This window comes from Cynocephalus volans, chromosome 10 (genome assembly GCF_027409185.1).
Source record: "Cynocephalus volans isolate mCynVol1 chromosome 10, mCynVol1.pri, whole genome shotgun sequence".
NCBI classification, from domain to species: Eukaryota; Metazoa; Chordata; class Mammalia; order Dermoptera; family Cynocephalidae; genus Cynocephalus; species Cynocephalus volans.
Window position 1 is genome coordinate 73,890,747 of NC_084469.1, and position 119,591 is coordinate 74,010,337.

A 119,591-nucleotide genomic window follows, 5' to 3' on the forward strand; every position below is an offset into this window, starting at 1 on the left:
CCTCTTACGGATGAACATTTAGGTAGTTTCCAGTAACCATTCTCCCCTTGATGGATATTTGGGTGTTTTTCTTCTTTTGCTGTAACACCGTTGCAACCAACCTCTTTATACACATATGTTTATGGCTTCAAGTAATTCTATAATGTAAATACCTGGAGATATAATTGCAGAAATATTTTTAAAGATGATGAGAGGAAAAGAGACTGTGCAACTCACAAAAACAGCTCATAAGAAGTGGGAGCAATTGTGTGCACTCTGGGGAAGTCAAAGGACTTTGTCCCTTACAGGTGTCAGGATGCTGAGCTGGGTCCAGAAGGTGCTGCCTCAGCCTCCGGGGACTCCTCAGAAGACCAAGATAGAGGAGGAGGAGGAGGCAGAACCAGAACCAGAGCTGGAGCTGGAGCCAAAGCCGGAGCCAGAGCCGGACCTGGAGCCGGAGCCAGAGCCAGAGCTTGAGACAGAGGCAGAACCAGAACTGGAGCCTGAAACAGCCCCCGAGGAGGCTGAGCTGGAGGACCAGCGTGAAACAGCCCCCGAGGAGGCTGAGCTGGAGGACCAGCGTGAAACAGCCCCCGAGGAGGCTGAGCTGGAGGACCAGCGTGAAACAGCCCCCGAGGAGGCTGAGCTGGAGGACCAGCCTGAAACAGTCCCCGAGGAGGCTGAGCTGGAGGACCAGCCTGAAACAGCCCCCGAGGAGGCTGAGCTGGAGGACCAGCCTGAAACAGCCCCCGAGGAGGCTGAGCTGGAAGACCAGCCTGAAACAGCCCCCAAGGAGGCTGAGCTGGAGGACCAGCCTGAAACAGCCCCCGAGGAGGCTGACCTAGAGGACCAGCCTGAAACAGCCCCCAAGGAGGCCGAGCTGCAGGACGAGCCTGAAACAGCACCTGAGGAGGCTAAACTACAGGCCATGGTGAGAAGCGGGAGGGTGAGAGGGGCGGGCTGGCCTTGCTGCTTGAGGACTTGCCAGCTTGGGCCAGCTGCTCCCCATGGGCCTTTTGCAACAGAGAAATTTGGAGCCAGAAGGAAAGGAGGTGGTCACCTGGTCTGCCACATGTACAAATGAGGAAACTCAGGCTCAGAGCATGGATAGGGCTTTCCTGAGGCAAATTTTTCTGTAAAAGACTAGATAGTAAATAGTTTAGGTTTTGTGGGTCATGCCATCTGTGTTAATTACTCAACTCTGCCATTATAGTGTGAAAATAGCTATACATAATGCATAAACAAATGAGTATGGCTGTGTTCCAACAAAATTTAATTTATAAAAATAAGCAACAGGTTGGATTTGGCTCCCAGGCCATATTTTGCCAACCACGGGAGTCTAGAACAGAATTACTTAAAGTAGCCAGTTAATGAACTGTTATCAGTCCATGATGAGATTAGGAGCTTGGACCCGAAGGTAAATCTACCATGTAACTAAGAACACTGCTTAATTTAGTCAGTATTTGTTTTGTAGTAAGACTTTCTTGATGAGGAAAGCAGTACGTTGATATACATTTTGGTGCAAACTGCTTAATCATCACAGACCAGTAGTGGTTTGCAGACTGGCACTAGTCCATAGACCATACTCTGTTTATGTGACTGAGCATATATGTGTGCATGTATGTATGCACATATTTCTGTGTCTGTACATATATGCAAATATGTCTTTGTACCTATGCGCATGTTTGTGTGTTGGTACACTGACACGTACATGCATATGTATGTCTGCATGCATGCATGATGTATATGTGAGTGTGTATGTGTGTTGGAGCATGTCTACATATGTATGTGCAAATGTATATGAATATCCATTTGTGTCTATACATGTGTGCATATGTATGTGTTCACCTGCAGTTATTTTTGTGTCTTTGCATGTTTGTGCACACTCTTGTTTGTGTGCGCCACTATAAGTACGCATATGTATATGTGTATATGCTCATATTTGTGTCTACGCATGTATGTAAATGTATGTGAGAGTGAGTGAGCACATGTTTGTGTGTCTGAGCATATATGCCTGTGCATGTTTGTCTGTAAATGCACATATGTATGTGCAGTAGCAGTAGGTGTGGCTGCAGAGGCAGGTGAGAGGCAGATGTCAGAGGCTGAATTCCACTGGCTGTTAGAGAGGAGCGGAAAGTTTGGGCCAGAAGGAGAGGAAGAGCCCTGGTGGGGGTTGTGGGGATGGGCTCCTCTTGCCTCCCTCTTCCCTTCAGCTTGCCACGAGTCTTCATAACCGTCTCTAACTGTTCCTCCCTCTTCTCAGGCCACTGAAGTGGGGCGGCTTCCTGGGGGGTGTGATAGACCTGGGGGACTGGAAGGCCACCTTGGGAGGCATATAGGCCCCAGCCCTGGAAGAAGGGCCCCCAGGGCTGGGAGGAAGGGAATATCCCAGGTGGAAGGTAAGGCCACCAGGATTTACAGAGACTACAGTGATAATAGAGTTGTTCAGTCCTTTGGGGGATAGAGGTCCCTTGTGGGTGAATCAGGGGCTGCCCCTGTCCAAACAAGGTTGGTCTCACGTAGGGCTTACATGGTCCTGTTTGAACTCTCCAGCCACCTGAAGAGCCATTGGAGGAGGAGGAAATGGCTGCGGCTGCCCTGAGCCCTCAGGGTGAGTGCTGGAACCTAGGCTGGCAGGGCAAGGGGGCTGCAGGCTCCCCTCAGAGCCTTGCAGCAGAGCAAGAGGCTGGCAGACCCATTTCACAGATGAGAAAACTGAGGTTTGAAGAAGCTGAGTGTGAGCTCTTGGAGACTTTTCAGCTGAGCTGAGCTGGAACCCCGGCCTTCTGACCCCTTGGGGTTCTCCCCTCTCCCCTGCTTCTGATTTGACCTCCCCAGCATGGACCTCTCTGAAGACTCAGATCTAAAGTATAAGGGACTCTTTTCCAGAGACCCAGGAGGCTGCCTCTACTCTGCCCACATCCCTCCAGGCTCAGGTCACTGTGGCTCCTGAAGTGAACAGGTACCACGCCACCCGTCCCTCCCCTCAGGGGAGCTCCCCTCTCTGCCTGCTAGGGAGCCCCTGCGGGTGTGGGAAGGGAGCAGGTGCTGTCTTTCTGGCCCTGGGAACATCCTGGTAATTGTCTGAAAGGAGCTTCAGGCAGAGGGTGGGGGGTGTCCTGGCCAGATGGGAATTGGGACCAAGGAAAGGAAGGGTGGGAGTGCAGTAGTGAGTGGCCCCTCTGTGGGGCCAGAAGTTTCTCAGTCCTTGGGTGAATGCGGGTCCGATGTGACCAGTGCTTCTGGTTTTCCCAGCAAAGCCAGAAATCCAGACTTTTGCATGGAATCTCCCAGTTGATTCAGACATTTCAGACCATGGTGCTTGTCCAGCTGGGCATGTCTGGGGCTGGGGCTGGCCTCAGGCAGTGAGCCTGTGACCCTCTCACTTAGGCTGATCAGCCTCAGCCACAAGGGATATACCTCACAGGGAACCTTGGCCCAGCTGGCGTGTGAAGTGTGCCAGTTGCAGGGCTGGGGGGCTTGGAGCCAGGCTGATGGGGGGCAGGATGAGAGAGACTCAGCTGCTCAGTACCAGGCATCCGATGGGGTGGGTTCCAAATGGCAGTGGGCATGCCTGACCTCATGAAGGATCAGTGTCTCCCATTTCCAGAGAGACACGAAACTCAGGGGTGTCTGAAGTCTCATGATGGGGAGACAGTGGTTTGGGATTCAAACCAAGTTCTTTAGGATGCTGTGGACCATCACTTGGACCAGGGAGGATCTAGGGGAAGGGAAGGGCAGGCTGGTATCTCTGTCCATCAGCAGTCCCAGCAGCTGGGCACTGACCTGGCTCATGAAGGGTGTGGAGAAGGTCGTCCCACAGCCCGTCCACAGCGGCAGGGCAGCCCAGAACACCACTGCTGGCATGGAGGACCCAGATCAGGTACTGCTGGGGCTGGGGGCTGAGGAGGGGCCAGGGGCTGGAGATGGGGAGGAGCTGGTGGGAAGCTGGCCTGGGTTCCCCGCCAATGTCTGTCTGTCTGTACCCGGCAGGCTGGAGCACAGGTCCTTGGGCACTGCAGCACTGGAGGTGCAGGTAAGACCAAGAAGCAGGATGACTTTCCAGAGGCAGTAGCTAAGGGGCTGCTGGGATGAGCCTTGCCCCTGGGGAGAGTCCCCATGGGTTGGAGCTTCTTATCTGCCTGGACCTGGATTTGAGTTGGGCTCTCGGTGCCTGCTCCAGGCTGACCAGGGATTCTGGGCAGGTCTGTTGCTTCTGACTGCCCTTCTTTATCTTCTCACCCAGCAGCATCTGCAGATGGACCCAGTGAGGGCCCCAGGGCCCAGGACACCAGGTGAGTCCCTGTTATTGAGTGTCACTGTTGTCTATAGTGTGTGTGGTAGGGGGAGCGGTGTGCTCAGAGCCGAGGGTATTGGGTTCAGGAGCAGGGTCTATTATCACCTCAGTGTGGGACCTAGAACGTGACTCTCATCTCTTCTGGACCTCATTTTGCTCATCCATAGAATAGGGACAATGTACCATGTGCTGCCCATGGTTTGTTGTGCTGATTATGGGGAAGTCCCTGGGTGCGGCCACTTTCTGAGAATGGAGAGCTCCTCACAGAGGGGTTTCATGTAGGTGGGCTCTGCATGGAGCCTGGAAGCAGGGTGTAGACCACCATGGGGGACATAGGGGTGCCCAGGTTGGCCTCATAGTTGGCAACAGTGTCTGACTTCTCAGAGCTGACTGATGAGGGTGGCTGCCACACCAACGAGAATGGCAGCCTTGGTGTGGCAAATGGGAGCTCATATCCTGCTCCAGGGAGGGACCCTGCTCAGTTCTAATGGCCTCCGCCTTGCAGGAGTGCAGGCCCTGTGTGGCCAGGTCCTCTGGTTTTTTAAGAGAAGCTAGAAATCAAGGTTTTAATGTAAACGCCTTAATTTTTAAATGTTGCCAGCTAAATCAAGTTTTCACGACACAGTGGGCTCCCAAAGTCAGCCTGAAGCTTCCAGTTTGCAATTTCTGCAGAAATCCAGTCATGCGTTTATCTCCATTCACCACATCCCTTCCTTCCTTCCTTCACTCACTCATTCACTAGGCTGTTGGATCCAGGGGCAGGGGCTTTTGTCCTGGTCACTGTTGAACTCCTGGTGTCCAGCACAGGGCCTGCTGTAGAGTGGGACTCAGCACACATTGGACAAATGAGTAGATGAATGAATGGATATATACATTTACACACTCCATTCATTCATTCATGGGTCCAGCTTTCTCTGTTTCTTTTGGCCCTTCCTTTCTGAGGGCTGCCCAGCTGACCCCTGCTCAGCTGACTATTAAAGTGATTTAGGATGAGGGCACCCAGAGGACTTGCCAGCTTTCTTTTGGGCATATCTGGGAAATGGGTTGCCTTGGTAACATGGAGCTTTCCTGAAGAAGATGAGACTTTCTGGAGGCCAGATAGATGTGGGACTTACCGGTTACCCCTAGCACCAGCTATGTGATTTGTGGGGCTCAGGCAAATGAAAATGCAGGGACCCCTAAAAATGTTTTAAAGAATTTTCAGTCTGTGACAGCAGCATTAAACCAAAAACAGGTCCCTCTAAGTATGGGGTCTGTGTTATTGAGCAGGTCACACATCCAGAAAGCCCGCCCTATCTGTCCCAGTTATAGGGAGACCCCTGCTGCATTCAGGTCCCCAAGAAGCTCCCACCCCTCACCCGCTGCCCCAGGAGGCCAAGGTTAAGTCTGTTGTTCCAGAGGGCAGTCCAGCCCTGTGTCAGAATTTGAGGCTGGCAGAAGTTTGCCCACCACCCTGGGGCCCTTTAAGAGTATACAGAACAAGACCCCCACTTACAGGAGGTAAGGGCATGGAAGGGCTGGTTGAGGCCTGGATGCCCAGTAGGAAGTCAGGACAGTGTGGCTAGCTCATTCCTTCCGGCCGCTCAGCTGACCACTGGCTCCTCCACAGGCCATGGCTGCTCAGATGGTTCGAAAAGAATCTGGAGAAAGCGCTGCCTCAGCCCCCCAAATACTCTAAGGTGAGTTGAGGAGAAGAAGGGCAGGCAGCTGACCCAGGCGATCCCTTCCTTGGAGAGTCCTCAATGGGGAGGGGTGACCACAGCGGGGGTGGGGGGATTCAGAGGAAGACTAGAGTCCCCCTGCCACCAGACTAGGGCCAGGACATAGCTGTCTGGGGGAGTTCATGGGCTTGCTTTGATCCCTGAGCTCTCTCCTGTTTGTTGGCCAGGGCTGGAGAGATGAGCCTGCAGCTGCTGCCTCGAGCCCAGGTACAGGGAAGGGCTCTGGGTGGGGGCTGCCTGGGATGGTTACAGGCTGGGCTGGGGGAAAACTGGGCTTGGGGGATCCCAGGTGAGGCTCTTAGCCCTCACCCAGGCTGGGGAGGGGTAAAGAACTTGCCAGGAGCAGGCTGTTGTTGGGGGCACAGGAACCCCCTCCCAAGTCCAGAGGCCTGGGACAGACTTGTGAGGTCTTGGACAGTCGCTTCACCTCCCTGGGTCTCAGTTTCCACATCTGTCTGTTCCATTTGATGATAGGGTTGGTTGGAGTGGTCCCAAGGGGCTCCCTGCTCAGTCATGTTAAAGCCTGGAATTTGGCCCTCTGTGACCTTGAAGGGTTGCATGAAGTCCTGCCACGGCATCTTTAGCTCCTGTTCTCCCTTTTGCTTAGAGCCTGCAGCCCCGCCCCTGGAGACAGAGCCCGAGCCTGAGCCACCACAGGTCCCGGAGAGCCTCTCCCTCCCCACGGCCGTTCCCCTGGAGCCTGAGGAGGAGCTGGCTGCAGAGCCCCTGCCTGGCTTCCAGGCCTCCTCCCTGCTGCCACCCAAGGACCCTGCCAGGTGAGCCTCCCTAGGTACCACGCCCTAGCCCAGCACCCATCCTTCTCAAAACTGGTTTTTTAAATTATAAAAGTAACACATGCACCCAGAAGCAAATTCTACTAGATTCCAGACCCCTTCCCAGGGCACTCACATCAGCAGCTTCTTGTCCCTGCCCACATTTTCTATGCACGTGCAGGTGTGTGAGTACATTTGTCCTTTAAACACACACCCCATAAGAGCCAACTGTACACACTCTTCTGAACTTTGCTTTTTTTTAACTTACAAATGTATCTTAGAGGTGGTTTGATACAAACAGGTCTAGTTCATTCAGCAGCTGCGTAGTACCCCATTAAGTGGATGCACCAGCTTTTATTTAACCACTCAGTGACCATTTAGGTTTGTTTCCACTCTTGCTGCAATCAGTAGCCTTGGACATGCATTTGGCTTATGCACAAGTAAATCTGTAGTATAAATCAGCGGAAATGGAGTTGCTGGGCCAAATGATATATGCCTTTTTTTTTTTTTTTTTTTTGGTGGCTGGCTGGTACGGGGATCCAAACCCTTGATCTTAGTGTTATAACACTGAGCTCTAATCAACTGAGCAACCAGTCAGCCCTTTGCATTTAAAATCCGGATAGATGCTGCCAAATGCCCCCACCCTGGCAGTATGTGTGAGGCCCAAAATGCACTTCTGGGGTTAGGGGGTGGGTGAGCCTGAGCTACCTGCTGGGGCTAGAGCAGCAGCTGGGGGCTGGCCTAGGGAAGATGGGAGGGGAGAAAATGGTCTTCAGGGCTGGAGACTGGGGTTCTGGCTTCTAGCAGTCTTGTTATCTGCCTTGGGAGGGAGCTGGCTCTGGCCTCAGTTTCCTCACCTGGACACAGCCCACTCTTTCCAACCCATAGGTTGGTAGCATGGCTTCTGCACAGACTGGAGATGGCCCTGCCACAGCCAGTGCTCCATGGGAAAGCTGGGGAGCAGGTCAGTGCTGGGCTTGGGGAGTGGAGGCCCTGGGTGGTGGTGGGAGGGGTCTTGGAATTTAGGTAAGTGTGGGATGTTTGGCCTGTGTCCCTGCGGGGTGGGGCACCACAGGAAGAAGGGACCCTGCAGCAGAGCCCAGCTACCCAGGTTGCCTGTCTGTATGGCACACGTTCATTCCACACTCTCTCTGAGGCTCATGGCCACAGGGCTGAGAAGTGCTGGCCTGGTCCCATCTTCCAGGAGCTCACGGTCAGCGGGGAAGGTGCTCCCATGGGGGGCATAAAAAGGATATGGGGTGCAGAGGTGGAGCCTCCCAGGAGCATTAAAGAAAGGCTTCTCAATGGAGGTGGCTTCCACGCATGTGCAAAGGCCCAGAGACAAGGGAGACCTGGGATGTTCTGGGAAGAAGTAAGGCTCACTGGGAGTCAGTGGGCCCTATGTGCATTCCTGACAACTTAGGGCTCTAACATGGGTGAGTTGGGGGGAGCAGGGCCTCTGTCACCCCTTCCCCTTCTCCCCAAGAACCTGGGACCTGGCCCTTCTTTTTGTGGACAAGTGAATATCTTCACAGAAGCACCTGGAACTGGGAGACGGGAAGCCTAATCTCAGTCCTGACTGCGTGACCTAAGCTCTGGCCCCGGCCCTCTAAGAACCTCAGTTATCCCACCTGAATAATGGGCTAACAATCCCCTGTCACCACCTGAGGCTGTGAGAATGCAGGAAAAGAGTACTGTAAATGAAGATCTCCAGTCCCAGGAGGGAGGAAGGCCTGGCCAGGTCCTGGGCCTCTGGGCCACTCCAGGACCCAGACTGGCTCCTCTGAAGAGGTGGCCCTGCTCTGCTGTCTGGGGGCACTCCCACCTTGCCTCACTTGAGCCAAGACTTGGGCTCTCAAAGACCCCTCCCCCCAATTCCCTCATTGGCTCTGGGCACACCCTCTTCTCCATTTACAGGACAACTGAGGCCCAGAGAGGTGGGTCAAGGGATCACTGCTGGAGTCAGAACCCAGGTGTCTGGGCTCTCCCAGGGTCACCCATCTGTCCCTCCTCCAGGGCCGGCTCCTGTGCTAAGGGAGCTGGTAGTGGGGAGTGGGCAGGAAGACTCAGGACCCCCTCCTTGTAGGCTGAACCCTCAGGCTCCATGTTTGTGTGGCCCTGCGGGTGGCTGAGGAAGCACAGCTTCAGTTTTCTGAGAGGAGGAAGGGAGGGACCAATCAGTTGATGAGGACAACCTCACTGAGAAGGGGGCCCTGAGGATGGGGTGGAGGTGGGGGGTAGTGTCTTGCCAGTGGGGAAAGGCCTTCGTGGAGCTGGGAGCTTTGAGACAACCCTCCGAGGAAGGATGGGAGGAGGTTTTCCACACAGAGAGAGCAGGAGAGAGGGCATTCCAGGCAGGGGGCCCCTCCTGAGCCAAGGCGCTGAGGTGGGATGGAACAGTGATCCTGGTGGGAGAGGGGCTGGAGCAGAGAGGCGGCGCAGGGAAGAGTCGAGCCTGAGGCACCGGGGTCTTTTGCAGGTGTCCTAGTAGGGGATGAGGAAAGGCACTCTTGCCCCTGGTGTGCTAGGAGTAGAAGCAGGGAGGCCAGTGAGGAGGCCACAGCAGTTTTTTTCCCTTTTCTCTCCATACAGGAGGCTGACTCCCCTGAGACAAGTGACGTGCAGACCAGTAAGTGACACATTAGTGGGTCCTTATGTGCGTCTCTGGGAGGGTTGCTTGGTGTTCTTGGGTCTGAGGACACATGGGCAGTGGGGCTGTCCCTGGCCAGGACTGGACTCACATGGTGGGGCACAATTGGGTCCCCAACCTGGAGCGGAGATAGCCTCATGCTCTGCAGGCCCCACCTCTGCTCAGCCTGTCCAGGTAGCCAGAGCCTGGCCCAAAGCCAGGCAGTGGCCGGAGGCTCCTCCAGCCCTGGCTTCTGACTTCTATCTGGAGAAAGCAGTTCCAAGGCCAAGGTGGATGGGCCACCCTTCCTTCTGGCAACACCCAGAGAGAGCTCCTCCCTGCCCCTGGCAGCTGGGCAAGTGGATTTGCTTTAGCAGAGTCCTAGTGGTGGGGAGAGGGTTGAGGCAGGGTCTCCCCAGGGGAACCAGACCCCATAGACTCCAGCTCCCTTGAGCTGGGAGAGTGTTCCCCCCACTTGCTGAGGAGAGCCTGCCAGCCTCAGAGCAGGGCACACTTAATCTCATGGAGCTCCTGGTCTTCGTGGAGTGTGCAGAGCAGGGACCCCTATGGCTGTTGTGGCAGGCAGGAGAGCAGAGCTCAGAAAACTGAAGGCACCTGCCGAAGGTCACAGGGCAAATCTTGTGGAGCAGCGACTAGTGTCTACCTGGCCTGGCAGCTGTTGCTCAGGCAGGCAAAGGTTAAAGGAACCAAAAATATTTCCTGGAGCAGAGACCCTCCAGAGGCTGCTGATTGCTCTGAAGATGGAGGGCACAAGGCCCTTCTAATCTTCCTCTGTGCTCCTCTGGTAGGAGGTGGGATTCTCAGCTAGCTGAAGTCAGGGCTCCTGGAGCGTGGGGTCACCGGTAGGCACGTGTAGGTCACCTGTCCTCCCTGAGCCAGGAGCAGACTCAGAACAGGGGCCAGGAGCCTGGGTGGATTTGTCTCCTAGGGCTGCCATTAACAAATGACCACAAACTGATGGCTTAAAACAGCAGAAATTTATTCCCTCACAATTTAGGAGCCAGATGTCCAGAGTCAAAGCATTGGCAGGGTTAGTTCCTTCTGAGGCTCTGAGGGAGAAGCTGCCCAGTGCCTCTCTCTGGCTTCTGGTGACTGCTGGCAGTCCCTGGTGCTCCTTCATTTCTAGCTGCTCTGCAATCTCTGCTTCTCTTCACACAGCCTCTCCTCTGTGTGTCAAATCTCCCTCTCCTTCCTCAGTAAGGACGCCAGTCATTGGATTTGGGCCCACCCTAAATCCAGGATGATCTCAACTTGAGATCCTTAACTTAATCACATCTGCAAAGACCCTATTTCCATATAAGGTCACATTCACAGTTAATGGGGTTAGGACTTGGACACATCTTTCTGGGGGACACTATTCAACCAATTACATGGGGTGATGCTGAAGGCTGGGGTGGAGTGTCTGTCCCTCCCTTCTCCCTGCTCCATCCCCTGGCCTCCCCATCATTTCATCTATCCATTCCCTCCGCCTGTCCACACAGCCGCCCACCCTCTGCCCTCTCCTTTGTTTCAGGGGTGGTGGCAGCTGGAGGCCTCTGAAACAAGGGAGAAGGGAACCTGGGAGAGCACAGATGGACAAACGGATGGATGGATGGAAGGAAGGAAAGAAGGATGCCCTGAACAGAAGACCTTCGGGGTGTGGGAGGGAAGGAGGTGGCCGTCGACCCCCCAGCCTACTGGAACAATGAACCCCTGCCCCTCCCACACTCCCAGGGGAGCCACAGTCACCAGCACCAGTCCCAGAGCCTCCTCTCAGGGCTCCTGGCAAGGGGCAGGACTCAGACCAAAACATGGGGAAAGCCCACCTGTGAGATTTAGGCTAGACAGCAGGGGGACTTCCCACCGGAGGCTGTGGTAAAGCCCTGTGGAGGACTCGGTATTGAGCGTCTCTTTGAGAGGACACCTGCACAGCCCTCAGCATGGCGCCCGGCACAGTCAGCGCCCTATGGGATGTAACGTTTCCAGAGGAGGTTCTCCTTAGGCCTGGCCACATTCTCTCCTTCAAAAGGTCCAGGGACCACCAGTGGACAGCAACAGACATTTTGATTGACATTAAAAAAGCACAAATTAACACATCAAACCTGTGATTGCATGATATTATTGCTTAGCATAAGACTAAAATAAATGTCCAGGTTTTAAAAGTGGTAGACTACCTAGGCAATACCTGTGGTTCTGGGATTACAGGAAGGGTGGAACTAGCCTGCGGTCCTGAGCTGTGCCCTGGGTCCCAGCTGGCCCACAGATGTCTTTCTTTGGGCCAAGGAGTGATTTTAAAAATTTGAGTTAGTTGTCAACATTTTAAAATCAGGTAACTTTACATATAAAAAGTCTGGCTTCTCTTGAAAACCGGGAAGATCTGGCTGTAATTGGACCACACTGTGCTTGTGAGGACAGTCTCAGCAGCAGCTGCCATCTGAGGGCAAGTGGCACCTGCCCCTTCACTCATATATGCCATCTGCCTGGCTGGGTAGGCCTTTGAGTTTGAGACCCCTGAGGTCTCAAACGGGGAGCAAGGGGAGCACAGTCCTGGTAGAGGGAATAGACTGAGCAAACGCCTAGAGTAAGAGAGGGAGGGGCACGTGGGAGAGGGTGGGTACGTCAGCTAATCTGGAGCCCCAAGTCTGATGCAGAAGATAAAACTAGAAAAGTTGGGGCCTGCCTTTAGGGGACTAGGCTGTGGGCAATGGGGAGTCATTGAAGGTGGTTGAGCAGGGGAGTGACTCCATAAAGCTTACTCTGGGGCTGAGCAAGCATTGGAAGCAATCAAAGCAGGGCCACCTCTGAAGCACCTGGGGGTAACTATGAAGGTTGTCCCACCCCAGACCTTCTGATTAAAGAGTTTGGGGAGCCTAAGAATCTGCCTTCATGAGACAGGCTGGGATCATACTTTGAGAAATGCCAGTGTTTGGAGTTAGATGGGAGGAGATGTGGGCCTGGCCCAGGGCCAGGCAGAGAGAGGGGGTATCATGACCCAGGCCTGCCAGAGAGGACAGAGGGTTGGATTCAGGGCTCTAGCTTTGCCAGTGACCTGGGATCTGGTTTGTGTTGGGAGGGGGCCTGGCCTAGCATGCATGTACCCGGGCTCCCTGTCCACTTATCCTGGAATCAGGGGCTCCTTCTCCAGCTGAGGCTGCTGACCTTCCCTGACTGGGGTCCAGGCTCTTCAATAGCCCTGAGGACAGAGAGATCACTTACTCGGAGGTGGAGCCCGATGATGGATTCCAGGGGTGAAGTTTAAGTTCAAGGTGGAGCACCCATAGCACTTGGAACCCTGGGTGGTGCCCTAGAAAGGCCAGGAGAGCTAGGAATCAGACACCTGCAGAGAGGGGCGTGGAGCTCCTGGAGCAGGACAGAGGCTCCTCCTCCAGGCCCTGCTGTGGGGGCTGTGAGGCAGAGTACCCCACCCCCACCCGTCCTGGCTGGCGAAACCATCCTCTTCTTAGAGCTGTAGAATGTGGCCATAAAATAGGGACAGTATAGGGCATGCCTCCCAGGCCTGCTGCAGAGATGAGAAGACTATACAGAGAGGTAAAATGCTTGCTCAGTACACAGTACCTAAAAAGAAAAAGTTAATGAAAAGGAAAGCAAGCATGTAAGCAAGGTCAGAACCAACGCTTAAGGACAGCCAGCACCCACTATGAAGTGGCCACCAGTGCCAGTGAACACTCATGGGGCATGTTTATCTCACAAGATAGTGAGTCAGGGTCATTCTGCCTCCACCTTCCTGTGTGGTCTTGGACAGGTCATGCAGCCTCTCTGAGCCAGCTCTTTGACCTATAAAATGGGGAGACTACTGTTCTCACTCTTTGGGGTTGCTGTGAAAGCTAATGAGCTCTCAGACAAGGGGATGTTCTGTCCCTTGAATGTCTCCTGCTATGTCCAGGCAGGAACTTGCACCCCAAAGGGCTGCTCAGAGTGAAGATGCTTCACCATTGCTGGATGGTAACGTAAAACTACACATACAACATGTCCTGCTTCTGGGTTTGGGGCTGCACTTGTAGGATCCTCCCTGGTCAAGTCCCAGGGATATTCATAGGTCCAGAGGAGCAGGACTAACCATGCAAAAGGCTAGTTCAGGATGCATGTGGGGGCCTTCCCTGGAGGGCAGGCAGGCACCTCCTCTGTGAGACAGGTATAGTATCTGTACCTAATTGCTGGGAGCCCTGTGCCTGGCATATGGGAAGCATCCCATAAAAGGATGTGTTAATCTGTGTCTGTTTGGTCATCTGTAAAATGGGGAATAAAATATAAAAGAGGGGAAATAAAATGAGGATATCAATATTAATTACTCCTACCTCAAAATGTTGAAGTGTAAATCATTTAGCACAGGGCTTGGCACGTAGTAAGTGCTCAGCAAATAGTGTTACTATTATTATTAGGCTACACCATGAACAATAACTTCCAAAGTCACAGGATAAGTCTTGAGGCCAGCTTTCATTTAAAGTCACTGTTACTAATTTATGCTTGGCTCGAGGACCACCAAGATTCCTGGTGCTTTTAGGGAACACCTGGGATCCATGCAATCTCTCCCTTCCTCCCTGACACCTGCCTGGGGATAGGCTTAGGTTCCTGAAGAGACTCCTCTGCACCCATTTCTCCCAAGCTCACAGCCCTGCAGTGTTTTCATTGTCAGGGATGAGGGTATATGGCAAAATGTTGAAAATTACACACTCCTATCTGAAGGTAGGACCACTGCCATGAGAAAGTCGAATTCTCTTAGAGGGTGGAGACTTTAGGCCCACGAGGGAGGGAAGGACTCCCAGAAGCAAGTGCTGAGCCATGGGCATGCTGTCACCAGGGGGTGGCATCTTGAGAACAGTCAGTGGGCAGGCTCTCTCGACATCACTCAGAATAATCCAAGCCACCCTGCTCCTGAATGTGGCAAGGCAGACCCCAAGCCTTCATTTTTGGCCATACCTGCAATGCTATGATTAGAACATTGTTTCTGCTTCTGCACAAACCTCTAAGGAGGCCCCAGTGAGAAGCAATCTTGATCAACTGTAATCAAAGCTCTGTCTCGAGAGGAACAAGGGGGGAAAGAAGGGAAGGAGATGGGGTGAATGATTGTGGGCTTCAACCCATCACTTGAGCACTGATCGGGCTGTTAATTTTCCTGCTGACAAGGTACTATTTCCTCACTGGTTGGCTGAGAGCCGACACACTGCTGCTAATGGCCAAGGCTCCCAGTGGGGTCTCTGGCACTGAGGAGCCTAAGCACATTCTCCCTCACATCCCACAAATGGCTCCTCCTGTGTCCCCTGCAGTCAGCATCCTCCCTGGAGGGCAAGTGGAGCCCGACCTCATCCTAGAGGAGGTTGACCCTGACTGGGAGGACGCCCACCAGGATGGCAGCACCAGCCCACAGGGTACAGAGGTGGCTCCAGCTTATGAAGAAGAGAACGAATCTGTGGAGGAGATACTCAGGTGGGGAGCCAGAGAAGGCCCTGAAAAAATTAGTTATTGTTTGAGAAGGTAACAGGCACATAGTACAGAATCCCAAACGTATTAAAGGGCCCAGAGTAGGGACCAAGCCAGGCCTCCCTTTCCTTCCCGATACCCATCCCTCTCCCGATGGATGCAATGGCTGTTAGGCTTTTATGTGCCATTACAGAAACAGTCTGGGCATATAAGAACATGCATCCTTTTCCCTTTTTTTTTGCACAGTAGATAGCACATCACATGTCCCTATTGAAACTTGCTGTATTTGTTCAGCAGTATACCCTGAGTCTTTCCACATTCAGTGCATAGAGACCGTCTTCTTTCCTTTTACAGCTGCATAGCATTCCATTATATGGATGTATCATGATTTATTTAACCTGTCTGTTACTGATGAACATTTAGGTTGATTCCAAAATCTTGTTATTATGAACAATTCTGCAGCAAACACTTGTGTGCATGTCTTTGCACACATGTGAATACATCTTCAGGATAGATTTCCAGAGGGGGGATTGCTGGGTCATCAGGCACGGGAATGTTGTTGTGATTGCCAAATTATCCTCCATAGGGATGTCACAATCTTTGTTCCCACTAGTGATGCTTGGTGATAGCCACTCAAGCTGGCTATCACCAAGCAGTTCCTCAAGCTCATAACCTACATTGATGAGATAGGAAAACTGAGGCCCAGAGAGGATCAGGGGCTGACCTAGGGTCACCACGAGGACAGTGGAGGCCGGGAGATGCCCCTTATGCAATGAAGAGGTCTTGTGGCTAGAGAGAGCCTGGAGTTGCTCAGGTGGGTCTCCACAGGTTGGGCCTTGGTTGGGAAGTCCAGGTCTAGTATCAGGAGTCATGGGACATCATGCAGAAAATGGGGGCAAGAGGTAGACTTGGGGGCAGCTGCAGGTGGGCTCACCTACTGCCTCTGACCCCAATTCAGGAAGCTGCCCCAGATTCAAGAGGAGAAAGAAGATGAGGAGGAGGATGGAGAGGAGGAGGAAGAGGAGGAGGAGGAACAGGAGGCTGAGTAAGTCACTTTTCTACCTGGCTAAGGGCTGTCCCAGGGAGGCGGGTTTACAGTGAGGGACTGCAAAGCTCCTGGGCTGGGTCACTCTCTGCTGCTCATGGCAGCTCCTTTCCTTTGTTCTGTGCTGTGTGTTGCTGGGCACTGGCCAGAGAGGCTGAGAGAAGGTGGGAATCCCCACTGTGCTCATAAAGACCAGGGAATCATATTACCCACCACTCAACACCCCTCTCCCCCTAGAATGCAACCTCCACGAGGGCTGGGACTTGGTTGTTTTCACTGCGATGTCCCCAGAGCCTAGAACAGTGCCAGGTATACAGAAGGCACCAGATAAATGTTGGTTGAATGCATGGATAAATGAATGAATGGACATATGCAGTGGGTTCACAGTTCTCCCCTGCTATTAACAAAGCCAGGGCTGTCTCCCCCTCCACTGCCACCCTGCCAATGATCCCATGGCTACCTTTGATGCCTTCTAAAGCTATCCTGGATTCTCCCCTATTGCCTACTAATGGTTGATTCTCCACCCACATCCATAGAGATTTCAACATTAAAACACACTGAAGAGTTCAGTTAAAATAAAGATTAAAAAGTGGAGATCAGAAACCACTAATAGGGAGAAGGCTTTTAGCAATGTGGGATGAATGGAAGGATAGATGGACAGGTGGATACAGTAGGGACGAAGAGCAGACAGTTGGCCTCCTGAGTCTGGAGTTAGGAGCAGGAGTTTGTACTGGAGACATGAAGTTGGGAGTCTGGTCACGAGGTAGCATTGAAAGCTGGGGGCAGGAGGAGAGGCCCAGTGTATTAGTCAGTTTCTTTTGCTTATAACAAAAATACCTAGAACTGGGTAATTTGCAAAGAAAATGAAATTTATTGCTTACACTTTTGGAGTCTGGGAAATCCACTGTCCAGGGAAGACATCTGTGAGGTGAATCTACAGCAATGTGGGGTGTCACATGGCAAGAATAGGGGAGCAGAGAAAGAGAGAGCTCCTCACGTGCTCTCCTTTCAAAGCCCTCAGAACCATGCCCACAACCACCACTAAATCACCAACTTATTAATCCATTTATGTGGGCATTGTCCTCACAATCTAATCACCTCTTCAAGGCCCCACCTTTCAATTACCGTAATAGGATTTCCCAACCTCTTAACACTGTTACAGTGAGGGCAAAGTTTCTAATACCTGGAAGTATGGGGGACACAATTTAAGCTTCAGTGAGTTTTGGGAGACATTCAGTCCACAGCACCCAGTGAGTGAGTGTAGATAGAGGAGAGGTCAGGGAGATGAGGGGGAACCAGAAGACTGAGGAGGAAGAGCCAGTGAGGGGGGAGGGAGATGAGAAAAGCCTGGGGCCCAGAGGCCAAGGCAGAAAGTGGTCCAAGGCGGAGGGGCTGCCTCAAAAGCAGGTTGTAAAGGCCTTGAACTTGATTCTCCAAGAGAAATAGGGAGACATTGAAGGTTTGTGAGCAGGAGAGTGACATAATCTGGCAGCTGTGTTGGGGGGGGATTGAGGCATGAAGAGCAGTGAGGAGGCTGTTATGATGGATCAAGTGAGGGTAAGTTCTAATTATGCCCTCTGGGCCTCCCTCCAACCGCAGCAAGGTGCAGATCTGATTTGCCTGGCTTCAGTGGTGCAGCTTTGTCTGCCCTCTGCTTTCTGCTCACCTCTTTGTGGAATACATCACTCTGAGTCACTCCTCCCGTACACCTGTGTACCTAACACATAGGAAAACCCTTTATTTGCCAATGCTCTTCAGGTGAAACAGCCCTCGAAGGCCAGTGCTCAACTGTGCTCACAAATAGCACATGCGATGACTGTATATATGTTCTCAGAACACAGCATGCACAGGTACACACACACATATCTGCACTATACATATATACACCAGCACACACATACACAGGGTTATGCAGACACTTAAACCCATACACATCCTGCATATATGCACAAGCACATGCAGCACACTCACGCACTTGTTCACACAAATGTGTTCACACAGGTCCGCTTATACACACTTGCACATATCCATACTATCCTTGCATAAATGCTCATGCACACAAGCAAATGTGTCCAGAGTTACCCACAGATGCTGCAGGCACACATTCACACAAATGTTCACCCAGAGTTTTAAACTCAGGGAACATTTGGGCCCCAGGCTCAAGGAGGGATGAGGACACTGTGGTTACAGAGTGAATGATCCTAGGGCCAGGGCCAGAGAGTATGAGGCCTGGGAGAAGTACAGCTGGGCTGTCACTGGCTGGGGAAGGATGCTCTTGGCCAGCTCTGCAGAGACACAGGTTATTGATGACGTGAGGGCCCTGGTAATGGGCAGATGGTTGCCTAGCAACCCTGTCTCTGCAGGCAACGCTCAGCTTTTCCTAGCAACTATGGCCTTTTGGTCCCCACAGTGGCCTCCCTGGAGGTGTTTCTGCAGACTTCCCTGCACATCCCCTTAATCTGATTAGAAACAGGACTGGTGGCTTCTCTGCTACCTGAGCCACACTGGCTTGGGAGCTGGTCTCACAGCTGAGCCAGGGCTCTCCAAATTCTCCACTTGAATGCATTGACCCCAGGCTTGGGAATGAGTGTCACAGCCTCCAGTTGAACTCCTGCACCATGGGTACCCTTGCCAGCAAAGACAGAGAGACCCAAGTAGGTGGCTGCTTCTCCCTAAGGCTCCCTTCTTCCTTCTTTCAGGGTTGGGATTTCAGGTGAAGAGTCTGCTGCAGGCAATAATGAGGACCTTAACTAGGAGGGGTACAGCCTGCTGGGTGGCTTGGGGGAGGAGGAGTGGACTGGTAACCCCTGCAAGCAGGCTGCCACTGCTACTCCCCTGGCCTTTAAGTTGGAAAGCTGCGGGGCCTCCAGGAAGCCCACCTCAGCTGGTTCCTATGTGTTTCTCTGCTCAGAAATCCCTGGGATTTGGGAACTTTCTAGAAGTTGATGGACTGCAGCTTCCGAGCTGGGCAAGGGGGTCCTTGGCAGGCACTGGGCACATTAGAGCAGGGGTGATATGACTTTGATACATGGGGCCCAAAACAGCCCCTGGTGATGTCAACAGGGCCACCAGTGGGCTCGTTAGCTGTCTTGATAGCTGGGGATGTTTGTGTAAAACTATCCCTAATCCATGTAGGTGATTTCATAACACTACAGATCACTGCCACCTCTGGGATTAATAATAATAATGACAAGAACAGTAATAAAACAGCTGCTGTGTGATTAGTACTTTTTTCCATGCCAGACACTGCTAAGGCAGCCTGAGTGGCAGATTCTATTGTTAAACCCATTTCATAGATGAGAGAACTGAGGTTCAGAGACGGTGCCCTGCTTGTCTGGGGGTGCCCTGCCAGGAAGGGCAGAACTGGGATTCCACCTCAAGTCAGGCTGGCTCCAAAGTCAACACTTGGTACCACAGGCGAGGAAAGCTGCTTACCAGTGTTTAGAGTTGAAGAACTGAGAGGAATCACTAGAACAGGACCTGACAGTGTTTTTTGACTTTTTCATGAGAGTCCACTGACCCTTCTCACCTCACTCACATCAGTCAGGCTGGATGCATTGGGCAAGTCTTACGCATTTGACAGATGAGCAACTAGAGGCAGCCCGAGGGCTTCCAGGTGACTTGCCTGATGCCAGAATAAGCAGGACCCCAGGAAGGCTCTGGCTGGGACTGTGGGTAGTTTGTTTCCTGAGCCTCTGTGCAGAGAGCTGTGTCAGTTTGGGGAAAGGAGAATCCAGCCAGCCCCTCGCAGTGGAAAGGCCCATCTTCTACCCATCCATGCAAGGCTGACTTCTGGTGCATGAGGCACAGGCACAGTGCCTGGAATACTTTTAGGGGCCCATGAGAATGTTTTAATTTTCTCCAAAGTCACACCCCAAAAATGAACTTTTAGATAAAAGGTCTTTTTTTTTTTTTGACGGCCGGGCAGTACAGGTTTCTGAACTCTTGACCTTGGTGCTGTAGGTGTTATCAGCACCATACTCTAACCAAGTGAGCTAACGGCCAGCCCTAAAATCGACAAATTTATTATTCATTTTGTTTTACTTTTTTAAAATCTTTTTGGCGGCTGGCCAGTATGGTGATCCAAACCTTTGACCTTGGTGTTATAACACTGCACTCTAACCAACTGAGCTAACCAGCCAGCCTCATAATGTTGTAAAATATAATATTAACATTAATCTTTTTCCAGATACAGTCACAAAAATAATTTTTAACATACTTTTTTTATGGAGGAAAGGGCCCATGAAGACTAAGTGCCCAGGACCCTTGAAAGTCATAACGTAGCCCTGCCTCTGTAACTTGAATCTCCATAAGAAAATCTGTTTCTTCCTGGGTGGGCAGGGTGGGAAGTATTACCCTGATAATTCTGGACCCTCATGATGGAAATATCTATACAATGAAGAGAAATAAAGTGAATCGTGTGCTTGGATCATCTAGACACTTGTTCTACTCCTTCATGTCAGGTGGTGGCTGTGTAGATGCTTGGGTGGACAGCAGAATGGAGTGTTAGTGCTGGCCTTGGAGCCAGTGATACTGATGTCTTATCCAGGTTTGCTTTGTACAGGCTGTGTGACTGTGGGCCAGCCATCGGACCTCTCTGAGCCTTTGTTTTCTCAGCAGGAGTGGAATCAGCCACAGCTCTGGTCTTTCAGGGTTATTTGTTTTTTGTTTTTTTCAGGCTCATTTTTTTAAGTTGATTTATTTTTTAATTGACAATAAAATTGTATATATTTATTGTGTATAACATGTTTTGAAATATGTATACACAGTGAAATAGCTAGATCTAGCTAATAAACATATGCATGACCTCACATACTTATAATTTTTTGTGGTGAGAATACTTAAAATCTACTCTCTGAATAATTTTCAAGAATACAAAAAGTGGTTGTTAACTATAGTCACCATGTTGTACACTAGATCTCTTGCACTTATTCTTCTTGTCTAACTGAAACTTTGTGTTCTTTAACCAACCTTTCCCCAACCCCCAGCCCTTCCCAGCCCCTGGCAACCACCATTCTACTCTCTAATTTTATGAGTTCAGCTTTTTTTTTTTTTTTTTGTGACCAGTAAGGGGATCGCAACCCTTGGCTTGGTGTCGTCCACACCGCGCTCTGCCAGCGAGTGCACCGGCCATCCCTATATAGGATCCAAACCCGCAGCCTTGGTGCTCCCAGCGCCACTGCGCTCCCAGCGCCGCACTCTCCCGAGTGAGCCACTGGGTCGGCCCCAAGTTCAGCTTTTTTATACTCCTCATATAAGTGAGATCATGTGGTATTTGTCATTCTGTGTGTGTGTGTGTGTGTGTGTGTGTGTGTTTTCACTTAACATAATGTCCTGCAGGTTCATCCATGTTGTCACAAATGAAAAGATTTCCTTCTTTTTTAAGGCTTAGTAGTATTCTGTTGTGTATATATATACCGCATTTTCTTTATCCATTCATCCACTGATGGACACTTAGGTTGATTCCATGTCTTGGCTGTTATGAATAACGTTGCAGTAAACATGGGAGTGCAGATATCTCTTCAACATACTGATTTCATTTCCTATGGATATATGCCCAATAGAGATATTGCTGGATCACATGATCATTCTATTTTTAAATTTTTGAGGAAACTATACTGTCATCCATAATGGCAGTACTAATTTACACACACCGACAGTGTACAAGGGCTCCCTTTTCTCCACATTCTCTCCATCGCTTGTTATCTTATGTCTTTTTGATAATGCCATTCTAACAGGTATGAAGTGATTTTAATTTGCATTTCTCTCATGATTAGTGATGTTGAACATTTTTTCACATACCTGTTGGTCATTAGTATGTCTTGTTTTGAGAAATGTCTATTCAGATCCCTTGCCCATTTTAAAAATCAGATTATTTGTTTTCTTACCACTGAGTTGTTTGATTTCCTTTGTAGATATTAACCCCTTATCAGCTGCATGGTTTGCAAATATTTTTGGTTAATTCCATAAGTTGTCACTTTACTCTGTTGATTATTTCCTTGACTATGCAGAAGCTTTTCAAAAAATTTTAGTTTGATTAAATCCCATTTGTATATTTCTGCTTTTTTATTTTTATTTTTTTAAAGATGACCAGTAAGGGGATCTTTAAAGATGACCGGTAAGGGGATCTTAACCCTTGACTTGGTGTTGTCAGCACCACGCTTTCCCAGTGAGCTAACCGGCCATCCCTATATGGGATCCGAACCCGGGTCCTTGGTGTTATCAGCACCACACTCTCCTGAGTGAGCCACAGGCCAGCCCTCTATTTCTGCTTTTGTTGCTTGTGCTTTGGTGTTCATATCCAAAAGAAAATTGTCCAGACCAGTGTCATGGAGCTTTCCCTCTACATTTTCTCCTAACATTTTTATATTTTCAAATCTTACATATAAGTCTTTAACCCAATTTGAGTTGATTTTTGTAAAGTCTGTGCTCTATATCCATGGGTCCCACATCCATGTATCCAACCAACCACAGGTCGAAAATATTCAGAAAAAAAATTACATAGTTTCAAAAAGCAAAACATGAATTTGTCACACATTGAGTGCTATGTTGAATCTATGCAAATGAAGTGATGTGTAGGCATTGTGTTAGGTATTACACGTAAAAAGTATACAGGAGGATGTGTGTAGATTATATGCAGATTCTACGTCATTTTATACAAGAAACTTGAGGATCCATGGACTTTGGTATTCACTGGGGTCCTGGAACCAATCCCCCATGAATACTGAGGGACGACTGTATATGATGTGAGATGAGGGTCCAATTTCATTCTTCTGCATGTGGATAGCCAGTTGTCCCAAAACTGTTTATTGGAGAGACTGTTCTTTCTGCATTGTGTTCTCTTGGAAAATTTGTTGAAGATCACTAAACCATGAATGCATAGGTTTATTTCTGTTCTGTGTATTCTGTTTTATTGGTTGATCTGTCTGTTTTTATGCCAGTTATCATGCCATTTTGATTACTATAGCTTTGTAGAATATTTTGAAGTCAGCTAGTGTGATGCTTCCAGCTCTCCACCTTTGTTTTGTTTTGTTTTTCTCAAGATTACTTTGACTATTTGGGGTCTTTTCTGTTTCCATATAAATTTTAGAATTGTTTTTCTATTTCTGTAAAAGTTGCCATTGGAATTTTGATAGGGGATGCACTGAATCTGTAGATCGCTTTGGGTAGTATGAACATTTTAACAATATTAATCCTTCCCATCCACAAACATGGAATATCTTCCCAGTTATTTTTGTCTTCCGTTTCATTCATCAATGTTTTATAGTTTTCAGTGTACAGATCTTTTATCTCCTTTGTTAAATTTATTCCTAAGTAATTTTTTTGTACCTATTGTAAATGGGATTGTTTTCTTTATTTCTTTTTCAGATATTTTGTTGTTAGTATACAGAAATGCTACCGGGTTTTGAATGTTGATTTTATGTATTACAATTTTACTGAATTGGTTTATCAGTTCTAACAGTTCTTTGGTGGAGTCTTTAGGGTTTTTTAGATATAAGATCAAGTCATCTGCAAATAGGCATGATTTAACTACTTCCTTTCCAATTTGGGTGCCTTTTATTTTTTTTCTTGCCTAGTTGCTCTGGCTAGGACCTCCAATACTATGTTGAATAGACATGGCCAGAGGGTGCATTCTTGTCTTGTTCCTGATCTCAGAGGAAGATCTTTAAATTTTTCACCTTTGAGTATGATGTTAGCTGTGGGTTTGTCAAATATGGCTTTTATCGTGTTGAGGTACTTTCCTTCTATACCTAATTTGTTGAGTTTTTAATCATGAAAGGGTATTGAATTTTGTCAACTGCTTTTTCTGCATGTATTGAGATGATCATGTGGTTTTTGCCCTTCATTCTTTTACAGTGGTGTATCACATTTATAGATTTCTCAGGGTTATTTACATGAGGATTCAGGGAGACATTGCATGTAAAGTGCTTGTCACAGTGCCTAGCACTGTGTGGCACTACGGTTGTGGGCTTATTCCTGCTCTCAGGTGGCTGGCTTTAAACCTACTGTGCTTCATCTGCCCCTACCTCTTTGCCTACCTCGTGAGGGCTGAGACTTGGCTGTCTAGGTGGAGAAATTGTGAATCTGGGATTTCTGGGTGGCAGACCCCCCAGAGCAAACTTCATGAGCCCCTTGGTAACAGGGGTCTGAGAGGTGGTGTAGAGCTGTTACAAAGCAGGGACTAATTCTAACTACAAGAATCACATTAACACCTGGTCCTAAGTCATCATTTTAACCCAGAGGTTACACACAGACATTTAAGGGCCCAATTTAGCCTGGAGATAGGCTCTATTAGATATCTACAAATTAATATAGATATATTAGTTTGAATTATCAGCATCTAAATATCAGGAAATTCCACTCTAAAAACATGAAGTTCAGGCTCCTTTTGAAAACTGGAAGATCTAGCCACCTTGGGCCCCCATTACAAGTGTAGTGGGGTTGCTGCCTTCAAATGGATGCAAGTTCTCTGATTTGCCACAGTCCTCTGTGCCTCCTGCAGCCTCACACCTGACCCTATCACTCATGTATGCCTGCTGCCTGGGCCAGGGACACTTGAAACCTTCAGCGGGTGCAGCGTGGCTCTAACCTCATGGTGTGGAAAGAACCAAGGCCTGGGTTCAAGGTTTGTGTGGTTTGGGACAATCTGCCGTGTGATTTTGGCCATGTCAGTTCACATCTCTGGGCCTCACTTTTTAAGCACTTTCTGCCCAGCCTGCATCACCAAGGTTGCTTTGGGGCTGTTGGGGAAAATCGTGGGCATATATTCTGAGCACCATATGGTGCCCTTTGGGCTATATCCCAGATGACAGCTCCTCCAAATGTCCTCCATGCTTTTTTTGGCCCATGCTATTCCCCCTTCCTAGATACCCTTCTCCACCTACTCCTTGTGGTGAAATTATCCTTGAGGCCCAGCTTGCAGTCCACCTCCTCCAGGAAGCCCTCCTTCCTAGCAGAGCTCCAGCATGTCCTTCACAGCTCTGGGAGACTCATGAGGATGAGGACCCATCCTTGGGCATCTCTGTGCCCCCAGCTCCTGGCACAGAGCCTGGCATTCAGCAGGGTGCAGGAAATGTTTAACACTCTTTTCCTCCTGCCCCTAGGGATCACAGTTTCCTGCTGGATAGCTGTTTAATGTCACAGGCCAGCGAGGACCAGAGTGCAGTAGGCGAGACCCAGCACCAGAGGGCCTCACCCCAGGTATGAAAAGCCTCAGGCACCCAGAGCTCCTCTGAGGCCCAGGCTGGCATCGGCAGAAGGGCTAGGGTCTTGTCCACTTTGTTTACAGGGTATTTTTGGTTGGGAGATGCCCATAGAACAGAGTGGAGCAAGGTGGTAGGTCCTGTGAGGCCCTGCTCCTACCTGGGGTCAGATGCTATCAGGAAGGGTCTGGGCTCTAGTCCTCATGTGGTTGCCTGACTTGGCCAAGTCGCCTCCCACCCTGGGCTTCCGTGGCTGCCTGTATAAAATGGGGCTATGAATGTCTCCCTGGGGTTTATAGGAGGATCTAGAAAGGGCTCGTACACTGTGAAGTGTGGTACTGGGGTGGGGAGTCCTGTGGTGGCTGCATTAGTTGCTCTGTCTCCACATGTACAGCGGGGCACGGGGAGTCACCTCATCATACAGATTAGTTGTTAGGTGTTAGGGCCTCACCATAAGGGTTAGGCATGAGGGCCTGGGGGGCCTGTACACTGCCCTCTACAGGTTGTAGGCTGCAAGATACCCCAGAAGGTGACTGCCAGGGGCTAACTGGCTCGGCAGGGCAAGGAATAGAATTGGGGCCCATGAGGACTCCTGAAGGCAGATTAGTTAGACTAAGGCTAGGAAACAGCTTCTGTTTCCACTTCATTCTTTGCAGGAGCTGTGGGAGGAAGCTGTGGCCACCAGCTCAGGAGGTAAGTGTGGGTTGGTGGTGGTGGTGGTGGTGGTGGTGTTACACAAGAATGTCTGGGACACTTTCTAGCTGAGGGCAGCCTTGGTGCAGGGGCAACACCTCTTCCTCTCCCTCCATCTACTCCTCTGTTGTCCCCTGTGCCAGGCCTCCCACCCCCCACCCCAGGCAAAACCCCTCCTTTGTGTCTGGGGATGATGCATTCAAAGACCCTAGGGGAATTATGCTAAGACCCCAACCAAGACTCTCACGGGGATGGGGAAACCCTACCCCCAGCCAACCCTCCTGCCACCTCTTCTTGATGGGAATGCAGCTTTTGGGGCTACTGCCCAGAGAGCGTTTGGCTCAGACATAACATATTTGAGTGAAAATTGGGATCAGAGCCTGCAAACGGTGTGTCCTAGATCCAGATCTCTTTATGAGCTTTTCTTGACTGCTAGGATCTCCAGGCGGTACCCAGCTAGCATTAACACACACCCCCTTCCTAATCCTGAGAACTCCAGGAATGGTGGGGAAAGAGTCCAGGGACACCGAGCAAGAGCTGGACTGTGGAGCATGGGACAGATGGACACCCAGCCCTGGCCGGCAGGGCCTGGGGCCTGCCCCATCTCCATGTTCACCGAGCCACTGGTGCTTCAGCCACACTGTGCGGCAGACAGACCATGTCACAAATGAGAAAACAAAGGCTTGGTGTGTGTCAGATTTGGCCAAAAGGTCGAGGCACAGATCTGTGTTTCACTGGTGGCTCTTCTTCCTCATCCTCACTGTGTGACCCAGAGCCGTTCTGTGATCTCTGTGAACTATTGCTCTCAAATCAAGAAAAACAGAGTAATAATAGTACCCTCCCCACAGGTTGTCGGGTGGAGTAGGGGAGACATTGTGTCAAGGGCACCCAGCACTCTGGCTGGCACAGAGGGAGGAGTCGATAGTGGGGATGGTGAGGCTTGTGTCCCAGAAGCCAGAGACTGAGATGGAACTGGACGCAGGTGTCCTAACCCTGGGTGTCTCGAGCTTGCTCCCCACCTGGTCTTTGAAGAGGGTTCTCTGTTAACTTCTACACACATCTGTAGTAAACCTACTGAGTCCAGGCCTGATGTTGGGCCCCCCACAGATGAATGTGACCAGGAGCAATCAGTTGCAGATGCAGATTCTGCAGCCTGGTTCTGCCTCCTTCTGCATGCATCTGGAAGCAGGTGCTCTGAGAAACATGGAGGCGTAGCCTTTAGTCCATCATTCCTCAGAAGAACGGACCTAGAACCAGAAGCTTTGGCATCACCTGGAAGCTGGTCAGAAATGCAGAATCTCAGGACTCGTTCCAGATCTGCTGAATCATAATCTGCATTTAACAAGATCTCCTGTTGATTTGTCTGCACATTGGTGTTTGAGAGGCAGTAGCCTTGAGCCCTGGTTCTCAAACTTGATTGCACATTGGAATCATTTGGGGAGATTTAAAAATTCCTGGTGCCAGGCCTAACTCTAGTCCATGATATCAGAATCTCTGGGGATGTGCCTGGGCAGAAGAAATATTCAAACCTCCCCAGGTGATTCCAATGTGCAGCCCAGTTTGAGAACCAGGGCCTAGGGGAGTGAAATTAATTAACCTCCAGAGTTTCTTTGACTGGAAAATTCTACTGAGCTAAGAACATTTGTGTCCAGGTTCTTTGGGTCTAAGAGTCTGAGAGTCTATGAGTTCTGGGTTTTTGATTCTAACTCTTTTTGAGTCTGAGATGGGAAATGCTACTGGTGGTTGGTAAGTAGAGAGAGCCTGAGAAGTTGGGGGTGCTCCAGGGCTGTCCCTTGGAGCTGCTGGGCAGCCCAGAAACATGATCTGATGATGCTTTAGATGTTGAACTTCAGGGACAAGAGTGACATTTCAGATCTTGAGCAGAGCTGCTGCAAACACAGAAGAGCACCAGACTGGTCTGTGTTGATGCTGGGGGAAGGACCCCACCTACACTGCCTCCCCCGACTCTGTGCTCGTGATTGCAGTCCTCAGGGTCCTGCCTCTGCCTGAGACCCTCTGGCCAAAGCACCATGGCTAAACCAGGTCGGGACATGGAGCTGAATTGCCTGGTCCAGGACCAGCCACCTGGCCAAGTGCCCCCCAGGCCTGCCCCTACCTACCTGGCCGAGCACCTCCCCAATGTGCCCAGCTACCGCCCCCCAATCACCCGCATCCCTGTCCTCATCTCCCGGAGAACGACCTTGTCCAACTCCTGCTTCGCCAAGGAGACCAGGAGCTCCATTCGTTGCCTAGGTAGTGTGACCTCGGCCACCTAGCATGCTGATGCCGTGGCGTGTGCTTCTGCATGGCTTAGGCTGTATTCCTGCATGAATGCCATGGTCATGGTGTGAGACCACTAGTTGTACTTATGGAAAATCACTCCCTCTTCCTCTGCTGATCAATGCCTGCTCTGTGGTGGTGACTTGAGGGGTTTTAGTTCCCTTCTCCCTCACTTAAAATTCCACAATTAGCAATGTATTTCTTTGGGTTGTACATTGTTTTCTGCAGGTCATCGGTTTTATACAGATAGTCACTCACACCCTAATTTAAACAAGTCACTTGCTCAGATCTTCAGGCCAAAAGGCTTGGACAGGGAACTGCAGAGGGGCAGTAAAAGGATCCCTCCTTTTAGAGTAGAAGAGTGATGTGGGGGCCCATTGCAAATAGAAGCTACTGACTGTGAGAGTTTGCTGAGAGCTGGACTTTCTGAAGACTACTGATATCTGTTCAGAAAATTCCGTTTCAGGAAATAAGCTCCCAGGTGCAGGCAGGAAGCCAAGGAGGAGAGGCGTCCTCAGGGGACAGGGTAGAAGGAGGGCCTATCTGGATCCATTTAATTGTGACAAAGCCCCCATAATGGCTTCAGGCTACTGCTGCCTGATGACAAAATGTTCAGGAATATACTGACACCTCTCAACTAACCTGTCACTTTCCGCCTTAAACCAAGCCAGACCTGCCCACTTTCTGTCCTGGTTTCTTTGTTTATCTTTGGTTGGCACTGTGCAAGGTTGCCTGAGATCAGTCCAAGCAGGTAGAACTGAACATTTCATGAGAAGCTATCCACTGTCGTCCTTTTCTCTTCTTCCTGGCTTGAGGTGGGCAGAGTGGGGGTGGGGTGGCATATGGATCATCCCTGCAACAAGGGGTGACACCCCCAGTCTCCATCCTCTGATAGGCAAGGCTTCAATCTACTATTCCAAAGGATCCCCCAATTTCTGCCCCCACTTATCTCTCCCTAATTATTATTGTGTTCTTCACCTACTCTACTTTTATTTGCTTACTATTTTCCTTTCACTGATTCTCTTTTAAATTTAAGTGTACCTAAACAGGAAAACGTTTTTTACTACTCAAATGGAAAACCAGCATTGTGTGCCATAAGTAGAAGACATAAATAGAAACAGCCATAAATACACTGAAAACAAAATAGTGTTGAAAGTTCCTAATGAGATACAGTGGCCTCTGAAGGCTCACAGCGAGGCTTGCTCTCTTATCCAAAAGGAGGAGTAGGCTGTGTCAGAGAGGTGTTAAGGCCATAGCAGCACTAACCTGGGACTTCCTCTCTGTGTATTCAGGATCTAGAAAGAATTAAAATGAAAGTCACATTCTCATTCTATGTTATCCTTTGCCTTGTCTGTACCATCTAAAATCATCTTTTGTCCCCTCTGGTCCCTGAGAGCCCTACACTTTGAGAAATGTTCCCAGTGACACTTTGGAACAGTGCACTGACCCAATTGTGGCATGACACATGATGATTTTTTTTTTTTTTTTTAATCGTTTTTTTGTGACCGGCACTCAGCCAGTGAGTGCACTGGTCATTCTTATATAGGATCCGAACCCGCGGCGGGAGCGTCGCCACGCTCCCAGCGCAGCACTCTACCGAGTGCGCCACGGGCTCGGCCCATGACACATGATGATTTTAAATGCTACATATGGTCAAACATCTATGAGAAGATTTAGTAGGAACATTATTCCCAATTCAGTGATGCTACTTGGACACCCTCTGAGCTGAGATATTGTTTGAACAGAGGCCTCTATGTACGCTGGCCATCAACCTCAGGGTGAGGTCAGAGTTGAACCTCTATGGCTGACTGGGTCCAAATCTTGGCTCTGCAGCAGATTTCTTAACCTCCCTGTGCTTCAGTTTCCTTAGCCACAAAATGGGGACAAGGATAGCAGCCACTTCATAGAGCAGCTAGGAAGGTTAAATGAGTTAATACAGGGCTGGCTGGTTAGCTCAACTGGTTAGAATGTGGTGCTATAATACGAAAGTTAAGGGTTCGGATCCCTGTATGGGCCAGCCACCAAAAAAAAAAAAAAAAAAAAAGAGTTAATATATATAAAGCACTTGGAATTTAGTAAAGCACTTAGAATTAACAAAGCAAATGCCTGGCGGGCATATAGGAAGTGCTTAACAGTAAATAGTGTGCTCTAAACCAATTTAATAATACAATGTCATTCTTTATATTTTTAGTAATACTATTCTTAGTTTAAATCAATAACGTTTCTCTTTTGAGTTCCTACACTGCTAAGCTGGCGAGAAATGAAGCACCAGTCCTGGGGTTTTCCCTCCTCTCCTGGGAGAGGGCAAGGCAGCAGGCTGGGGGTGGGGATGGGGACATCCGCCTTGCCCAGGCTCCCCGCGGCAGCCTCCTGGTGACTGAGGCCAGGGTGCTTTCTGCTGTCTGGGGCCACACTGGGGCCCTGAGCATGTCTGAGAGGATGCCCATGTCCTGGCTGACTTTAAGTCCCCGTTGCACCTGTCCCTCTTGCAGCTGACCTCTCTGGGCCTGCTGGGAAGTAGGGTGAGGACCCCTCTACCTCATGGTCCTCCTTCCCAGAGCCTGGGGAAATCTCTTGTCCTAAAGCTTCTCCTTTAAATTTTTAGCAACTTCTCAATTCCCATTCATTCTCTTCCTTGGAGGACTTAGAGTTTAGTAGAACAAATGCCAAAAAGTGCTGGCTTTTCCCATGATAGCTAGTTTTTTTTGTTTGTTTTAAATCACATATCTAATTATTTCAAAATGTTCCCCAGCCCCATTTTGGGGGGTGTGCTCCTGCTTTGCTGGTGCCCAGACCTGTGCCTCGTTGTTGAAGGGTGATCCTGCCCAGCTGCAGTGGGGAGTCAGGCCATCCCCTCACCATCCTCTGAGCTTGGCCCTGGGGCAGACCTGTTCCCTCAGTCCCTAAGGTAGGTGATGGAGCTTGAGACAGGGCCATGCCCAGGCTCCCCAGGGAGGACCTGATTCTGAGGATGTGAGACATGGCACCAGGCATCTCAGAGGTCCAGAGTCAGGCTGGCTGATGCATTTTGGAGGCTACTGTCATGTACAAAAACAAGGAAATGTCAAAGCAGGTACGCAAACAGGGGTAGCACATCCTACAAAGTCAGTCTGATGCCCTTCATTGGAGGAAAGCTCCAAACATCTCCATTTGAAGCTCGTCAATCTTCAGAGGCCTGGGAAGGCATTGTCACCCCTACCTTGAGATGGGGAAACTGAGGCTCGGGAGGGGAAGCAACTGACCCAGGCTGTGCTAGGCCAGGCCCCAGTACTCCAGCTCCTCCAGGCTCCCCATGTCCCTTTGAGTGTTACCCCCCACCCCCCAGGTCCTTGTTGGTTTTCTTGGCTTAAGAAAGCAAGGCTGCACTTTGGAGAGCTGGGCTCCAGCCTGTGACATGAGCTCCTGTGGCTTCCGTGGTGCTGTGCCTTTTTTTGGGCTGGTAGCTGGGGTGGCTGTGGCCCTCAGAAGACCTCAAGTGCTGCATTCTTGCACCCCTGCATGGAGCTTTCCAGTGGGCTTTGCTGGGGGTGAAGCTGTCAGGGGCCCTGCCACACATGCGCTCGGGGGCTTCCTTCAAGAACACAGCATGCCTCTGGCACCTGGCTTTTCTCTCTCTCTGACTCCCTCCTCTCCTTCCTCTCCCCTAGTGCCTGCCACGAAAGAGCACCCAGAAGTGCAGGTGGAAGACACTGATGCTGTCATCCACCCCCTCATCATGGAGGAGAATCCACCCTCGCCCGAGCTGCTGCCACCTTCTCCTGCCAAATCCGACACCCTCATGGTCCCGGGCTCAGCCTTGGGGATGCACAGGTCACCATTTATGCTTCTCTTGGGCTTTTCTCAGCACTGGGCCACCTGTCTATTTGGCAGATGAGGAAACTGAGGCCAGAGAGGGAAAGCTGCTGTTCCAAAGTCACACAGCGAGTTGGTATAAGAATTGGAACAATGACACCCCTTCCTGGTTCTCCTAATTACTGGCTTAGGGCTCTTTATAAGATCTCTCCTAGGAGGCCCTGTTCCAAATACCCTCAGCTGTGGTTTAGTGGAGTAATATAACTATAAATAATATAATAATGTGTAATAAATGTGACAGAGCTCATTTCTACCCCCTCTTGAGATAAATTTGTTGCTGAGTGGTTATATGGGCAGGGAAACTATATAGACCAGGCTGGGGGGCATATTTAGGGACAGGGAGGGGACAAAGATCATGTGGGCATAGAATCCACACTTCGTGTCTTCTGTTTATGAGCTGGGCCTGTGAGGTTCCTCTTGTCCCCGTCATCCATTCATCGACACACATTTATTGAACATCTTGTGTGCCAGGCTCTGCTCTAAGTTTTGGGCATAAATCAAGGGGAAGCCTGACAGGGGCCTGCCCTCCTGGCGCTGACATTCTAGTGGGGCCGGGATCGACAATGAAAAACAAACACGTGCTAGGTTGAATGTGACTATGAGAACCGGGCTCTCGGGAGCCTCTGTCTGAGCCTAACCCAGAGAGGGGAGGATTCTGAGTGCTGACACGAGAGGCAGGGGTGCTGAGGGTGGCCAGGGACCGAAAGAGCTTTGGGAGCAATGGATGGGAACCGAAAAGCCACAGCAACCACAGGCCCTGATGGCGGGGCACTCAGGCAAGGCCCTTCTTGCAGCTGAAGGCTGTGGTCTGGAGTGACCACGTGGTCTGGAATGAATCCTGCTCACCTCTTAGCAGATGTGGGCCTTGAGACAAGCCATGTAACCTTCCTAGGCCTCCATCTTCCCACTAAGATGGGATAGAAGGAGCGCCTGTCCACTGGAGCTGTGGTGAGAAAGCTGCTGCGCACGAGGTGCTCAGTGCGGGGCTGGCGCTGGGCAGTGCTGGCACTGGGCGGTGCTGGGGGACAGGAGCCACCAGCTCAGGTCCTCTCTGTGGGTTCTCCAGAGCAGCATGAGCTCTCCAGGCTCGGGAGGGGGCACTGGTGGGCAGGACGCAGGAGGACAGAGTGTAAAAGAGGTGAATCCATGAGTTTTGCCACCCTAGGTGGGTTGGCAGAAGGTAACAGGATAGTTTCACAGCCTTCTGGAATAAAGGTAGGTGCTGTGTGGCCCTCCTCTGTATCCCCCTAAGAGCCCTAATGATGGAGTCCTGGGTCACAGTGGCTGAGGCTGGTGAAGAGTGCTGGTCTGGAGGCCTGGCAAGACTTGATTTGAGTCCCCACTGAGTGTTGTATCTGTACAGTGAGTGGCGTGGCTCAGCCTGGCCCTTGGTGAGCCCCGTCCCCAGTGTCCTCCTGCCCAGCTCTGTGAGTGGCCCTCTGGAGTTGAAGTAGGAACCTTGGCTGATGTGAGCTTCTTGGGAAGATGTGCAGGTTTTGGCAGGTGTTGGCAGCTCAGGGCTTGGCTCTGGGGTATGCTTCCCAAAGAAAGGATTGGAGGGAGACTCCTCCTCTGACTCTCCAGCTGGGGGGAGGTTGGCATATGGAGACCAGGCTGGAGTTTCCCCTAAGATGCCAATGTAAAATAGTATCAAAGGCACCTCTCCCACCAAGTCAGACTGCCCGGACTCTAACCTGCCGACCTCAGGCCAGGGGGTAGGTTGGGCAAAAACCTTTTTGTCAAGACACCATCAGCCAAGATACTAATGACTCTATGCATTCTATGCCAAGGCTCGGACTTCTTGAATAATAGGGGGCCCCAGGCATAATTTAGTCTTTACTCTTCAGAGAGGGAACCTGCAGTGCAGGAGGGGAAGGGACTTGCCCACGGTCACACCGTGAGCTGGAGACTGGATTCCATGGCCTTCTCCAGCCACTGAAATGGTGGTGTGATAGAGAATGGAGGGGGGTGAGGTGGGAAAGAGGATGACTTCAGACTGGGAACTGGAGGGACGGAAGGAAGTTTAAGCTGAGATCTGACTGCGTGGTAAGTATCGCATTCAGTTGGGTAGGTTTAGCCCTGTTTTAAAGAGGGCTCAGAGAGTTAAGTAATTTGCCAAGGACGCACATGGGTAAGAGGCAGGACTGGGATGCAAACTCAAGTTTGCTTAATACCAAGTCAGTGCTGTTACCTTTATGAGAGGCCATTGAACAGATGTGGAGACTGAGGTCCATAGGGTGGCTGTGCCCCTCTCTTCTCCATTTTTGCTTCCCTACAGGCAAATGAGGACCCTTTGGCTGCACCATCTCCCACTTTCTACCCAGGCATCAGCTCTAGTCAAAGTCGTCTCACTTCCCCCTGGGACCCTGTCCTCGCTGAAGGCCCTTCCATGTCTGTGTCCTTGCAGGAAGAAGCTGCCCTCTCAGGATGATGAGGATGAAGAGCTCAAGGTGCTGTCCCCAGCTGAGTCCCCGGTGTTGGCCTGGTCAGACCCCACTACCCCTCAGGACACCGAGTGAGTGGGGGCTGCCTCTGGGGTCTCAGAGAGTCAGAAGCCTGGATGGGGATGGGAGAGTGAGGGGAGGTGGATAGGGGGAGCAAGGGTGTTTTTAGAACTGTCTCCCACAAGGTGGACTTTGCCAGTGGATTCCGAGCAGTAAGACAGGGCGGGTCTCCTGCCCAGGCTGCTTCTGGTTGGCCTGGGAGTCCTGCAAAGTCTGCAGAATGGGCTTGGACTCTGGGCCCAGCTGTGTCTGTGGCCAGCAGTGCTCAGAGAAGGAGGTCTCTCTAGGCAGAGTTCCCCTGGTAAAGAAGAGACTGAGGGGAGCCACCAGCAGGGGCTCCTGGTACTGAATCCCTGAAAGGGTCAGTGGGGAGAGGGAGGACCACAAGGATTTCCAGTGGGTGCTGACTGTGGAACTTGTTAACGTACAGATTTCCAGGTCCCACCCAGCGCTGCTGGATCAGAACCTCAGACAGTGGGTCCCGGGGAATCCACATTTTCACAAGCTCCCCAGTGATCTGACGAAGCTGGTCTGTAAGACAATGTTTAGAGACCATCGTGATGGTATTAGGACCCGGGTCTCTGACATCTAAGTGTCCCAAGGGTTGGACCAATGGGAGGTGTTGTCTGAGGGGTCTGAGCAGCCTTAGCCCTGGCCTCTGGCCTGGAACTCTTGCCACGCTGCCCAGTCACGACTCTTTGACTGACCACAGGAAGCATTAGGCTTTCCTTCCCCCTTCCAGTCTTTTTTTCTATCCATAATTTTATGCAGTTTATGCTTAATGAGTTGGGTACAGTTCAGAAAAGATAAAGAAGCAGGAAGAAAACCCTAAACTTCACCTATGGTCCAGCTGCCCATTTTAGCAAACAGTGGAGGCACATTTTATGCTGTAAAGGAGGGATAGGTTCAGGGTTTAATACCAGAAAATGAGTAAAAATCAGGTATAATATGAAAAATTTCCCTTGAAAACTCTTAACAAGGTCAACATGGAGACCCATGTGTTAGCTAGGCAGGCTAGGCTGCTGTAACAAATAGACCACAAAGGTTGTGGCTTAAGGAGAAAGAGGGTGTCTCGTATGTCATAGTCATTTTACTAGGTGTGTGTTTCAAGTCAGTGGAAATCGCTGCTGCATGCAATCATTTAGGGACCCAACTGCCAGTGGCTCTGCCACCTTCTTTCTCCATGTGGCTTCCAAGATTGCCACCTATCAGCACTAGGAAGGGAAAACCCCATCAGGCCCCTCTTCAGCAGTAAGTTACATTATCCTATCTGCTCGCGTTCCAGTGGGCAGCACTCACACGGCCACACCTGCCTGGGAAGTGTAGTCCCTGCAGGGAGGATGCTTCCCAGGGGATATTGAAGTATGTCTGATGTTTCTGATGTCAGAAGAATCAAGAGCAGGATTTACCTCCTTCTGGCTCTGCTAGGAGATGAGACACAGATGCTGCCAGGCTCTAGCCTGGGGACACAGGGGTCCCTTCCCTGCTCAGCCTGCTCAGCTTTGCATGTATTCCCACAGTGGACAGGACCGTGCGGCCTCCACGGCCAGCCAGAACAGTGCCATCATCAATGAACGGCTCCAGGAGCTGGTGAAGCTCTTCAAGGAGCGGACAGAGAAGGTGAAGGAGAAGCTCATCGACCCCGACGTCACCTCCGACGAGGAGAGTCCCAAGCCCTGTGAGTGTGGGGCTGGAGGTGGCCCACATGTCTAGGGAATGTATGGGATCCCCAAAGCCCCCTGTCAACTAATGGTGAGAGTAGCCCCAAGGAAATGGGTGGGGCACATGAGTTATGAGAGAAGCCCAGATCTTTTCTCTCTGGATGTTGGGCCCTGTAAATGCAGGATTAACTATGTGCCCAGGGGTGGGACGAAGGTCAAAGCTCTGACCAACAGTCCGGTTGTACTTGGCTCCCTCTCCCACAGGGCAAGGACCTTCACTGACTCTGTTCCTCTCCCACTAGCAGGTGGGTGGTGCCACCTTGGGACGTGTCTCACAGTCTTATACTCAGATGGTGTCCACAGCCTACTCTGGAACCAGACAGTCTCATCTTTCAGAGGCCTCCGTGCCTTGAAAGTTCTTATGGTGCTGCCTGAAAGTTTCCTTTCTTTCAAAGTGTCAGGAGGAAATAGAAACATGCTCTCTTGTCAGGGAGATTTCCTAAGTCTTTCTAGAGGAGGCTGTGCCTTGGAATTGTGATGTCCACAGTGGACCTAGCAGAGCTGACTTCACTAGTCCTAAAGCTAGAGATGTAGCCACATTGAACCTGTAAGAGCCAGTCTCTAGTCACTGTGAGCATCATCACAGATGCACAGGGAGGCTATGATCCCTTCCAATCTCTCTTTTTTAAAGATGAAAGAGCCAAGACTCCTACTCGGAGAAAGCTGGAGCAATGTTGTTTCCCTGATTTTTGTTGGGCCCTTCACCATTCTGACCCTGAGTGGTGGGAACACTGGGTACAAAATACCCCGAACCTGTGAGAGGAAACCAAAGGGTTCCAAACACAGACACACAAGCAGACACTGAAACATCCAATTAGCCCAGCAAAACCTTATTTAGGGCAGCTTCTGAGAAGCAATTCCTGATTGGTAGCTAGTAAGAGTTTCTGCGTGGGTCCCAGATTGCTGTTGAAGAGGGAGCTGTGGGATTCCCTCCAGGAGAGCACCTCAGTTTCTGCACACAGAGCTTTCAGCTGGTGGAGGGATGGTGTTGGGGTCCCTTCGGCTCTGGTTCCAGGGTCTGCAGTTGGGACCCTTCTCTCTGCATCCTCTACTTGGGCTCTGGGCTGGGTCAGGTGCTCACCAATGTCATCCCACAGCCCCAGCCAAGAAAGCCCCAGAGCCAGCTCCAGACACCAAGCCTGCTGACATGGGGCAGGTGGAGGAGGAGCACTACTGCGACATGCTCTGCTGCAAGTTCAAACGCCGCCCCTGGAAGATGTACCAGTTTCCCCAGAGCATTGATCCTCTGACCAGTGAGTCCCGGGTGGGCATGGGTGTTCCCACTGTGTAATAGGAGCGGGCAGGAGAGTGGGAGGGGTTGCAGAGAGGGTGGGGGAGTGTATGAGGCAGGGTGGGAGCCACAGATATCCTAGGTTTGTCACCTCTTATACTTTTCAAAATGAAGCCACATTTCCTCAACTGATTCTTAAAACAAATAAACAACAGCAAAAGTCCCTGGTATAGGAACATAAGATCACATCCATCTTACAGATGAGGAAACTAAGGCACAGAGAGGTTAACCTGCCTAAAGACACAACTAGTCAGTGCAGACCCAGGACTCCTGACTCTGGGCCAAGTCTTCTTTCTATTTTGGTCATGCCAGCTTTTTCCCAGAGCTCCTACTCTGAACAGAAAAGGGCAGGAGTTCTCCCAATATCTAAAGTGAATTCCTCTCACTTTCCTTTAAGCCCTTTCCATATTCCTCAGATCTAACACCATTTTATATGTGCACTGCACTTTACAGTTTACAAAGCGCCTCCCTGCTCTTCTTGTCTGACATTTTCCTGTGGCTTCTCTGAAAAGGGCATGGCAGGTACCAGGAGGGGACTTTCTTAAGATTGTACAAGAAGTCATTTGGGGGCAGGATTCCAACCCTGATGTCCACTGGGCTTCTAAAGTGACCAGGTGACCACAGTGTCTGTCCATCCATCCTTTCATCCACTCACCTGTCTGTCCATCCATCTGTCCATCCTCCCTGCATTATTTGCTATTCTGTATTTATTAAAGCAGGAAATACATCTTTGGAAAAATTTCAAGAAGAATAAAAAAAAACAGGTTTTCTAGTTAGCCACCATATCCCCTCCTCCGAGAATTTTGATTTAGTAGGTCCGGTCCTAGCAGTGATTTAGTTTTAAAGCACAGATGGTTTTACACACACACACGAGCACACACACACACACGAGCACACACACACACGCACACACATGTGCACACATGCACACACATGCACACACACATGCATGCACATGCATGCACAGAGTTACAAAGTGCACACACACAGTTACAAAAGTGCCATATGTAGTACTTGAAGGAAAGTGCAGACGAAGAAAGCCCCACCTGCCCCACCAGTGAATAGCCCTACTCTGGCTGACATTCTAGCACGTTCCTGTCCTGTCCTTCCCCATAGACCTGATGTACGTCCTGTGGCTGTTCTTCGTGGTGTTGGCCTGGAACTGGAACTGCTGGCTCATCCCTGTACGCTGGGCCTTCCCTTACCAGACGCCGGACAACATCCATCTCTGGCTGTTGATGGATTACCTGTGCGACCTCATCTACCTTCTGGACATCACTGTGTTCCAGATGCGCCTGCAGTTTGTCAGAGGGGGGGACATCATTGTGAGTCACAGGCAGGTGGAGGGGGTGACTGGGGGCAGACCCCACAGCCAGAGCCTTCATGGGCCTAGCCCCTGATGCTGTCATAGACGACAAAACAAACATACAAGGAAATCTCAGGAGTAGCTGCCTGTGTTTCTGCAAGAGCGTGGCTGCTTATTACGCACACCTTTGATATGTTCAAATTACACAAATCAGATACTGCTCATAGGTGAAATAGTTCCTGGGCCACCGGATGGAATTAAAGATGGAGAAGTCATCCAGAGAATGGCCCTTAGATCAGGTGGACCTAGATCGAATCCCAGCTTCACCACCACTAGCTTAATTGCCTTTCTGAGCCTCAGTTTCCTCATCTGTGAAATGAGGACAGTAATAGTTCCCACTGCAGAGATCGCTGAGAGGATTGATTGAGAAGATGTATGCAGGGTGCTCAGCACAGGTGACTGCTGGTGACTGACACTGCCTGGGGTCCTGCAAAGAACACACTGATGCTCTGCTACATGGATCAGTTCGAGACCCCGTGCTCTGGCCCACACCCCACTTACCAGAGGGGAAACTGCGGCCCTGATTGTGACTTATCAGAAGCAGGAGGCACAGTCCCTATCTCCCTGTGCTGGTCACTTTCCAAAATTCCACACTGGCAGTGCCTGCTCCTCTGTGTGCAGATGAGTTGAGGTTTTGCTTCTAAAACAATTTAGAGGAAAGAGAATTCCTTGGACTGATCAGAGTAGTTGCCAGCTCCTCAGTAAATGAAGTCGCAAATGGTCCAGGTGAGACCATTGTGCTGAGAGAATAAGCTCCATATCCTCACTTTCATACAAAGAATTGGAATCTCGCTGGGTGACTCTGGACAAGTCCCTGCCCCCGGGGGCTCGGCCTCCACAGCTGTAAACCTCAAGGCTTTCATCAAAGCTCAGCTGGTCTGCTCTGGCTCCATGTTTGTGGGGCTGTTACTCTCATACGAATGTGGGGCTCTTCAGGGAATTCCACTGTCGCTCCCCAAAGTGTCGGGGATTAAGCTCTAAGGCCATTTCACTGTCATTCCATTTTCTTTCAGACAGACAAAAAGGACATGCGAAATAACTACATGAAATCTCGTCGCTTTAAGGTGTGTGTCAGTGATGCAAGTTTTAGTGCCTGCAGGGCTTGCAGAAGGTGGAATCTGGGAGGGCTCCAGGTGCTTTAGGGGGCCCGTGTGACTTGGTTCCTGCCAACTGGAGGGATGTTGGTCCCATCTCCCATGGGAGTGTCCTTCAGGCCACAAGCCCCAGGAGACCAGCAGAGGCTGGGTGTTGCTCAGAGGCCACTTTTCCACGTGCCTGTACCACTCCAGCTCACACTATGCAGCACCGCAGCCATTATCCTTGGTAATGAAGCTGCCCTTGGGGTTGGCAACATGGGCTTTGAAGCCAAGCAGGAGCCTTCTGCCCTCTTGTCTTAGGTCCCCCGCAGGCATTCTGACCCTACCTTTCCATTGAAGGTGGAGACCCTGGAGACCCTGCCCCTCAGTCACCTGAACCCCCAACCCTGGGGATACCCGCTTTACACACTGTGGTGTCCCTTGTGATTTCAGATGGACCTGCTCTGCCTCCTGCCCTTGGATTTTCTCTACTTGAAATTTGGTGTGAACCCCCTCCTTCGCTTGCCCCGCTGTTTAAAGGTAGGACTGGCAGGTTCCCCCACCCAAGGCCTTCAGCTCCTCCATGCTCTGCGCCAGCCCTGCCCTGAGCAGCACTGGGGAGGGAAGGGGAATCCTCGACGGATGGCCTGAGGGAGATGCTTTCAATCCATGTGTGTCTTAGTGGCAAGTTCATTACAATGTATAGTGCTTCTGTGGCACCACATTAGGTATCATTCCAGGGGCTTAACCGAGGCTTACTCCTCAAGCCTATGATGTGAGTGTTGTTATTACCACCATGTTACAAATGAGGAGACTGGGACACAGAGAGGTTAAGTAACTTGCACCAAGTCACACAGATAGGAAGGAGTGGAGTTCAGATTTGAACTCAGGCAGTCTGTCTCCACTGCCTCTGCTTTCAGTAATTATAGAGCCTCTCAAGAGAGGAGCATCTGCCTTATGGTGGTCTCCAACTAAAAGATTGGGAAATTGGCATTTGGAGAGGTTGGGTGACTTGCCTGAGCTCACAGGAGCTAGGAAGCCCTAGGATGGATTCGAATGCCCAGCTTGACACCCACTTCATCATTGGTTGATGCTCAGTGTCATTCCAGCTGTTTCTTCTGCCACTCACTGGGCAGAGTCAGTTTCCCATGGAATGTCTGGCTGGCATAGCATGGAGTGGAAACCTGGGAACTGTCCTGTAGTGTGACCAGGGTGGACAGCCACTCAGAGCACTCAGGATCCCCCTGATGGATTTTGCTGGCTAATCGATTAAATTCATCTCTCTCCTTACATGATGCTGGTGCCTTTTCCCAGAAATAGTAATGAGGGAGTTTACAAAAGGCAAACATAATAACTGTGATAACCTGGGGAAACAGGAGAAAATGAGGAGGAATTTAAGTCCCCTGATGGAAAGAAAGCACACCTGCCTGGACTCGAGCATGGAAGCTGCCTCTGAGCTTTCTGGCTGCCGAGAGGAAGGGGGACCTGTGAGTGGCACCGTTCTTCTGTGATACACGTCAGCCTCCTGGGGGGCTGCAGAGTGCTTTAGAATGAGGAAGACTAGGCCCTTGGGCCACGTTTTGCCCCAGGTGTAGAAGTGAGATCCATACCTTGGTTCACATGGTGGCCCTGGTGAGCATGTGTAACTCACAGACCCAACATTCAGCACAACTCAGAGGACAAAAGTCTTTGAGCTGAGGATGAGGGACCCAAGCCTGTGGTCCTTCTGCATCCAATTTAAACTCTGGATGGAGATTAGAATAAACACCTGGATGAATAGCTGACATATCCTTTAGAGAATCTTTATAAATGCTATTTTCAAATATCAGAAAATGAATGTGTACAGAGATGTAGAGGGAGTGTAGCATCATGGAAAGAGCGTGTAGGTTTGAGTCCGATCTGGGTTCGAGTCCTGTCTCTGTCACTCACCAGCATGTGCTTTGGACAAGTTACTGGACTTCCCTGAGTGCCAGCTTCCTCTCTGTCAAAGGAAGTTGATGACACATGCCTCATGTGTAAATAAGAAATAAGGTAATGTTATCTAAAGTACCAGTCATGTAATAGGTGCTAAATACAGAAGAGTAGATCTTATTAGACTTTTATTATTCTAAATAAGCCTTTGAAGGTGATAAGGTAAGAGGGGGAGGATGCCATTTCTTTATAAAATTGTTTTCTTTATAAATAAACATTCAAAACAGGGTCCTTTACCTGGCATGCACGTACCCCTAAAAGTGTCATGATAGGAGTGAGAATGTCTAGGAGTCCCCTGAAATTACACGCAAAGTGTGAGAACATGATTAGATGTAATTTACGAGGGAAAATGGGCCATGACTTTCATCAGATCCCTAAAAGGAATTTTTGGCCTCCACCCCTCAAAGGGCTAAGGAGCTCTGATTCTGAATGCTCACTGTCCAGCCCCCTCCTCAGTCCTCAGCCCTGGTATGGTGAGGACAGGGCCGGAGACGCAAGGGCAGTGCATGACCCACAGACCATGGGCTGCCCGTGACGCTTTGCTCTTCCTCCCAGTACCTGGCCTTCTTTGAGTTTAACGACCGCCTGGAATCCATCCTCAGCAAAGCCTACGTTTACAGGTGAGGCCCCCTCTTCCACACACACACATGCATGCACACACACACGTGCGCACACACTTGCACACACGTGCACACACGCACACAATGCAGGATGTCTGCAGCAAGAACAGAGGGAGCGAGGCACTCCCTACCCCCACACTTCCACTTTCAAACTCCCCTGGCCCTCCACACCCCAGCACCACTGGAAGCCATGTCTTCCTGGCCCAGCCTCCTCTTCTCTGAAGGAATGTTTGTTTTCTAGAGAACCAGGAATGTCCCATTTCCCCGCATTGTGATCAGTGCCCATGCAGGTTGACAGGAATGACTCACCAGCATTTCCAGGGCAGGAAACTGAACTGAAGCTCCCCCCCCCCCGCCCCCAGCTCTAGCAGAACAGGAGCAGTAATGAGGACACAGTGGTCATCTCGCAGTCGTGCAAGAGCAGCCAGGCCACGCTTGAGGAACAAGCTCCTCTTCATATCTCTCACAGGCAGCACAGCCTCCATCTTCACTTCCTTGCACACATCTGTCCTCTCCCCTCTCCTCCCCAGAAACATGTTTCCCCTCTTGTCCTTCCACTCCCCGAGAACTCATCTGCAGAGGTAGCTCTGCTACCCCTGTGCCAATTCCAGCTCCATTTCCAGTCTTGACAACATTCCATTCAAGCGCCACCATTCCCAACTGGCACAGTCTCAAAAGAGCATCCGATGGGGCCAGCCCAGCCACTGGTTGGTTCTCACTGGCCGGTGGCCATCCCTCCAAGCCACTGGACAGGGCCACACAGCTCCACCTCTGAGGTGAGGGGGTGGGGGGTGAGGACTGGCTCATTTCCTGCAGTCCTGACCCCTGGGGTAAGGTGTCACTTCCATGCTTTTTGCTGCTGTGCTCATCCTTTTTCCTTCTCCTGCAGGGTCATCAGAACCACAGCCTACTTGCTGTACAGTTTACACTTGAACTCATGTCTTTATTACTGGGCGTCGGACTATGAGGGCATCGGCTCCACACACTGGGTTTACGATGGCGTGGGAAATGGGTGAGCCACAGTCTTCCTCCTGGGGCCACACACTTTATACTTCACAGCACAAAGACTCCGGGAAGGAGTCTCACTGCCACCATGTTGCTGAGGCCACCTTGCTCCCAAGGAATCATTGACATGACAAGGCTCAAAGGCCAAGTCTCCACATCTTCACTAAGCTAAGGTCTCCAGACAGGGCTTATAGACTTGAATGAGACCTGTTAGAAAGATTCTTTCAGCATCCCAAAGTTTAGTAGTTGGCAAATACATTTTACAGGTGGATCTGCTCCTCTACCCCACAGGCACAGCCAAGTGGGAATGAGGCCAGAGAATACTTCTCAGCACAGCTCCCCAGCCACTCCTGGCCGCTGAGGAATGGCAAACAAGGTGAAACCTACTTGCCAATCCAGAGAGCTGCCAGACATTATGGCACATGCTAAAATGATGATGATGATGATGATGATGATGATGGTACTGACAATAGTAATAATACCAACAGCAAGCCCTGTAGAACACTTACGTACCAGTCCTGTTCAAACACAACATAGTAACAACAATCACATAAGACAGGTACTATCACATCTGCATTTTACAGATGAGGTATCAGGTGTGAATTCCCAAGGTCACACTGGTCAGATTTGAACCCAAGATTCGAACCCAGATTTGAACCCAAGCAGCATGGCTACAGAGTCCTAACTGTTGTACCATGTGCCTTGATGAAAAAAAAGTGCCAGCCTAGTGCCCAGAGGGGTGGGAGAGGTGGACGTGGGAATGATCAGTTCCACCAAAAATTACCGAAAGTTGCCAAAAGTCTGATCTTGGCCTTGAGAGGTGGAAAGAAGGGACAGAGAGCCCAGGAGGAGGGAATAGCACTAAGAAAGATGGGGTGCTGGGAGATAATGGAGTCAAGGAGCAGCCTGTATGACTGGAGGGATGGGGCGTGTAGAAGTTTTCAGAAAGGTAGGTGGGGGCCAATTGCTGACCAGCCTCCCCTGGGAATTTGAACCTTTTCCTCTAAAGTTGGGCTGTCTGATCCAGTACCCACTAGCCACACGGGGCTAGTGAGCACTTAATGGGCAGCTAGTGTGACTGAGATGTGTTTTAGATGTGACGTATGCAAAGGATTTGGAAGACTTATGATGAAGCATGTAAGCTATCTATTACCCATTTTTAAAATAGTGGTTACGTGTGAAGATGATAACTCATTTTGGGTGTTAACTGAAATACACTACTGAAATTAATTTTACCTGTTTCTTTTTATTTTACTTTTTAAAAATGTGGCTACTAGAAAATTTACATGGTTTTCTAAATTAAAAAAAATTTTTGGCAGCTAACTGGTACGGGGATCAAACACAGGATCTTGGTTATTAGTACCACAACTACTAGAAAATTTAAAATTACATATGGAACTCGAAATTTAAATTTACATATGTTAATTTAAAATTACATATGTAATCATATATTTTTATTGGATAGCATTGCTTTAGGCAATGAGAACCCAGCAAAGATTTCTTTTTTGCTGTTCTTTATCATATATATGTACATACATACGTATATATCATATATATGCATGATGTCATATATAAAATTTTTTCTGATTATAAAAGAAAGATCAGGAACATACTCTACTATATTTCTTTGATTCTAAGATACAGTTAATTGTATGACACATTATTGAGTCAATTCAGCTTTTTGGAAAAAAATTAATATTACATCAAATGTGTACATGGATTGTAAGATCCATCCCAATTGTAAAAATATTAAAACGGGTGAAAAAAACAAGTCACCAACAAGGAAGTAGGATAAGAATATTGTGTATATTTTCTCATCACTGCATTTTTTAAAACCATGATATTGATACCCCACCATATAGATATACCAACCATTTCCTTGTCGTTGGCCCTGGAGGGTATTTCTAATTTTTCACTGTGACACGTGATGCTGTAGTGAATGTCTTTCTATGCGAATCTTTGTCCCCTGGCCTGATTGTTTCCTCATGATAAATTCTTACAAGGCAGATAGGAGAGCCAAGGGTATGAACATTTTTAGTTTTTTTAAAATTATTTTAATTAATAGACTTAATTTTTTTAGAGCAGTTTTAGGTTTTCAGAAAAATCCATTGGAAAGTAGAGAGAGTTCCCGAAGTTATAGTGCCTTGCTTTTAAGGCTGGATGGTACTGAAAGCCACCCTGTTGACATTCTCTCTCTTTGCCTTTCAAAGCCTTTGAGCAGGAGAGTGACCACAGGGAGGGGCTCTCAGTAAGGTCACTCAGCTGATGGGAAGATGGGCTGGGAGGAAAGGCAGGAGGCAGACACCAGCTAGGTGGAGGCCAGTATGTCAGGTAGAGCACAAACCCATCAGGACACAGGCTGTGCTGCATTTGGGGAGAGAGGGCAGTGTGAGAAGGTGGGAGCACGTGCGGTTGAGGACAGTGCTGAGCCTGGAGATTCAGAGCATGGGCTTTATAGACTAGGAGTCCTAGGTGTGTCTCCTGGAGCTGCCACCTCACAGCAGTAGACAAGCCACTTCTCTTTTCTGGGCCTCAGTTTTCTCACCTGTGAAATGGGGTTGAAAATAAGGCTCACACCCCAAAGAGGTACCTGTGAGAGGTAGATGTGTGAGTCGCTGCCCCAGTGCCAGCCATAAGAGGTGCTGAGTGGGCTACGGTGATGAAGAGGAGGAGGAGGAAGAGTCCTATGGTGAGTTCGTCACCTTAGGTGGGCTGTGCCTTGCCCTGGGAAGTGCCCATGAGTGATGCAAAATGCTCACAGTCCAGCTGTCAACACTCTGTCCCCCTCTAAGCACTTGCTTCCAGTTGGCACTGAACAGGTGGGTCACTTATGTCCAAGGTGGCTTCTTCATAGAGTGACTATTTGTTCAGAATGTCCTGTTCTCAGTATGGATGTCCCAACCTCAGTCACCATGCTGCAGCTGTCACCTTCTGTGATGTGCCTGTGGTCTGAGGGAGAGCCATACCTTTATAGAGATGTCCCAGAGGCCAGGGCAGCCCAGGCAGGCATGTGAGGAATTGCTGACTTCCATGTTGTGGGGTGGAGTCTGTGAGGGATCAGGCTCCCCCACATCACCAGTGGCCCTGCCCCTTGTTCCCCATGGTTGAATCCATCCACAGCCCTGCTCCTGAGCCCATGAATATACCCTTCATTCATTCATTCATTCATTCATTCATTCATTTAACCCCTCACAAAGGGGAGAACACAAGTTCTGCATCAAGTCTAGCTCTGTGATCTCGGGTGGGGCCCTTACTCTTTCTGAGACTCGGTGTTCTCATCTACAAATTGGGGGTGCTATTACATTCAATTTCTTATGAGGAACAATAAACTAAGATATATAACATGTCCAACCTGTGCCTGAACAGGAATCTGTGACCCCACTTCCTGTTTCAGGTAAGCCAGAATGTCAGGAAAGGGGTTTGTAACCTGGGGTATAGAGATTTAAGGAGGTCACAACCCCCCTGGGAATTGTAGCTAATTTTGAGAATATTTTGGTGTTTCTAGGGAAAGAGTCCTAGCTTTCCTTAGATTCTCAAAGGAGTGTGTGCTCCAATAAACTAAGAACCCCCCTCGCTGGGGCTGGGCCTGGCACGTCCATCATTGCCAGCCCTGGGAAGGAAGGGCAAGCAGGAGAAGAGGACAGGGGGTCAGCTGTCTGGGGACCTCCTTCTGCAGGACCCTCTGCTCAGCAGGGGGAAGGACATACTTTTCTGGTAGCAGCACTCTATTCCAAATGAAATCTTCCAGGAAGCCCCAACACATGAGCAAAGCACAGGTAGTGAAGGAGTCCCTGAGAAGCACAACAGCATGAATAAGAACTTTAAAAATAGCTACCATTTGTTAAGTGCCTGCTGTGTGCCTGAGCCTTGAGGATCCGGGATCCTACATATACTGGGCCCTTCATCCTGTTCCAGGGCTGTCCTGCTCTGGCCCTGCCCAGCCTGGGGTATGGAGGGTCTCCATAGATTTAAGAGAGTGAAAGACATGAGAACTGAAGGGAGCTTCCTAAGATGTGCCATGCCAGTGAGAGAGTCCTCCAACCAGGAGGGGTTTGGGGGAAAGCCGGGGCTTTGTGGACATCGCTCCTGTGTCTTCTGTCTGTTGGTGGCCCCGTGGCATGAACACCCAGCTCCAGGATGGGTCTGGAGTGTTGGGGGCTGCTCCGTTGGGCTGAAGGCTGCTTTCGTGTGCCCTCTGGTGGCCTGAGCAGGCATGACAGAGGCTTGACCAGGCAGGCCTGTCATGTGTGTGGCCCTGAGACTTCCAGGCAATGGGTGATAATGGGGAACAGGAGCCCAGAGCCCTGCCCAAATTCTCACAGCTAGTTGGAGGCAGAACTCCCCACCAAACTCCCCAGCAACCTGTGCTTCCTCCTCCCAGGATGCCCCCCTAGGTAGCCAGCTTCCAGGACATGGGCCAGTCTGTTGCATTCCCCACGACAGGTGCATGGTAGGGACCAGCAACAGAGAAGCTATCCATGGCTGACTTACTGAGAGCCCAGCACATGCCAGGTGTTCCTCTAGCATCTCTTTTCGTTTTCATGGTCCCCCGTGAAGGATGTTCTAATGCCATGTAATGCCAGTCTTGGAGAGACTGAGTAGTTTGTCCAAGTTATGTGGCTAGAACATGGCGGGGCTAGGTTTGAGCCCAGTCAGCCTGGCTCCAGAGCCTATGTTCCATCTATGATGCTACAGAAATAGCTGCTGAGCAAAGCCCAGGAAGGCACAGGAAAGCTGGCCAGGATTGCCCAGTCTCTAGGCCCTGCTGACTCCTGGGAAGTCTCAGCCTGAAGGTGTGGGCAGGTGTATGAGGGACCCTTGCTACTTTGTGATAATTAGATAACCTTGGTGTCTTAGTTTGTCGTGAGCTGCTATAACAAAATTCCTGAGACTGGGTAATTTAGGCAGAACAGAAATTTCTTTCTCGCAGTTTTGGAGCTGGGAAGTACAAGATCAAGGTGCCGGCATCTGGCGAGGGCTGCTCTCTGCTTCCAGGATGGCACCTTAAACGCTGCATCCTCTGGAGGGGAGGAATGCTGTGTCCTCATGTGGCAGAAGGCAGAAGGGCAAAAAGGGGCAAAACTCCCTTCATCAAGCTCCTCTATGATGGCATTAATCTATTCACGCCTAAACAGCTGCCAAAAGGCAGCCCCCACCTCCCAACACTGTTGCACTGGGGATTGAGTTTCCAACACATGAACTTGGGAGGTCACATTCAGACCACAGCACTTGGGGCATTTCCTGTGCCTTTTACCACAAGTAGGGTCCCTTCACTCATACATCCCCTCCCGATGGATCCCAGGCCTATGTCAGGGGGTTACTGATGGTGGGATCTAGTCCTAGCTCTGGAACTTGTCAGCTGGTGACTGTGGGTTTTCCCTTTGGGGGCCACAGTTTCACTATCTGAAAAATGGGTGAGCAAGAGGGAGGGTCAGAAAAGGTGATCCTCAAGATATCGTCCAACTTCAGTGTTGCTCTTGCTTTCCATGAACCAGCATGACAGGGGATTGCAAAGGAAAAGACTGAAAACGGAAGGAACATTGAAGGATGACTGAGGGAGCCCAGTCCTCAGGAGTCTGAAGACTCTGGGCTATCCTCCTGCCGACTCTTCCCAGCTGTCTCCTGGAGCCCCAGTTTCCACATCTGTAAATGGGAATGACAACATATTCCTGCAGGGTCGGGGTAGAGTCACAACCAAACCAGATAGCATTTGTGAACCTGCTCTGCACATGCGAGAGGTGGTTTTTCTTGCATTTATGAGCTGTAAAGGGTTCTCTCTTACACAATGCACATCTACCAGAGGTGTCTGAACCAGGCTGCCCAGAGTCAGTCCCTTTTCTTTTCTCTCTCCAGTTACATTCGCTGTTACTACTGGGCTGTGAAGACCCTCATCACCATTGGTGGGCTGCCCGACCCCAGGACACTCTTTGAAATTGTCTTCCAACTTCTGAACTACTTCACAGGCGTCTTTGCTTTCTCTGTGATGATTGGACAGGTAGCTGGGGCATCAGCCTGGCTTTCCACCCCACCTGCCTGCAGGGCCCCCTCCTACTGCTGTCAGAAATGTCATCCTTTGTGCCCGTTCCTTTTGGACTAAGCCCAGGAAAGAGCACTGGACTGAGAGGCAGGAGTGGGAGCACTGGGCCCTGCTGTGTGAAGGGGGTGGGAGTGGTCTAGGTCCCAGTCCCTCTCTGAAGTTATTCCCATTTGAAATATCAATCCCTTTGGGAAACCTGGATATGCTAGGATGAATGGTTTTCTGCCAAGCCTGAGGATTGGGGCTGTTTCCTTTGAGAGAAACCCCTGCCCTGGTGTTTCTGGTTTGCTGGGGGAGTATCTTACATTCTAATCAGCGCATGAGGTGACAATCAGGGCCCAGCCCTGAGGAACAGTACACTGGGGTCATATTTACTCCAGCATAGGGTTAGAGAAGTGACTGCTGGCACTGAGCGGCCACCCAGAATCGCACCCCACCCACCTCCCAGCCCAGCCGGCATGAGATGTCCTGTCTTTGTGTGGTCCCAGGGACCTGAGGCCACCCAAGGGGTTGGCAGCCTCATTCCCTCCTTCCCCCATCAGTGAAAGCTTCTCTGTGTGTGGACATCTGTCTTTCTCTCTCCCAATCTTCCCACTCCTATGACCACATGTCCCTGGTCCGCATAAAGCGGCAAATCCCCCAAACCCATTAAATAGCTCCCCTCTGACCCAGCAGCTTCCTGGAGCTCCCCCAACCTTTTTCCCCAGATGAGAGATGTGGTGGGAGCCGCCACCGCAGGCCAGACCTACTACCGCAGCTGCATGGACAGCACAGTGAAGTACATGAACTTCTACAGGATCCCCAAGTCCGTGCAGAACCGTGTCAAGACCTGGTACGAGTACACCTGGCAGTCGCAAGGCATGCTGGGTAAGACTGCCCCCCCCACCAACTTGCTGCCCTGAGCCCTGCCTTTGCCCTCTGTGTCTCCGAGCACTGGGGCCTCTCTTGGCTGCATCATGAGATCCCTTGTCTTCTGGACGTCCCTCATCTCACTTTACCCACCTTGAGATAAATCCCCATCAAAGATCTAAATCCAGTTTAAATCAGGAAAGAAGAAAGATTCTCCGTCCTCCCTCCCTCCGTCCTCTCTCCTCCCTTTCTGTCATGGGCACTGCAGAGCCCACAGTGGGCACAACAGATGTGGCCCCTGCTCTCCTGGGGCAGGCTCTGGGTGGGATCCTGATTGGGCTGTGTGGCCGTGGGCAAGCCACACCCCTGTGCTCATCTGTAAAGAAGGGATTATAGTCATGGGCATCTCTTGGGTTGCTGGGAGGATTTAATAAAATAATCTTTGTAAAACGCTCTGTAACAGAGTGCCTGACACATAGTAAGTGCTCTGTAGACTTTAGTTCTTGCTAATGTTGTTATAGTGTGAGTGGGGACAACAGATCATCAGCAGTTGCAACAAGGGGGGTGGTCAGTGCTACAGCACAGGGACTGTCAAGGGAAGACTTCCTGGAGGAGGTGGCATTAGTGCTGGGTTCTGAAGAGTGAGTAGGAGTTGGTCAGAAAAGTGCACAGGGGTGTTCCTGGCAGAGGGAATAGTATTGGCAAAGGCATGGAGGTGAAAAGGGGCACTCTACAAAACTAGACTGGCTCTGTGTGGCAGGGGAATAGTGTGCCTGAGTGAGCCAGGGCAGTAGGGCCTTGGCCTGTATGTGTGCATGGGGAGGGGCCCGGCCTTGCCTCTGACCCTTGCTGGGTCTTGTTCATAGACGAATCAGAACTGATGGTGCAGCTTCCGGACAAGATGCGGCTGGACCTCGCCATCGACGTGAACTATGACATTGTTAGCAAAGTGGCACTCTTTCAGGTATGCCCACCTGGTGCTCTCACCCCCAGGGCTCTGGAAGTTCCCAAGCCCAAACCTTCCTCTAAATGGGGCTCCTCTCCCCTCCTCTTTGGGGCAGGGCTGTGACCGGCAGATGATCTTTGACATGCTGAAGAGGCTTCGCTCTGTGGTCTACCTGCCCAATGACTACGTGTGCAAGAAGGTGAGCTGGCTGAGGCAGCTACAATGGGATTTGGGATTCACAACACCCTTGTCTTTCAAGGATCTGGACTGGAGGGAGCACCTTTGAAGGCCCAGTAAGGTTTGCAAGCCCAGGGTAGAGCAGAATTGCTGGGGAGGCAGAGGAGCAGCTATAGCTCTGTGCACTGGTGACCTGACCCAAGAGCTCTCAGGTTTTTTGGGTTAGGTGGCTTATCCAGCTCCAGGCAGTGATCACAGATGTGCCTTAGGCTTTGCAAAGCATCTTCACAGCTCTCTCAATGCAAGACTGTGGGGGCAATGATGAGGATCTTCACTGTACAGAAAAGGAAAGCAAGGAGCCTGAAGAGGGGCAGGGTCTTGACTGTGTAGACAGGACTACTTCCAGGGTCTCAATCTTCCCAGCAGGAAAATGGGACAAGAGAAGGGGTAGGCCTAGGTCAGAGGTTGTAAACTTATAGCTCTTGAGTAGGATCTGGCACAGATATTTTGTGGGATTTTTTTTCCTAATCTTTAAAAAAAAAAAAATTGAATTAGTCCCCAACTTTTAAAAATTGGAAGGTTTCACATAAAAATCCAGATCTCTGGCTGAAAACAGAAAATCTGCTAGCACTGGGCCCCACTTTCTCAAATAGCAAGAGTCAGCTGGAGTGGAGGAGGGGCTGCCCCTAAATGGAAGCATCATGCCCTCTCCTGAAGCCACAGGCCCCACCATTCCCCACTGCCCCACACCAGCTCCCTTCACTGCTTTACATCATCACCTGATCCAAGAAAACATGTGGGTTTGAACTCCAGGTCCAGACAGTGACTAAAGCCTTTTCTGCTCCATGTCTTTCGGATTCAAGGTGACACAAGGGCCACTGGGTAAATGAGGAGGGGGCAGGAACCCAGGTTTCGGTCCTCTTGTACAGAGCTGTTAATAAGCCTGGGTGTGTGCACAGGGGTGAATATATTGCCCAAGCAGGCCCCATAAGACTTGGGAATCCCCATCCCCAAGAAAACCCCTGTCTCCAGGTTATGCTGTGTAGCAGTGTAGTTTCTGGAAGCAGAGAGCTGGGAGGAAAGGGGGAAAGGATGTTGAAGATGATTAAATTTAAAGCTGTAGCCTCAGGGACCAAGAAGGTTTGAGGACCAATAGAGTGATTTGTCTGATGTTGGAGCCACTTCCTAGCTGTGCAGCCTTGGGCGAGTGGCTTGCCCTCCCTGAGTCCTGCCATCCTGGTGGATAATGTAGGGTTATTGGTAATACCTCCCTCATGGAGTGATTGTGAGGATTGAAGAAGATGTGCACACAGAGTTTGGCACCGTGCCTGGCACAGAGTAGGTGCAATTGCCATTGCTATTATCCACAAGGGTAATAAGGAGTTTGCTTTAGGTAAGAAAAGGCAAATCAGTAGCTGGGGGAGTCTGCAGTGGCAAGTTAAATTGAGCACTTGATGATCATGTGTGCATGGTGCCCTCTATTGTCTGGTTTTGCTCTGTGACGATCTCACTGAGACACTCCAGGGCCACCCTGGGGTTGGTTAGTGAGGTAAAGGTCAGCTCTTCAGTCCACTCATACTTTAGCCTGTGTCAAATTGGACACAGAAACAGAGAAGCAAAACTGTCTTCCTTTTTTGTTAAGAGGGCCAAGCATGTGTGAGATGCACAGGAAACATTTGTTGAATAAATCAAAAGAGTGACTGAGTTATTTTCCTTAGTCTCCTCCCTTTTAAACACGCCAGGTGTTGGGCCGGCCCGTGGCTCACTCGGGAGAGTGCGGTGCTAATAACACCAAGGCCCCGGGTTCGGATCCCATATACGGATGGCCGGTTCGCTCACTGGGTGAGCGTGGTGCTGACCACACCAAGTCAAGGGTTAAGATCCCCTTACCGGTCATCTTTTAAAAAAAAAAAAATAAAAATAAACACGCCAGGTGCTGCCCAGAGGTAGCAGGCCAGGGCAGGAGCCTGTGAAAGTGTAAGGACTGGAAGGCGTGTGGCAGACTGGATATTTCTGATTGCAGTCCGAAGCAAGCTGTATTAGTCTGTTTCTGTTGCTTATAACCAAATACCTGGGACTGAGTAATTTATAAAGAAATAATATTTTTTGCTTACAGTGTCAGAGGCTGGTAAGTCCAAAGTCCAGAGAACACATCTGGTGAGGGTCTTCTTTGGTGGTGGCGTTACAGCAATGCAGGGGTCTCACATGGCAAAAAATGGCAGAGCAGAGAGAGGGAAATACTCTCATGTGCTCTCTTTTTAAAGCCCTCAGAACCACGCCCCTGACCACCATCATTGATACATTCACTACGGCATGGTCCTACACTCTAATCAGCTCTTCAAGGACCCACCTTTCAATTACCATAATAAGATTTCCCACCCTCTTTACACTGTCTCAGTAGGTAGTAAGTTTTGGGGGAACATCGATCCATAGCACAAACTATTCATTCATTTACTCATTTGGTTTCATCTGGGATTTAGGCCACTGCCTTAGTGCACTAGGACTGCCATAGTACAGCACAACTATCCCACACACTGAGTGCCTCTCTCCTCGGCTTGCAGATGGCCACCTTCTCCCTGTGTCTCTTCACGTCATCTTCCCTCTATGCCTGTCTCTGTGTCCAAAGTTCCCTTTTTCTAAAGACACCAGTCATATTGGATCAGGGGCCCCTCCTACTCTAATATGACCTCATCTTAATTTAATTAATTACATCTGCAATGACCCTATTACCAACTAAGGTCACATTCTAAGGTACTGGGAATTAGGATTTCAATATATGAATTTGTGGGGGGACACAATTCAACCCATAACAACTGTGAACTCTGGAACCAGACTGTCTGGGTTCAAATCCCAGTTCTCCCTCATCCTGGCTTTACGACCTTGGGCGAAGAGCACCCTATGTGACAAGGCTATTGAGGACGAAGTAGGTACAGCCACATAAAGCAGTTACAACAGTGCCTGGCACTGAAAGGTGTTATGGATGTGCTGGACTTCATTATTACTGTGTCATTCCTATTTCAGCTGGCAAATGCTTACCAAGCTCCTGATATGTGCTAGGCATAGATATTAGCTTATGATGTGAACCACTATTCGATTTGCCTTGTGTCCATCACTGGGTATAATTGGGAATTTGCAGAATACCATTACACCTGCACCTCACAGGTTAGCTAGAACTTTCTGTTCCATGACACCACAAACTCCCCACCAAAACCCTGTCAGTGAGGCAGGGCAAGGGGTGGTCACTCTCCCCAGTCCACAGAGGAGGAGACTGAGGCCAGAGAGGGAAGTGGCTGACCCTACACCCCACACCGAGCTATGGTGGCAGGGCTGGACCGCAGCCTCGTTCCCACCAGCCTCTGGGCCCAGCCCTCACTGCTTCTCTGGTCGCTTCTGGGGATGGGAAGATGGACTCGCCCCTTCTCTGTTTCAGGGGGAGATTGGCCGTGAGATGTACATCATCCAGGCGGGGCAGGTGCAGGTTTTGGGCGGCCCTGATGGGAAATCTGTGCTGGTGACACTCAAAGCTGGATCTGTGTTTGGAGAAATCAGGTCAGAGGGGAGCTGAGGTAAAATGAGGGGCCCTGGGCAAAGGCTGAGGAAGGTGGAGTGGATGGCTAGTGGGTGGGTCTGAGGACACCACTGTGATCAGCACTGGCACCTGCTGACGTACAAGTGCAGGGTGGGCCCAGGTTCTGACCCGCGTGGAGCCATCACGGTACTCGACACAGGAAGTGAAAATGAGGATTCGAATATGATCAGAACCGCAGCCTCCCAAGGGTCTGACCTCCCTCCATTCTCTGCCCCAGCTTGCTGGCTGTTGGTGGCGGGAATCGGCGTACAGCCAACGTGGTGGCCCACGGGTTTACCAACCTGTTCATTCTCGATAAGAAGGACTTGAATGAAATTTTGGTGCATTATCCTGAGTCTCAGAAGTTACTCCGGAAAAAAGCCAGGTAAATAATTTTTTTTCATTTAAAAAAAAAATGCTAAGGACAAGGACTTTCTCTTACATAAACACAGTACCTTTATCAAAATCAGGAAATGTAGTATTGAAACAATACCGTTACCTCACCAGTAATTCATGTCCAGATTTTGCTAATTGTCTCAATAGCTTTTCTTATAGTGTCTTTTATAGCTTTTCTTCTTTTCTTTTTTTTAAGATGACCGGTAAGGGGATCTTAACCCTTGACTTGGTGTTGTCAGCACCACGCTCAGCCAGTGAGCGAACCAGCCATCCGTATATGGGATCCGAACCCGAGGCCTTGGTGTTCTCAGCACCGCACTCTCCCGAGTGAGCCACGGGCCGGCCCGCTTTTCTTCTTTTCTATTCCTGGATCATGTCTAGGATCACATGTTCCATTAAGGTGCAATGCATTCTTAGTCTCCTTTCACCTGGGATAGTTCCTCAGCCTTTTTCTATTTTTAATAGTTTCTTTGAAGCATAGTTTTTTCCTTCTCTTTTTTACTTCTTTGAAGCATACAAGCCAGTTATTTTGTAGAATGTCCCTCAGTTTGGGATTGTTTGATGTTTTCTCATGATTACCTTCTGGCTCTGCATTTTTGGCAGAAATAACTCAGAAGTGATGTTGTGTCCTTCTCAGTAAGCATATCGCAAGGCATGTGATACTGGTTTCTCCCAGTACTGATGGTTTTTCCTTTGATCACTTGGTTAAGTTTTCTGCATTGTAATATTACTACTTTTCTCTTTGTAATTAATAAGTAATTTGTGAGAAGTCACTTTGAGACTATGTAGATACCCTTTTCCCCATCAAACTTTAATCCACTATTTTTAGCATCGGCTGATGTTTCCTCACTAAATCAATGATTGATATGATGGTTACAAAATGGTGATTTTCTAACTCCATCACTCCTTTCATGTGTGTTAGCTACCATTCAACTGTAAGGAAGAGCTATTCCTTCTCTCCCATTTATTTGTTTATTCATTTATCTACTTATATCAGTATAGATTAACTTTATTCCTTTACTTATTGCTTTTTTTCATAAGACGAAAAATCTTGGAAATCATTCTCCCAGTCTATAGACAGCTTCCCCATTCCTTTCAACAGTTGTAAAGCATTCCTATGAATGGGCATTAGAGTATTTCCAATATTTTGCAATTGCAAACAGCATTGCAATGAATAACCTTGCGCACCTGGATTTTGTATTGTTGAGGAGTAGGCCTTTTTTTTTTTTTTTTTTAGAAAAGCAGGTTTTTGCTTTTAAACTCTTAAGATCAGGTTTTTAATTGAGCACATTGTAGTAGAAAACCCACAATAGGCTTGGGAGGTTGATAGTACTCACATCCTTTCCTGCTGGGGTCCTGGCTGTCTGAGCTTAGGAGAGTTGCTTAACTTTTCTGGTCTCAGTTTTCTCCTGTATATAATAAGGGTTATAATCCCCTAGTTTGCTGTGGTGAAGGTTAAATATAATACCGTACAGGAATGTCTCTAGCAGGGCACCTGGCATGTGGGAGGGCTCAGTCCATGTTAATAATTATTGCTCCTCTTTATCCATCAAATTCTCCCTATAATTTTTCAATCGAATACATCCTTTTAATACATACATTTGCTTTTCCTCCCCTGCCTTTTATCACATATTCTTACTTTCCACTTCATTCTATGAAATGATACATAAATAAACTGCATGGAGAGTGCTCATAATAAAGGGAACAAACTCACCAACAACATCTATTTATAGGGCCGGCCCGTGGCTCACTCGGGAGAGTGCGGTGCTGATAACACCAAGGCCCCGGGTTCGGATCCCATATAGGGATGGCCAGTTCGCTTACTGGCTGAGCGTGCTGCTGACAACACCAAGTCAGGGGTTAAGATCCCCTTACTGGTCATCTTTTTAAAAAAAAAAAACCATCTATTTATACAACACAGTAATTTACTGAGTATGTAGTTCTAGGCCCTGGGGACACAGCAGGGACCAAACAAAGCTTACATCTAGTCGGAGAGACCAACAATGGAAAAAAGGAGCAATTATGTGATGTGTCAGCTAGGGATAGGTCTATGAGAAAACACAAAGCCACATGAAAGGACAGAGGTGATGCAAGGAGCTATCTGAGATTAGCTGGTCAGGGGAAGCTGTTCTGAAGAGGTGGCATTTCAACCAAGACCTGCACAGAGTAAAGGAGTGAGCTGGGGAACTGCCCACAGGGAACAGCATTCCCGGCAGAGGGAACAGAATGTGCAAAGGCCCTGAAGAAGAACAGGTTTAGTGTGTGTGCAGCAGAACAGCAAGAAAATCAGTGTAGCTTGATGTGGGATTGGAGGAGTTGAGGGAAAGAGATTGAATCAAACCTTGTAGATGAGAACGGGTAATGGCTTTGGCTCTTACTCTGAGGGAGATGGGAGCCATGCAGGGTTTTATACAGAAGAGTGACTTGATGTGACTTAGGTTTTTACCTGATCCCTTTGGTAGCTTCAAGGTGAATGGGTGTAATGTTGATATTTGAGCATCATACACACAAGGCACGGAGGGTCCCCTGGGGAAGGAAGCTGACCTGTAACTCATCTTACCTGGCTGCTCTCAGGGAACCCACTGGGCCTTTCCAAAGGCCAGTCTATCTGAGCTTTTCCCACAAAATCTGCCCACCTTCCCTGTCATATCAGCTGCGAGTGCCAGCCCCTCCTCTGCCAAAGGACAAAAATGTAGAGTAGATCCTCATTATTCATGGACTCTGTGTTTACAGATTCCTCTCCTCACTAAAATGTATGTGTAACCCCCGAATCAATACTTACGGGCTTTTGTGGTCAGTCATGGACGTGTGCAGAACAAAGTACATGTTCCCAGCTGACGTCAAACAAGGCCACACTCTGCCTGCTTGTCTCAGCTCTCTTACCATAAGGTGTCTTTTTGTGGTCTATTTAGTGCCACATTTTTTGCACTTTAATTCTCTTTGTTGGTGATTCTGCTGTTCTTAGTGCTGAAGTGGTGTCTCATGTTCCTAAGTGCAAAAGGCTGTGACGTGCCTCACACAGAAATACGTGTGTTAGATAAGCTGTGTTCGGGCGTGAGTTACAGTGCTGTGAGCTACACATTTGATGTTAATGAATCAACAGTTATATTTTACATGAGATGTCTTTAAACAGAAACACACATAAGACAAGGTACGTATTGACGGGCTGATGAATGTTGTGAAGAGAGGCTCGAGGAACCTAACCCTGTATTTCCCCTAGGAGCAATGCTTTACATTTGCTAATTCCATGTTCAAAAAGACCTTATAGAACATAATTATTGCAAATCATGAGATCCAACTGCTTATGTCTGAAAACTGGCACCAGGTCCCCCAACCCTCTCTTCTTCCTGCCCCCCACAAAGAGGAACCAGGCTCAGGAAAGCCACACTCATAGCTGCCATCCCATCCTTCTGGGTGGGTTGGGGGCAGGTTGGCAAATCAGCTGGAATCCCCCAGGGCCCTCTCAAGAGCAGTGCAAAGACCCCCATTCCTGACAGTGCCTGTGAGCCTTTGCCATGTGCTGGAGGAGCTCAGGTGTAAGGAGCAGTAAGGAGGAGGGTCTTGTGGGTCTTGTGGCATGGAGTGCCTTGGGCTCATGGGAGGGCCTGATTCATCAGAGTGGCTGTTCCCTGGGCAGGCGAGCTTGACGAGAGACACAGGCGATCACGTATGAGCTCTGCCCATCAAAGGAGACACACTGTCTGAGACCCACAGGGCCTGGGGACATTTGAGTTGATGAGGGCCATGTGCAGAATTCTGGCCAAGCTCCCCGCTTTACAGATGGAGGATCTGAGGCCCCGAAGAAGTGAAATGCTCAGGTCTCTAGCTTGGCCACTTCAAGAAAGGGGATGAAAAGGTCTTCTGTATGCCGCCTTTTCCAGGGGTGATTGCTCAATCCTAATTACAGGAAAGCATATAACATCTGAAAATGAGGATAAATTTCCTTAATCTGGAAATGTCCCAGAAGCCAGTCCAATGTTTCAAAACAGAGACAGCCATTAGCAATCAGCAAAGATCCTATAGATCTTTTGTGTCATTTTAGCACCATGCTGAGCCTTCCTGTGGACTGTCATGCTGTAAATTATGGACTCAGATAACACAGGTGACAGTGCTGGGCTGGTGTGTGTATAAGAAGCCTCTGATGAATTATCATGTTTGTGTTCTCCTGGGACAGCCCCAGCTAGAAAATGCAAATCTTGGGCAATTAATATCAATATGCACAATTTAAACCCATTGCCTCTGATTAGATAAGCAGCCAGTAATGGCCTCATTTTTAAATGAATAAGTTTTGCTGGAACCCTGATGAATGAATTTGCCAATTTATTGTCTAGGCCTGCTAGATTGTAGGCAAAATTCATTTGTTCTTGAATCAAACCACTCATCACATATTTGTAGCTTGAAAAATTTCTTGTAAAAGGCTGGGGATCCATTTGGTGGAAAATTCTATCTTCGTTTAGAGAAAGGGTAGTACAGTGCATTAGATCTGGCTTGTAGTTCTGCCTCTACACTTCCTGATAGCCTTGGGCATGTCACCTCTCCAACCCTGAGCCTCAGTTTCACCAACTCTCAGAGGCACAATAATCCCAGCCCTTTCCATGTCACAGGAGTATTGTCAGCATCCAAGAAGATAACGGCTATGATGCTGCTTTGTAATCATTAAGGTCTGAGGTGTTGGGGTCAGAGATGTGGGTTTGAATTCCAGCTCTGCCACTTCCTAGCTGTGTGGCCTTGCAAAAGTTACATACCCACTCTGGGCTTCCATATCCTCATTGGAAATGAGGGTAAATAATAAGACCTACTTGTGAGGATTGTTGTGAGATTTAAACGAGAAAGTATGTATTAGTTATCTATTGTTGTGTAACAGTATTACCATAAACTGAGTAGCTTAAAACCACATACATTTGTTATCTCAGTTTCTGTAGGTCAGAAGTCTAAGGACAGCTTAGCTAGGTCCTCTACAAAGCTGTCATTAAGGTGTCAGCCAGAGCAAGGGTCTTATCTCAAGTCTTGATGGGAGAAAGAGCTGCTTCCAAGACCACATGGTTGTTGGGGAATTCAGCACCTTGAGGTTGTGGGACCTGGGGGCCTCAGTTCCCAGCTAGTTATTGGCTATGGCTGGCCTCAGGTTCATCAAAGTCGGGAGGGGAGAGTTCCCTTGCAAGACGGAGGTCATATCCTTTGTGACATATTCACACAAGTGATATCCCTTGTATTCTAATGGTCAAAAGCAAATCATATGTCCCACTCATCCTGAAGGAGAGGGGACACAAGCATGAACCCCAGAAAGGGGGATCACAGGGACCACCAAAGAGTGTCTGTGAAGGACTGAGTACAGGGCCTGGCACATATGGAGGCTCAGTAATTGTTGACAATGGTGATGATGATGATGGGAAAGTGACAATGAAGCAGAAGGAGAAGGAAAAAGCTTTGGATCCTTTTTCATCTGGGCATCCCATTTGTGACTCCATATATTAAAGTGTCCTTCAGTATTTCCTAACTGTGTGATCTCAGACAAGTTACTCAACCTCTCTGAGCCTCAGTTTCCTCATCTATAAGGTACAGACAATAAGACCCATTTCATTATAGTTGTTCTCATTATCCAGTGAGATGCTATGCAGAAAGCCCTTAGCACTGTGCTTGGCCCAGAGAAAGCACTCAGAAATCGCCAGCCAAAACAACCACCACCGCGCAACTCCAACCTAAAGTGTTCTGCACGATCGAGCCTTTCCTCTCGCCCAGAGTGTGCTGGTGATGTAAGCAGATGCTGCTTTATTTCAGGCGCATGCTGAGAAGCAACAACAAGCCCAAGGAGGAGAAGAGCGTGCTCATCCTCCCACCCCGGGCGGGCACCCCCAAGCTCTTCAACGCCGCCCTTGCTGCAACAGGGAAGATGGGTGGCAAGGGGGCCAGAGGAGGCAAGCTCGCCCACCTCAGAGCTCGCCTCAAAGAGCTGGCCGCGCTGGAGGCGGCTGCCAAACAGCAACAGCTGCTGGAACAGGTAATGCAGCTGGGAACCTAGCTGTACCGTCCCCTTCGGGTTCATACCAGGGAGAAGGCCAAGGGACTTCCAAGAGTGGACCACCCAGTTAGTTCTAGGGACTCCCCCCCCCTTCTGTATATCAGTCAGGACTTATTTGGTTGCCAGGGACAGAGTGCAAGTCCAAATGAGCTTGAGAAAATGGAGTTGCTCCATCAAGTAATTGAAAAGTTCAGGCAAGGCTGGATCCAAAAGTCCAAAAAATGCCAATAGGACTAGTTTACCCCTTCTATCATTTCTATTTTCATCGGTGATGACTCCAGTTACAGCCAGACCACCAAGAGTTCTGGGGTTATATCCTCCTGGTATAGCAATTCCAACACGAAGAAAGTACCTCTTCCCAGTGATTCTAGCGAAAGTCCCAAGACTCACTGTCATTGTCCAGAATTGGGTCAAGTGCCAACTCCTGAGCCATTCAGTGCAGCCAGGGCAATGTGGTGCTATGGACAGGGCTGGGTCACTTGCCACCCCTGGACTGAGAGTGGGGTAGGGAAAGTTCCCTAAAAAGAAGTCTTGATGCTGTTGCAGAAGTCAGAGGAGAGGTGGGAGCAAGGAATGTACTTTCCAGATCACAATGATGTTCTCATATTTAATATTGTGTCTGTGACTATTTAAAAGATTTGAAAGGAAAATCCCATAGACAGGCACAGTGCTGGTTGCTCCCTCCCCCACAAATCTAAAGGGAGCATTAAAATTAGTTCTGGGACTTTTTTCTGTGACTAAAGCCAAGAATGCAAATTAGAATGATTGCACTAATTATGTCTGTTCATGACTGTCCTTTAGGGAGCTGCTGGGGAAGGTGTGTGTGTGCTGGAGTTAGGCAGGAGCTCAATGGCAGGGCCTCTTCAGAAGAGGGGGTAGCAGTCTACATGCCAGAATTCAAAGAAACCCAGTGAACTCAGTCTCAATCTGGGCTGGTGTCAGAGTCCAGGGGACCCATCCAGAGGTTATTTGACAGTAGGAGTCTGGTGAATGACATCAAAACTACTTAGGGTTCCAAGACATTCTCCAGATACAGCCACCAATGGCCCCAGACTGAGGAAAGATGTGATTGCCTGTCTCACAAACTCAAGGTTAAGGTTGAGCCAGCAAGTTGGGGTCTTTAGTGCTGGCTGTGATGGGCTGAGTAGACGTGAACTCTAAGAGTGCTCTCAGTATGGTGAAAGGCTTTAGATGAAATGAGTTTGTTGCTCCTAAGTGTTAGCTCTTCACTGAGGCAATGTTGACATGTGAATTAAATTTGCATGAGTGTTCTAATAAAAGACATTTCCCTCCTGCAATTTGGACCAACCAGGGCAGAACAGCAGAGTGCAAGGAGCTCTTAAACAGAAGACCAGAGACATAGGTCCAAGCCCCAGCTCTGTCATCTGCTAGCTCCGAGACCCTGGGGCAGCTCCTCAAGCTTTTTGAGAACTAGATTATTCATAGTTGCCACATGGGCCTGTAAAGATCAAGAAGGATACTTTAGATGCCTTTTATAAAAGCATTTTGAAAGTGGCAAAGCACTTTACTAACCTTCCCATGATTCATCTGGTTCCATTCATAGCAGGATGCTTCAGGAAGTCCCATTAATGGTCACCATCTGAACATCTTGCCCAGGAAGTGGGTTGTTAGAGTTCAGGATGGACAGGGGAGGGTGGAACAGGTGCACCAAAACATGCAAACTCTGAGACAGAGGGAGCAGCCGGTCTCTAGATCTGTGCTGGGTTCTAGGAGCATCTTGGACACTCCCCCCGCCCCCGCCCCTTCCTTCAACACTCTAGACTTAAGCAAACTTCAGGGGGGTCTCTATTCCTCACAAGCACACTGACTGCTCCCACTTTATGTTCACTATCACCACCTCAAATGGGTCTCCAGCAGCCAAGGACCACTCTGGCCTCCTCCTCTGGGGGCTGCTCCCTCTCCAGTTTCCTTCTGTGCCGAGATGGGGTCAGACAGAGCAGGAGGGCCACAGGCTTCCACAAAAGCATGTTTTTTTACTCAATTCCTTGCTGACACATGGACCATGGCAAATATCTATGGGAGGCAGCCCAGACTAGAGGCTGGAGGTCCAGAAAGATGGCCTGGCCACAGCTGCTTTGGCCTCATCACCCTTTACCTTGTTTGCTTCAAGTTTTTCTCATTCACTGCAGGTCCACCCACCCGTTGTAACTGGAGCAGGGCAGCAGGATGGTTTTCAGACATGGCAGAGAGGCCTTGGTGGTCTCCCTCGTGGCCACCGCCTCCCCTCCCTCAATAGCTCAGGGGAGGGCTCTGCCTTGAACCGATAACTTCGCCCTGGCTTCCAGCCCTGCAACTCAACACAGACCTAAAATGTCCCCAGGACTTTCCACGAAACCCAACCGGGACGTTTAATCCTTAAACTTCCCCATAACATATTGTGTTTCTCCTAAATAACCCCGATGCGGCTCCGCCCCCATCCACCAGATTCCATCCCTGCACCCTCCGCGGGCGGCGATAAAGACCTTGGTCATTCTGTACCTCACAGTCACCCTTTCTGGATTCCAGGCCAAGAGCTCACAAGACGCTGCAGGAGAGGCAGGCTCTGCGGCTCCCGACCAGCCCGCGGCCCCGACGGAGGCCGCCCCCGACCAGGCTGCGCCCCCGGAGCCTCCGGAGGCACCGGCCCGGAGCTCCCCGCCGGCCCCGGGATCCCCGCCGGCCTCGGCCTCCCCTCCGGCCCGGAGCTCCCCGCCGGCCCCGAGCTCCCCGCCGGCCCCGGGATCCCCGCCGGCCTCGGCCTCCCCTCCGGCCCGGAGCTCCCCGCCGGCCCCGAGCTCCCCGCCGGCCCCGGGATCCCCGCCCGCCCCGGCCTCCCTTCCGGCCCGGAGCTCCCCGCCGGCCCCGAGCTCCCCGCCGGCCTCGGCATCCCCGCCGGCCCGGAGCTCCCCGCCGGTCCGGAGCTCCCCGCCGGCCCCGGGATCCCCGCCGGTCCCGTCCTCCCCGCCGGCCCGGAGCTCCCCGCCGGCCTCAGGATCCCCGCCGGCCCGGAGCTCCCCGCCAGCCCCGTCCTCCCCGCCGGCCCGGAGCTCCCCGCCGGCCTCGGCCTCCCCGCCGGCCCGGAGCTCCCCGCCGGTCCCGTCCTCCCTGCCGGCCCGGAGCTCCCCTCCGGCCCCGTCCTCCCCGCCGGTCCGGAGCTCCCCAGGGAAGCCGGAGGAAGGCGGCGAGGGGGCAGCCGGGCCCTCGGAGCCCTCGGTGCGGATCCACATAAGCCCGGGCCCGGAGCCCAGCGAGAAGGAGGAGGGGCCGGCGGCGTGAGGCGCTCGCGATCCCGCCCGACCCCGCCCGCCCGCACGCCCGCCCCGACCTCAGCGCCTCGCCAGGTCGGTCTTGACACCAACAAATGTCATAAAAGGCGCTTGTGTCCCTAAGCTCCCCCCATCCCTTGAGAACCCTACCTCCCACAAAACTACTTCCCACTTTTTTTTTTTTTTTGGTCTTTTTCGTGACCGGCACTCAGCCAGTGAGTGCACCGGCCATTCCTATATAGGACCCGAACCCGCGGCGGGAGCGTCGCCGCGCTCCCAGCGCCGCACACTCCCGAGTGCACCACGGGGTCGGCCCCTACTTTCCACTTTTAAAGTTCGTAGGCACGGGGACGCAATGGGGTTCCAACACCCTGGGAAGCTGCTTTGCAGAAGTAAAGGGTTATTGAATGTGGGGGTTTTCTGCTCAGGAATTTGTCTCCCACATTTCGAGGATAGAAAACATTTCAGCAGGAAGGGAGGCAGCTGGGCAGAGTGGCAATTATGGCCATTCTGATCTGAGCATCGGATGCCATTTTCCTCTGCTAGGCAGTCACGTTAAGGGACGTGATGCTCGTTAGGGTGCTGAGCATTTATCTTCCTCGGACTATGTTCAATTCTGAGTCTGAGGCATTATCTCAGAACAGATAAAATGGAAATGGACTTCCTGGCAAGGGACTGTGAGTGTTTCTGAGGTGAAGGGACAGTCCATAGGGGCATCCTCTGCCTGTCACCCCAAGAAGCCCCACTCACCAGCAGAGATCAGTCTGTTACTTGCTTTTGACACCCTTGCAATAGAGATGGTGGCAGCAACTTCTATTAATCCTAGAAAGTGAAATCTCACAGCTGATGACTCCCCTTAAATTCCCTAAAGTTTCTCCAGATTATGTCATGTTGCTTTTATGATTCAGAAAAATATGGGAAAAGGGTCATTCGGTCAATGAACATTTATTGAAAGGATTTTATGTGCATACTGAATAGCTTTTGGGGAAGCTAGTGATTAAAAACAAATCCAGGATTGGGCCATTTGTTTTCACCAGCAACAATGAACACAAAGGGGCTTGTAATTCCAATAGATACTGCCCATTTAATATAAAATTACAGGAACTTTGGGAGCTGCGAAGGGGCCTGTCTTTTTTGGCAGCTGGGTAGAGGGATCGGAACCCTTGACCTTGGTGGTATAACACCCCGCTCTAATCAACTGAGCAAACTGCCAGCCCTGAAAAGGCCTATGAATGCTTGCACATGTGTGTATTTGTCCATCCACTAAAAATATTCACTTCACTGTGAAAAAATTATACAAAATAGGAGTTTCCAGGCTAATCTAAGCATTTCCAAATTCCAGAATAATGTACAGATTTATCTAGTTGATGGTTTATCACGAGATCTGGGTAATCATCACACTGAAGATGATGATTGACATAATTATTTTGCCCTTTTATAAAGCTTTTGTTAATTTATTTTAATAAGTGATAACATATTTACATAAGTACCAAAGGTACACAAGGACACCCAGTAAAAATCCTTTGTCCTACCCTGGCATCCAACCTCACTGATTCCCTCCTCGAAAGCAATCACTGTCATGGGTTTTTTCTGTATCCTTTCAGAGATATTTTATGCTTACACAAGGAAATATGTAAATTCAGTCTTATTCCCTTTCCCCTTCCTTCCTTCCTTCCTTCTTTCCTTCCTTCCTTCCTTCCTTCCTTCCTTCCTTCCTTCCTTCCTTCCTTCCTTCCTTCCTTCCTTCCTTCCTTTCTTCACAAGTGATGGCATATCCTAGAACCACTGTTATTTTTAATCTAATTTATTATGGAGATTGTTCCCTATCAGTACATAACAAGCATGCTTAGTTTTTCATGACAGCAATCTGGTCTGTAGTATGAGTACATCATAACGTTTAAATCACTCTCCCATTGATGGGCATTTGCATAGCTTCCAATCTTAAGCTGTTGAAAATAATGCTGGAATTAAAACAAATCCTGGACAGACATAATTTCATTGGTAAAACACTGTTTTTAAATGGGAAAGTCTGGGAATTTAGGCATTTTTAAAAATCATTCCTATTTATTATTCCCATATTTGTACCACACATTCTAAGATACAAGCATAGAAAATTCTTCCATCTTTAGAAAGTATTTTAAATAGACTAATAAAATAAACATATTGCCCTTCATTAGATAGCAAAATGTTTTAATGGCACCTTCACTGTGAGATCCTATTTTATATAGAGGCTTTTTTTTTTTTTTCTGTGAATGTACTTATTCTTTTAGATATGAATCCTTGAATATATACTGCTTAGTATACAAAATGAGAGATTCTCAAGGTTCCCAATAGTTGTTCTGGAAAGAAAACTGATTTTCAAATGAGATTAGCAGCATCTTAATTTCACTGAGCTATCTCATTAAGCTCAACATTTTCATACAACTTGGATATCAGGTGGGCCGGCCCGTGGCTCACTCGGTAGAGTGCGGTGCTGATAACACCAAGGCCCCGGGTTCGGATCCCATATACGGATGGCCGGTTCGCTCACTGGCTGAGTGTGGTGCTGACAACTTGGATATCAGGTAAATTGAATTTGAAGCCGGCATTATTCTCCAAATTGAATTGGACTGGTTGGTCGCTGAGGTATGAATGGTACAGCTCAGAAGTACTGTAATTCTGCCACTGAAACAGGACCTCTATTTATGTATGTTGAATCTCTACTCATATAAAATGTCTCAACATGTCTTGCATTTTAGTAGAAAATGAATAGCAAGGTATTTTTTTAACTACATAAATATTTTAAATAAAATTAAAACCAAGAAGCTATTTAAAATTTTATTATCAAAATGTGTTCAGCTACCTGGAATATTTTGATGTATTTTCTTAGTAAACAAGAACACTTTATTTACACTCTGGCTTTCATATAACAATGCATTTTAATTAAAGTATTTAGACAAATGTTCCTGGCTTGTGAATTCATTTCAGAAACTGGCCATGTCTGGCAGACACTTTTGTGAGAAAAATGAAGTGAATTTCCTGGCTCAGCCTCCTTGGCTGATCTCCTATGGACATACTTGGGGCTACAATCTGTCTCACATTCCTGTTGCTGGAGTGATATCCTTATCAAAACTCCATGCACCCTAGGATTCTAAGCCCCTTTATGTCTAATCTCACCTTCTGGTCACACCAACCCAACTGCTTACAATTTCCCCAACCCTGTTAGATTTGTTCAGTGATGCAGAGTGCTGATGAACATGGACTCTGGATTCAGACTGCCTAGCTTCCCATCTCAGCCTGGCAGTATACCAGGGATGATTGTGGACCTCTCTGAGTCCCAGTGACCTCATCTATAAGATGGTGATAATACCTTGTACTGCACAGGGCCATGTGATGATCAAATAGACTGGCATTGCCAAGTCTGAATGGGCATGAGGGATAAAACCTACTTGCCATCCTCCTTCCTCTGTTACAGTTGCAGTAGATTGGAAGTCCCCTAAGAACTCCATCTTCTCTCAATTTTGCCTCTGCCCAGGGCTGTATACACAGAAGGGGTGTGATGGCCTCATTTTTGTCTTTTTAACTGAATGTTTTTACAAAGGGCTGGACGTATGTTAATTATAACAATATAAATCACAGCTTTTCCTGCCACTCATTAATAATTTAACATAATTTCATACAAAAAGAGACCCTATAACACCCCAACAGGGATCACTCTCCCCGGGGTGAGCACTCCATTCTGGGCTAGGCACAGGGCAGGCTTCACGGGCGTGTGACATGCTCAGGGCCCCATGCTCAGAAAGGCCCCATTTTGAAATTCTTAATAATTTTTGAACAAGAAGTCTCACATGTTTATTTGCACTGGGCCCCACAAATGACATAGTCTTCCCTGGCTACGTTGGGATATAGCCTGGTATCTTAAAAGGCCAATGGAAGAGGGAGGTAGAAATGTCTCTTTGCATTCAGCTTCTCTCTCCCTTCTTCTAGCCCCAGGATCCTGCTTCCCTTTTGAAAGATCACCTTTCACTCATGTCTGGTGACTCAAACATGGTGACCCAAGTTAGGCCCACTGGCTCTCTTTGCTGGGAAGTTGTATTTTGAGAGCTGTTGCCCTCTTCTTCCTTGCTAACAGAACCTTCTTTTAGTTTGGGGCAACAATATGCCCAACTCCAGGAGATGACACCCTGGCATAAGCCAGTCACTGCTCTCATGTTCCCTTCTGCTGGATTCTTGCCTTTCTAGCTGCTGTGGATTGAATGTCCCTCCAAAATTCATTGAAACGTGACCCGCATTGTAACAATGTAAAGGGGTGGAGATCCAATTATGGAATTTGGAAGATGGGGCCTTTAAGAGGTGATTGAATTTTGAGGACTGTGCTTGCATGAATAGATTGATTCATTCATGGAGTAATGAGTTGATGATTTAATAGGTGGTGATGGGCATGGTTCTCACTGCTTTATAAGGACAGCGAGTGAGAAAGTTAGCTCTTTTGCTCATGCTGTTTTCTCGTCATGTGATACCCTGCATTGCTGTCGAGAGTTACTACCCAGAAGGCCCTCACTAGATGCTCCTCCTTGACCGTGGACTTCCCAGCCTCCGAAACTGTAAGAAATAAACTTCATTTCTTATAAATTACCCAGTTTCAGGTATTTTGTTATAAACAACAGAAAATGGACTATTACATCAGCCTTCCTTGTAGCTAGGCATGGCCATTTAATCCAGTTCCAACCAATGAATTATAAAGCAAAGGATGATGGGAGTTTCCTCAAAAAAAGGAAAGTCCCCTGTTGCTGCTGTCCCTCTTTCCTCCTGCTTGCCATGCTGATGTGAGAGTGTATCTGGAGCTGCAGCAGCCACCTTGTGACTGAAGAGCCAAAATTCAGACAGATGCAGACCGAGACATGCTTGAATTGCCAAACCAACCCTGAGACCATGCCTCTCCAGACTGTTTTAGGAGATAATGAAATATTGTTATTATTTAAGCCACTCTTAGTCAGGATCCCTGTTACCTGAAGCCAAAAACATCTTGATATGAGAGCAATACAATGCAGAGGGAAAGAAAGAAAATGGGAGCATGGCAACTTGGGCATCCTGACTGCACTGGACATTAGTTCCTGTTGCCCAGATTGTCATTACTACCTGTGTTCCTGTCCTTCCCTGCCAGGTCCTCAGCTTTTCTTTAATTACACAAGCCACCTTGTGTGTATTAAGTACATTCACCTTCTGCTTAAGTTGGTCAGAGTTGGTTTCTGTTGCTCACAATGAAAAAAATCTAACTGATGCAGACAAAACTACTTCTGGGAGTTTCCCAGTTATATAGAACCCGAGATCTAGGCCATCCATTCTGGGTGTTACTTTTGGTTGAGTATAGGCATTTGTGGTTTCTAATTCAAATATCAGGAGGAGATCTTCAGAGAAAGAAATTGAGGAGAGAGGAGGTTGTTTTGATCAAGACCAAATTCAAATACAGCAGTCCCCACTCATCCGCAGTTTTGCTTTCTGTGGTTTCAGTTACCGTGGTCAACTGAGGCCAAAAATATTAAATAGAAAATTCCAGAAGTAAACAATTCATAAATTTGAAATTGAACACTGTTCTGAGTAGCATGATGAAATCTTGCTCAGTCTCACCCAGGATGTGAATCACCCCTTTGTCCAGCATAGCCACGCTGTTTATGCCACCTGCCCATAAGTCACTTAGTAGCCATCTTGGTTATCAGATAGAATGTCACATGGTATTGCAGTGCTTGTGTTCAAGTAACTCTTATTTTACTTCATAATGGTCCCAAAGTGCAAGAGTAGTAGTGCTGGCAATTGGGATATGACACAGAGAACTTATAAAGTACTTCCCTTAAACAAAAAAGTAAAAGTTCTTCACTTCACAAGGAAAGAAAAAAAGTCATATACTGAGATTGCTAAGATCTAGTAAGAATGAATCTTCTATCCATGAAATTGCGAAGAAGGAAAAAAAAATCTGTGCTAGTTTTGCTGTCCAACCTCAAGCTGCAAAAGTTACTGCCACAGTGTGTGATAAGCGCTTAGTTCAGATGGAAAAGGCATTACATTTGTGGGTGGAAGACATGAACAGAAATGTGTTCTGACTGGCAGCAATAGAGTCTGGTACTAACAGTGGTTTCAGGCATCCACTGGGGTCACAGAACATATTTCCGAGGATAAGGCGGGACTCCTGTAGCTCTCTGTGGATGGCCAACCCACTGGAAGAGAGTGATTCATCCAACAAGGATAACTTGAGCATCAAGCTCATTTCCCACAGGCTTTTCCCAGCTCCTTCCCTGTCCTGAAGAGGAACTCCACAGCAAAACCCATGGGACAGAACCTTCCTCATTAGTAATCCTTTCCACTGATCCCACCTCATTGCTGTCTTTTACAATTGTTAAGTGCTGAGAACAAAGATGACCTGCTTTAGGGCTTCAGAGAGCTTTCCATTCCAGTCTCATCCACCACACTGTGAGGTGATCAGGAAGGAAAGGATCAGACCCAAATCATACGTGAGAAAATTCAAACTTGAGATGGGCAAAGGGATATATAGCCTCAACGAATCAGCACCTTGGCTAGAGACAGAAACAGCCAAGAGAAATGATCTGCCTCTGCCACTAACTTGTAGTACAGCCTCAGCTGGATAACTTTCATTCATTCAATAAATATTTTCAAAAATTGTTTCTTTGTGCCAAGCACTGTTCTATTGCTTTCTGGGCCTCAGGTGTTTCATCTCTAAATTGGGAGTAATAAAACACTTCTTCCAGGGTTGCTGTAAGAAGACTCAATGGATGTTTGACAAACTGACTGTAACTAAAGAATTGTGGATGTCAATATCCTGAGCACAATATCCTCCAACATCCCTTCAGAGATAAAAAGAAAGCCTGGGTGCCCTTCTAATTTTATTATTTCAAGGGGCATGAATTGTTGGCATCTCCAGATCACTGCAATAGAGTGCCAGATTTAGCAAACAGAAATACAGGATGCCCAATTAAATTTGAATTTCAGATAAACAACAAATGGGAGTTTTTGACACATAAGTATGTCTCATGCAATATTTGGGATATACTCAGGGTAGTAATTATGTGTTATTTTTCCAAAATTCAAATTCAACTTGGTGTTCTGTATTTTATCTGGCAACTCTGCAAGGTGGGGGTCAAGGTCTCCTGTACTGTACAATTAGGGCTGCAGCTGGGTACTTGACACCTTGGGGAGGCAGGATTAGGCTTTTGATGGGAATCCTCACCTCCTCCTTTCTAAAGCGCCAGTCATGATTGGGGGAGGAGGAGGCAAAGGACCTGCCACAGTCTAACTGTTGATCAGTGTTTGGTTTTTAATATTTTTTATTAATTTTATCCTGAATGCACATATGAGGTGTTCTGCATAAAAGACAGATTTCTTATTAATTACCTTAAAGTAAATAATAAGTACATCATCCCCATCCCCCATGCTTCTCCCAGGCCTTACTCCTGGTCAGGAAATGTTCAATGCTAGTAGCAAGACACTCCACAGGTGAAGGACAAGGAAAAATAACATTTCTCCTTCTATAAAGGGGAAGGAGGTAGCTGTTCCTCTCCCTTCCTGAAAGGGTTTCCTTGGAAACCTAACTCTAACCCTGTGGTATGTAAATAAAGTCTCTACAGGAGCTAGATAACCCCTAGTGTCTCCATTTAAACCACCTAGGGGAGTCTTCAAGTTCTGGAACTTCATCCTTTTTGACATGTAAATACATAGGGAGCTAGCGCTAGAGTGTTCCTGGCACTTTGGGGCTTAACCTAGGGACCTAGGCCCAGCTTTAGCCATTTAGACCTCTCGCTGAGGTAAGAGAAGCTTTACTATCCTTTCAGATGAAAGCAATTAACTAGACAAAGGGCTACAGAGCTAATTATGGAGGTATGGAAGAGTCTCAGGAGACTGGGGCCCCCACCTTTCACATTTCCAAATTTCTGAAACCAAAAGTGTTTTGCTCCTTAAAGAAATGAGGGAGGAGGGGGAACTGACTTGAACTGTTTCTACACAGTTCCAAAAGAATAATTCAGATAATACTGAAAACTTCTGTACGTAAGTCTAAAATAAGCAATAAGTTTTAAAATCAGATTGACCTCAATTCAATGGAGGATAATATACAGAATGACTTTTGGCAAGTTAGGCATGAATAGCGCCCACCAGGAAAGAAAGCTGCCAAGAAGAATGAGCCACACAAGTTTTTATGAGAATAATATGTTGCATTCTGTCAGAATCTAAGTTTGCTTGAAATAGATAGAACTGAGGATGTAGGTAGATCCTTTATTTCTAATTACTCCTCAATAACATTAGGTGATGCCTATGAAGAAGAAATTTTTGAAGACTAGACAAGGAGATTAAAAGCTTGGTATGATTCAGATTTGAACTATCTGCTGCAATCTGGGGTCATTCTTCCAGATGTGAGTAATGCCTTGAAGACAATAAACTGAAACAAAGAATAATGCTTGTTGAATCAAAGAATTTCTCGGACTTACTTAGAAGGAAATCAAAGAGCATCTACCCAGTTCTAATGAATGGGGCCCTAAAAATATCTGCATGAGATTGGTAATATGAAAAAATAAGAATATTTCTCTTATTAATTTGTCAGCAAATGATATGACATTGAATGGCACAACTAACAGCACTCAACACTATGCATGCTTGAGCATTTGGAGTTGTTCTACTTAGCGATTTCTTTTTGATGTTTGTAGAACACCTAGCAGAAGATTCACTGGAGGATTATTAGAGACAACTAATCCTTTAGGACAGTATAACAAAATGAGGTAGGGCCGGCCCATGGCTCACTCGGGAGAGTGCGGTGCTGATAACACCAAGGCCCCGGGTTCGGATCCCATATAGGGATGGCCGGTTTGCTCACTGGCTGAGCATGGTGCTGACAACACCAAGTCAAGGGTTAAGATCCCCTTACTGGTCATCTTTTTAAAAAAATAAAAAAATAAAATAAGAAAATGAGGTAGTGGACAGCTACAGAGACTTTATGCATTTCTTTAATGTTTTATTTCATCATAAACTTTGGTTTCTGTTGAAAGCTTGCTTAAATCTTATATTTCATGCCTTAGTAAGCTACATATTTGCAGTATTTTCAGTGAGCTTTCTTATATTTTATTCAATTGAGTGTCTTACTACTTATCCGTACGTACCACACAGACTGTTGTCCTCGTTGCCATTAGAACGTTTGTGAATGGGGCTGGCTGGTTAGCTCAGCTGGTTAGAATGTGGTGTTATAAAACAAAGGTCAAGGGTTCAGATCCCAGTACTGGCCAGCTGCCAAAAAAGAAAAAAAAAAATCCCCAACACCACCTACCTAGTCATTGGTTCTTCATTGAGTCTTTGACATTTTGCCTTGATGTTGCTCAAATGTGGCATGTATGTGACTTGGATGTTCCTGCTTCTCTCTTGGCCTTCTAAACCTTGTGCTTGGCCTGGTTGATCCAGCCTGTGGCAGCCTGTGGTGAGTCCTATTCTTTCTTTCCATTAGATGTTGTGCCTAGCTGTCTTGGCTCTAGGTTTACATTCCCTTTCCTATTGTGTTATAACATTTTAGATTTTTATGGCTATGGAAATTATGTTCCAAACTCTAGTCTTTGTTTCTTTTGAGGACTATATTTTGTATATATCACCCAAGTGTTGAAAGAAGTGATTTTTTGTTTGTTTGTTTTCCTTCTTTTATATGGGCCCCAGCATGGCATTTCGTGCTTACACAAATACTTTCCTTTATTCACCTTATGGAATATATTTTTGGGGGTAGTCCATTGTTTTATAACTTTGGGATCACTAGTCTTCATAATCCCCTTGAAATTTATTCTATCCAACAGTTATCTAATTTTTCAAGAATATTGTCTATCCAGAAGCTTGGAGTAGCCCATAATTCTGCTCATTTATAATTTGAGAGTTCTAATTCTTCCACTAGCATGAAGTCTTCCCAGCAAGATAAAAAGTACAAGCAAAATTGACTGGCAAAGCATACAACCTTAACTTTTAACTATGGATTCTATGTTTTGACTTATTAAAGCAAAATATTTTGTTTAAGGACTTTTTCTTCGCAAACAATTCTATTATTGAAAGGCTTTATTGCCAGGCAGAATCTAGAGAAAAAATAATGTTGTTTGTATTGATCTATACATTGATTTAAATGGTTACATAGCAGTTTAGCTGACAGGAGTGAAAAACAGAAAAAAAAATGCCCATCATATGAAGCACATTAATTGGACAAAAGAAATTATTTCTACTGAATTAAATAGTTCAATTATCTACTTTAATGTAACCTTCCTAATTATTAACAAAACCCAAAATGAAATACTAGGTATAAGTGGGAGGCACACAAAGCTCATAAAACAGAAGTGCTTGGACAACCAGGATAAGAAGTGACATTTTTCAGGCTGAGCCTTTTTTGGTGTGATATCAGCTCATTGAGTTAGCAGGCCCATTAATCAAGGGACACTAGCATCCAGCAAGCTGAAAAGACGGGCTTGAATTGCTGAGTATTCATTACAGGAAAACTACCTCTTATAAAGACCTCTAAGCAGTGCACAGTTATCAACAAAAAAAGAGGTGACTATGGCATCTATGTATATGCAGAATTTCGAAATGGAATTTCAGGACCAAAGTGGGGAGTTTGGAGAATAAGAGCACATTTACATTTCAATGGGTACAAATTCAGAAGGTAATTTTTCATGTTCACCTAATATATTTTAAATCATGAAATTTATTTTTTCTTATTTTTTTAATCATGAAATTTAAACTATGAAATTAATCGCAGGTGTTTTCCTTGTTTAGGTTTTATTATGAAGCTAATGACTCTTCACTAGGCTAACGAACATTCTGATGTGCTTGGGTTACCTTTTTGAGCATTATTAGAATTTAAAATTTTTATTTATTTAAAAGATTGTTTTTCGACTCTGTATATTTAAAAAGCTTTTTGAATTTTTCAGATAAAATTTAGCTGATCCAAATGGAACATATTCTTTATGTAACTGTATTAGCCATAAAAGAGGTACATCTAGCAAGCTTACAGGTTGAGGCATATATTTAATGGCAGGTGAAATACAAAAATCAGGCACAAACCTGCCTCAGAAGTCCATCGCTCATAACTCGCTACACTCTTTCATGTTGTATAATGTCTGAAACGCCTGTGCCCAGCGAGTTATCCCCTTCCTTCAAAGCTGTCTCCAGAACCTACACCTTGGCTTCCAATTCCAGTCATAAAAACACTGACTTTTTTTTCCCTGCAATTTCTTCCTCTTTCAGAAACCTCTAGGTTATAAATTTGCTGAGAAAGAAATCATCTGCAGGCAATACGTACTGGTAGTCCCTGTATTCCTTTTGTCTCTCTGTGTGCGTTCTTGGCAGTATTGGTGGCCTTGTACAAGTTCGTCAGTACAAGTTTGGAGAATATGGCACCGCAGTGAAATGGTCCAGTTTCAACGTTTACTATTCGTGTTTCTGGGACTACACAATAACAATTACTGCATATATAATGTACCACTCAATAAATAGTTATTGAGATCCTATCAGATGCTAATGAGATGTGATGTGTAAGAACAGACTAATAAGGTAATATGCATGCTGACGTAGGTTATTATTATTTGCAAATGTAAGTATGTATGTAAAAGTAAGTATGTAAGTATGTAAAATGTAAATACTACTATGGAATCTCACTTTAGAGATGGTTCAACTACAAGACTAATTTGTCTTTTCTTTTTTTGGCGGCTGGCTGTACAGGGATCTGAACCCTTGACTTTGTTCTTACAACTCCATGCTCTAACCAGCCAGCCCAAGACTGATTCGTCTTGCTCCCTCATTCAAGGGCACTTATTTATATGTGTCAATAGAGTACCTATCCCTTTAAATGTCGCTTCGCCCAGAAAGTGGTCTTAGGACTTGACCCTGGGGACAGATTATAGAAAAGCCTCAATGTAGTTCTCCTTCAGTAACCGTTTTTTTCATTTTTTGTTTATTTGTTCAGTTGGTTGGTTGATTCTTGTTTTTTTGCAAATAGAAAGTAATGTAGAAAACAAATATCATGGGCCGGCCCGTGGCTCACTTGGGAGTGTGGTGCTGATAACACCAAGGCCGCGGGTTCAGATCCCTATATAGGGATGGCCAGTTAGCTCACTTGGGAGAGCGTGGTGCTGACAACACCAAGTCAAGGGTTAAGATCCCCTTACTGGTCATCTTTAAAAAAAAAAAAAAAAGAAAGAAAAAGAAAACAAATATCAGGACTCTACAAAAAGTCTATGGAAAGATTTGTATTATCTTTTAATTCTATTTTTCTGCAAACTTTTTGAAGTACCCTCGTATTAGGTTAATAAAAATCTTTAGGTCAGTAAGTTTTAGTGGAACTGATACACAAAGCATTGTGTAGATACTTGTGTTTTGTTATTGTTTTGCTATTTCTCTCAGAATTATTCTTAATATTTTCTATAGTGTGAATTGGTCATATTCGGATTTTTAACATTTCTTATTACTTTCCAATGAAAGTGAAAAAAGAAGCTTGAAAAATACATACATACTGTTAATTAAATACTTAATTTGTGGTTTTACGGAGTCACCAGAGTTCTATACCATAGGATCTTCAAAAGTACATTTTCTCCCAAGGAAAATTAATTAAAGTAACAAGCAGTAAATTGATGAAAGAACAAAAGGACCATAGCTCACAGGAGTTGTTTCGTTGCCTTGTTTATGTTTTAGGCATTTTAATTGTCTACTTCATACATGTTCCGAGGTTAATTAGTTACTCCATCACCAAGACAAGTTGGGCCTCTTGGTTTAACTCTACATTTGCAGGTTTGAGCAGTTTTTTCTTGCCTCATAACATAGTTAATAATTTAAGGTTGGCGTTTCCTTCTCTTGCCCGTCCTCCCCTTTCCCCCGCTCTCCTCCTCACTGCTGTGTGCCTGTTTGTCACTAGATGGTGCTAAGGCTCGGATTATAGCTGCCAGAGACTAGTAAGAAACTGTTCCAGGAGCCAAGCAGGCTGGAATTTGAGAACTGGAAGACACCTTCAAAGCTCATCTGGGCAGCACATTTGTCTTACAAACGAGGAAACAGAAACTCAGTGAAAATAAGTAATTCGCCAGAGCTCTACGGACTTCTCCCCTCCTTTTTTTTTTTTTTTTTTTTTTAATTTCCCCTTTCTTATCTATTAATAGCTTCCAGTGCTACCTCATCGCCCAGGAAAGAATATAGCTCAGAGTGATGTGGACAGATTTGCTTTGCAGAAAGCTCCTTGGCAGCTACAAGGTACCATTCTTTCATTTACTCAAGAAGCAGTTATGGAATACCTACTTTTGACTTTGTATGGTGCTAGACATTGGGAATGAAAAACGGAGGAGGATTAGAACACAGTGTTGTAACATCAAGGTCAAGGGTTCAGATCCCCACACTGGCCAGCTGCCAAAAAAAAAAAAAAAAAAAAAAGTGAGAGAGAAAGAAAAAAAAAAGAAAAGAAAAGAAAAATGAAAAACAGATGAGAAGAGGAACTCACATTCTCTCAGTGGAAGGAAATAATTTAAGTGATTCATTTTCAGAAGTAATTCAGGGGCCAGCCTGTGGCTCACTCGGGAGGGTGCGGTGCTGATAACACCAAGGCCACGGGTTCGGATCCCATATAGGGATGGCCGGTTAGCTCATTCGGGAGAGCATGGTGCTGACAACACCAAGTCAAAGGTTAAGATCCCCTTACCGGTCATCTTTAAAAAAAAAAAAAAAAAAAAAAGTAATTCAGGCCCAGCCCCAAAGTCATCTGACTGGTCCAGCCCATTCCTGCGGGGGTCGCTGAATAGATAAAGTTCTCCTTGAGATGGTAATAAGTTACCAGCCCTTAATTGTTTACTTCAAATGGATAAAGTTGTCCTCGAGATGGTAATGAGTTAATAGCCCTTTATTGTTCACTTCATTTCCTAATGTTTCTCCTTTCACAGGTTTTCGGTGGGCCTTTTTCGTGGGCTTGTCCTGAGCCCTCAGACAAAGACATTTCCTACAAGGGTGTAGTAAATTGGGGTACTTTTAGACGTCACCCTGGAAGATTGTGCACCCTGTAGTACTCTCAGCCAATGAGGAGGCGGGGGCAGGGACTTGCGCACTAGGAAATAAATGCCTTCTGGGGCCTGCCCGTGGCTCACTCGGGAGAGTGTGGTGTTGATAACACCAAGGCCCCGGGTTCGGATCCCATATAGGGATGGCCGGTTAGCGCACTGGGTGAGCGTGGTGCTGACAACACCAAGTCAAGGGTAAGATCCCCTTACCGGTCATCTTTAAAAAAAAAAAAGAAATAAATGCCTTCTTACAGCCCTTTTCCGTGTGCCTGCCTGTCTGACACCCGAACCTTGCAAGGCTGTAATTAAAGTCTCGCTTTGCTGTACCTCGTGTCTCCGTGTCCATCCTTTAGCCTTGGACGGGTGAGGGTGTTTCTCACTCAGGAAATACCATAATGAAAAAAAAAATCAATCGAAGATGCTATAGCAGAGGTGATTATAGTACACTCTGGTCACTTAGAGGAATTTGCAACCAGCTGCATTAGGAATGTAAAGGGAAGATTTCAGTGAGGTAACATTGGAGGCTGAAGGATGCAGAGGACCTTGGAGGTTGAGAAACACGGGGAGGGGCATTCCAGACAGACGACATCAGGGGCCAAGGCTTAGCGAGGTGGCGAGGCTTGCTGGGGAGCAGCTGTTGTGGCGGAGGACCAAAGGGCATGGGGCAAGGGGCAGGTGGCAACTGGGAAGGAAGGAACAGACTGTAAAGTCTTGGTCTGAGGTGTCATGCTTAGGAATTTGTACTTTATCCTGAAGGCTGTGGGACAGCCCAGGAAAGAGTATAGCTCCGAGAATGGCATGAACGGCGTTGCCTTTCAGAGAGAGCACCCTGGCAGCTGCAAGGAGGCCCACAGGCGAGGGGACCTCAGCGCTGGCGGCTGGCGGCTTAGAGCAGCGCCAGGTGAGGGCCTGACGGGGCAGTGGCGTGAGAGGGGAGGCATGCTGGAGAGGGATTTCAGCAGTAGAACCGACAGACTTCTCTTTGCAAAATAGTGATTGAGATTGCAGCTAATATCCTTAGAGAGTTCTTGCAACTCTGGCGCTTGATTTACCTATAAAGCATTGAAGAAATTAAATTTTTATTAAATGCAAATATTACTTGGATAACATTTTTGAAATTCCTTTTAAATGCAATTTGATAGCATTTCAAATTGAAGTACATAAAATGCTCCTATGAGGCACCCCCACCCACTTAAAGGGATCACGAACCCACCACCCCACCCCCACTCCCATCTCCAGCACTGCCTGATTAGAGATAGGAAGAAACAGACCTCCCGTTGTCACCTTTACTGACCTACCCCCCTTCTGGGACATGCCATTGATATTTTCCTTTTAATTGTCCAAATCCTGTTTCCACCAGAGCCCTCTTCCTCTGGCTGCCACCATCGATGAGGGCTTGAGAATGTTATTTCTCTCTCCTGGTCTCTGTGTAACCAAGAACAGCCTGAAGTGGCCTTCTTGGTGGGCAGCGGTGGCTTCCTTTGTGGCTGGAGGGGTGGAACTTCTGGGGCTGGAGGACTGGGGACTGCTCTGCAGGGGAAGGTGGTGCGGTGCTGACTGCCACTTTCCGCTGGAGTAACTGTGTCTTTTTAAGAATTTCCATGTTCGGAACCATCCTGTTTTCCTTTTGTCCTGCTTAAGCACTAATTATACTTGTTATTACTGTTAATGTCACTTGATACCCAAAATTAAAAGTTCTGTGAGCTGAATCATATTTCAAATGTGTCTAGGGTCTGTGATTGGAAAGAGGTGCAGCAAAACCTTTGAGGACCCTTTAAATGTTTTAAGCTCATGATAATGTCTTTGTTGTGTGTGTATAGATTTCCAAGTTTGGGGTTTTCTCTAAGAGGTGATAATAGCTCCCATTTCTTGAGGGCTTACCATGTGATATGGATTGAATTGTGTCCCCTAAGTATGTATTAGAAGCTTGATCCCCACTGTGACTGTTAAGAGGGTGGGAAATCCTATTATGGTAATTGAAAAGTGGGGCCTTGAAGAGATGATTAGATTGTAGGACCCATAGTGAATGGATCATTGATAGCGATCAGGGTCATGGTTCTGAGGACTTTAAAAGGAAAGCACATGAGAGTCTCTTTCTCTGCTCCTGCCTTTCTCAAAATGTAATAGCCCACATCACCACCAAAGAAGATGCTCACCAGATGTGTTCCCTAGACTTTGGACTTCCCAGCCTCTGAAACTGTAAGTGATAAATTTCATCTTCTTACAAATTACCCAGTTCTAGGTATTTTGTTATAAACAAGAGAAACAGGCATTTTTAGTATTTTCCCTCTAATCCTCCAGGAACCCTCCCTGCCAGGACAGCTGGGCTCAGCTCTCCTTTTTAGGTCCCCACTATGCCCCCAGAGCCCTGCTCTGTGCCACACCATGACTCAGTGCAGGGCTAGTGTCGGTCTGTGGAAAGCCGTGACTCTCCCCATGACAAATAAGGAAACTGAACTGCAGGTTAGGGGCTCCATTTCTTTATCCATGCATGAATTAAATAAGCACTTAACTTAGATAGGGAAAGTAAGCAAGGTCTCTCCAGGAAGGTGACTCTTGAGCAGAGACCAAAGGATGGGAAGGAGCTGCCATAGAAAGATCAAAGGGCTCCCAGGCACAGGCAGCTTAAAATAAGCCCACCTGCCAGGATTTGCCCCTGGAAGTTCATCTTCATCTTTTGACAGTCTATACATATTATAGTCAGCCAACCATATCTGAGGGTTCTACATCCGTGGATTCAACCAACTATGGATTGAAAATATTTAGAAAAAATAAAGTATATAGGAGAATGTGTATCGGTTACATGCAAATACTATATACCATTTTATGAAAGGGACTTGAGCGTCCTTGGATTTTGGCATCCATGGCAGTCCTGGAGCTAATCCCCATGGATACCAAGGAATGACTGTACTGACCATTAATTCCACTCTGTGAACCTGAAAATATTTTACCTGTAGGAAAAGGTTATTTTGATCACATGACACCCTTCTGCCTTCCTGGCCCTCAGCACTGCAGTGCACACTGTTTTATGAGCATCCACTGGAAGAGTGCCAGCTGCTCGGTCCGCAGTCTTCCTTTTTTTTTTTTTTTAAAGATGACCGGTAAGGGGATCTCAACCCTTGGCTTGGTGTTGTCAGCACCACGCTCAGCCAGTGAGCAAACCGGCCATCCCTATATAGGATCCGAACCCGTGGCCTTGGTGTTATCAGCACCTCACTCTACCGAGTGAGCCACGGGCCGGCCCCGCAGTCTTCCTGATACCCACAATGTCTCCTTGAGAACTTCCAGGCCAGCCATTTGCCCTGGTCAACTTCATTTGATTTATGAGATTGGCAAATTCATTATCTTGAGTTGATAGAATTAGAGGGAAGGAGATTGAAATAGAGGATTGATAGTGGTGATGAGTGAAAACATGTAAGTTAATTTCATTTGGCTGTCCACTTTGATTTTCTAAACTTTACTCTGTCCTTACACAATTTCCTAGGAAGAGATTAAGAGACCTTCATCTGCCACACTTGTTTTTATTTTTCTGGGTAATGTGTTTTGAAATGAAACCAATATTTTAGAGTTTTTAGTTACTAACACAGTTGCCCTCCCATTGTAACTGTCATATTACTTTGGGCATGTGGGAGGAGAATTTTATGAGGGAAGTTTCTGAGCCGATGTAGACAAAAGAATCTTCGGGTCTATGGTAGCTCAGCAGGAATGGATGAGCCCCCTGGTGGAGTTTCTAAAAGCTTGCTGAAAATGGCTATAATTAGCATCTCTCTAAGTGATACTCCTTTACTCTTAACTAAAGTCATTTATGCCATTTTAACCACTCCGACCAAATCTTTGGGGGAGGAAAGGTGAGAGACACAGCCTTTTCTTAAATTTGGAGACAGAAGCAGGGGAAAGTACTCAAGCAGAGAATATGCATTAGTAATATACATTATCTATTTATTTTTGGTGTGTAGAAAACAAATGTGATATGGTTTGAATGTTTGTTCCCTCCAAAGCTCACGTTGAAGCTTAATCTCCAATATGGTATTTGAAAGGTGGGGACTTTAAGTGGCAATTAAATCATCAAGGCTATGCTCTCATGAATTAATTTATTCATGGATTAATGGGTTAAAGGGTTATCATGGGAGTAAACTGGTGGCTTTATAAGGAGAGGAAGAAGCGCGTTAGCACGCTCAGACCTCTCACCATGTTATATCCTGTGCCACCTCGAGACTTTACAGACAGTCCCCACCAGTAAGAACAACCTTATCAGACGTGCCCCTTGACCTGGAATTTCCTAGCTTCCAAAACTCTAAGAAATAAATTTCTTTTCTTTATAAATTTCCAAGTTTCAGGTATTCTGTTATAAGCAATAGAAAGCTGACTAATACAAAGTGTCTTTAGTGTAGACATTTCTGGAAAGGCTTTGTGTCTCCTCTTTGAGATCAGATCTGATACCATCTTGCTGTCTACCACAGCGCAAAGTGGTAGGACAGCCATACCTTTAAGGGAATCTAACTCTGGCTTCTCCAGAATAGAAACCGTTCAAGTATTTTCTAAAATAAAGAGGTGGGTATGGCCCGATATATTATATTAAGAGAAGAAGAGTGTAAACTTTTTGTTTGCCTTCTTTTGTCATAAAACTGAAGAATACTTCATAGTATATTTGTCCATGCACTTGTCTATCTTGATATACATGGAAATTAAATTTGTTTTGAGAATTCAATTATGTATTTTCATTTAAGTTTTGTAAGGAAGGGGAAGATTTTTTAAAAAGGAATGCTTGTGAATTAGCGATCGATAGGAAGTAAACGACAGGGGGCTTGCTGGTCAGCTTAGTTTGTTAGAACGTGATGCTGATAAAACCAAGGTCCAGGATTTGATCTTTGTACTGGTCACCAAAGAAATTTAAATAAATAAAAGTAAATGACGTTCAATTATACACTTGGAGCACAATGCCAGCAAAAGACAACACTGGCTGTAGTGATGTGCACTTTGCTTTTCTATGAATAGTTCACATATCTTACATTAAATGTCTTTTCTGCTTTTCCCAAAGTGGGACAGAAAGGAGAAAATAAAGGCAAAACAAAAAGCAAAAATAAAACGAAACAACAAACTAAAACTGGCTTTAGCTGCTTCTGTGTTTGGGGGAAAGGAAAGCCTCACCTACAGGCAAAGTGCTCTTTGCCCTGGGAAGACTTATGATGGGCCTTTGGTGTTGTGCAATGAGAATCTGAGACTAAAAGAAGCTAAGTTTATTTGCTCAGTAAGTATCAGAAAATTTGAAAAGAAAGATAAAAGAAGTTTTGGGGGGACCTGGGAGACTCAGGAAAGTCAGAAATGGTAGAAGAGTATCAGAAGGCCCGACTAAACTCAGGGGACTTGGAACAAGGTTCAGAAGTAGGCTTTCCCAAGGAGGAAGGAATCAGCATCTTGGGTATGGTGATTCCTGACCTTCAAGATCACTCTTAACTGGAGAGTTTGGCAGAAATCAGTAGAATACTTGCTTCTTTTTTGGAGAACCTTAGAAAGACACAAACACACAGGGAGAGTAGGCTTGTGCCCCTCTACCTTGGAACTAAAACACTGATGTATCTTTAGCAGATGGATTTTGTGATAGATACATGGTTAGTGTGGGGCATTACTAATACTAATCTGTCAGGTTCATTGGTATCAGCGTAATGCTGGCCTCATAAAATAAGTTGGGAAGTGTTCCCTTGTCTATTTTCTGAAAGACATTGTGGAGAACTGGTGTTATTATCTTTTTAAAATGTTTGGTACAATTTACTGGTGAAACCATCTGGGCCTGAAGTTCTCTTTTTTGGAAGCATTTTGACCGTGAATTCAATTTCTTCTAACAGATATATGGCTACAGTCATGCGTTGCTTAACAATGGGGATACGTTCTAAGAAATGCATTGTAAGGAGATTTTGTCATCATGCGAACATCATAGCGTGTACTTACGCACACCTAGGTGGTATAGCCTACCACACACCTATGCTCTGTGGTATAGCCTGTTGCTCCTAGACTACAAACCTGTACAGCATGTACTGAATACTTTAGGTAATTATAACAAAATAAGTATTTGTGTATTTACACATATCTAAACATAGAAAAGGTAGGGTAAAAATACGGTAGAAAAGATAAAAAAGGTACACCTGTACAGGGGCGCTGACCATGAATGGGGTTTGCAGGACAGGAAGTTGCTCTGGGTGAGTCAGTGAGTGAGTGGTGAGTGAATGTGAAGGCCTATGACATCACTGTACACACAGCTGTAGACTTTATAAACACTGAGCACATAGGCTACATTGCATTTATAAAGCAGGGTAGTTAGCAAATTCATCACGGCAAAAATTTATCATTTCTTTTTGATGAGAACATTTAAGCTCCTCTCTTCTAGTCATGTAAGAACATACAATAAATTACTGCTAATTACAGGTGCCTAGCACTACTATATACCACTAGAACTTATTTTACCTATCTAGCTGTAATTTTGTGTCCATGTACGTTTTTACTTTACAAACTTTTTAATTTCTTTAAAAATTTTGACTCTTTTGTAATAATACTTAGCTTAAAACACAAATACATTGTGTAGCTGTACAAAAATATTTCCTTTCTTTACATTCTTATTCTACAAGCTTTTTTTGTTTTTAAATTTTTAAATTTATTTTTTGCTTTTTAAACTTTTTAGTCAAAAACTAAGACACAAACACACACATTACAGGGTCAGGATCATCAATATCACTGTCCTCCACTTCCACGTCTTGTCCCACTTGTCTTTGGGCAATAACATGCATGGAGCTGTCATCTCCTACAATGACCATGCCTTCCTCTGGAATGCCTCCTGAAGGATCTGCCTTAGGCTATTTTACAGTTAGCTATTTTTTTTAATAAGGAAGAGTACAGTCTAAAATAATGATGAAAAGTATAGTATAATAAATATATAAGGCAGTAACATACTTGTTTATTACCATTACCAAGTATTATGTACTGTACCTGATTGTATGTGCTATACTTTTATACCACTCGCAGCACAGTAGGTGTGTTTACACCAGCATTACCAGTAACACATGAATAATGTGTTGTGCTCCAACATTACAACAGTTATGATGTCGCTAGGTGATAGGAATTTTTCATTTCCATTCTAGTCTTATGGGACCATCATTGTATATGTGGTCCACAATGACAGAAATATCATCTTGTGGTACATGACCATATTTAGTTTATTTCTTGTTGGGTGAGTTTTGGTAGTTTGTGGCTTTAAGAAATTGGTTCAATCCATCTAAATTGTCAAACTTATGTGCACAGGGCCGGCCTGTGGCTCACGCAGGAGAGTGTGGTGCTGATAACACCAAGGCCCCGGGTTCGGATCCCATACAGGGATGGCCGGTTCGCTCACTGGCTGAGCGTGGTGCTGACAGCACCAAGTCAAGGGTTAAGATCCCCTTACCGGTCATCTTTTAAAAAAAACAAACAAACAAAAAAAAACTTATGTGCACAGAGTTGTTGTTTCCTTATTATCTTTTAATGTCTGTGGGGTCTGTGTTCTATCAACTCTTTCACTTCTGATATTGGTAATTTCCGTCTTTATTTTTCTTTGTCAGTCTGGCTAGAGGTTTATCAGTTTTATTGATCTTTTCAAAGAACCAGCTTTTGGTTTCACTGGTTCTTCTCTATTTTTTTTCCATTTTCCATTTTATTGATTTCTGCTCTTAACTTTATTGTTTCCTTGCTTCTGCTTACTTTGGATTTAGTTTGTTCTTATCATAGTTTCTTAAGGTGGACCCTTAGTTTTTTGAATTGAGACCTTTCTTCTCTTCTCAGATAAGCATTTAATGCTATAAATTTTCCTCTAAGCACTACTTACCAGCACCCCACACATTTTTAGTTGTAAACGTAATTCAGTTTAAATATTTTTTAATTTCTATAGAGACTTTCACTTTGATATATGGATTATTAAGAAGTGTGCTGTTTATTTTCCAGGTACTTGGGGATTTTCCAGATATTTTTCTATTGATTTTTATTTTTAATTTTATTTTTATTATTTTTCATGTCATTAGTTTATTTATAAACTTATCTAGTATACTCTATGAGTTCAAGAATTTGATCAATTTTTCAAAGACATTGCACCTCTTAAAATGTTCTTCGTATCTGTTAAATGGATGAACTAAAACATCCTTACCTCTTAAGCAGTTGGTTTCTTACTGTAAAGAAAGGTGCAGCAAATCCAGATCCATTTTCAGTTTAATTTCTCTATGGTCAGAGTACAACGTTATGTTGATTAAGTTATTTTAAATTTGTTGAGATTTGTTGTATGAACCAGAATACGGTCTAACTTAGTGAATATTTTATGTGCACTTGAAAAGAATGTGTATTCTGCTGTTATCAGGTGAAGTATTTCATAAATGTCCATTAGATCCAGTTGGTTGGTGTTGTTCACTTCTATTTAAGTGGTAATTTTCTGCCTACTAGTCTATCAATTACTGAGAGAGATATGTTGATGTCTGCAACTATAGCTGGGATTTATCCATTTCTTCTTTCAGTTCTATCAGTTTTTGCTGCGTGTATTTTGAAGCTCTGCTGTTAGGTGCATATACATTGAGGATTGTTATATCTTCTTGGTGAATTGGCCCTTTCATCATTATGTAATGCCCCTCTTTAGTCCTGGTAATTTTCCTTGCTCTGAAATTTACTTTATCTGATATCAATACAGCCACTCCAGCTTTTTGTTTGCATGGTATATATTTTTCTATCTTTATATTGTTAAGATACCAAATCACTTTTTGTAAGGTAGATTTCTTATAGACGGCATATAGTTGGTTCTTCTTAAAAATTTGGTTTAACAATTTTTGTTTTAGAATTGGTGTATATAAACTATTTACATTTAATGTGATTATTAATATGCTTAAATTTAGGTTCACCATTTTATTATTTTCTCTTTGTCTCTCTATTTTTTGTTTCTCTATTTTCCCTTTCTTGCCCTCTTTTAGATTATTTGGATATTTTTAGTATACCATTTTAAGTTGTCTACTAGATTTTGATTATATTTCTTTGTAAAGTTTCTCCATGCAAAGAAAGATACTAGAACATACTAGTTTTAGTTCTATACAAAAATTGTTCTAGCTACTCTATACAAGGAAATATTCTACAAAGAAAAATTTTAAAATTGTTCTAGGAATTGCAATACACGTATCTAACTTTCCACAGTCAACTTAAAATTGCTATTCCACCGGGCCGGCCTGTGGCTCACTCGGGAGAGTGTGGTGCTGATAACATCAAGGCCACGGGTTCGGTTCCCATATAGGGATGGCCAGTTCGTTCACTGGCTGAGCGTGGTGCTGACAACACCAAGTCAAGGGTTTAAGACCCCCTTACCGGTCATCTTTAAAAAAAAGAAAAAAATTGCTATCCCACCACTTCAAATGGAACATAGACTCTTTTTGTCATAGAGTTCCTTTACTCTCTCCCAGTTGGGCTCATTGGAGCTTACGGCACAGTTATTACTTACATAAATGTGCTTTGAACTAAATCTGTTGCAGTAAAATATGGTTGTGTAGGACTTCTAGTTGGAGGCCTGAACACATGCATCCATTTTAATCCCTTCTTGAACCCAAATGAAATAATTGTAAAGAATTTAAGAAGTAAAAATCCTTAAGAATGAAGATTATAGTACAGGTAATAACAGCAGGTAAAATGTGTCAAGGTATCTTGATTTTGTGACACAGGTGGCGCAGAGGTGGGAGCTGATGGGGTACCACACCCCAAACACAGGGATGAAATGAAATTCTCACTCTGACCAGTGAGACCTCTGGCCTTCCTCTCTTGCTTAGGTCTCAGAATATCGGCAATCAGGATTACACCCAGTCATGAGGCAGAAGATGGGACAATTCACTTCTGGGGAAACAAACCAGGTCAAGAGAAAGGACCTAATAAAATTAATAATGTAGGTTCTTCAGTGAGCGGTTCACATCACCACTCCATCATCCAACAGCTGAGTCCTCTATCACAAGCTCTACCCACACACACCATTTCCAATTGACTTTGTAGAGCTTTGTTCTTAAATATAAACAGAAAGTCAAGGATAATTGAACAGGATGTCTCTAACTGAAAAATGGAGACCAACACAAAACAAACAAACAGAAAGAGAGAGAAAACAGACAATCCAGGGAGAGAAGAGAGAAAAAATTTTAAAACCCTGCTATTATTAATAGTCCCAGAGATGAGATGCGATTGCGTTCTTGTAATGCTATTGAATAAATGAATATTCAAAGAATGAGAAAAACATCTCTGTGGAATTAAAAATATAATGTGAGGGAGAAAAATCCGTAGAAGGGTTGAAAGATAAAGTTGAGGAAATTTCTCAGGAACTAGAAGAAAAAGAGAGAGAAGAAAAATAGAAAATGAAGTTAGAATCAAATCAGCAATTCCAAAAATGGAAACAAAGGAATTCCAGACAGAACAAAGAAAATGGAAGGGAGGAAAATATCAGAGAAATGACACAGGAAAATTTCCCACAGAGGAAGCCCTGAAAAGAACCTGCTGAGAACCCAGAACAATGGATGAAAAAAACGCGTTTTCAGAGGGCGCAGACATCTCAGGCATGTCTAGGTGTTTTCATTGTGTTTAACTGAGAGTTATACCATTAAGGAAAAATATTAGTGAAAGAGAAAAAGTAGTTTATTTCACCCTTTAATAAAGCTCCCCCCTTAAAAAATTCCCCATTCCAAACAAGAGTGAAGCCCTGGAAATCCTTTCAGTCTCAAAATGGGGCTGTGAAGAATGTTACGCACTCATTCTGTTCTAGAAGCAGCGAATTTATGTTCTCCTTCCCTTCATAAGACAAAGGGCATGAGTAGTTTTATTTATTTATTTATTTATTTTTAATTTAATTTTATTTTCTCAATACACAATGTGGTTGATTATTGCGGCCCATTACTGAAGCCTCCCTCCCTCCTCCCACTCCCCCCTCCCTCCCAACAACCTCATATCTGTTCGCTTGTCATATCAAATTCAAGGAATTGTAATTGTTGTGTTTTCTCCCTCCCCCATTTATTTGTGTTATTTATTTATTTATTTTTAGCTCCCACCAATAAGTGAGAACATGTGGTATTTCTCTTTCTGTGCCTGACTCGTTTCACTTAATAGAATTCTCTCAAGGTCCATCCATGTTGTTGCAAATGGCAGTATTTCATTCGTTTTTATAGCTGAGTAGTATTCCATTGTGTACATGTACCACATTTTCCGTATCCACTCATCTGATGATGGACATTTGGGCTGGTTCCAACTCTTGGCTATTGTAAAGAGTGCTGTGATGAACATTGGGGAACAGGTATACCTTCGACTTGATGATTTCCATTCCTCTTGGTATATTCCCAGCAGTGGGATAGCTGGGTCATATGGTAGATCTGTCTGCAATTGTTTGAGGAGCCTCCATACCATTTTCCATAGAGGCTGCACCATTTTGCAGTCCCACCAACAATGTATGAGAGTTCCTTTTTCTCCGCAACCTCGCCAGCATTTATCGTTCAGAGTCTTTTGGATATTAGCCATCCTAACTGGGGTGAGATGGTATCTCAGTGTGGTTTTGATTTGCATTTCCCGAATGCTGAGTGATGTTGAGCATTTTTTCATGTGTCTGTTGGCCATTCGTATATCTTCTTTTGAGAAATGCCTATGTGACTTTCTGGTTCTCAGAGAAGTGCCGCTGTGCACCTACCAAGCGCTTCAAAAGGGCTTTAAAATAATTAAATCAGTAAGAACAAAGTAAATGCCTCTGCAGATACACACACACACAGCAGTCAATCTTAATTGATCTGGTGTGTGTAAGTTTGCATTGTCATTGTCTACATGGTAATTTATCTCAATTAAACTGGTCTGGAGGGAATAAACTGATGAGTGAAATCTGGGTTTCATTGCGTGGCTTATTTACAACTTATCCTTTCTACTGAGATCACCAATTATCAGGAAACTGTTTTGGTAGTTGCCTTGAATTGATTAACATGGTTTTTGTCTGCTACAATGGGGCCCAAATTCAGATTAATGGAGCTACAGGAATGAGCCGCTAAAGCTTATTGTTAACTCGCTGCTAATCCCTTGCACCATCTGATCATTCAGCTACTGCTGTTCTCTGCTTGTTAAAAAGCACATAAAAAGAGTGCTACTTATCATGACATCTAAGGGAAGAACATTTTTAAGATTCTAGGATTAATGTTTAAGGAGGATGGGGGAAGAGAGAAGAAATTAAATCATCACAGAAATTCTCTCACAAAGCTTAATTTTATATTTTTAAACTTTTAATTTTTATTTATTTATTTATTTTTTTGCAGCTGGCCAGTAAGGGGATCCAAACCATTGACCTTGGTGTGTATCAGCTCCATGCTCTCCCAAGTGATATACAATTTTTTTTTTTTTTTTTTTTTTGGCGGCTGACTGGTACTTATTTTTCAACTTGAAAACAAAACAAAGTTTAAGGTCATAGCCTCCAGGGAATCTAAATTCTTCAGATTTTTTTTTTCTAACAGAATTTGTGCAACCTTGAAAAAGTATGTCTAAACCTCCACAGTTTTTCTTTATGGCTGCCTGAAGGTATGACAAGCATAAAGTCCTAAGACACACTAAAACTTTTTGTTAAAAACGCTATGTAGTAATGCTTAGGGTTTCTGTTTAGTGAGACAGACACTTTAGTGGTCTGCACACAGAATTGGAAATTGGATTCATAAGGTATCTCGATGCTGCTCCTGAATTTCAGCTCTCTGTGCGGCCCTTCAGTCAGTTAAATTTCTCCAGCTTTATACTAAAGAAAACAGTGAGTAAAAAGCAACGATGTCAGGACAACTCTTACTTCCCAAGGGCACCACAAAAACAAATGAATACTCATCTGGATGGAATGAGCTTACAGCTTTAATAGATTCTCCAAAATGTATGGCAATTTCAAGACATTAGACAGAAAATAATGACCTAATAACAAAGCTTTCGCTTCTGATCTGTTTTTTAGTTAACAACAAAGAGTATTTTTGAATTGTTTTACTAGGGACTCTTCTGGCATCTGGACTTAATCTAAAAATATGTATTCTTGAGCAATAAGGCTTATACACACATATCATCTGTAAATATCCCCTTCAGGGCTCACCTCCCCTGCTTATAGCTGAAAATTGGGTATCTCTATGTGTGTCTGACATACACAGACTCAATTTGGGATCTCTTTCTACCCATATTAAACTCCCGATGCCAAATGTGTATGGTTTTCCCCCCACACCAACTGATTCTCCACGACACAAGCTGGGTGTCCTACAATTTAATTCAGTTCTGACACTACCTGGAGTTAGCATGAGATCCCATAGGTAAAGGGCTCAGTCCCACAAGACTGACCCCACTTCGAATGCCAGTCACAAGTCCTGGATCACCAGGACTTCTGGCCAAACAGCTATACATTCAGGGGGTTCGATAATTTGTGTGGCTGGCCAGCATGGGGATCCGAACCCATGCCCTTGGTGTCACAAGGCTGTGCTCTAACCAACTGAGCTAACCTGCCAGCCCTTGGTAATTTGCTAGAACAGCTCATAGAACTCAGGAAAGCACTTTACTTAAATTTACTGGTTTATTATAAAGGATATTATAAAGGATATAGATGAAGAGGTAGATAGGGCAAGGCACAGAAGGGTCCAGAGCACAGGGGCTTCTGTCCCATCGAGGTAGGGTGTGCCACCCTCCTAGTGTGTGGATGGATTTACCAAAAAGGAAGCTCGTGAAAGCTCATTGTTCAAGAGTTTTTTACAGAGCTCAATCTCCAGCCCCGTCTCCCTACCCTCTCTGGAGGTGGTCACTGGGGATAAAACTTCTAACCCTACCACTTGGTCTTTCTGGTAATCAGCCCCATCTAGAGGCTACCTAGGTATCTCTCCCTAAGTCATTTTGTTAGCATAAATTCAGGTGTGATTAAAAGGAGCTCATTATGAATAACAAAAGACAATCATCATTTTATTTTCATTTTTTTTTTTTGATGGCTGGCCTGTAAGGGGTCAAATCCTTGGTTTCGGTGGCAGACACTCTTATCTTTCAGGAAATTCTAAGGGTTTTAGGAGGTCTGTGCCTGGAACCCTGGACAAAGAGTAAATATATATATATATACATATTTGGTGGCTGGCTGGTACAGGGATCCGAACCTTTGACCTTGGTGTTTTCACACAGTGCTCTAACTCAGTACATTTCTTATACCATAGAACCACAAAGGAAGGGCTGGCCCGTAGCTCACTTGGGAGAGTGTGGTGCGGATAACACCAGGTCAAGGGCTGAGATCCCCTTACTGGTCATCTTTCAAAAAAAAAAAGAATCACAGCCCGGCCCGTGGCTCACTCAGTAGAGTGCGGTGCAGATAACACCAAGGCCACGGGTTCAGATCCTGTATAGGGATGGCTGGTTTGCTCACTGGCTGAGCGTGGTGCTGACAACACCAAGCCAAGGGTTGAGATCCCCTTACTGGTCATCTTTAAAAAAAAAAGAAAAAGAAAAATCACAAAGGAAAACAAACTCCTTTTTTTATCAGTCATTTCTTTGTTTTGCTCATAAAAGAATTACCCCAGATCATAGTCAACTTCATGAAATTCATGTAAGTAATACCCGAGTGTTTGTTTGGGAAGGAAATTGGACCTGTCGGAATGGGATGAATGTGGACCAGAGGGGCAGCCTTGACCCAGCCAGGGGGGTGACATTTCTAATCTGCTTTTCTCCTTCTCATTAGCAGCCAGATGGAGAGGGAGAGAAAGGAGGGAGACCGGGCTGCCTGTGAGCAGCTTCATTAAAGGGCTGGACAAGAGAATTTGCGCCTGGTTGGGTAGAACACTGCCGTCCTCTCTCGGCCCAGCTGGCTGGGTTTCCCAGCAGAGCATTGCTGTCGAGCATCTGCAGCGAGCCGACTTCTGTTAGGCTCGCTCTCTACCATTCACCTTCTTCAGCAATCAGTTTTTTTTGTTTGGAAAGCCTAGAAGGCCCTGCGTCTGGGTTGGAGGCAGCTGGGAGGCCACAGGTAGGGAAAGGAAGCATCCTACAGCTCTGTCTGGTTTCAGGTCTGGAGCTTGAGCCCCACAGGGCTCTCAGGGCGGCTGAGAACCCAGTTGTGGTGGTGGTGGGGGGTCTCTACTGCCCAGACCCACCAAGGGATGGGTGTGGAGCTCTCCCTTGGCCCCCGGAGGTCAAGGACTTTCCCCCTCTGTTGGGGTGGGGGGTGCATAGGCTTACAAGTGTCCTGGCTATGGTGGGGGGATGGGGGTGGGTGCCCACATGGTCTCCAGCCCCTCCCCCATCCACTCTACCCCCATCTCATCTCCCTGAGGGGCAGAAACTTCCAAAACGTTCTCTCTGCTTTCTCATCTTTGTTTGGACAAAAATCCCACGCCTCTCAGGGCTTCCCCTTCCTTCCACAAATCTTTGCTGAACCCCTTCTACACACCAGGCTCTGTACCAGCTGCCTGGGATACATTGGCAAACAGTACAGACAAAGAGCTCCCCCTCAGAGAGCTTATTCTCCCTCACAGAGCAAAACACATAACAAACAATAGGCACAACAAATAAATACATCATTTTGTATGTTAGAAGGAGCTAAGTGCTATGACAAAACAAACAGCAGAGTAAGGGACAAAGGAGAGCTGGGGGTGGTGGTGGTGGAAATGAGGGGTGAGGAGTGAGTTGGAATTTAAACAGGGCGGTCCAGATGAGCCTCCTGGGGCTGGCCGGTTAGCTCACTAGGGAGAGCGTGGTGCTGATAACACCAAGGTCAAGGGTTCGGATCCCCCATACCATCCAGCCAAAAAAAAAAAAAAAAAGATGAGCCATACCCCGGAGGAAAAGACATCCAGCAGGTGTGGAGGGAGGAGGGAGGGAGGGGACCATGTGGCTATGTGGAGGAAAGAGCAACCAGGTAGAAAAAGCAGCCAGTGCAAAGGTGTCGAGGGTGTCTGGTGGATTTTCAGAGCAGAACAGAGGAGGAGGGGAGTAGTGGGAGGTTTGGAGCAGAGAGGGCTAGAGGGCCACTGTAAAACCTCAGCTGTCACTTAGAGTGGTATGGGGCCATTGAAGGCTCTGAGCAGGAGAGTGACAAGATTTGGTTTTGATTTCAACCGGATCGATCTGGCTGCGAGGTGACTACAGTGGGTCAAGGGCTAGAGTCTACTGTGGAAGTCCAGGGAGAGAGGGAGGGAGCAGTTGAGGTGGTGAGAAGTGGTCAGATTCTGGGTAACATGCGAAGGCACAGGAGTTGTAACTGATAGGATGTGGGAGGTGAGACAGTAAGAGTCAAAGGTACCTGTACAGCTTGTGCCCAAGTCACTGGAAAGATGCAGTTGTCATTAGCTGGGATGCGAAGGCTGAGGGCAGAACAGGATTTTGTGGGAAGAATGTCACAGTTCAATTCTGGACACCCACTTGGATGTCAGGAGCCTAACTAACTGCATTTTTGCCCCCTGCTATAACAATTGTACTTCTTCTCAAGACTGTATGAACTGCAAAGGAGACACACTGACTGGAAGATGCAAAGGACAACATTTCAAGACACTTGTTTGTGACCCTCGTCATTCCCTGGAAGCTGAAGAAGATCCTGTCCTCAAAGCCTTTTAATTGCTGAACTAAAGACTGAATGCCTGCCTTGTTCAACATCAAAGCTTCTGCTGGGTCCAGCTAGGAAATGGTGAACCAAGCAGAAAATTGCAGGCTCAAGCCTCGAAGACTGTGCTCCCACAGCCTGTCACAGTGAGCCCTGCTGCAGGCTGCCATGTTTGTCGTTCCAGCCCTGGTGTGGCTGAGCTCAAACAGCTGGGCCCTGCGGAGGGGGCGGAGGGAAGGATGGGAGACAGACCCCAGCACAGGCCAGGAGGAGGCCCCTGGCTGCCACTGGCCTGGCCCTGGCACCTCCAGCGAAGACATTCTTGCCAAACTCCAAGCCCCCTTCCCAGGAAGCATCCTGATCTCGGAGCCACGGAGCCACGGCTTACAGGTAAGGAACAGAGGGACCCGTATCAGATCTTGCCAATGGGTTTACCTGGACTTTAGATAAAGGAAAGAAACTTCCCCAGAGTAGAGAGGGTGAAGTATAAGTATTTTTCTTTAGGCCCTGCAGGCATGTCTAAAGGTTACTCAATTTTGGTACTTCTAGTATCTTCTATACTCTCAGAAGCTCCTGTCAACTGCCCAGAGCTAACCCACAGAATACCAGGTTTTTCTCGTGATGAATATCTGTGCAGCCAGGGCTAAGTTCAGAAGCCAGCTCCATCACTTCCTATCTTGGGGCCTTGAGCAAGTCACTTGATGGCTCAGTTTCCTCATTTGTAAAATGGTGATAATAAGTAGTAATGCGGTAAAGCAGATAAAGTGCATAGCCCAGGGCATGCTGACAGTCAGTACTCCCGAAGGGTGGCTGATATTCACATATCACTACACTAGGGTTGGATCTCTGTCAAGTGTTCAGAATTAATTGAAAATCCTTTTTATCAGAAACATTTTACCCTGCCTTGCCTATAACACGACGCCTTTGAAATTCTTCCTTACACAGTTCCTGGCACAGTAAATAGGTGCTCTGTGATATTTACTTAGAGGGATTTGAATGTCATCGTGAGGTCTGGTGTTAGAATCCTGGCTCTGTCCCATGCTAGCTGTATGATCTCAGGCAAGTAGAAAACATCGCCTAAACCTGAGTTTTTGGACCTATTAAAATAGGAATAAGGGGGCCGGCCCATGGCTCACGTGGGAGAGTGTGGTGCTGATAACACCAAGGCCACAAGTTCGGATCCCTATATAATAGGGATGGCCGGTTAGCTCAACTGGGAGAGCATGGGGCTGACAACACCAAGTCAAGGGTTAAGATCCCCTTACCAGTCATCTTTTAAAATAAAAAATTAAAAATTTTAAAAAATAAAATAAAACAGGAATCATGAACTATCCCCTCATAGGGTTATTATGTGGATGAAAAGAGACAGTAAATACCAAGGGCTTTGAATAAATGCCCAAGTTATTAGTTCTATTGAACAGTGCTATTGAATTGAATTACGAAATTGAATTATTGAATTCAATTATTGCATTGCTTTTATTACTATTGTTGTCGTTCTTATTGTTGATAAAATGGTAGAGCCTGAGATGGGAGCCGGATGTGAGTTTTTGCGTGATTCCCGCATTGCGGCACTGGGTTGCATGAATTACTTCCAAGTGTGTTATTCAGCTCTACTTGATTGATTGATTCCTTCACTCCATAAATATTCATTGAATGTTTGCTCTTGTACCAGGCTCCATTCCAGGCATACTGGTCTGACCCTGAACAGGCCAGTGAGGCTGTGCCCCTGGGAGCTTGCTTTGCTGGTGGGGCAGGCAGAGAGAAAACAAGATAATTACAGACAGTGATAAGAACAGTGACAAGATTAGAACGCAGAAAGAAGGCAGATGACAAGAAGGCGGGTGATGGGAGGGCAGGAGTGCAGTGTGGAGGTCAGGAAAGGCCTCTGAGGAAGTGATGTTTTTAAGACCTGAGGGTAGACAGGCCTAAGAAGAGGGGACAAGCTGGGGATGGGAGGTGTATGGGGGGTAGATAGGGTGGCCCAGATAGGGGAACATCCAGAGCATAGACCCTGAAGTGGGAGAGAGCCTGGCACGGTGACAGACCCAAGAGGCCCATGTGGCTGGAGATCTGGAACTGAGGGCAAAGCGCATTTGAGAGGCCCATCTTCTAGGACCTCATGGGTGATCGTAAGGAATTCAGGTTTTATGTTAATGTAATGGGGAGCCATAGGAGGGTTGTAGGTCTGCTCCAGGGTGTTGTATGGATCATTCTGAGACCTCCTTCAGGCCTCAAATGCCCCTTTCAGTGAGGTCTTCCCTGATCACCCTATGTGGAATCGTGATCCGTAATTAAAGAGCTAGAATGAATGGATTCAGCCTCCCACCACTCTGGGTCCTCCTCCTTTGAGTTATTTTTCTGCACAATTCTTATTATCTCTACCTAGTACGTTTCACTCTTTAATTTCGTCAGTTCTCTCCCTGATGCGAATGCAAGGCCTTACACATGCTAGAACAGCACTAGCCCAGAGTAGGTGTGTCAATATTTGTTGAAGGGGACACTGAAGAAAGTGACATGGTTTAGCTGTGCTTTTCCCGGGTCCCTCCAACTGTCTTGTAGAGGGGGGTTTGCCGAAGAGCCAGAGTGGACTCGGGGAGCCTGGTGAGGGGCTTCCGAAGTCATCCAGGACAAAGGTGGATGGGTCTGACATCTGTCTTGCATGTAGAGCCTGCTAGACTTGCTGACAGCTGGGGTGCAGGTTTGAGGAGTGAGGGAACTCGTGCTGGGTTTTTGACTTGAGCAACTGGGGCCATTTACTGAGACTGCAAAGGCTGGGGAGGAATGGACCGGGGAGGAGAGTGTCCAATCCGAGAAGGCAATTTGAGGAGTCTGTTAGACATTTAAGAGTGGTGTTGTCAATGGAGTTGTCAATGTATTGGCAGCTGGCTGCTACAAAATTTCAACGAAATTTAAAATAAAATGAAAGGAAGAGTAATGGGGGAGGTCTTCGATTTATAGGGTTTTTTTTGGGGGGGAGGGGGCATTTCAGTTACAGTGACGTTTACAATTAGTCTTTAATATTTTAGGGGGAGGATACCACCACCCAAAATAAAGATTTTTTCCCAAAATGCTGTTCTCCGTTTTTAGGAAGGGTCTCGGGTGTCTCTGTTCCTGTGCACCTGCTATGCAGGCCTCCCCCGCGTTTCCCAGGCCCATTTCATCCAAGCCTTCTTTCCACCTAGAGCTTAATGCGTCTGCACACAGTGGTGCCTTTTTTGTTATTTGGTTTTCACACTCATAGACGCTACAGATTTTTTTATGATGAGGTTTGTAGTGACTGTAAGATGCAGGAGTGGTTCAGGAAGCAAGGCAAATTGAAGAAATGGATCAGGCAAAGCTGTGATAAGTCTAACCCCGATGAGCTTCTTGAAAGCATTTTGCCTTTTGGAATGTGGAAGCTGCAGCACCTCAGCTCATCCCTTCCTCCTGGGGAGGTCACAAAAGCAATCTTTTCCACCTAAAGATATTCCCATCCCCACAAAAATGACTTGCTGACCGCTCGTATTTTCCCACACGGAGCTGTGCTTTGTGAATATCATCTTGTCTACATAGGCTTGGTAACTGAGACGCATGAAACCTCACCTTTGAGAGAAATTGCTTCAGACAAGAGCAGGCAGTGCTGTAACCAGGTGGCTGTGTCGGGAACTTGCGGGAAGTGTTTAGTATTCCGAGTGTGTTGTCCTCAAAAACCGCGTGGCTGCGAGGACTGAGCCAGGGCTGCTTCTCGTGCTGCTGTGCAGCTCGCAGGGCACATGGACCCTGGATTTCACAGGCTGCTTGGAGGAGGTTTGTAGCTGAAACATTGGCTGCTCCTGCAGGTAAATCCAAGTTTAATTTTGTCCCCGATTGCTGAGTACGGGAATGCTGCTTGTTACCCTCATTTTCTGTTTATCCTGTGGCAGCAGATTTGTGGGCAGTGTATGGTTTGGTGCAGAAAATGATAAAATGAGAAGATAAAAGGTGGTCCTGCACTCTTGATGGATTTAAGAAGTGTTGCTGCCTATCTTGCCTCATTTTCTTTTTTTCAACTCCTGCTATTTGACCTTGGCTCAGCAAGTCAGTGTGGAACAGCCTACCAGGAGTCAGTGTACCTGGGTCTGGGCTGAGCTCCGCCATGGCCAGTCTGTATGGCTATCCGCCTAAGCCTCAGCATCCCATTAAGCAATAGACAAGGTCAGGAATATCATCTCTTCTACCACATTTATATGGTGATGTTGGCTCTGCCGCCACAGGTGCTCTGAGACAGAGGGTCTCTGTGCACTATTAAAGATGCCGGTTCTAAGGGCCTTGTCTGGGAGTGGTACTAGCCCCCCAGTTTTGAAAACTTATGGGAGAAATGAGCACACCTTCATTTGCACACATCCCCGAGGCCACGTGTCTGCCCACACCTGCCCAGAACAATGCTAGGAAAATGAAAGTGTCAATTAAATGGTTGCTATGGCAACACGATCTCATGTTTGCCGATGTATTTTCAGTGTTGTGATGGTTTTTTCTATTGAGTAGGCTAAATTCCCCTCCAACTCTGACACCCTTTCAAAATATACACATACGCACACACACGCATACTATTCACACTGGTTCCTAAAGACTAACAGAACTGATGATGCATATTTAAAGGGCTGTGGTGAAAGCCAGGTGAATGCTTTTGGAGGAAGAGTGTACTTTTTTGTTTTCCTTTTGTGCCTTTTTGAGTTAGTACAATGAATGGAGGGAATTTTCAGTCTGAGACCAGAAAGACTCTACTATTAATTCCCTTTTGACGTTGGATGAGCTCTCCAACTTCTTGAGCCAGAAGTTTAGCTCCTTATCAAGAGGAACTAATGCTCTTAGCCTGCCCAACAGGCTCTGATAAAGGTCAAGGAGAAAAAGCCTGCACCAATCTTTGAGTTCCCCTGAGAAGAGTAGGCTGAATGCCAGGTTCAACGCTAGTGGCTGGGTTTCACTCTGGAGTCCAGTACATCCTGGATTAGGAGCAAGGGCCTGGAGGCAGGTCCCTGGGCTGGAACCAAGTTTTATTAGATGTGAAACTTGGGGTAAATCATGATCTTAGTTCATTTTGTGTTGCTGTGACAGTATCAAAGACTGAGTAACAGTAGAAGTTTATTTGGCACATGATTTTGGAGGCTGGGAAGTCCAAGAGCACGGTGCCAACACCTGGTGAGGGCCTTCATGCTGTGTCATTCCATGGCGGGGGTGGGGAATGGAAAGACGAGAGAGTACGCTCGAGAACAAGAATAAGAGGAGAGAGCTGAACTCCTCCTTTTTATAAGGAACTTACTCCCTTGACAATGACATTAATCCATTTGTGAAGGCAGAGCCCTCATGACCCAATCCCTCTTAAAGGTCCCACCTTTCAACACTGTTGCATTGGGAATTAAGTTTCCAACACATGAACGTTGGGGGACACATTTAAACCATAGCAATTTCTTAACTCCTGGGGTCTTAGTCTATGAAATGTGGCAGAAAGAGTAGGGCTAACTTCATTGCGTTGTTCTGGTAATTAAATGAAATAGGAAACACTGACATGTAAGTACCCAATAGGTGTTAGCTCTTATTATATTAATATTGGTCACTAGGAAATCTACAAAGGAAAATCATACTGTGAAATTACATCATTGCTGCTTTTGAAAATGCATTCCAGCTTCATCTTTCAGAGCACAATAAATACAATAAAGTCATTTTTTTCCTCCCTGTTGATAAAAGAGCTGGTTTGATTTATATGTTTTATTTTGTTTTGTTTTTAAAATAAGTGTAATTCTTTTCTTTCCTGTTGTCAAAACCTTCTGATGAAATTGCCAGTCAGGACTCCTCAAATATCAGCACTGCAGTGCCCTGGGGGAAGAGGCAGCATCTCTCCCATGACTATGTACCGCCAACAAAAGAGGGAATCTTTCTCTGTTCTTACTCACAGGGCGGGGAGGCCTGCAGGGAGTCAGTCAGCTTTGGCAGAGAGGAAAGCACTAGAAGGAAGCTTTTTTTTTCCTCCTGAATTTTATTATCACATCCAGGTATCTCCTACTGTTTCCCAGATTCACCTCCTTGGGGAAAGAGATTGGGCCGCAGTGATAACAAAGGCCTGAGCATTGCTAATTAATTGCTGCTTCTGCAGATTTGACTGCAGTGGAGACACCAATAGGTAACACCCATTCTAGATGGCATCTAAAGGTATTTTTATTTTACAAAGACTTCACAATTTTTTAACACTTTAAAAAGAGGATCAAGATGAATATTTTGCTGAATAATGAATGAATTGTATAATATGTATAACCTTTTCAATAGTTTTTTTTTTTTTTTTTGGTGTTTAAAAATGTCAGGGAGTGCAGTTTGCTCAGGGACAAACTGATGTTTCCTAGGCCTATAATAGTTAAAGCAAGGAGAGCTCCACTAAGAAACAATGCTAAGAGATTATTTTTACAGATAGTAATCTTTATCAATTTTTTATCAAACAATTTATTGGATAATGTGTTCCTAAACTACAGTATATGTATTCCTTTAAAAGTGAAATGGTAAATGCATTCCTAAATATTGAATATCATTAAACTAAGTATATGCAGTGGGTATGATACTACTTTAAAAATCGCTACTGATGGTGTCTAGGTCTGACCCCAAGCTCTCTTGGAGAGGAGTGTCCATAAATTCCTTTTCAGTAATTTTAGGGCCCCTCCTTTTCCTAGTTATCACCAGAATGGGGAACTCACTTAAGGTGAGAGGCTCTGCACTTCCATGTCGTGGTCTCTGATGCTGACGTCAGCCTTTGGGTCCTGGGGGTCTGTGGACACAGCTTCCAGCAGATCAAGTGCTTGGGGCATGTATTAGTCCATTTTTGTTGCTTATAACAAAATACCTGCAACTAGGTGATTTATAAAGAAAAACAAAATTTATTGCTTATGGTTTCTGAGGCTGGGAAGTCCAAAGTCCATCTGGTGGTGGTGACAGTGACCCAGGGGTCTCACATTGCAAGATGGTGGAAGCAGAGAGCAGAGAGAGCAAGAGAGAGAGACAGACTCTCTCTTCTTTTAAAGCCCTCAGAACCACGCTTCTGACCACCATTTTTAATCCCATTCACTACTGCATGGACCTGCAATCCAATCACCTCTTCAAGGCTCTGCATTTCAATTACCATAATAGGATTTCCCACCCTCTTAACAATCACAGTAGGGACCAAGTTTCTAATACATAAACCGTGGGGACACAATTCAAGCTTCAATGAGTTTTGGGGGAACATAATTCAATCCACTACAGGGCAGGAGCCAGGTCATGGCTGGAATCTGCCCAGCTGCTTCATTGGTGTGCACAGCCCTGCTCCCCAGTGTGGGGCTAGTACCTACCAGAGCTAACTCCCCTAGGGTGCTGGCATCTGCATCCCAAGGATGCTGTGGCTAAGTTGTCTGTGTTCAAGAATTAGGGGAGGGTGACCTGGTGGAGCTGATGGGGAGTCTGAAGGCCCTCAAGCTTTCCTTCAGTGCCTTCCATCCCCCAACCACATCTTGACAAGATAGGAAGGGAGACCCACTTTCCCCTCTGCCACCCTGGGTCCCTGGGCTTACGTTTTTATTGAAAAAAAAAAAAAAAGAGGAAGAGCCAATCCAAGATAATTCTGCAAAAATCCCTCTTTTAAACTATTTTTCCTTAAGTATGAGCAGGGAAGCCCTAAGGTGGGGTTTAGAAGTAGGGTTGATGAGAAAAGGCAGGGCTTTATCCGGAGCCTTCTCTTTTTAAAAGGAAAGTATCTGACTACTGTAGTAAGTTGTAGTTTATTTATTTATTTATCTATTTATTTATTTATTTTAAAAAGATGACCGGTAAGGGGATCCTAACCCTTGGCTTGGTGTTGTCAGCACCACGCTCAGCCAGTGAGCTCACCGGCCATCCCTATATGGAATCCGAACCCGGGGCCTTGGTGTTATCAGCACCACACTCTCCCGAGTGAGCCAGGGGCCGGCCCATAAGTTGTAGTTTAAAAATCTCTGCGTGCAAGAGGCATCAAAGGGTCTTGCTACCTGCCTGAAAAGGGTATGTAAGGGGTGGGGGGTGTGGAGTATGCTGGCAGAAAAAGAATTACTTCAATAAATTTTCCTGCCATAAATGCTTACATTTAATTCATTTTGTATCCTCCCCCTTCCCCCATCCCCAAAGAAATCATGAAGGGTCTAGTTTACAGTAGTGCTGTTGGTTGCTTGCATCTCAAGTTATGGTGTGAAATGGATCGGGGCTTCCAGGTCTACCTGGTGAAGGGCAGCCCAAGGTGTCAATGGCACTGGATGAAAGTCTAGGCCCTCATTGCTCTCTAGCTCTATCAGCATCAGCCAGGAGCTTGTCAGAAATCTCAAGATCTGTGGAATCTTAAGCTGCGTTTTGACAACATCCCAGGTGATTCATGTGCACAGTGCAGTTGGAGAAGCACTGCTCCTGGAGAGGGGGCTGAGTGGGGTGGGGGGTGCTATTATTGGAGGAGGCTGTTTACTGCCAAGAGCTTTTGGAACTTGAACTCCCCTGCTGGGTTAGCAGGGTTCAGCCTCCTGGTGTGAGCAGATGTGGTTCTAACTATAGCGCTGGATCTCCTTGGTGAGAAAGGCTTACCTGCTGAGCAACAGGGCTGCTCACCTGGACAGAACCTCCAGGTCTGCTTATTACTCAGGACATTGTTTTAATTTCATGGTTTCTGCCTTAGGTTGTGTAATCCTGGACTTGCAAGACTCAAATGTGGCGTAAGTCACTGGAGCTGATGAATTTCTGACTCTGGTGATGTTTCAATTGAAGGCGAGGCTCGCCTTTTTTAGCAAGGTCATTACTTCCTGTTTAAACCATCACCTCCAAGACCTGGAGGGAAAAAGAGGTTGACGTTATGGCCTCAGTTATTGCGGCTTTGGTGGCTTCTCCAAATTTGTTAATGTCTCCAGCAAACTCACAGCATGACAATTACTCAAGGCCCCAGGGATGTTGGGATCAATTTTTTTCTTTTCCAAACAAATGAATATTCTTCTGGCTTTTACTCCTTGCAACTGCTTTACTACATAGAAAACATTTCATCTCAGCCAATTCTCACAACAACGGTATGGGAGTGTGGGTTGCTATTATTTCCATTTTACAGACAGAAATCAGAGAGGTAAAGTAACTTTTTCAAGGTCACACAGCAAATTAAATGGCAGACTGGGGACTCAAACCCATGTCTACGTGCCTCCAAAGCCAATGCTCTCCGTCCACCTGGGCTGTACCTGGACCTTCAAAGACAGAATTCCCCCATGGTGGAGACTGTCTATTGTTTTCTTTCAGGTGAGGAAAAAAAGCTGGAACGTTCTTCTCTTGCCTCTCCCAGCTCAAGGGCAAGCACCTCCCAGGGGTGACATTGTTCCTCACCTTTCAATGAATGACTTGGCTCCTGAAATGTGCCTTCCCTGCTCCAATGGCTTCTTGGAAGGCTAGGAATTGAGTCCAGGCCACGTGCCCACCAGGTATTGCAGGCAGCCAGGCGAGTGCCCATGGCCACGTGGCTGTTCTGACTGGGACCTATCCAGGGACAGGTGCAGACTCTGCAGCTCCCCAAGATTGCCCTGGGTGGCTCCTTTGACACTAGGGGAGAGGCTGGATCATTCTTTGACATGGCTTTTGGAGGGGAGAGATCTGGGTTCAAATCCTGCTTACTCAGGGCTGCATGATGACTTCTGTGAGCCCTGGGCATGTGAACCCCTTTTTCCTCTAAAAAGAACATTTTAAAAATATTTTTTACCACCACCTTGATATAAAGATGAATATATTAATGTTGTAATGCAAACATTTTCTTCATCCTAAAATTTCACTTTTTTCCCATTCCAATTTTAGGTGAAATTAAAACATTTTCATGGGCCCCTAAAAGTATTATGGGGCCTAGGCACTGTGCCTACTGCACCTACTGGATAAGTTGGCCTTGTGCTTGGGTCTGTGATGAACTTGAACAAATTGACTGACATTTTTTGAGCCTCAGTTTTCCTATCTGTAAAATGGGTACAGTGACAGTGTCTGTTTTAATCGATAGCACGTGGCTAGCATAGAAGTAGCTCTGTGACTCCTACCATCTGGTTAGTGATCAATTAGTGATGCCCTCTGCTGCGGGGTGAAGGGTCTGTGTGTGGAGGGTGGGCTTGCTGTGGACAGGGAGTGAGTGCCTCCCCTGGAGAGTGGGCTGCTTCTCAGGCACTTTCTGAAAGGCTTCTATGGGCAAGGGTTTATGCTGTCAGCCCTGCTCTCACTCCTGCATCACAGAACATTTGGACCAGAAGGGTCATCAGGGCCTGCCCTCTGCCCAGGCCTGTGAAGAAGCTGGATCCACCAGGACAGAGCTGAGCTGAGAACCCAGGCTCAGACCCCAGCCCAGTGCCACTGTGCCCCACCCAGGCTGTCTGTTCACAGGTGCCACCCTCAGATAGAGGATTACAAGCAAATCTTCTTTGCAAAGATGTTGACAAGACGTTGCTACCACCTCTCTCTCTCCTGCTGCCCACATGTCCTCCTTGGCCTTTCTCCCACTCATTCCATATCCCTACGGCCATGTCTGCACGTGGGCCACCATATGCAGTGCCCAGCTAGGGCCTGGGCTTTAGAGATGGTATGGCCCTAGGCCAAGTCCCGGCTCTACCACTGACTTGCTGGGCGGGTTGCGTCACGTTTTGGCTTCCTCGCCTGGGAAAAGGACATAACCACGCTTCCTACTACACAGGGCAGTGCAAAGCTGACAGCAGATGATGCAGGTCAAGCCGTTGCCAGTGTCAGGCCCACGCAGAGACTCCGGCATGAGGCTAAAGACACCACAGAGGAGAAACATGGAGTTATTTCCTGCCCCAGTCTCCCTTCTAGAGGCTGCTCAGGGAAAATCCCCAAGAGGGCCACGGGCAAAGCAGTAGGCTGCCTGGGTTATAGATCCCAGACCTGCTACTTACCAGCAGTGTCACTTTGAGCAAGTACTTCACCTTTCTGTGCCTCAGTTTCCTCACTTGAAAAATGAGGATAAATAGGACTTACCTCAAGGGGCTGTTGGTTGGAATAGACAAGCTCACACATCTAGTGAGTGCTCAGTGGATGCTAGGTTTTTTTTTTTCTTGGTATGAGCCACAGCTGGCAAAATAGCTTTAGTCTTCAGGATGGAACCTTCTAGAACTGATATGAGGTTCCAGAAATGGGAGTTCTCAGTTTCTTTTCCAAAACATGAGAGACACGTTCTCTGCCCACTGGAAGGTCTGTAGCTCGGGGAGTGCAAGGAAATTTCTGACCACCCATTGCTTAAGCCCAAGCTGATGACTTCTCCTCAGAAAATGGCCATGCCACCAGGAAGACTGTGGTCCTGAAAATCACTATGACGTGTCACGTAGGCAACATGAGGCTCTGGTGAGAGTCGAAGCTCCAGGAACTCTGAGGGAAAGGGCATAGGAAGGCAAGGGGTAAGAGGTATTGACTGTCTCCTCTGTGCCAGGCACCGGGCGGCTCTTTGGGTCGGCTCTGGATTTGTAGAAACTGCCCTTTGTGAAGCTCTGTCAGGTGCACGGCCCAGCAGATGGTCAGCCAGGGACCTTGGCTGTCCAGCCTCAGCTCTTGCCATGTCTTTGTGGTTGGCAGTGCCCTCAGATGCAGAGCCAGCTGAACACCAAGATGTGGCCTGTGGCTGTGGCCCAGGGGAAGTTCCTGGCTCCCAAGGGCACTGAAGTCAGACCCTGAGCCTTTTGGCCCCTGGTCCCAACCAGCCACAGGCTGTTCACAGCTCTTTTTCCTTTTAGCTTTTCTCTTGTGGAACCCTTTTAGTCTGATGTGGACCCTGAATGGGAGACGTTGAGGTCCAGGCTTTCTGCACGGTGCTTTTCTGAGGCGACATTTGTTAACCTGAGTCCTTATTGGCTACTGGCATAAAATATTAATGCCTAACTGAGCGTGTGAGCTCCAGAGCCTTCCTTGAGCAGGGTCTGGTTTCACAGTCCTGAGGCAGCAGCTGTAGCCAGGGTCTACAGCCTGCCCCAGTGCCCCTGCGAGGAGCAGCCCAGCCCAGCCCTTCTGCCCAACAGCCACATTCTGGGAGCCTGAGGTGCAGGAGCGTGACAAAGGCGAGAGGTATGTACCCTGGCAGCGAGCATGTTAAAGAATCTGATTTCTGAACTCCACTGGTTGCTTCCTGTAGAATGACTGAATCAACACACACACATCCATGTGCACATAGACAAGTGATGATCAGACACAGTTTTCCTACACGTGTTCTGTTCTCCACTACCAAGACTTTTAACATGGAGTCTGAGTCTCCATCCAGAAAGTGAACGCAAAATAATCCATCCAGAACGTGAATGCAATATAATTGGTTTATTTCTGGAGAGAAGATTCTTATTTCACTCGATTCTCAGAGGCGTGGTGGTTCCTACCTAAAATGTAAAAATAATAATGCTAGCTGTTCCACTTCTAGGAACACCTGCTACTCCTTGTAAATGAGAGCAAAGATCCAGCTATGAAAACATTCCTGGAAGCATTGTGGTTGCAAAAGACTAGAAGTAACTCAATTATCTGTCAACAGGGGACTGATTAAATGAGTTAGGTACATTCACTCCTTAGAGGAAGCACAACCCCAGGGGACAAGTCTATATGTGTGACGTGAAGGGCACTCGAAGTGAGTGGGTATGAAAAGCCTAGTGCAGAGTAGTATGTAAATGATGCCAACATTTGTGGGGGAATGGGGCTTTTCTAAGTTGAGTTCGTATATGGGGACTATTTCTGGGAAGGATCCATCATCCACTGGTTGCAGTGATTGTCTCGGAAAAGGTGAGGGGTTAGGGGGAGACTTTTCACTGTACTTTGTACTGTTGGAATGCATATGGCTTGAAAACAGTCAAACAAGAAAACAATGCCATAGTGCAAGGTGCCAACTTGGTTTTCAAAAGAACCTAAGCCAATCAAGGCACGTGAGCGGCAGAACAGAGGCTGAACAAGGGGCAGCTAAATTGGGTGGGCAGCTGCCACTCCTCTAAATTAAGAAGGCGGCGGAGGTCAGAGCCTGACTCACAGCTGGCCACGCCACAGCTGCGGGAGTCAAGTGGAGTGGCGTCCTCCTTGCACGGTGTTTAACAGCCTGCTGCGTGCAAGCTCGTATCCTCTTATAATCACATGCATCTAGGCTTTCATGAATGGAGCTCAAAGCTTGTGTGTGAGCCCCGTTTTCCCTCCTCCAGGTCCTTCAAGGCTGGGGGCAAGCCAGAGTCTGGCTGTAGCACAGATGCCTGGCATTTGTGGGGGAGGGACAAAGGGGAGGAGACTGGACAGTGACTCATGAGGACCAACAGTGGTGCCTCTCCCCTGCCGCACTCAGGTGTGAGGCTCACCCCTTGCCAGGTAACAGGAGGGCAATCCCTCAGGAGGTCATCCGTGTGGCAGAGCAGTCTGGGACTGCCCACGGGCCGGGCAATCAACCTGCCAGGCGGGCTGGCCTGGGATGAATGGTGCTATATGCCACATTCCTTGGCCATGAAATGCCCCGGTGACAGGGCCAGAGCTCAGGTTGCTGACGTCTGTCCTCCCTTCACGTTTGGTTCTAGCTACAGTGACAGCTGAGTAGGCTTAAGATGCAGGTTAACTATGTGCCTGAGGCCAGGTGAAGGCCTGGTCACAAAAGGTGCCAGTGGGGCAGGGCTGGCCTCCCCGTCTGCTTCATTCCCTGCGTAGGTCCTCCAGGTGATCCAGGCAAAGCACTGCCTGGCCACCTTTGAAATCTTGTTCTCTGCAGACCTTATTTTGCCAGGAAGTTGCTGGCCCAGCTTTTGTCGGGTGGGCTGAGATGTCCACTCTGTACGCAGCCTACTCACTGCAGCCCTGCCCTGGGCTGAAAGTGCAGCCTCAGTGGCTCCGCCACACAGGGAGCTTCAGTGGACCAATGGAGGTTTGTTCTGCCCACGATGTGCCCGTGATATTCATCTACAAGATTCACCTGGAAGTAGGGTGACTGACCATCCTGGCTTGCACAGGACTGAGGAATTTTTCAGGATGCAAGACCTTCAGTGCTCAAACCAGGACAGCCCCAGCAAATCTGGATGGTTGATCACCCTCCCTGGAAACCTGCCACCAGAGGGACGTGCTCTCCCTGCTGGGACTCTGTGTCCTTTCAAGGGAACCATGCATTTCTTTGTCTTCTTCTCTTTTTTTTTCTTTCATAATTACAGAATTTACAGAAAAGTTGCAAGAATAATTCAAAGAACTCCCAGATACCCTCAAGTGTTAATGTTTGACTATATTTGCTTTATCTGTTTTTCTCTCTCTGAACCATTTAAGTTGCAGACATAATGCCTCTTTACTTAAATACTTCAGTGTATATTTCCTAAAAACAAGAAACTCTCTTTTATAACCAATATATAATGATCACAATCAGGAAATTAATGTTGAAACAATGCTACTATCTAATCTACAGACTATAGTGGGATTTTGTCAATTGTCCCAAGAATGCCCTTTATGGCAAAAGAAAAGCCAAGCTTAGACGTTAAATTCAGTTGTCACTTCTCTTCAGTCTTCGGTCTGGAACCATCCCTGGGTTCTTTTATGTATTTTATGATGTTGACATTTTTGAAGAGGACCAACCAGTTGTTTTGCAGAAGGAAGAACCCTCCAGCAGTGCCTAGCGCATAATTGGCCCCTAATAAGTGCTTCCACATATTGAGTACCTACTGTGTTCCAGGCTCTTCAAGTACATTCATCTCTTCAGCAACTCTTTTAGGGACAAAGTGATATGATTACCCTCATTTTACATGGGAGGAAACAGGCTCAAGGAGGTTAAGGGCCCTGCCTGAGGCTACTCAGCCAGTGAGAGATGGTCCCAGATTTTAACCTCAGAGCCCATTTTTGTAGCCACTGGACCCCCCCATTGTGCTCTGGGAAATTTTCTTGGTATTTTTGGCTGTTTCTTTTAACTTCTGGAACTCTGAGGTCAGCAAATTGTCCAGGGCGCCAGCCATCCCCAGCCTATAACTACCCCCCATCCCCACCCCATGCACCTATAGAAGTAACAGAGATAACAAAGCTGACCTTTGTACTTTCCACAGGCCTACAAGAAACAGGAGTGGCAATTACTTCAGTACTTTGGAGAGATTGCCAGAAAATGGGCATAGAAGATTACAGGGTAAAAATTCTCCATTGAGTCTAAAAACCCCTGCCTCCTGGGCCGGCCCGTGGCTCACTCGGGAGAGTGTGGTGCTGATAACACCAAGGCCACGGGTTCGGATCCTATATAGGGATGGCCGGTTTGCTCACTGGCTGAGCGTGGTGCTGACAACACCAAGCCAAGGGTTGAGATCCCCTTACCAGTCATCTTTAAAAAAAAAAAAAAAAAAAAACCCTGCCTCCTAATCTGAGTCCCTGTTATGGGCTGGGGCAGGATGTGGACTAAGGAATTTTTTCCAGGTCTGGTCCCTCTAGCATTGGCTATAGCTGAAACAGCTCACCTGGCCCTGCCCCTACCCTCCCTTGGGGTCTGGTCACCTTCCTCCAGGAAGTCCTCCCTGTGCTGGCCAGCCACAAAAAAAAAAAAAAAAAAAAAAAAAAAAAAGAAGAAGAAGAAGAAGAAAAGAAAAAGCCCTCTTGCCAAGATAGAGACTCAAGCAGACCCAGGACCAAGTTCTGGCTTGGCCACTAGGCAGCAGGGTGAGCTTCTGAGCCTCAGTTTCCTCCTCTGGAAAAGCAGAGGTACCAGTAGCACCTACTTTGTGGGGCCCTGTGAGCATTAAATGAGCAGGTGCTGGGCTGGGCCTGGAGCCCTGCCCAGCATGGGGCTAACGGCGGGGCTAGACTGTGCCTGCATCTCACCCTTCTTGGCTGGGAGCAACTGGAGGAAGAGCACACACCGCATCTGGTGCTGCCTCCCCAGGCTCCATAGCTCAGCTGTGAGCCGGGGAGGGAGGGGGTCTAGTGGAGTCCTGACCTGGATTTTCTCCACTTTATAACCACTCAAACAGCTGGCCTTGCTGCTGGCAGAGAACAGTCAGGGGTCTAGGGGCTGATACCTGAGGAGCAGAATTTAAGCGGAAGATTTATAATACCTTTTATGAGCTTGGCAGGTGTAACTGAAGTGGGTGTTATCAGTAAATACAACACTGTCATTGATTACACTGGGTAAATAGCCTTCCACTGGCTTAGTAAAGCCTTGGAATATTCCCGTTAGATCCTCATGTGGAGCTGACATAGTGGAGTATGTTGAACCTGGGGACAAAAGACCTGCCACTCTTTAGCTGTGCCAAATTAATTAATGGAGACTCTGTTTCCTTTGTAAACTGTAAACCAGGCCCCTCAAGGTTGTGTTGGCAAGAAGAAAATGCGATGATGGCCAGGAGAAGCTCTGAATGATGAACCATTGGGGACCTGTGAGAAGATGATGATGATGATGATATATGAGACAATATAGTCTGGGTTCTAGAATCAGAGAGGCTGGGTTCCAATTCCAGCTGTGTGACCTCTGGCAAGTTGCTTAACCTCTCTGAGCCTCTTTTCTGTAGGATGGAGATAAGAACAACATCAGACTTGTTGAAAGGATTGCATGTGATATATTGGGTTGAATAATGTCCCCCCAAAAATTCACGTCCACCTAGAACCTGTGAATATGACCTTATTTAGAAATAGGGTCATTAAAGCTGGATACAGAGGTCATATTGGATTAGAGTGTGCCATTGATCCAATATGACTGGTGTCCTTCTAAGAAGAGGGAAATCTGGACACAGCGACACAGACACACAGAGAGGAGAACACCATGTGAAGACAGAGACAGAGAATGGAGTGATCTGTCTACAAGACAAGGAGCAACAAAGATTGCCAGCAACCACTAGAAGCTGGAAGAGACAAGGAAGGATTCTTCCCTAGGGCCTTGAGAGGGAGCGTGGCCCTGCTGAAACCTTGAATTTGGACTTCCAGCCTCCAGAACTATGAGAGAATAAATTTCCATTGTTTAAAGCCACCCAATCAGTGATAATTTGTTACTACAGGAAACAAACACACATAATAATCCAGATAAAAATAATCCAGAAAAAGTACCCAAAGTTGCAGTACTTATCATGTCGTAAGCACTGTATAAAGGTTAGCAGTTATTATAATTATTATTTATAGCATTATTTATGGTTCACGGTAGGTTGTGATGGCTATAGACTTGGTTGGGAGAGAGCCCTTCATCCTCCCTGACCCCAAATCTTGCTGGGGTGGGGTGCAGTAGCTGACTTCCAGGAGTCCTTGAGTGGGGTTATGTTGTAGGTTTGGGGCGGGGGGTCCTCCATGAGTCCTTGAAGGGAGGGGTGGTAGCTGCCTGTGGCTGTAGCCTCCTGGGAGGCCACCTGGTGTAGCAACAGCCCAAGCCTGGTTTCTGGAGCACAACTCAGCAGATGCCTCATAAACCTGTCTGGCAGCAACATTCCTCCAACACTCAGAGCAGCCGGCTGTCACTCCACAGCCTGTTGCGGTTTCGTAATGCGTAGACGAGGAACGTCAGCTGCTACCCAGCAAGGCCCGTGACTCACTTTGGCAGTTCTGAGCCCAGAGTTTCCTCTGTGGCGGCCAAAACCCTTGCCTCTCTGCCCAGCTTCTGCTCAGCGACCACAGGCAGGTCTTCTGAGGCCTTCCTCAAAAGGAAGGGAGGGAGAGACAGGCCCCTGGGATCCTAAAGATGCTTGAAGACAGATCTGACTCCCTCGGGGCCTTGTCATGGTCTCTGGGTTTTGGGCAAGGAGTGTCATGGCTTGGGCTTAAGCAGGTTCTCCACTCAAGAGAGGAGACAGAGCTCTTCAGGGAGTGGAGAGAAATGGCCTCAGAATACCTGGTTCTGGCACTTTCCTTGGTCTGGCTACTTCATCTTTGGGGGCCTTGGTTTTCTCACCTATGAATGGGGATGTTGGGAGGACTTGAGGAGCTATTAGAAGTGGGGGTGCTCTCCCCTCCCATCTCCCCAACATCTTGAGGTACATTTGTGGAATAACCTGGAGTCTCAGGTCAAATGGCACAAGGTAAGAGGGTTTGACCACATCCTCTCCTGTGGGTACCTATTTATGGCCACTAATTTACATCAGGACCAAGGAAGCCTCAGGGAGGAACAGACAGGACTGCTGCAGACCCTCACCCCAGCTGAAGTTCCAGGATGTAAAAGTCTGTTTGCAGCTGAGTCTGTCATGAATGGACACTGTGCACTGGCCACAGGGCACAGGCTTAATCCAGGTGCCAACCACTGCATGTGTGCCCAAGGTGCAGAAGTGGCAGGAAAGGGGTCGTGGAGGGAGATTGGGGTATTTGTGGTGAGTCAGAAGAACTCAATGACACCACAAATCCAGGCAACTTTGCTGTGGGACAAGCCATGGCTGGTCGGAGTTGAGGGGGCAGAGAGATGTTTTTTTCCCTTCTCCCAGGCCCGAGTGGAGTGTTTTGCAGGAATGCTCATCTCACATTTGATGTTGGAGCCTATGTTTCCAACATCAGGCACAGCACCCTTGTTGGGGCACTTCCAGCCTCCCTGGTAAGGGGGCCTCAGGTGTCAGCATTGGTCTTGGAGGGCATCCTGGTAGAAGAGTCAGGCCAGGTGCTGATGTGGTCCCAGCTCGGCCAGTTGGGGGATGATGGGCAGAGACCCTTACAAGCAGGCCCTGAGGCTTCTGGGAAAAGTTTGGAGGGGATCCTAGAAAACACTGGGGTGTGTTGGAGCTTGGAGCACAGAGATGCAGGGCACCCTGCACCTGTGCCCTTAAGCTGGCAAAACCAATTCCTCAGCTACTCTGGTTACAAATGTGCACAAATTCTGCCTCCAATCAGTCTTCCAGGACCCCCCGAGCCTTGGTCATCATTTACACAGTTGGCCTGTTTGCTGTGGGGCTCTGTGTATTGCAGGGCTGGTTTGGGCAGAGTCTGTTTCTGTGTTGATTGAGAGAAGTGATAGCAGGCCACCCCAGGTCCCCAGCCACAGCACTCTGCCAGCATCAGGCTCCAGAGATGGTATCACCTCAGCCGGGACAGGGCTAGGCCTGAGCATTCAGAGCATGTGCAGGGCTCTGTTTCTGGGACTCCTTCCTATCCAAGGCTCCTCTCATTTCCATCATATCCGAACTTACCTGAGTTTGAATGTCTGCAACATGCTAGGCTTTGTGGCAGACAGAAAGAATAGTGATAATGAGAATGCTAGTGCTCCTAACAATAGCGATGTTTCTTCATCTATAACACAGGATAATAGTAATAAGTTTCTTCATCTATAATCCACCTCATAGGTGCTTCGAGGATTAAATGAGATCATGCACATAAAGAACTTAGCACATAGTACCTGGCACAGGTAAGTGCTCAATAAATATCAACCATTTATGAGGACACTGAGGCTTAGAGAGGTTAAGTGCCTTACCCAAAGTCACACAGCATGGGAGTCTGAATTAGGGAGCTCCAGTCTAATGGAGGAGACAGGCAAGCCCCCCACTATTCTTGATCCAGTGCTAGGTGAGGTAAGGAAAGGATAGGCAGTCCTGGGGGAGTTCTGACTGGGCAGTCAGTGTCAGGAAGGCTCCACAGAGGAGGTGATATTTCCATTGGGCCTCAAGGTCAATGGGCTGTTGTCATGAAGGTTGTGAGTGCAACAGAGGGAGGCGGGAACGCATGGTAAACCCAAGGACCAGAAAGAGGGTGAATCGGAGGGGTCAGTGGGAGAGAAGGCTGGGCAGGGGGCTGTAGGCAAGTGGCGAAGAATGCATGCTGAGGAGTGACCCACGGTGACAAGGACCCTACTGACTGTACCCTCGAGAGGCAGTATGGTGCAGTGGTTCAAGACCTGGATGGGAGCCAGCCTGCCTGGGGTCAAATCCATAGAGTGGGGCCAGAAGCAGCATGTCCACCTCACAGCAGGAGGAACATGGCCAATGTGCCCACAAAGCCCTCTGGCTTGGCCAACCTGCCAGGCACCGTGTGGCTTTTATGCCCAGGAGAGCATTTGGTTCTGTCTTCGGGCTGTGACTCCAGAGGTGCCTTGAGTTTCCTGAGTCCCCAGGTCTCTTCCTTGTGAAAGCACATGCTGCAGAGGCTGTGAGGACACCAAGCCCGCTGGGGTGAGCCGTCAGGCAGGAAGCTAGGCAGGAGGTTTGCTTCAGAGCAGAGCAAAATCCTACTTATTGCCAGGCAAGCTCTTGGCAGGCACGTGGTTTTGACCCCAGGGCTGGGACTCTCACAAGGTGATTAGAGTCTCCCTTTGTTCACTTAGGATGGAGCCATGCAGTGCCATCTGCCCCAGGAGGAGGGTGTGGACGGGGGTGCTCGGCTTGGCAAGGGGGTGGCGGTGCTTTCTGGGTTGTCTGCCTTTGGAGACTTAGACAGGAAGCTATGCCTCCAAGACCTTCTGGGATTCTGCTATTTCAGCAGTATGAGTAAGTTGTCCTAACAGTGGGATGGGAATGAGCTCCTGCCCCTTATTGGCCAATTTTGCCCTCATTGTGGATCCCCTGCACCTGTGCACCTGGCTCATGGTCTCTGGGAGGGCTGCGTCCATCTGCATCCCCCACTGTTGCCAAGCAGACATGGCTGTAGAGTTGGTGGGGGACCCTAGAAGGAGCAGGTATTTCTTATTCACACTTTCTGGAGCGCTACATGTTTCCAAGCAACTGAGAGCGCCCCTGGCCAGCCGATGTTTCCAGTCCAGACTCTGTTGCCAGGCCCTCCCCATCTGAGCAACGGCTCGCCCTGATTCACAGGGTCTCTCCTGCTCTGGTCTTCAACAATTTTCTTGCCACCCTCCTCCATTCCACTCTGTCAACACACCACTTCAGTCAGCAGCTGGAGCCCTCGCCTGCCACTTGGGTGTCTTCACAACACCTTTCCTGGGTTCTGGAGTGGGGATGCTTGGAGGGGGATGACTGGGAAGGAGCTGGGGGCTGAGGACTCCACTCCTGGATAGCAAATCCCAAAGGCAGCCCTGGCTTGACCTCTGTGTAGCTCTCTCTCCCTCTTGGTTCCCTCCCTCTCTCCTTCCCTCCCTCCCTCTCTTCCTTCCTTCCTTTCTCTTAAAGATCTTTATTGGGATATAATTAACATACTATACCACCAATTTAAAGTGTACAATTCAGTGGTTTTTAGTATATTTACAGAGCTGTGCAACCACCACTACAATCTAATCTTAGAACATGTCATCCCCCCAAAAGAAGTTCTATTAGCAGTCACTTCCCATTCCCTCTCCCACCTCCCAGCCCCTGGCAACCACTAATTTACTTTCTTTTGCTGACGTTCATTGGTAAAGCAACTGTAAGTAGTGAAGCCAGAGCCCCGCGTACTGAGATGGAGTTACCCCTCCCTTTGGCCAGGCCTTCAGCGAGCAGAATCTCTGAGTTATGGTCATCCCTTCCAGTTGGCCCATTCACCTCCTTGTGGCTGTAGTGCTGGGAAGGTCACCAGCCTACCCTCCTCATTTACCCGTGAGACCCAGAGAGGGGAAGAAATCTGCTCACGATCACACAGTGGGCTGGGGACACAGCTCCTGCCCTGAATTGCTCACTTTTTCTAGTACCCCAAACTGCCTTTCCATGGCGGCCCCCTACACTTTCATGGGATTCCTTCTGGCCTTTCTTATAATACCTCAGTTTCTCCATCTGTAAAATGGGAATAGTAATAACTGACTACACATGTTGTGAGGACTAAATGACATCAAAGGCAATTCTGTATATAAAGAGATTTTTAGCCCCATGGTTGGTACATAGTTGTTGCTCAGCAGATGAAAGCTAAACCAAATTAGATTAAATTCTTACCCTGGTATTTAAGGCCCTGCACTTTCTGGTTGCTCGAGGTGAGTGGAGGTTCATCCCCCTCCTCCCCTAGAAGATGGCAGATGGAAGCCACTGAAACTTCAGGGATCCCAGTCACTCCTTCCCTGTCACTTGGAAGCTGGTGATGTCAGCAGGGCAGGCAGAAGGTTGAGACTTGTGCTGATGACTAAGTACCGGGAGCTGTGGGAGTCTGGTTAATCAGCAGCGTCAAAACTTCCCGCTGCTGTTTGCAAACAAAGGGCCACCCCCAGAGGAGGAGGATGGGGTTGGGGGGAGAGGCCGCTGCCACCACAGAACCTGGCAAGGCGATGCTACAGTACAAGGGCCGTGGTGGCAGCGGTGCTAGGAGGTTGGCAGGGTGGTCAGGGGCTGTGGCTGTGGTTTTCTGGGAGCACACAGCTTCCCTTACCTGGCTCCTGTCCCAGCCCCCGCTACCACCCCAGGAGGGATTTTCTTTCCAGGAGTGACTTATTGACTTATTCCAAGAAGCCAAAATGAAGTTCCAGGGTGGTGTAAGTGCGGGAATAATGTTAGTAATGCTAGTGGCTGCCTGAACAGAGTCATTAGTCTAGGATTTCTCTGTGTGCCTCTGACCACAGGGCGGTGGGTTGTCCCAAAACCCACCTGGGCAGGTAGGTGTCTGGGGGTTTTGAAGAAGAGGCGGGGAAAGGGAACACTGAGTCAGACCTCTCAGCCCCACCCGGCCTAGCCCAGCAGACAGAAACACTCCCGGTCTGAGCACCCTGGGACAAACCAGACACTCCCCTCTGGTGACAGCCATCACTCAGACATCTTTTTATATGCCTCACAGGAGAACCAGCCGGGGCGAGAATTCCAGATCCAAGAGAAAAACTGTAAATTGGTGTGAAAAGTAGTGCTCGTCAAAAAGTGCTGCCAACGACAGTGTAAATTTGGTACAGCTTTTCTGAGAGCAATCTGGCAACATGTTTAGAAAGTGAAAAAAGAGATGCTCAGACTCCTTATTCAGAAAGATGTTATGAAATTGACAACCCCTCTCCTACCTCCTCTCTCCCCAAGGGAATGAACAGGCTGTGGGTGGGGACATGGTGACAGTGATGCTGTTTAGCCAAGTGAAAAAATGGGAGCTACTCAAATATCAGACTCCACGGAATGGCCAGCTTAGTCGAGGCAGAGCCCTTTGAGGTAACATTTTGCAGCCATTGAGAATGATTATTCTTTTCATTGGGTCCCCAACACTAAATAGGACCTCAGCTTTATCTTCAGTCTTAGGTCTGCAGTTCAGAAAAAAGCAGGCCTTAATAGGGAAAAGGAACTTGGAAAATGCTTATTATATGATCTAAAGTGAGAAAAGGCAGAGTAGAAAATTATATCTACTCTCTGCCTCCCACCATAACTGCAGCTTATGTTTGTAGAAATGCCGATCGCGTGCCAGATGCTGGGCTAAGGATGTTATGCGCTTGCTCTAATTTACATCTTACAGCAGCCCAGTGGGTTAGGGACTAGTACTACCCCCATTTTCCCAGGAAGAAACTGAGGCACAGAGGAAGTGACTGAGCCAGGGTTCAAATTCAGGCCTTCCTGGCCCCCACACCCACTTTTAACCATTGCTCTCCTTAATATGGAAATGATGTCTACTTAAGGTCAGTTACCAGAAGGAAACCTGGGCCAATGACAATAAATTAAGAGTGGTGGCATTTGGGGGCCTTTTTTATTCTCTTGGTTTCTATTACATTTGTGCAGAAAACAAATTTAAAGTTAAAGAAAAACCAAAAAGCCACCTAGAACTTGCAGCAGATGGGGAGAAATGAATGAGGAAGTGAGGAAAAGTGAGAACGATGTTACTAATGCATGTCTTGGCTCAGAACCAGCAGATAGAAGGATTTAGGAGCAAGAAGTGAAGCCTGGGAGGAGCACTTGGGTGAGGAGCCCAGGTGGCTTCTGGATGGTCTGCGGGAATGTCAGGAATATGGATGATGATGATCGTGAGTCAGAGGGAGCAGGGACAGGGGCACGGCTTATCGGGCTCCTCCCTCGGCCATGGCCATTCTTGCTAAATCTGTTTATTACCTGGTGCTTAAGTGCACTGTTTCGTCAATGTTTGCATTCCTCTCATTTTTTAGACTACAGGAAATGAGAAAGGATAAAAAAAAAAAAAAAGCCTCTGTTTGCTTTCAATCTTAGAATGTTAGAAGGGAGGGAATCTCTGCCAAATTCTTCCTTGGGTCATAAAGAGGTTTCAGGTTCTCCTCACCTGAGAGTTGGGGGAAGCGCTGCTGAATCCAGTCTCCCTGGGGAATACAGAAAGGCAGGCACTGTCTGGATAATTTAGAGCAAGGTGGTTTTATTGGAGGGAGAATTGATTTGGTTTCCTGCAGGGATCTCTGAAAATGGGAGAATTGTTCCCCCTGTTAATACAGCTGTTAGAAAGGAAGGGACACAGAAGGGTCTAGAAGGGAAGAGGGGGAGAAAAAAGTGAGAAAATTCCCATCAGTTCAAATATCTATTGAACACCTAGTGCCTGCAGGAGCTGAATTGAG

General features: G+C 47.3%; 1 protein-coding gene across 1 annotated transcript; it reads left to right on the top strand.

Annotated features, from left to right (window-relative positions):
- Positions 1–295: 295 nt before the first annotated feature.
- Positions 296–64,733, top strand: CNGB1 (cyclic nucleotide gated channel subunit beta 1). The gene is made up of 34 exons (XM_063109911.1): positions 296–910; positions 2,533–2,590; positions 2,869–2,941; positions 3,742–3,862; positions 3,973–4,015; positions 4,226–4,274; positions 5,675–5,776; positions 5,886–5,955; positions 6,165–6,204; positions 6,605–6,773; positions 7,659–7,734; positions 9,363–9,399; positions 14,685–14,844; positions 15,797–15,883; positions 24,997–25,084; positions 25,743–25,779; positions 31,707–31,869; positions 34,319–34,426; positions 35,936–36,093; positions 37,234–37,389; positions 38,544–38,752; positions 39,807–39,857; positions 40,323–40,409; positions 42,396–42,460; positions 43,350–43,472; positions 49,319–49,460; positions 50,210–50,369; positions 51,218–51,315; positions 51,413–51,496; positions 54,905–55,023; positions 55,281–55,427; positions 61,217–61,436; positions 63,984–64,161; positions 64,621–64,733. Exons 1-34 carry the CDS (start codon positions 296–298, stop codon positions 64,731–64,733), a joined length of 4,206 nt encoding a protein of 1,401 aa, XP_062965981.1.
- Positions 64,734–119,591: the final 54,858 nt, after the last annotated feature.

Excerpts from the sequence above, each read along its gene's own strand:
- CNGB1 (XM_063109911.1), top strand. The coding sequence starts at position 296 with ATGCTGAGCTGGGTCCAGAAGGTGCTGCCTCAGCCTCCGGGGACTCCT. Across the intron at positions 6,205-6,604 it reads AGCTGCTGCCTCGAGCCCAG|AGCCTGCAGCCCCGCCCCTG; the intron begins GTACAGGGAAGG and ends CCTTTTGCTTAG. Across the intron at positions 38,753-39,806 it reads TCAGAGGGGGGGACATCATT|ACAGACAAAAAGGACATGCG; the intron begins GTGAGTCACAGG and ends ATTTTCTTTCAG.